This window comes from Thrips palmi, unplaced genomic scaffold, assembly GCF_012932325.1.
Source record: "Thrips palmi isolate BJ-2018 unplaced genomic scaffold, TpBJ-2018v1 HiC_scaffold_16, whole genome shotgun sequence".
Classification (NCBI taxonomy): Eukaryota; Metazoa; Arthropoda; class Insecta; order Thysanoptera; family Thripidae; genus Thrips; species Thrips palmi.
The window spans coordinates 4,195,834-4,313,815 of NW_023144625.1; the positions used below are offsets into that span (position 1 = coordinate 4,195,834).

At 43.4% G+C, this 117,982-nt stretch overlaps 8 protein-coding genes and 4 long non-coding RNA genes across 24 annotated transcripts; 5 read left to right on the forward strand and 7 right to left on the reverse strand.

The window, feature by feature from the left end:
* Positions 1 to 14,759: 14,759 nt before the first annotated feature.
* On the forward strand, positions 14,760 to 29,127 carry LOC117642438. 4 transcript variants are annotated; one of them, XR_004587563.1, is made up of 7 exons: positions 14,760 to 14,941; positions 15,460 to 15,599; positions 24,758 to 24,859; positions 24,939 to 26,047; positions 26,551 to 26,674; positions 26,753 to 26,832; positions 26,914 to 28,483. It is a non-coding gene; the product is annotated as an uncharacterized LOC117642438 (long non-coding RNA). The 4 variants fall into 4 exon arrangements; XR_004587565.1 differs by having other exon boundaries at positions 14,760 to 14,937; positions 24,939 to 26,674; positions 26,914 to 29,127; XR_004587564.1 differs by having other exon boundaries at positions 24,939 to 26,674; positions 26,753 to 26,836; positions 26,914 to 29,126.
* A 117-nt stretch (positions 29,128 to 29,244) lies between these two features.
* Positions 29,245 to 32,015, reverse strand: LOC117642414. The gene is made up of 7 exons (XM_034380598.1): positions 31,684 to 32,015; positions 31,280 to 31,609; positions 30,828 to 31,155; positions 30,511 to 30,744; positions 30,134 to 30,419; positions 29,970 to 30,035; positions 29,245 to 29,859 (listed from the first exon to the last, which is right to left on the reverse strand). Exons 1-7 carry the CDS (start codon positions 31,794 to 31,796, stop codon positions 29,624 to 29,626), a joined length of 1,593 nt encoding a protein of 530 aa, XP_034236489.1. The 5' UTR covers positions 31,797 to 32,015; the 3' UTR covers positions 29,245 to 29,623.
* Positions 32,016 to 35,786: 3,771 nt separating this feature from the next.
* On the reverse strand, positions 35,787 to 42,051 carry LOC117642409. 2 transcript variants are annotated; one of them, XM_034380593.1, is made up of 17 exons: positions 41,926 to 42,051; positions 41,027 to 41,110; positions 40,485 to 40,628; positions 40,237 to 40,407; positions 39,484 to 39,567; positions 39,351 to 39,377; positions 39,084 to 39,260; positions 38,810 to 38,986; positions 38,634 to 38,717; positions 38,502 to 38,528; positions 38,327 to 38,410; positions 38,185 to 38,250; positions 37,921 to 38,058; positions 37,757 to 37,802; positions 37,431 to 37,468; positions 37,317 to 37,347; positions 35,787 to 37,006 (listed from the first exon to the last, which is right to left on the reverse strand). In XM_034380593.1, the coding sequence occupies exons 1-17, from the start codon at positions 41,992 to 41,994 to the stop codon at positions 36,747 to 36,749; spliced, it is 1,707 nt and encodes a 568-aa protein (XP_034236484.1). In that variant the 5' UTR covers positions 41,995 to 42,051; the 3' UTR covers positions 35,787 to 36,746. The 2 variants fall into 2 exon arrangements, with proteins under 2 accessions (XP_034236484.1, XP_034236485.1); XM_034380594.1 differs by lacking the exons at positions 40,237 to 40,407; positions 40,485 to 40,628; positions 41,027 to 41,110; positions 41,926 to 42,051 and adding exons at positions 39,658 to 39,833; positions 39,926 to 39,952; positions 40,059 to 40,136.
* Positions 42,052 to 42,258: 207 nt separating this feature from the next.
* On the forward strand, positions 42,259 to 44,202 carry LOC117642426 (ABC transporter F family member 4-like). Its single transcript, XM_034380645.1, has 5 exons — positions 42,259 to 42,478; positions 43,177 to 43,451; positions 43,537 to 43,581; positions 43,663 to 43,767; positions 43,842 to 44,202. The coding sequence occupies exons 1-5, from the start codon at positions 42,289 to 42,291 to the stop codon at positions 43,956 to 43,958; spliced, it is 732 nt and encodes a 243-aa protein (XP_034236536.1). The 5' UTR covers positions 42,259 to 42,288; the 3' UTR covers positions 43,959 to 44,202.
* A 98-nt stretch (positions 44,203 to 44,300) lies between these two features.
* LOC117642440 lies at positions 44,301 to 47,455 on the reverse strand. 2 transcript variants are annotated; one of them, XR_004587568.1, is made up of 4 exons: positions 46,959 to 47,455; positions 46,180 to 46,284; positions 45,869 to 45,944; positions 44,301 to 45,780 (listed from the first exon to the last, which is right to left on the reverse strand). It is a non-coding gene; the product is annotated as an uncharacterized LOC117642440 (long non-coding RNA). The 2 variants fall into 2 exon arrangements; XR_004587567.1 differs by having other exon boundaries at positions 46,180 to 47,455.
* A 790-nt stretch (positions 47,456 to 48,245) lies between these two features.
* On the forward strand, positions 48,246 to 51,868 carry LOC117642441. Its single transcript, XR_004587569.1, has 4 exons — positions 48,246 to 50,054; positions 50,238 to 50,286; positions 50,664 to 50,802; positions 50,880 to 51,868. It is a non-coding gene; the product is annotated as an uncharacterized LOC117642441 (long non-coding RNA).
* A 688-nt stretch (positions 51,869 to 52,556) lies between these two features.
* Positions 52,557 to 55,315, reverse strand: LOC117642439. Its single transcript, XR_004587566.1, has 4 exons — positions 55,134 to 55,315; positions 54,476 to 54,615; positions 53,768 to 53,869; positions 52,557 to 53,688 (listed from the first exon to the last, which is right to left on the reverse strand). It is a non-coding gene; the product is annotated as an uncharacterized LOC117642439 (long non-coding RNA).
* Positions 55,316 to 56,527: 1,212 nt separating this feature from the next.
* LOC117642433 lies at positions 56,528 to 59,114 on the forward strand. The gene is made up of 2 exons (XM_034380668.1): positions 56,528 to 57,329; positions 58,444 to 59,114. Exons 1-2 carry the CDS (start codon positions 56,991 to 56,993, stop codon positions 58,672 to 58,674), a joined length of 570 nt encoding a protein of 189 aa, XP_034236559.1. The 5' UTR covers positions 56,528 to 56,990; the 3' UTR covers positions 58,675 to 59,114.
* Positions 59,115 to 59,131: 17 nt separating this feature from the next.
* LOC117642423 lies at positions 59,132 to 65,204 on the reverse strand. Its single transcript, XM_034380642.1, has 4 exons — positions 65,100 to 65,204; positions 64,284 to 64,567; positions 64,023 to 64,121; positions 59,132 to 60,001 (listed from the first exon to the last, which is right to left on the reverse strand). The coding sequence occupies exons 2-4, from the start codon at positions 64,509 to 64,511 to the stop codon at positions 59,327 to 59,329; spliced, it is 1,002 nt and encodes a 333-aa protein (XP_034236533.1). The 5' UTR covers positions 64,512 to 64,567; positions 65,100 to 65,204; the 3' UTR covers positions 59,132 to 59,326.
* Positions 65,205 to 75,006: 9,802 nt separating this feature from the next.
* LOC117642495 (E3 ubiquitin-protein ligase TRIM32-like) lies at positions 75,007 to 93,481 on the reverse strand. Its single transcript, XM_034380742.1, has 8 exons — positions 93,403 to 93,481; positions 93,192 to 93,311; positions 92,241 to 92,325; positions 88,605 to 88,744; positions 84,618 to 84,749; positions 80,025 to 80,080; positions 75,148 to 75,464; positions 75,007 to 75,032 (listed from the first exon to the last, which is right to left on the reverse strand). The coding sequence occupies exons 5-8, from the start codon at positions 84,747 to 84,749 to the stop codon at positions 75,007 to 75,009; spliced, it is 531 nt and encodes a 176-aa protein (XP_034236633.1). The 5' UTR covers positions 88,605 to 88,744; positions 92,241 to 92,325; positions 93,192 to 93,311; positions 93,403 to 93,481.
* LOC117642432 (E3 ubiquitin-protein ligase TRIM32-like) lies at positions 88,578 to 106,454 on the forward strand. 8 transcript variants are annotated; one of them, XM_034380661.1, is made up of 6 exons: positions 93,525 to 93,612; positions 93,802 to 94,098; positions 102,137 to 102,284; positions 103,721 to 103,797; positions 105,119 to 105,293; positions 106,127 to 106,454. In XM_034380661.1, the coding sequence occupies exons 3-6, from the start codon at positions 102,150 to 102,152 to the stop codon at positions 106,325 to 106,327; spliced, it is 588 nt and encodes a 195-aa protein (XP_034236552.1). In that variant the 5' UTR covers positions 93,525 to 93,612; positions 93,802 to 94,098; positions 102,137 to 102,149; the 3' UTR covers positions 106,328 to 106,454. The 8 variants fall into 8 exon arrangements, with proteins under 8 accessions (XP_034236555.1, XP_034236554.1, XP_034236552.1 ...); XM_034380664.1 differs by lacking the exons at positions 93,525 to 93,612; positions 93,802 to 94,098 and adding an exon at positions 88,578 to 88,673; XM_034380663.1 differs by lacking the exons at positions 93,525 to 93,612; positions 93,802 to 94,098 and adding an exon at positions 93,214 to 93,391.
* A 3,063-nt stretch (positions 106,455 to 109,517) lies between these two features.
* On the reverse strand, positions 109,518 to 115,259 carry LOC117642431. Its single transcript, XM_034380658.1, has 3 exons — positions 115,241 to 115,259; positions 110,005 to 112,212; positions 109,518 to 109,914 (listed from the first exon to the last, which is right to left on the reverse strand). The coding sequence occupies exon 2, from the start codon at positions 112,198 to 112,200 to the stop codon at positions 111,568 to 111,570; it is 633 nt and encodes a 210-aa protein (XP_034236549.1). The 5' UTR covers positions 112,201 to 112,212; positions 115,241 to 115,259; the 3' UTR covers positions 109,518 to 109,914; positions 110,005 to 111,567.
* Positions 115,260 to 117,982: the final 2,723 nt, after the last annotated feature.

Genomic DNA, 117,982 nt, shown 5'->3' on the forward strand with positions numbered 1-117,982 from the left:
CCGTGGAAGTTCCAGTGCAGGGACGGCGCCTGCGTGTCTGGCCGCGTCCGGTGCGACGGCGACGAAGACTGCGGCGACGGCTCCGACGAGGAGGGTTGCAGCGGTGAGTACAGGTGCACTGTAAAAAATTCATCGTCACTTGATGACAAAACCCTGGGTGTCGTTTTCACCACTTAAAAATGATGACACTGGAAGAAAAACGTGCGGAACAAGTATGGAGCAAGTCTGGTCAATAATTTGCCTGGGCCGTCTGGCACCTGCCAACCACGTAACTTCCATGCTTGTTTTCAGTAACCGTTTTCATAGGTTCATATGGAACAAGCACGGACGTTTTGTACTTTTTTCCGTGTTTCCGTTCTCCATTCTTCGGTACGCATTTTCCGGGCTAAAGCACGGAATATTTATTTACAGTGATTTTCAGCCCAAGTTGATGACTTTATCAACGCTCATGAGCTGCATATACTTATTATTATACTATTACATACTATTACATATACATATACTATTACATGAGCATGATAAAATGTCAGCAACTGTTATGATGAAATTCTTGAAAGCAAAATTATCCTTAATATTGTCTTCAAGTGACAACTTAAGTTCTGTAAGGGTAGGTCCCACAAGAGGAGTCTTTAAATGGCACGGTGCATAACACTGTACTTTAACAAATGTTACGTCCTTAGAATGTGAACTCGCGCTGCTCGCTGGGGGCTCCGCCCCCAGACCCCCGCATCTGTGGAGCGCGTGCCGAAGTATTTTCAGTAAGTCCGTGGTGAGCAAAGGCAAATTTTCTACGGAAGTAAATGTCCTGCTTCTTTGAAAGCTCTATTTAACCGCTTTTGACCATATAATAAGGCTACTTTTACTGCCCAAATACATAGCTTGTATTGCATTGGCTACTGTGGCAGTCAATGGGTGCATACAAGGTCCGGAAAATATTGAAGACTGCTTTGACAAGGATAGAGGTGAAAGGAAAAAAACCTTAAGTCTCTACGACCACTCCTCGACCCCAAACATTTCTTTGAGTGAGTAAGTGAGTCAGTCAGTCGGATTGGGGCTATATAGATTCTTGAAGATGATTGCCCAATTGCCGGTGGCGGGGTCCCGATTACGGCACAGTTTCGGAAATTCTCGACCAGACCTACCAATGGGGCGAATAAAATTTTTTAGTCATTCGGTCCCCTTTTTGGAAGATTGAGTAGCTTTGCTCGGAAACAGTGAGAAATTTTCAACTTTTGAGATTTTTCCCAATTTTCCCATTAAATTTGGAATCGAATGGAAAAACCCGCAGGTCTCTACGACCACTCCTTGACCCCCAACATTTCTATGAGTGAGTGAGTCAGTCAGTCGGATTGGGGCTATATGGGGACCCGATTGCGGCACAGTTTCGGAAATGTCTCGACCAGACCTACCGATGGGGCGAATAAAAAATTTTAGTCGGTCGGTCCCCTTTTTTGAAGATTGAGTGGATTTTGTTGAATTTAGGCCTATTTAATCGTTTTTGAGGATGTTGCCGGTGACGGGGACCCGATTGCGGCACAGTTTCGGAAATGTCTCGACCAGACCTACCGATGGGGCGAATAAAAAATTTTAGTCGGTCGGTCCCCTTTTTTGAAGATTGAGTGGATTTTGTTGAATTTAGGCCTATTTAATCGTTTTTGAGGATGTTGCCGGTGACGGGGACCCGATTGCGGCACAGTTTCGGAAATGTCTCGACCAGACCTACCGATGGGGCGAATAAAAAATTTTAGTCGGTCGGTCCCCTTTTTTGAAGATTGAGTAGATTTTGTTGAATTTAGGCCTATTTAATCGTTTTTGAGGATGTTGCCGGTGACGGGGACCCGATTGCGGCACAGTTTCGGAAATGTCTCGACCAGACCTACCGATGGGGCGAATAAAAAATTTTAGTCGGTCGGTCCCCTTTTTTGAAGATTGAGTGGATTTTGTTGAATGTAGGCCTATTTAATCGTTTTTGAGGATGTTGCCGGTGACGGGGACCCGATTGCGGCACAGTTTCGGAAATGTCTCGACCAGACCTACCGATGGGGCGAATAAAAAATTTTAGTCGGTCGGTCCCCTTTTTTGAAGATTGAGTGGATTTTGTTGAATTTAGGCCTATTTAATCGTTTTTGAGGATGTTGCCGGTGACGGGGACCCGATTGCGGCACAGTTTCGGAAATGTCTCGACCAGACCTACCGATGGGGCGAATAAAAAATTTTAGTCGGTCGGTCCCCTTTTTTGAAGATTGAGTGGATTTTGTTGAATTTAGGCCTATTTAATCGTTTTTGAGGATGTTGCCGGTGACGGGGACCCGATTGCGGCACAGTTTCGGAAATGTCTCGACCAGACCTACCGATAGGGCGAATAAAAATTTTTAGTCGGTCGGTCCCCTTTTTTGAAGATTGAGTAGGTTTGCTCGGAAACGGTGAGAAATTTGTTCCCCTTTTTTGTAGATAAAGTAGGTTTTCTCGGAAACGGTGAGGAATTTTCAACTTTCGGGATTTTTCCCAATTTTCCCATAAAATTTGGAATCGAATGGAAAAAACCGCAAGTCTCTACGACCACTCCTTCACCCCAAACATTTCTATGAGTGAGTGAGTGAGTCAGTGAGTCAGTCGGATTGGGGCTTTATAGGTTCTTGATTAAGCTACTCGTTTTATTGTGGATCAATATCCTAACGAATTGGACGAAATTCACGTTCTGACGTTGAATTACAGTACATAGATTTTTGCTCGCGGGGCCCTGCTGACCCCTGTTAAGTTGCTTCGTCGCTGTCTCTGTGGCCCTCATGGCGCTTTTTGCGCTGGTGCGAGAGAGACAAAGCGACGACGAACGACTGGTCGGAAAAGCTCGGTTGGTCACGACCGTGTCCTGCGAGTGCCACAGCTCGGAATGCACTATCGCTCACGCTCGCTTTGCCAACCCAGAAGCCGAGTGCACAGCCAAATATATTCGCACAATTTTGCTCGTTGCCTTTCCTCAGACCGAAGGGTCTGCCACTGACTGAACTTAGTTTGCTATTTGCCTACATTCAAGGCGTTTTTTCAGGTAAAATATAAGTGCGAGAGGGACTGAGTGGAGGAGTTTCCTCGCCTTTTCAGGCGAAATGTTTCGCACCACTTTCTGCGCATAATCACTTTAGTTCGTGCGCAATAGCGCTCAAATTCATGCGAAAAGCACGTATACGCCCATTTCTTAAGGGGGGAATTATTTTTTTTATTTAAAAATTGCCCTGAGCTTCCAGCATGCCCCTTCCCTTTTGATCGTACGCCCGACCTTTGCGTTTACAGTGTGTCCTCGCTTCACGACTATTGCAAAAGCAAGCCGCTGTCGCTGTCTGTTTTGAGCAGTAAACCTCGCTCAGAGGCAGTTCAGAAAATATTCCTCAAGTGAAAGTAGCCACAACCTCTTCTATTCTGCGTGCCACTCGAAAATCAACATGCATACCACTCTCTTGTAAGGGATGTGTGCAAAGTTCAGTGTACCGAGTCTAATCTACTTGCCACATTTGATTCAGATTGAATTTCGCTCAGTTTGGTCTCGAATTATTAAAAATTACCAATCTGCAGTGGCTTGTCTTCGAACTCAAGCTGGGTCAAGTCATGAACGACTTAAGAGTTAAAACCGGCTTTATTCCGCCTTATAGACCGGGAAGGATTCCTGAAAAAGGCTCTCTAAATCATGTCGAGAGGCGATTTGTGCTACAAACTGGCAACAGGCGGTTCTAGACTAATTCGACCCCGCTGAAAACGATGCGCCCTGTTGCCAAGCTCGATTTTTGCATTTAAGCCCCTAAATTCAAGATGGCGTCCAAAATGGCCGCCAAAAGGCTCGTTTTTCTGAAATATCGAGGTACGCACAAGCGTCGCTGTACTATTTTTACAGTTAAGGGGTAAAATTATTTGAAGTACACTTTGTGTAACCATTTTCAACCATCTGCACATTTTTCAGCGGCCTAAATGCCAAGATGGCGTACGAAATCGTCAAAATATACCAAAACTCCGCGTTTTGAAACGGTTTTCTGCTCCTTTTGCTCGTGATTCACGTCCAACACGGCACTTCTTGTCTATCTTCGTAAATTTCCACGATTTAGGAATATACGGGGTCTAATGTGGGAGGGTTTAGTTGCTAAGATGGCGTCCGAAAACGTCCATAAGTACGAAATATTGCTGTTTTTCCTGCAAACTTGCCTTATTTCGTTCGGGTTTCGTGTTCGATGTCAGTACTCATTATTCTTTGTACATAGTCACGTGATGTCGGGAAACACTCTTTTACGCCCTTCAAGGGGCGTAAGTCCTTTTATACCATTCGAAAGGGCGTTAATAACGTAGGAATTGTTTAGCAAAATTTTAATGCCCTGCCAAAAGGCACAAACGATTTACGCCGCTCCGAGGGCGTAAGTCGTTTACACCCTTAAGGGGGTAGTACACTTCGCAAGGTTTAAATAACAGGAAAAGTAGCGATATACATCGGCAACTTTGGCCCGTCCCGTACATTAAGAAACGTACGAATTTCGCCTATGTTTGACCCTGACGGGAATTAAACCTGAGTCTGGGGTTAAAATAAATGTCGTTTTCGTCATCAGCACCCTCGAAAACATCAAAAACAATGCAAAAACTCGAATAAAAAGAATGTTCAAAAAATACCCCGCTGGGATTTGAACCCGGGTCCGAAGTTCTCCGATTCGCTCGAAACTGGCACCATTGGTTTTCTCTCGTCGCCTCGATTCCAAAAATACCCCTACATGCCCTCCTAGCTGCATCCGTTGCCGAAATCCTCCTCGACCCCATGTAGACCATGATGCACCTGCAGCAGCGCCCCCGGGGCTCGGATCGGATTTGCTGCCACCGGGCGGTTCTTAGGGTCACCCAAGGAGGCTGCATACCAAATTTGGTCAAGATCGGACCACGGGAAGTCCTCGGACGGACGGACGGACGGACGGACGGACGGACGAACGAACGGACGCACAGCAGGGATCATACTATATGCCCGTCCCTCCGTCATTTTTTTTACAAAAAATAAACGGGACGGGCCAAAAATTGTGTGTTTAGGTAAATTATTTGCGGGTAGAGGAGGTGAGGTACGTCAAAACTGACTATGGGACCTTATTTAACTTTCATTTTGGACCAAAATTACATGTATGGAGCGCAGTTGGAGGCAGCAAATACGACTTTCACGTTTTTTTCCAAACCAGTGCAAAAATAACACGGTTTGCGTGATACAGACCGCAATTTTCATCCGATTTGGACGAGACTTCACACAGACAATCTTGAGACCCGTCGTTCTGGCGTGAACTAGGATAATTTTGTAATACTATATTTGAACTGAAGTTTTTTAGAAGAAAATGGGCTAGAAAAATGCTGTTTTCAGAATTTGTCATTTTGCCGTGTTGTTTGAGATACTAATAATTATTCCAAAAATTTTTCCCTAGTTCACGCCAGAATGACATGTATTTAGATGGTCCACACCAAATTTAGACCCTTAAGGTCCCACCGTTTGCTCCAAATCGCGCAAACCAGCGACCTGTGTATTTTATGCAGTGGTTAAGCGAAATTCGACGAACTCGCAATAGCTGCTCAAGACACCTATCAAAATTTGTGATTTTGATCGTTAGTTACAGTATGAAAATATCCCATGATCAGTTTTTACGTCCTGTATGTCATGCGTCCACAGGAATTTTTGCCAAACACAGTATTTTTTGACCTTGCGTAGTGTACTATCCCCTTAAAGGGCATAGTTTTAATGCCTTTGTTTCACCAGTGTTATCACCGTAGTATTATTTTTTTAAATCGACGGGTCTTGGGCTGAAAGTCGTCCGATCTCAATGACATTAAGCTCGCTGGGAAGGTAATGAAATTCCCCATCTTTGGAGACTTTCAGATTTATTGTGTCTCATGAGGTCCGTTCGTAGTTGAGAAAACACTCCAACTAAAGCTGCAAATCAACTTGGGACCCTCTACACTGTGTGAAAAAATGGTTCCCGTCAAATGCGGCTTGGCAATGATGTTAAAACGGAGGAGGTGAGTTATTATAAACGGGTGTTACGCCCCTTAACTTCCGTCAAATTCGATGAAACTTGGTGCTCAAGTTACCCCGTACACTTACCATTTTCTAAAAAAAAAAAAAAAAAAAAAAATTCCAATGCTAATCGCATTGCAGGGTGTTCCCAGTTTCATAACTGGTTTAAAAGTAAGTTTTGAAATACCAATAAAAAGGAGTCCTGGTTTGGGAACGGTATTGCAGCAAAGTTTGTCAAAACAGTAACAAATGTGTAGAAATCATCGTTTGGCCTAACTTTAGGCAGCCACTGCGTCTAATCTAAGGCGGCTAATCGCTCTCCCTCAACGGGTGGGTGTTCTTTGGGCCTGACTTTAGAACACCTTTGTTACGGAGTGCGATTAGCCGCCTTAGTTTGGGAGCGGTATTGCAGCAAAGTTTGTCAAAACGGTAACAAATGTGAAGAAATCGTGGTTTGGGCTGACTTTAAGCAGCCACTGCATCTAATCTAAGGCGGCTAATCGTTCTCTCTCAACGGGTGGGTGTTCTTTGGGCCTTCCTTTGAAACACCTTTGTTACGGAGTGCGATTAGCCGCCTTAGTTTGGGAGCGGTATTGCAGCAAAGTTTGTTGAAACGGTAACAAATGTGCAGAAATCGTGGTTTGAGCTGACTTTAGGCACCCACTGCGACTAATCTAAAGCGGCTAATCGTTCTCCCTCAACGGGTGGGTACTCTTTGGGCCTTCCTTTAGAACACCTTTGTTACGGAGTGCGAGTGCGGTTTGTCAAACCAACCGTTTAGCTGGTCACAGAATTGAGGAAAACATGACAAGTCAACCGCAGCCTTTAGAAGCATGCCAAACAATCCAACCTCAGCAACAATGAAGGGGCAGTTTCAATGCGCGACTACTCGTTTTTTCAGTCTCGCGATTTTCGAAAGGGCGCAGACACCGAGAAACTTGTTGCCAACCCACGAAAATTAATTTATTGCGTCTTTTCTGCTACGAACGTTTTACCAATGACGGATTTCAAAGATGTTCCAATGTCAGGACACAGTGCAATGCGCTAGCATTGGCATTTTCGAATTTCACGGCGTGTTGATTTCTTTTGATGGGTCACTTTAAATTTTGACAGTTGGCATGATGGTGTCGTGTCGTTGCCATGGCGATTTTTTTTTCATGTTTTAACCATTTTCTCAGAACACAGACAATTTCTTGTCACTTTGATGAGCCAGGAGGTTTAGTTTTGAGAAGTGGTACATTTTTTATTTGAACCATTTTTTCATATCATGAACGGTTCTGGTTTTCGATTGTTGCAAATATATGTTTTTCGCGTTTACGGAAAATTTCCACGATGAATTTTCGTAAAAATTTGGAATTTTCGTTTTTTTTATAGTTGAAATAGTTTAGCGTTGTTTATTTGAAAATCGAAGAGGGGGGGGGGGGAAGGAATCCACGGACCTCGGACAATAGGGGTTCTTGGGAACCCCTAAAAAAAGTCAATATTGCCCGATGAGTGATGGCTTCCCCTCAAAACCAATTCTACATTTAGAATGTTCAAATAATAGGGTTGAGAAATACACTTACGATATGAGTATAGCACGTATGGTACAATGCAGCTGAGATATCGCACCATACGTGCAATGCGATAGCCATATTGCACCTTACGTGCGATGCGTCCCGAAAATGCCCTATGCTAATGCATGCGAATGGGGAGGTATTGCACTTCATGTGCAATGCTTTTGCATCGCCCCACTGTGGCAAAAAGGTACAGAAAATTCTGTTTATTTTTTTGCCAGGATTCTACGTAGCCCTCTTATCAATATTCTCCGTAGGCTCTTACAGTATTCTCCGTAGGGCCGTACAGTATTCTCCGCAGGACCGCACAGTCTTCTCCGTAGGACCTGGAAGACTGTATAGTCCTACGGAGAACACTGTTAGGTCGTACGGAGAATACTGTGCGGTCCTACGGAAAATACTGTACGAGCCTACGGAGAACATTGACAAGGGGGCTACAGAGAATTACCACAAGCTGTTTAGGATTTTCCGTAGCTTTTTGACTGCAGTCATTTGAGTCCAAACAAGACTTGTTTCGAGTACCAAAGGAGACTCGTAACACTCCTCTAAAATTGTTTCAGTTCTTAAAATTGAAAAATCGCTATGAAAGTGGTGAGCCTGGTCCTAACCCGCCGCGTTCAAACGCTTAATCGTCTTTCCAAACAAGTATGAAACACGTGCTAGGGCAGTTTTGACTTCCGAATGTGCCGAGCTAGGCAGCACCTCCTAAAAGGTGGAAAAGCAGAAGTGTCTCAAGTTACCCCAGTTTACGGTAAGTGCCGCATGGTGGGGTGCGAAACGTCCACAGATACGACAAACCGATACTAGGTTTAATTTTGAACGTTTTAAACACTCTCATCCCAGTAACGTTCAAACGAGTGTGACAAAATGTCACGTTCGTTTCGATGTGAGTCAGCCATAACTTGGCTTATTTTCATTCAAACGAATGTGACACAATGCTCAAGGGAACGTGTCACATTCGTTTCAACGTGACGTCAAGTTCCTGGAATGAGAGAGTGGTTCTTCTTCAACGTGTCATTTTAAGTATGAATTAGAGGCACGACTCATGAATGCAAGAATAAATTGAGACTTGCTTGCCCTATCTTATGCTACAAGGGCATTTAGGGCCCTTGCTCGTTTAATCGATTGTTCGCCCTGGGGCTTTCGCTACTCTACCACATGCATAATGTGACAGAACTGACAACTCACGTCACAGCGGGTCAAACAAGGCAGAATCACTAATAATTATCGAAATTTCGTGTTATTTTATGTTTTCGGACGCCATTTTGGCACATACGCCCTCCCGCATTGGACCCTGCACGTTTTCAAAATGTGGAAATTTACGAAGATTGACAAGAACTGCCATTTACTATGTACAAAGGATAATGAGTACTGACATCGAGCTCGAAACCCGAACGAAATAAGGCAAGTTTCCAGGAAAAACAGCAATATTTCGTACTTATGGACGTTTTCGGACGCCATCTTAGCAACTAAACCCTTCCACATTAAACCACTTATATTCCGAAAGCGTGGAAATTTACGAAGATTGAAAAGAACTGCCATTGGACGTGAATCACGAGCAAAAGGAGGAGAAAACCGTTTCAAAACACGGATATTCGGTGTATTTTGACGTTTTCGTACGCCATCTTGGCATTTGGGCCCCTGAAAAATGTGCAGATGGTTGGAAATGGTTACACAATATGTATCTTATATTATTTTACCCCTCAACTGTAAAAATAATACAGCGACACTTGTGCGTACCTCCATATTTTAGAAAAACAAGCTTTTTGGCGGCCATTTTGGACGCCATCTTGAATTTAGGGGCTTAAATGCAAAAATCGAGCTTGGCAACAGGGCGCATCGTTTTCAGCGGGGTCGAATTAGTCTAGAACCGCCTATTGCCAGTTTGTAGCACAAATCGCCTCTCGACATACAATTATCAGCAATCTTTCCCGGTCTATTAAGGGGGGGATCCTGGTGAAACTTTCAAGTAGGCTTTAAAATAATTCCAGAAAGTTGAAACTTTGCTTAATTATTAGGTTCATCATGGTGAGTTCCCAAAACAAAATTCAATCCAAAATGTTGAACTGTCTTTGAGTAAAGTGGCTTTTTAGTGTTTTTAGAGCGTTTGGGAAAAATCTTCCTGCGTCTTTCATTGCAACGGAAAGTCTTGAAAATTTTTTGGGTTATTCTAAAGATGTATAAAAGAGATTTTAGTGAGGGAATTTTCAAACTCAACTTCTGTCCTGATATATAAGTTTTCAAATTTTAACATTAAAAAAAGGTGACTTTTTCCCCCTTTTTCAAACTTTTAGGTGTTTGTATAAAAAAGTAGGGCTGGTATCAAGATTCCGTCACTAAAATTTGTCGACAAGTCATCAATGAATAGAGTCCATGCAAGACGACTCATGTAGGTGTCAACCAGGAATGCAGGAAGTCTTTCTCCGACAAAATTTTTTTGTCGACTGAGCAAAGCTGTGAAGTTGAGCGTATCAGCCGACGACGACTGATCTCAATGTTATTTCTTTCCAAATGATAGAGGAACTACCCACATAGTTTAAAGGTGTGCTACCCGTTGAATCTGAAAGCTTCTATGCACATTTTTATCTATAAAACTTTGAAAATACTATTTTTTCCAGACTAAAAAAACCATGGTCGTCATGGTGAATTTCCATGACCATAGGGCTGTCCCCCATGGTGGAAGTTGTCATCCCCATGGTCAAACGGGCTTCCCCATGGTGGAGGTCGGACCGTGGGGAGAACCACCATGGTGCGGCGGTCTCGACCATGGTGGAGGTCTTCCCATAGTGCTGGTCACCATGGTGGCGCTCGCACCATGGTGAATGTTGCCCTCCTCGTGCGTTGAAGTCTCTAGAGTTTATTCAGATATTATCCGTAACTTTTAAATATTTTGAGATAGAGAAACACCGACAGCACCATCGTGCGTAGCGTTGAATTTTCATCGGGGTCCGAAGTGTCTGTTGCTCGTCAGTTATTCGCTAGACACGTCCTTCATTCACCATGAGGCACTTCGCGATGGTGCTGGCCGCCATGGAGCTAATCGCCATGGTGCACGCCGCCATGGTGCACGACCCCATGGGTTGGGAGTGACCATAGGTTGAATCACCTTGGGCATTTCTCCATGGTTACGACCTCCTGACCATGGCGAACTATGAGTCCCTATGGTTCGTCTGCCCCATGGAGCGGCTCATGGTTTTTTTAGTCTGGGTGGCAGTTTTGGTCATTTTTTCACGAGGGTTCCCCCTTAAATTCAATTCGACTGTTCTTTCACCTGATTGGGATTTGACTTGATCCATGATTCGTTTTGGAATCCTTTCGAAAGAAATGTTCTTCATTTGCAAAGCCCTTATAGATCAAGAACGTGGAAGAAGGGGAAGACTCCGAGATGGCGTCATTGTGTCAACCAAAAAAGCGTCTACCATTAAAATATTAATATTTTAAATAAACATGCTGTTTTGAAAAAAGCGACTACCGAGATTGAATATAAATATTCAATAAAAATATTGAATAAAAATATTGAATAAAAATATTGAATAAAAATATTGAATAAAAATATTGAATAAAAATATTGAATAAAAATATTGAATAAAAATATTGAATAAAAATATTGATCGGTGCTGCGCCGTCCGCCAGGCCGCGAGCCAGGGCTGCAAGCGGCCACCACGCGTCCGCCCGATAACGCTGTCGCGGCCCGCAAGGTTGTCATCCAGGAGAGCGTCTTCGGCGACCTCCAAACGGCCGCCGGGCGACATCCCGCCCCAACCTTAGTGGAGGTGGCCAGGGCCGAGTTCGAGATCTCCGTCTCCCGTGCCCTAGGGGAGGCAATGTCGGCTGGTCTTCCCCTCCAAGCCCGGACGCCTAGGCGGCCGCAGTGCCGGGAACCAGCATTCCACGTGCGTGGAGGCGTGCGCGCCCTGAGGATCAGCGTCGTTGCGCTCCTCGCCGCTGGGACTTATTGTGACCTTCCGCCCACGCCACGTTTTGAGGTGCTTTATGAGCTGACCAAAGCCGTTGTCCAGGAGGACGCACAGGTTAGGTTAGGAGTGGTGGTCCGCGAGTCCCTGAGCTAGGAGGGCGTGTTCGGCGTGTTCGGCGGCCTGCAGGTGGCTGCCGCGCCTCGCCTCACGGCGCTCCAGGACCTGAACAAAGCCGTTGTCCAGGAGGGCGCACAGGTTAGGTTAGGAGCGGTGGCCCGCAAGGCCGTGAGCTAGGACGGCGTGTTCGGCGGCCTGCAGGTGGCTGCCGCGCCTCGCCTCACGGCGCTCCAGGACCTGAACAAAGCCGTTGTCCAGGAGGGCGCACAGGTTAGGTTAGGAGCGGTGGCCCGCAAGGCCGTGAGCTAGGGCGGCGTGTTCGGCGGCCTGCAGGTGGCTGCCGCGCCTCGCCTCACGGCGCTCCAGGACCTGAACAAAGCCGTTGTCCAGGAGGGCGCACAGGTTAGGTTAGGAGCGGTGGCCCGCAAGGCCGTGAGCTAGGACGGCGTGTTCGGCGGCCTGCAGGTGGCTGCCGCACCTCGCCTCACGGCGCTCCAGGACCTGAACAAAGCCGTTGTCCAGGAGGGCGCACAGGTTAGGTTAGGAGCGGTGGCCCGCAAGGCCGTGAGCTAGGGCGGCGTGTTCGGCGGCCTGCAGGTGGCTGCCGCGCCTCGCCTCACGGCGCTCCAGGACCTGAACAAAGCCGTTGTCCAGGAGGGCGCACAGGTTAGGTTAGGAGCGGTGGCCCGCAAGGCCGTGAGCTAGGACGGCGTGTTCGGCGGCCTGCAGGTGGCTGCCGCACCTCGCCTCACGGCGCTCCAGGACCTGAACAAAGCCGTTGTCCAGGAGGGGCCTCGTCGTAGCCCGCTGCAGGGAGCCACGGCGTTGCTGCAGAGCGGTGCAAGGCGCTCTGCGCGGCAGCGCTGAGCTCCCTAAGGCCTCTGAGTCGGCCAAGGAACGTGGTCCCGACCAGAGGCCATGTCGTCTTCGGCGTCGTTGCAGCAGGGAACCAACGCGAATGCGACACGCTCCCGGACGCGCGCCGGTAGTAGTGGCAGTGGCGATTCGGCCGCCGCGGTCGCGGCCGCAGCCAGGCGGTGGGTGGCCGTCGCGGATTCAGAGGGAAGTCCCTCGACCAACAGACGTGACACGCACTCCGCCTCCGTCATTCGCTAATGCAAAGCACGCAGTAAACGACGGTCTAGAGTAAACTCCTTTGCCGAGGCCACGGTCGACGTGCTGTGGCCCCGCTGCCCGAAGGCACCGACGCCTGCAAGCCGAAGTGGCCGTTCAGGCCGTGCTAGAGTAGACTCGGCCGTCGGTCGACGCCACGGCCGGAGCCACCTACTTGCTTGCGCGGGTTGCGGCGCGCCGACGTGGCCGTGCAGACCGCGCCAGAGGAGGGCAGACGATTGCGTGCTGCGCCACGCGCAATCCTCGGCACCAGGTGCCCTGCGTCGTGGTCACCTCGCCGACTCCGGTCGTGCAACCGATAGTGTTGTTAATACAGCTCACCTCTTCCCATGTGTATCTTCGTATCAATGAAGCAGTAGCAGGTGAGAGCGATGCGCTCAATGCTGCTCATGCACTGCAAGTAAAACAAAAACTGTACAAAAAAGTACAACGGAGATTGTAGAAAGTACAACGAGAATTGTACGAACCACGAGGCCTGGACTGCACAGCACTCGTCATGCCGGTTCCATTGTACTTTGTACAACAATTGCTGTACTTTGAAAGTACAATAAATTCCTGTTAAATAATTTGGCAGGAATTTGTGTACTTTTGTTGCGGTCTTTTTCTTGCAGTGTGTGCAGGATGGGCTCCCTTCAGAGTAGTGGTTCGTCCGCATGGTCTCGTAATCGCGGTTGGGTACTGGTACGGGTACTCCTCTCCAGGGTTGTTAAAGTTAATTTAACGATTAACGACGATAATCGATTTTCGATAAGTTCATTTAACGGTTAACGTTAACTCGATAACATCTTGCAGACCAGTTATCGTTATCGAGTTATCGTTAACACAATCCCGGTTAACTTATCGATTAACTAAAGTAACTAATTCCTCCAAAACGTAGAAATACACGCAAAATTCTTCAGCAAAAGCGTTTCTGACGTTCGTACTTTTGCGCCGCTGGCACTCCGCCGTGCCCAACTGCCGGCCCCAACGGTAGTGGTAGTCAAGTCAGTACTGGGAGTAAGTCGTCGCTTGTCACTAGTAACGCGCTAGTCAGTCAGTATAAGTTTGAAAATTTTCAATTTTAATCTTTTGAACTCCCTTTTCCTCATTGTACTCATTTTATCATTTAATAAAGATAGGTAATGCACACGGTCAAAACGAAACCTTGGGATTCCCAGGAGCCCTATGTGATAAGGTATAGGAGTTTCCAGGAGATTCCTGGGATTCCCAGGAAGTTTTTTTACCGTGCATACATAATAGTCCAATTAGGCATTACTTTTGGGCATTTAAAGTTGTGTTTTATTATCCTTCATTACGCCATTTAAAAAAAGTTAGTTACTTTTAACGATTTTCGTTAAAAGTAACTTATTGATAACTCGATAACGTGGCCGAGAGGTGTTAACGTTAACTAGTTATCGTTAACAGGGGTCGGAAATTAACTTAACGATAACTCGATAACCAAAAAAATTAACTTTAACAACCCTGCTCCTCTCCCCGCGCATCCGCGTTCAAGCCCCTGGGCCGCAAGACAGCCTTCTGATGCACCGGAGGGCTGCTTGTGCCTCGGGGGCTCGCGGTGCGTCAGTGAGAGCAGGAGTGCAGGTGAGTTCCGCCCTGGCAAAACAACTGTTTGAGTTCGCACGCATTCGACCCACCCCTGCAGCCGCCAAGGTAAACCGCATCCGATGTGCCCACTATGCTTTTTGCGCTATTCACCTTTCGTGGTGCTGAACACAGGACGTTCAACCTTACGTCGGGTCTGCATGTGGCATGCACCCTCAATGCACCGTGTGCATTAGGTGCACTGCTGCTGTGGGCCCGAGAGGGAAGCCTGGGAATGGGGTACACCGCTACTCTCTAAGGACGGTCTCTGAACCGCGGACTGCAGAATGGACGTAACTTACTCTGCAGTCCGCGGCTCGAATCCCGTGCAAAGAGAAATTGGGTTTATTACCCTGCCTGCATGCAGCCCCGCTGAGGCTTTGCACCGTTGTTTCTTTTTCGCACTGCTTCTTCGCACTCGATGTTTTACTGCGATGCTTTCAGAACCCTGTACACTGTTTCAGAGGACGGCGCGCGAACTGCCCGGTACTTGCCACCAGCTTGTCAGTGTGAGCGCCGGAAGGGAGGTCTCTGGAGCGGCTTCGGATTTCGAGCCAGTCGCAGTCTTGGTCTGATCCCCAGAGCGTGGCCAGTCCAGCGACCGCACCAGCAACTCGTAGGTATCGGCGTTCAACGTTCGTTCCGTTGCCTCCCCTACGAAATCAGACTGCGCGCCCGAAAACGCCCGAGAGGTAGGCAATCTTCGCTGCGCGCTCGGTAGCGCCAACGAGGTACGCAACCATTCCGACTCGATCGTGTCAGAAAGCGTCACCAAACTTATCGGCTTACACTCTCGCCACTTTTCTCGCTTTCGACTGCACTCGACTACACTTTTTGGAGCGCATGCCATCTGACAGAAACGCACCTGTTGGCCCTGTCTGCGTCGTACACGCTCAATGCACTCGCGCGCGGGCTGAGGCGTAGTTGGCCCAGGGAATTCCGGGGAGGAAATTACTGTTTCTCTCTGCTGACGGCCTTTGAACCGCGGACTCCACGTTGCGGGCTCGAAAACCGCATAACTAGCAAAGAGAAACGTATTTACTCCTCTCCCCCACAACCACTCATGCCGTTTCAGTTCGTATTCGCGCCCCCCTATCGTGACATTTCTGCGATGCTTTTCACAACCACTCTGTTGCAGGTGACATTTTTACTGAGCTCTGGCGGCACTACATGAACGGACGACACGCCATCCCGAGATATTCGTCGTCAGTTCACCAGCTTACTCCCCAATGCGTGCCCAGGCGCCAGAGCTGCGGGAAAGCCTCCAGCGCCCTACAGGTAGGCAACCCTTCGCACTCGTCGTAGGTAGCGTCCGCTGCGCGCTCTATCTTTGTGTGGTGGCCGCTGGTAGAACTACGTCGGCGGCCGGAACGCGCTCAGCGCGCCCTACTTTATGTGGCGGACACTTGTGCAATCTCTTCGGTCGGCACACCAAAAACTAAAACTATACTCGTCCCAGCGTAACCTTTCCATATCACTCCGCCAGCCGCCGCCAGCAGCAGCCGACGCAGCCGACCAGCATAATTTCTCATAGAGGGCCGTTGACACCAGGGTTCTGTCGCTTCACAAAATAGTGCAACAGTAATGCTATGGTTTTTAATTAGAACAGCACCCAATATTATTGAGGTGACCTGAAATCGCAAGCGCACACAATTTTGAAAGCATTGAAATCATCCTCAAATGACATCATAAAGCTAAAGACTGTTTTGTGTGGAAAAGAGAGAGTTGTTGGCGGTAATTTTTGAATATTACAAAAAGGCTAATCAATCAGTTCTTTGACATGAGCCTGAATCTTTTCTTGTTTTTTTTTTTTTTTCATAATATTGATGTTGCGTGAGTCACAACTTTATGATCAGGAGATTCTTTTAAGGGCAACTCATGAAAAGAGTGGAATAGGTCTTGAGGGTAATAATCAGCCCACATTGGGTTTGATTTGGTTGAAAGAGTTGTTTTATTCACAGTATCAGTATAAATTTACAATGAACATTACAAAATACTAGAAGTGATAAAAAACCTAACAATAAACAATAAATAAAATATATAAGCAACAAAAACAATAATTACTACGGTATTGAAAGGCAAACAAATAACAGACAAAACAATAAATAAAACTAATGAAAGGGGACAAATGAAAGACAGTAAATAATGTGTAAAATCAAATTGAAACAGTAAATAATACTATAATGCGAGGCAACAAATAAAACTTATTTCTTTATAATAATCTTTATAACTTTAATATTTTTCAGACTAGTGTTTTTGAGATCAGCTACAGTTGTGGCCATTGATTTTGTCGGCAGCTCTGCAACCCCCAAGTCCTCCTTCTGTGTTCTTTTTCTTGTCCTTTTCGGCATTGGAATCAAGGGCGGCCAGTGGGTCCTTGCATTCAGATGATTCACTGATGGAGTCAATGGCCAGGGGAAAACAACACCCGTGATAATGTCATGGGCCATTAAATCCCTATACAGTGAAGCATCTTCTTTGGCAAAAGTAAATGGAGAGTTTCTGCTCACACACTCCAAGTACTGGCAAACAAAGACACCGCAATCTCCACCAGGACCTTGTTGTGGTGCATCCTACATGGGACCAAAGAGAATAGAATTTGATTAACTGTGAAGTACTGACAAGGCACTGTCATGCATGAGGAACCGCTTTAACTTCTTCTTTCAAACATACCTCAGCAATGTATTGTTTCCATTCCTTTTCAGGGAAGGTAAATTTCCTCCTTGAATAGCACTCACTAGAAAAATAACTGAGGAGCTGTCCCAAAGCATCTCTGTGGTATGTCCTATCAACTGCAGGAAGCAGGCTGTCGTACAAGATTAATGTCTTGTTTCTCATGTCTAACACAGCCAGGACCCAGTGCATGTTCCTAATATTTATAGGTACACCCACCAGGTCATACTGAAATATGTCAATTTTCTAAAAATAAAAAAAAGAAGTTAGAACAAAGATGCAATTGAGGGGGTAAATCAAGGTGTCTATCAGATGAGACCTACCTTTGTCCAAGATAGCACACCAGAGTGAGTCCTTGACACAAGTGTGGAATAAAACAATGTATCAAATACATACAGAGAGGGGTAACCCTCTTTGGAGCTCCTCTTCACCAGCAGCTGCATGTACACGTTTATGATCTTTAAAAGAAAAGAGACACATGCAGAATTGTTCAGATAATCCAACAAACAAGAGGAAAATTTTTAACTGATAACTTACTTTGTCATTGAGCCAAGAGCCATTAACAAGCAACTTAAGGTCACTTCCAAAGATATCATGCTTGCTGACCTGCACCATAAGCCGAGCCTCATTGCAGCTCATCACCAGCTATGAAAATAATATTTCCAAATAATGAAATTGTATTGAGAGTGGAGGACATTATCACTAGCACTAGATAGGAAACAAACCTGGTGGGCACGTGATGCACTCACAACAAAATTACTGGAGTAACTGTGATCATGGTACATGGAATGAAGTGCAGGAACACATGACAGTTCTTTGCATTCATCCCACACACTCATAAGCACATCTTGGCGGCTCTGAACAATGTCAAGAGCAGTGAGTTCATCATCAGACAACTCAATAGGTTCCTCTTCAGTATAATGTAGGGCTCTCTTTCGAGGCCTCCTGACAGGGATCTTTGGTGTGGATGATGCAGAGACTACAGAGGAGGTGGGGAGTGAGGTGGAGAGTGGTTGAGGGTCATCAGCCCTCATATCCTCCTCATCTTCCTCTCCAAAGTCGTCCTCGTCCAATAAAATTTTAAACTGAGAATAATCAGTGCAGTCAGGTGGTGCCACTTTACATTCCTTTTCAAAGAGTTCATCAATTAGTCGATTGGCTCTATTGACACAATTCTCCCACATAGTTGTAGTGTGTTGTGCTAGAGCAACCTCCCACAGGGCAAGCATCTCTTCTTCACTTGAACATCCCCTTACATGGTCTTCGAAATATCGTTTCGCTGTGCTCCAACCATTTTCTATGGGGCTCAAGTGACAGTGATAGGGAGGCAACCACAAGATCTGGACGTCATAGGGGCAGTGTGCCTTTAGAATTTGTTCCACATTCATACTGCAAGGAAAAGAAAAATAATTAACAACATTAGCAACACTGAAGGCCTTCAGAGGTGAAAATCAGCCATGTTACGCACCTGTGGTCCTCAACATTCCTGAAAGCAATTTCTCTGAGTTGTGGTACGGTCATCTTCACATCGAAAGGAATGCCTCTTGCTGTCAACCATGCAATGACATCATCCCTCTTGATGTTTTTCTTTGGAGCATCATCCTGAAAAATTCAACAACCCAGTAAAAATACAGGGAGCCAGCTGGCAACGACTGATCTGCTGCAATCTGCACTCCGTCCAGCTCCTGAAAACATTGCATGTCATGACACAAAATTACACAACCAAAGAGTCTACTGAGTCTACTAAGAAGTAGTGAAACCTGAAACAAAAAAAAAAGAAAATTGATGTTAATAATAAGGTTCAAAATTCTTAAAATTCATAAGGGAAAATACTTACTGGGGAGCGCGCCGCTGAAACAGAAAGAAAATAGAGGTTAGCACCGGCAAATTGGAGATGCAAAACCAATTTTCAAATCAAATACCTGCGACACAGGGATTTCTCTTCAAAAACTCACTATCTTGTGACGTGACAGCAGCAGCTCTTGGTCCTTGGAGATGAGCGATGCACTTCCCACCACTGGTTGTATTTCACCCACCTATTCCCTCCTATTCTCCAACTGAATGTTGGAAATACAAAACCACTTTTGAAATCAAGTACCTTTAACTCTGGGATTTCTCTTCAAAAACTCACTATCTTGTGACTTTGCTGTGGTCCACTGCATCGGCGGCTCCTGGTCCTTGCAGATGATGAAGATTGCAGCTTATGCTTGCAGATGATGGTGAGTGCAGCTTATGCTTGCGGATGATAATTGCAGCTTATGCTTGCAGATGATATTTCCCACTACTGATTGTTTTTAACCCTCATTCTAGTGTTCCCTGAAACCCTCTCCATTGTCCCTGCCCTGCTACTAACTGCAACTGTGTTGCAGTTAGTAGCTCTCTCCTCTCTCTCTCTCTTTTTTTGGAGGTCCATCGGTGAGCCTGGTTATTTTGGCTATTGTTGGAGTACTCCTCCGCCAGAGTTGGCGGCTATTTTTTTCCCCCCAGCCTGTATTGAAGGCTGGAGTGGGGGTCCATCGGTGAGCCTGGTTATTTCGGCTATTGTTGGAATCCCACTCCACCTGAGTGATGGCAGCTACTTTGTTTTCCCCCAGCCTGTATAGGAGGCTGTTTATTGGGGTAGGGGTCCATCGGTGAGCCTGGTTATTTCGGCTATTGTTGGAGTCCCACTACGCCTGAGGCAGCTGCTTCACTCTGTTAATTTTCCTTTCTTTTTTTGGGGGAGAGAGAGATGAAAGAAATTATGCATAACAAAATACCCCTGATCAAAAATCTAAAGCCTGAGTCTAAGAACTAAGTGGCTCCGTCCTCGTGCAGCTGTCATAAACAAAAAACAAGCAGAACACAGCATTAACAAAGATCCCAACAATTCAATAGATACACTTCAATATTATCACTACCTAGGGGAACAAACTGTCTGTTTGTTTCGTTTCAATGTCTGAAATTTAGTAATTAGTCAGAAAGTAATGATTATAATAAATAGGAAGGTTACTGTTAAGTGAAAAAATGTGAAATAAGGTATTCTAAAATAAATTTGTGGTAGCAGTCATGTTTTTACATTTATAAATATATGAATAAGATAGCATAGACTCTTCAAAATATTTCTGGTAATTATTCTGCAGAAAAAGATCTTTAGAACCTTTGCTAAAAAATATTAAGATGTTGTTCTAATTTATAATTGAATATTAACAGCCATGGACATACAGCAAAAAGCCTGTGTCATTTAATTTCTATGGCCCTTTTTATGACCTTGAGACTTCGAAAGAATTGACTTTAGACCTAAAAACAAAACTGCTCATACAAATATTCTAGAGAGTAAGATTTGCACTTAACAGAAACCTCAGATGCAGCATCTACGCTTGGGTACTCACCATTTTCTTGTGATACCGGGCATTATCCATGATGATGATGGTATCCCCAGTAATGAACGGTGCAAGTTGGGTTCTCACCCACTTTTCAAAGTTTGCACCGTTCATTGAGCCATGGTAATCACCGTCATTGGTCTTCGATTTGAAGATGTTGGAGGCTCCTGCGACCCAACCCTCTTTTCCTCCGCAGTGCTGTACAATGAACCTCTGTCCATTGTTTCCAGCTCTCACCGAGCAGCTCCGAACATCTTCATTCCTCCACTCCTTGCCACGAAATGAGCCATATCGGAAGATCCAAGTCTCATCAAGCCACAGGAATTTGTACTTTCCCGTGCTTTGAAGCTCCTTGTATTTTTGGACAAATTTTATACGCTGCATTACAATATTCGGCTGCTCCATCAAATACCACCGGTTGTTTTTTGCCTTGTATTTGAAGCCTATTTGTCTCAAAACAAGTCGAAGAGACTCAGTCTTTCCATTAAACGGTATATCTCTATCTCTGTGAAGAAAATTTGTCATGAGGAAACACACATATCAGAACACTTTTCTTTGTGGTGTGGAATGCACAGATACATACTTAATTTCACGGAGTAAAGTTCTCAAGTTAAAATGTTTGTCTGAAAGTGTGCAAAGCAATTAGTAAAAGAAAAAATGGGTTCCTACCGCATAGCCATAGCATGATTATGACAACACACAGATTTCACTTACGAGTCTTCCGGAGATCATATATCATATTTGTAATAGCGTTCTTAGTGAATGAATCACATGTTGTCACTGGAGACGCCTTCATTCGCTTCTTGCCAGGAGTCTCAAAGGGCAAGCCCTCTTTGAATCTGTGGACATAGTGGTCCACAGATTTGGCACTAATGCCCAAGAGCTTTGCTGTGAGCTCTCTACAGATAGAAATGAAGTACAAATAAACAAAATTAGAAAATAAATAAAATAGAAAAGTGAGAAACTGCAATTAAAAGAAAAATGAGCAGCCATGTAATTTACCTGGTACTCATTGGACCCGGAGTAAACAGGTTCATGTCCTTCAGGAAATTTAAATTCTTGTATACAGAACAAATCGCACTCTGCATCTGGCTTGTAAATGGTCTGCCCGAGCGGATAGCACTGTCATCTCTGATGGAATTTGAATTGTTATTGGGGGTAGAATTAAGGTTTGTTACAGATTTACATGTTGTCAAAGGTTGAGGTTTGATATCATAAATTAAAATGTAGGCAGATGACCCAAATTCATGAGACTCCAATACTGAGGAGGGCAATACAGTGACCTGTAAAGTCAAACAAATAGTAAGTCAAAGTGGATGAATCTGTTAGCAGATCTATTGGTAAATATGAGAGCGGCTCAGACAAGTACCTGGCTGTCATCAAACTTGCACCATTTGGTTCTCCCAGCGACCTGCACTCTGATGACAGCAGTGTAGTGCCCTTCCTCTGTGGTCTCCCCTTCATGTAGAATGACAGAGCGCAGTCTGTACTGCCTGCCCTTCAATTCTAATGTTGGGTTGATCACCACAGTACTATTATCCTTGCCATGTACAGAAAATCTATTCAGTTGAATCATCAAATTCGGTGGATATGAAACCAAGTCAATCCACTTTTCCTTGGGGACCTGCCTGTTCTGGCACTGCTCACAGTCTGCCAAGACCTTCACCTTTGACAGCTCATCGTCAAGGGACTTCTGTATTGAACTATGGGGGTATATCAACAATTGTGATTCTTCATAAGGTTCATTTAGCCAATGATGTTTACTAAAACAGCAACCTGTAATTTGAAAATAAGACATTTGTGACAGGTGGTGATATTAATAAAAATGCTGTATACTGCACAAATAACAGGTACTCCACGTACTTTGAGCTTGCACGTAGAAACCAAATGTGGTTGCCATCAGTCCACAAAGGTCTTCCGGCACTTCCTGCATTTCAATGTACTCCTTATGTAATTGTTTAAAGATGGCTGTGAGAACCTCATGAGTGTCATGCTGTTTTTCAAGTTCCCCTACAAAGGGTGCAAACTCTGCAAGGAATCAAATGGTTGTTGTAAAAAATAATTAAATTATAGACCACAACACTAAGAGGACAAGTGAGGCAAATACCTTTTAATGTCTTCACAAAATCTTCAATGTGGACAACTTTAGACTTCTTATGCTCCTCATTCAGCTTAATGAGAGCGCAGATCAGACATGGTGATTTGCACTCTGGCGAATGATTGCAATCAGCAAGCCACTTCACAAAATTGTTGCATAGGAGCAATACCTAGAATGTGAGCAGTTCATAAGAAACTTTAAGACTTGCTGATCATAAACAGAGATGTTACGTTTCAAAAAAATCACCATACCTGCAAAGCTGCTCCAAGATAGCAAGTTTTGCCCATGTTTGCAAAGCCAGCAGGAATTTTGTTGAAAGCTACTTCTTTCTGTGGGTGAAAAAAAATCATAAGTAACAAACCAAAGACCTGCACAGCATTTCACTAATGTAAAAGATGCCGCAAGGTAACATGTATTGCCCATGTTTGCTATGCCAGCAGGATATTCCTTCAGAACCAGCCCATTCTATGAAAATGAAATGCTGTACAACATATCAAACCAACATATAGTATTTGAATTAAATAACAATGCACAGACCTGAGCTTGGGCTGAGGGTCGAACAGGAAAGTGAGACTCTGGTGCTGTCCTGGGGCAATTCTCTTTGTCTTCCAATGGTTGTGCGCTTTCATCGCACAGCGAAATTTTCTCTGTAGCCTCTTCAGACTTGTCTCCACTACTTCCTTTCGTGCATTTATAGCAGTAAACTGAAGAAGGTCATACATAAGATTATTTCTTTCAACAGTGGGCATATTTCAATGAACAAGAGGCTGAATATTCGCACTAACCTTGCTTTTTGTGTTGATTTTTGGAGACCTTCAGGCATGGTCTTTTTCTGCGTCTACTCACAACAGGCCTTTCATGGCACTTGGCACACAGTGTGCTAATGCGCTCTGCTTGATTTCCTGGAGTGATAATAAAGACACATTTTTATACAAAATAGAGAAATTTTGATGTTCAGCTTAAGAAGGTTCAATATCAGGTGAAGTTCTCAGTGCAGTGCCAAGCAAATGAGACCTCCACTGAAGCTACTTACTAGAAGTTCCTGAGATTTTAGAAGAATTGTCATCCATTGTAGGCTACAAATTTTCAAAAAAAACTGTATCGCGGCTGAAATGAACAGCTAAAATATGACGCTGAGGTCTTCCGACTGGCTTGATTGGCGACACCGCGCGTGAGTCACCCACGCCAAAAGATAACGGTACACCTGCATTCCAGGATTTGCATTGCCGCGGGCAGACAGGCAAGATGAGAAAGCGAGCATAGCGCTGCTCCTCCCACTTCAAAACAAGAGTCTCTCGGACCCTCTTTTTGCACTCAGATTGAGTGACTGAAAGAGATATCATAATGACAGCTTGCATTAGTCTAAACCTAAGACGTATTTGTATGCCCAGCTGGCTCTTATCTTTCGAAATTATGCCTTATTATTCAGAAATTTTGATTTGAGTGCACACGGCTGGCTTCTCCTCTAGACCGAGCTCCAACCTTTTTAGATTATCTTTGAGTAACTGAAAGAGATTCAGTAATACCAGCCTGTATCAGTGTAAGCCCTACACATTTTTGTCTGCCGGAATCACCTTTATTTTGCTATATTTTGCCTTCTTTTTTAGATATCCCGAATTGTGTGTGCGAGGACGGCTTCTCCTCCCGACCGAGCTCATGACTTTTTAGATTATCTTTGAGCAACTGAAAGAGATTCAATAATAATTGCTTATATCAATGAAAGCCCCGCACATTTTTGTCTGCCGGAATCGTCTTTATTTCAAGAATCAATACTTATTTCCTGAGGAATGTGAAATAAACTGCGCCAATTTGGGGAAAAGACGGGCGAGGGACTACTTTCGGAAAGGTTACGCTGGGACGAGTATAACAACAACAACGCCGAGCAGCCGAAGTGAAGGAAGAAAGGTTTTAATAATTGGTAACGAAAATGCAGTTTGAACGAGTCGCCGGCAGCTACTTTGCCACTACGCATTGTTGAGTTCGTGTTGCTAGTTCTGCCGTTCTACCGTTCTGCCCTTCAATCGTTCAGCTTAATAGTCTGATACTTCATTGAAACAAATATCCATCTTAGGTTAGGTTCGTTCATGGTGAATTTTTCACTGTTCTGGCAATGTAGAAATAGTTAGGTTTTCTTTATTTTCCCCTGCATGCAATATCATACGCATGATCATTCAATATGTATTCATAAAGATATTATGTGGCAAGTCAGAAGCTGCTATATTTGCTTCACATTCATTCGAAGCGTACAATTTCTGTTTTCAAGTATAAACAATCGAATGGATTCATGCTGTTTCTTATTGCAGGTGGCTGCAAGGGGAGTGCTGAATCTGTTCGCTTGAGTGTTGTGATTCCACCAAGTCTACTCCAACTCGTCACATCAATAACCCTGACAACTTTGCCATAAGGTTTGTTTCATTGTGTCCATAATATTATTCTTTTTCGATTTTAGGTAATATTTTTATTTGTAACTGTTTCTTCTCTCAGGGTTCTTCAAAGACTATCGAACCATTCTGGAGCTGGATCGTGTAGTCTGGATCATGTTCAAAAAGAGATGGCAACACTTCGGGACTGCTTCAGGCTTCTTCGCCTCCAACAGCTTTGCTTGGACTGCTTTCACAGTGACATTTTCCCCGCATAATGTGTTTCCGTGAAGTCCATATCTAAATATTCAAACAAACCATGTTCCTTTGTTTGAATGCAAGTGCTAGTGGCTTTTGATTACAGTGATCACAACTATTTACTTGAGATATAACAGGGCAAAGTATAAAATTTATTGGTTTATATCAGTGTATCGAGGCGTATCATATTGTTTTGATGTGGCCAGAGATAGTCGTAAAGATGGTTTCTCTCCATTGGCTGGGTGAGTGCCCATGTCACATTGTCAATTTTTTTTGTCTCTCTGTCTTATCTTGCTGCCCAAGACCTCCTGACTCTGTTGAACTTGGGGCAGATAAAGATTTAGTAATAAGCTCTTTTATTTTAATTTTTCAAGGGGAGTTGACAATTTTTCCTGGTAAAGACACTCAATTTCAGATAAAATTGTTTATACTGAACAATGGTTCGTTTATTTAGCAACTGTAGTCCTTACTTAGTTGGAAGCTTCTTGCTTGGTATTTTTTAATCAGATGACAAGACTATTCATGGGAAACTTGAATTTCAAACTGGTAATGCTACCATTTTGGAGATTTGTTTGTGAAAGTTTGCACTGAGAGTTTGAGCAACAGCAGCAACTTCACAGGAATAGGCATTGGTTTATTTGGTTTATTTCCCAGGAGGGCTACATTCTGACTCAGGATTATTTTGAAATGTTTGTAAGATAGCATTTTTAGAACAAACTTTGTCAGTTACTTATGGCATCACAAGGGGAGCAGGAAGTTTGGGTGGAGAGTGCAAGTGAAATGTATACTACTAGTGTCCTAGTTTCTGTACATCACTCTGCATTATGTTTGTTCCTTCTTTTACTTTAAAAGCTATCTTTAGAATGTTTGGTTTAGTTTGTTCATTCACCCACCGTCACCACTCGAAGACTGGGATCATTATGCCTTTGACCGCCCTGAATTGGCCACCTCCAAATATGTAGCAGATCCTCCAAGGTAAAGTGTCTGTACAGCGTCAATCAGGTTGTGGGTTGAATCTGATTGTTCTGTATTGGAGAGTACATTCCCCTGTTTCTCTTTTTTCTGCTACCTATTGTTTATGTCTGTTAGTTGTCATGACTTTGTGGATAGTGTTGCTTGATATCCAATCTTCTTTGGGGTACGTTCTTCCGTTCAGAGAACTTGTTGATTGGTATATTTTCTCAGCATTTTGCCACGGACATGCCTGTGGGGAGAGATATTGCTTTACATTTTATCCTAACTTGGTTCAACTTCAGTTTCCTTTTTTTCAATGCATATCTGTCTTATGTCCCTGTATCGCCAGCCACCACATCTTTTTATTTTCTGTTGCTTATTGTTGGGCCTGTGCATTTATTTTCATCCAGTTGCTAATCCCGCGATGTGCCTTTTGACAAATCTGAAGCTCATTTGTACCGCTTTTGCTTTGAATTTTTGTTTGCAATTGGGAACTGACAAATTCATTTATTCCTTTTCATTAGGTGGAGATGGAGAATTCCAAACCTGTTTCAGCAAATGGATTTACTTACACCGTCTCCTCCATCATCTTGTGACTATATTGCAACATTTTTATCCTTTATTCTTTTATCAGCTTCTTACAAGATGGTATGTTAAATTTTTCTAAATCTCTATTGTAATATTTTGTATACATCTAGTTGTTTTAATACTGGTTTTGTCTTTTAGGTTCTGTCAATGCAATGTGAATTACAATTACACCTCTGATGGTGTGGAGAAAAAGAACAAGGAAAGCATTCAGTTTGCTAGTTGGTACTTTTTTTTTTTTCTATTTTACACTCAGTGTTGTTAAGTGGTACCTACTAAGTATGTAATTTCATCTCTTGCAGTTCTGGTCGCACCCAAAGAAATATCAACGGTAAGAAGTAGAAGCTTCACAACATCAAGGGAACAACTCAACGTCCCATTAGAACTTCCCTTGTTCGAAGACTGGAGCCATATGCTCGAGCAGTTTCTTGCCTGTGAGATTACTTTCTTCTGCATTATTTGGTTTAACCTGAGTTAAATTAATTGAAGTAGTGCTCAAATATTTTCTCCCAGTTTATCTCATTTCGTATTGAAACATTTTATTCATTAAATTAAATTTTCAAGCAAACACTTCGGCTGGCCTTGTTTTGATTCTGCAAAATCTAATCATATGCTCATTGTATTTTATAAGGCACGTTGGAATGGATTCAATTGCTAAGAGCAAAAGGAATTGCACCTTTGGGCATTTATTTCCCTGTCACTCATGTCTGGCTCAAGGGCTGATTTTATCTTGCTTATAGTTTCTTACTGTTTCAATCAGCAATGCTTTTATTGCTTTAATGAGCCTTAGAAGGCCCTTGGCAGTTTTTATTGAATGGTGTGGTATGTGTGTTTGTGTGTATACATCTTTACACATATACATCTATACTGGGCTGCCCTATTTTCATTATGCAAATCTATTGTTACTATTTTATTTACCTAGGTTCTTTTGGACTGTGTTAAATTTGAATGTTAATGATGGTCACATATATTGGATGAATTTGATGCTCAATTTTATTTTCTTGGAGCGACAATGATGTGGCCTTGGGTCCCTTCCTTTTTATGGTATGTATTTTGATGAAAGTGCATTTTGTATGTGGTTTTCAATTTGTGATTTTCATTAATGAAAGAATGGACTCCAGTTAGTTGATGTTACTGAATTTTAGAAACAATTCTAGACCCAATACAACTACTGTAATAAATTTTGGTTCTCGTAATAGAGCAACTGGAGTTTCTGGAAAATAGGTTCTTCCACTAAAAGAGTAGATGGTACACACACAATCTAATTTTCTTGCTTTGGGGAATGAGTTAGTCAGACGTTATTAATACTTTTCCCTGCTTGTAATTTCTAATGAATTTCTATGAGTGGAATGTTCAGTATCTGTTGATTGCCAATTTCTTTTTCTTATCTCCTTTCAAAACAAGCTTCAGAATGCTCATTTTGGTTTGTTCTCACAAATGACCTTGGATACATTTAGTCATGACTCACTCTGAACCTGTATTGATTTATCTTCCAGTTCCTTATGGTTTCAACTAGTAGATGTTGCATTGTTTGAATGTTACAGCTCATTGCAAGTGTAAATTTCAATGATATGGTATTATCACATGAAAATGCATGGTGTGTATGTACATATTAATGAATGAAAATCTTAGGCAAAAACTATGGGCTGCCCTGTTTCTTAAGCCCTTTAGAATTCCTATCCTATAAATTATGTATTCAGGAGCGTTAACTTAATATTTTAATTATGGTTGGATCACTTATGGAAATGCCATGGTTCTTTCTACAAATGTGGATTTTTTATTGCTTTGCATTCAATCAAAAAGTGAATGTTTTGCCAGCAATTTTTCAGCATTATTACCTCAGGAAATGCATTTTAAGTCTGGTCTTGCTGCAAGTCTCAAGCTATTTTTCAGATGGAATGTTTCGACTTGTAATGGTTGATTTGATTCTATGTGGGATGGCCAGTACATCTTGACTATTCCTATGTATTGAAATAAGTCATTTCCATTTCTGAGAAGTTAGAATGTTTAAGCAACAAAGGCTGTTTCCCAGTTGGTTCGTTTGCATTGATGAGGCCACACTGTTTGTTTTAACTAGTGAATTGCATGGCTTTATGGATTTTATCAGTGACTAACTTCTCGAGTAAGTTTTGTTTCTAGAGATATTAAAACTAAAGCAGGTTTATTGTAAATGTGTGTCCTTGGTCCATAAATAGAATGTTCAAAAAAAGGAAATTTTGACAAGGAAAATAAGCAAAGAGGTTTTAAATGTGACTGAAGTGGATGTTTTCGTTGTTGTTTTCCCATTCTTTTCATATGTAACTGACCTGAAATTCTTATACCTGTTAAAGTAATTGAGACTAGCAAAATCTAGTTCCCCACACTTTGAATTCCGCACGTTGGAGTCAATTTCTGAGTTCCTTGATAATTATTGGCATTTTCTGTGTGTTCAGGTACCTCACTTCTTTTTGTATCCTCCATTTCTCTTAAGCGTTCAGTGAACAATTTTCCCAACATTGATTTATTAGTGGCTGTGAGTTGTAAGTGTGGGAAAATAAAAGTTTGGATGCATCAACTTGTCTTTTGTGTACTCACTCCCTAACAAAGTTATGCATCAATCAAGGAAAAATTAAAGTTGAATGCTGTCAAAATATTGTGTATTTTGTACACTGAGGCGCAGAATTACAATTGATATCAGAGTGAACACTTGAGTGAGAGCTTCAAGCTGCACAGCCATATACATGAAAACAATAAGAAAAAGGCAGCAAGGATCAAAGTTATGAGCGTCTAAACATCAGAAATTCACTTTTCTTTTGGACCTTTTCCTCTTAAGCACCTCATATAGCTGATTAATAAAAACTTTCTTACAATATTGCACTTAGGAAATGATATAATAATGGCAGCTTCGGAAAGAACACCACCTGAACATGAACTGAAATGTCATGCAGGCAGCGAGAAAAGATTGAAACCACACAGTTCACAACTCATCTCAAGGAATAAACCTCTTATTTACTTCTAACTTCTCAAAGATAGCTAAACTTCTTGAACTGCTCTGTCATAGGCGTTGTCGAATGTATGGGCAGCAGCTCGCAAGAAACGGAGGATAGCTGCATCTAGATCTCCAGGAGGGTTTCTGATAGATCTGTACAAAGTCCTGAGTCGCTGATCCAGGGCAATAGCTGATAGCTTACGTCCTCGGTTTGGCTTCTCTCCAATTGCCAGGGCCATTGCATCAGCGTAAGCATTGGCCTCCATGGAGCCCAATGCATCTGAAACACCAAGGGATGTTGTTGGAATTAATGCCACACTTCACTTGCACCAAAATAATAACTTTTCAAACGGGACTGAAAAATGCCTGTGGTCTAACAGGAAGGCTTACCAATGAAGTTGTAAGTATTAGGGTGATGCACACCAATAAAGTTTGCCAGCATTTTGTTGTGGCTCTCTGTAAGTTCAAAAATTTGTAAGAATGTCACGACAGAAACTTTGGGCAAGTTCTGACAAACCTTGTCTCAGGACATCGTATTCATTCATATAACTCACCTGAAGTGTTATTGGTGCGGTGGAACGATCCATACACACACATCCAATGCTTTCGAATGGGATGAGCAACCCATCGCCGTCTGATGTAATCAATTAACATTCTCATATTCCTATAGATCCTCACTCCCTGATCCCTGGTTAGTCTCAGAAGAATTAGGAAGCCTCTTCTCATAAATCGAACTGGCAGCAGTGCCAAACAACAGAAGCACTTAATCAGCTCACTGTATGGCCAAAGTCTCAAGAGTCTAGTCATGAGTAACACATCCTTAGCATATTTGATGATGGCCTATCAAATAAACGATATGACAAATTAAAATGAAAGAATGTTACATTGTATAGCATTGAAAATAAATTTAGTAAAAGGAAAATAGACATACACGAACTAGATGAAAGAAACATCCTTGACGCCGCAAATGAGGAAAAATGTTTGCAAATGCTCTCCGTGTTGCTGACTCAAAGTCAGTGATTACTGTTCGGAAGTTGTCACCTCCTCGCAAAAGAATGCGTAAGGTTCGGAAAACGGCTTCATAGGCTGATGTTGTCCGCCTTTGCATTAAAACCCATCCCAGTGGTATCACTGTACGGTCCCAGTTTCCAACTAGAGCAAAAACCTATGGAAGCAGGGTTCAACAAATGGTAAATCATCAACACACTACTTGCATACACAATAACAGCTCAACAAATAATACTGCACCTGAGATGCTTCATCTAGTTCATCAATAGCTGGCTTCACCTTAAATGTCCCATCCGCAAATAGAAGATCTAGTGAGCGAGCTACTCGGGCCATACGCCTTGACATGAATATTATGTGGTGGGACTGATCATCAGCTGTCACGCTTGCGGCATAGAGGCTATCACGAGCGTCATGAGTTGCTGAGATAATCCGATATCTCGGATCCTGCAGAATACGAGTCAACTCCCTAAGAGTATCTGGGGCAGGTGGAAACATCTTGGCTCGAGCACGCTGCATTGCACTACGGATTTTGGCAAGCCTTAATCTGACTTGCACTCGGATGGGATACCTAAATACAATGCAAATTACAAAAGGTCATTCCTGACAGATATAATCAAAATAAAAACACTTATAATTTCACGCAATAAAGCAGAGCTTGGCCTCACTTTCTAAACCCAACAAGCATGTCTTACCTTCGACTTTCTTGCACCAAAATGCGACGAAAGGAAATAAATTCCAAACTCCTACATCGGTTCAAAATTCTTCTACGCAACTGTAATACCATAGGATACAATCTGTCTCTTCTGTGAGTGTGTGCCTTCGTGTGTAAAAAACCTCTCGGCCTGTCACAGAGAGCAGAACCAGGGCAGTCTTTTTTCACACACTTGAGGTACATAGTACCCCTTTTATACACGTTCCTTCGGTATTGCCATCCGTCATTAACATGATAGATCCAGGATTGAGGTTGAGTGCCCCTGCACTTCCTCACACGGTTCAAAGCCACCATATCTCCGTGGAAAGAACTGCAATTAAAATGGGACATACATGAAGCAAACGTTGAAAAGAACAATGGGAAAATAAAAGAAAACGGCATTACTTAAGAGTGCTGAGGATGAAAAGTAGGCAGAAGGCACTCAGTAACCAAACACAGCATTTCATACGAAAAACACGACGGAAACAATGCATAACTACGCGTTCGCACAGAGACATAAAACAGGCAAAGGTTTCACATTTACAAGTAGGCCGAAGTGGGGCCGGCAAGGCGACTATTATGAATGTGATTGTTTAATCTTGGCCGTGACACACAGGACACACTGGAAAAGGCGGAGCAGAATGCCGCTCCGTGCAGGAAAACTTCGTCAACGACAGTTGACAGTGGGGCAGCAGCCAAGTACCCCCACCACCACTGCAAGTATTCCCTGCCGGCTTCCTCACCTCCGCGCGGTTGGGATGACTTTCGGCGCGCCCAGGGCTCAGGGCTAGCTAGAGACCCTGGGCTAGCCCAGGGTCCGTAGCAGCGCGCCCCTGGAGGTGCTACTGCTGCATCCTGCACATCCTAGTCGCGCGGGGGGGGGGGGGGATTGACATATTTTCAGATTTCACTGTGATTATCTTCTTGGACCCTCCCATGCTTTGTGCTTCAGCTATTGGTGGTAAGCAGGCCTCAACTTTTCTACAAGAGGTCCATAAGACGTGTCTCCCTTTCTCTCTCTCGTCAGTTGCTGGATTTAATCGGTGTCACAAGTATGATTGAGGAAAGGAGGCCACCGCTCTACGACTGGTGCCGAGAGCCTGTGCGGGGCGGCTTCGGTTCCCGTCGAGGCTATGCGTCCGGCGCGTCCGGCCGCTCGGTGGTGGACATTTCCCATCGCTGCAGCGAGGCGTCGACAGCCAACCAGGAGCAGACAACGGACGTCCTGTGCCAGCTCGTCTCGCAGTCCCGCACCCCGGCGCCGCGGCCCGCACCCGACCTGAAGGTTTGACGGCACCATGCCGTGGGCCATCGGGCCATCTCTGACGCGCTGTTCCGAGACGCGGCGCGGGAGTTATTGGCTGGACCGACGGCGAGAAGGGCCGCCGCCTTTTCCGCGCCATCCACGGACCCGCAGCGGCGCTGCTGCATCCCTGCCGCCCGCACGGTACACCGACTTCGCGACGCTGGAGAGGTACGCGCCGGCCGCCCGTGCCCGCGTTCCCGAGGCGTCCTTGGAGCACCGCCAACAGAAGTGAATGGAGGGCATCCGCGAGTACGCCGACAGTGCTGGGGTTGGTGCGCGAGGCGTAACCCTCCTGGGGAAGGACCCGCTGCAGTCAACCGCGCGCCGTGCCTTCATCGCCGGCCTTGCCGACCCCGAGGGGCGCCGGGAAATCCATCGCCGGGACCCGGACACCTTCGCCGAGGCCGAGACCGTCGCCAGTCCTGCGGCTGGAGGCCGCTGACCAAGCGGAGCGGCCTGCCGCCCAAGAGATCGGTCTGCCAGGTAGCCTTCCACCTCTGCGGCAGGTGCGCGTGGCCGCCGTCGCCGTCCGTCTGCCCGCCAACGAGGACCGGTCGCTGGTGGCCGGCCTCCGCGATCTGCTGCGATGCCTGGCGTGGCCAACGCGGGGCCTCCAGGAGACCGCTATGACGCCGCCGGCGAGCGAACCGCCGAGATGACCGCCCGCGGAGGCCGCGCACGCTGCTTCCTTTGCCACGGCCTCCGCCACTCCACCGCCACTGTCAACGTGTCGGTCAGTAGTCGTGACTCGTGACTTGCTTGAAGGCCGTGTTGTTTGAGCCCGTGGGAATATCGAGGGACACTGCGTGTGAACCCGTGGGCGCAACGAGGAAAGCCAACGTTGTTTGAACGCGTGGGGTCATTGTAGGAGCGTGGCTCCTGTTGGGGCGCCCCCGAGCGCGTGCTCCGCACGCGGGGCGTGTCGTTCCCCGCCGATCTGCCCCCAGGCCTCACGGTGAACAGCACGCTGCTTGCCGACGGCGACGGCAGTGCCTTGGCTTGGCGGTGACCGTGCACAACGACTTAGACCGGCCGCTGAATCTGCGCTGCGGCGCCCACCTCGGCGACCTGCGCGTACCCGGCCCACGTCGACGCGACAGTGGCCGAGGACGCCGGCGCTACCCCGGCTGTGGAGCTCTCCGCTCCCTTGTCGGTCCTCGATCCTAGACTCCTGCAGCGCCGCCCTCTCCGAGCTCGAGGTGAACCAAGTCCGGCAGTTGCTCCTCTAGTTCCAGGACGTGTTCTCGTGTGGCGTTGAGATCGGGCACTGCACTCTCGTCGAGCATTACATCGACACCCGTGACTCGGCGCCCATGAAGCGAGCACCGAGGTGCTTGGCTTCCATCAGCAGCAGAGGGCGGACAACTGCATCCGGGCAATGGTCGAGCAGGACGTTACGAGCAGTCGGACTCACCCTGGGCCTCGCCGATCGTCATCCTGGTCAAGAAGGACGGCAAGCCCCGATTCGCCATTGACCTCCGCCGGCTCAACGAGGTGACGTGAAAGGACGGCTACCCGCTGTCGCAGATCGACAATACACTGGACTTCCCTCCAGGGCGCCCAGTGGTTCTCGTCCTTGGACTTGAGATGGGGCTACGGGAACATTCCCCTGGCGCCGCGGGCACGCCCCAAGTCGCCTACCTGGACGATATCGTCATCCCGGGGGCTACCTTTCAGCGAGGCGCAGTCCAGGCTGCGCGGGGTACTTGTCCGCGTGAGCGCGGCCAACTTCCTGCTGAACCCAAAGAAGTGCAGCCTCGAGTATCTATGCCACGTCATCGCCGCCAATGGAGTGTCGTCGGCTCCGGACAAGGCCATTAAAATCCGGCACTGTCCCACTCCGCGGGACAAGACGCAGCTGCGGAGCGTTGTCTGCCTCGCCCAGTGCTACGCCTGGTTTGTGCCCACTCAACGCGATGCTCTCGCAGGACGTGCCCTTCGCCTGAACGGCCCAGGCGCAGGCGGCGTTCGACAAGCATCCCGCCGCCCTCACCGAGGCCCTGATCCTACCCAACCCGGATGCCATCGGAGGCCCCTTCATGCTGGACTGCGCCGTCGGCTGCGTTCTGCGGCATGGCCATGACGGGGTGGAGCGCGTGATCACGTACCACAGCCACACTCTGACCCGGCCACAGCGCTACTACTGCGTGACGCGCCGCGACCTTCTCGCCGTGGTCCTCGCATCTACCGCTTCCACCACTTGGTCGGCCGAGTGGCCTGGCCCGGTCTGACCACGCGGCGCTGCAGTGCACTGACAACTTAAGTGTGTACTGGGTACACACGAGCACTTATGTGTGTATTGAGTACAAACATAGATTTTCAGTGTGGCTGCGCTCCCTGCGCGACACGGCTGACGGGCAGCTGGCCCGCTGGCTGAAGTCCCTGGCGGCCTACGACTTCACCATCGAGCACCGTCGCGGCCAGGACCACGGCAACGTCGACGCCCTGTCCCGCCGCCCCTGCGACCCGGAGTGCCGGCACTGCTCCCGCCGAGACCTGCCCCTTCTGCCGGCTGAGGTCGCCGTCAGGCGCACGCGCCTGGTGGACGCTGACTCGCCGACTCCCTTGGACTTCCCCGTGCGGCCCAGGCCACGGACCCGGACATCGGCCCCATCATGCGCGCCGTGAAGGACGGCGTCCGACCCAGCAAGGAGTCGGTCAGTGACGCCGGTGCACCCACGAAGGCCCTGTAGTTGCAATGGCAGTCTCTCGACATCCGTGACAACCTGCTGTGCCGCCGCTTCGTGGACGACCGGGACCGCGCCACGCAAGCAGCTGATCCTGGCGCGGGTCTACGTCCGCGCCGTGCTCCGCACGCTGCACGACGCCCCGGGCACCGGCGGCCACCTGGGCCACAACAAGACGATCGCCAAGGTGCGGGTCCACTGGCCGGGACTCTGCCAGCATGGAGACGCCAGGTCAAGGGTGCCTGTCCTGGGCCGTGCCACTACGGCGGGAGGTTCCCCTCGTCACCGGCTATGGCCTGGTGGCCACCCTACAGTGTTAGCACGTTGCACCGGGCGCCCCTACAACCACCAACAACCGCTACTTGTAAGCTAGTTAATCGGCAATTAACCTCATAATAAATCCTCGAACTGTGCAGACGTGTCTCCCCTCTCCTCTCTCGTCACTCCCTGACAATGTTTTGGATTCTATTAATCGCAACATTGATTTTGTGGTTACAATGAATGCTTACGGGCTGTAAATTTAGATTCATGAACATGCCATCAGATTTGATGTGCGTACTTTAACCTCGACCAGTAATCACTTCATCTTATAATATGTGCAATTGTGGTCTTGTCAACAGAGTTGGGGCACAAGGCGCAGGGCAGGCATACTTAAGACAGATAGAAATGTAAGTGAGAAATGAGTTTTATTTCAATGATTATCAAGGAAGGGCATGGCCATTCATATTATTTTAGCAACCATCTTAATTGAAGAAAGTGGTCATGCAAACACCATACAAGTAACCTTCATTACACATAGAGAAGGACAGAATGATAACTTCCTCAAAAATCTATTAACATCTTTGTCAAAAGACCAGAAAGTCAAAATTAAAAAGAAGTAGTAGAAATGAACAAAAGTAAGCTTAAAAAACAATTGTAACATAATTTCCAAAATCAGCACTTCTCGAAGAGAGTGCAACTTACAAATGATTCCCATTAAACAAACGAATCACAGAGTTAAAAATAAAGTGAACCACCACAGAAACACATGGAGAATGACAGAACTTCCTCTGTGTTCAAACATCTCTAAAATTCTTTATCAAAAGACCAGAAAGTCAAAACTAAAAAGAAGTAATAGAAATGAACAAAAGTAAGCTTAAAAAACAATTGGAACATAATTTCCAAAATCAGCACTTCTCGAAGAGAAAGCAACTTACAAATGATCCCCATTAAACAAACGAATCACAGAGTTAAAAATAAAGTGACCAACCACGGAGGACAGAACTTCCTCTGTGTTCAAAAATCTCCAAAATTCTTTATCAAAAACCAGAAAGTCAAAACTAAAAAGGAGAAAATAGACATGATCAAAAGCAAGCTTAAAAACCAAATTCCCAAAAACTGCACTTCCCTAAGAGAGTGCAACTTACAAAAGATTCCCATTAAACAAACAAATCACACAGTTAAAAACAAAGTGAACAACCACAGAAAATGAGAAGTTACTTTAAAAAGGAAGCCTTAGCCTTTTGGTACAATTTCTTGATCTTACTACGCAGCCAATGTGGCAAATTGTCAAGCAAACTAAAAAAATGTGACTCATCCTCCACAGGCTGCAACTGTGGCAGGTCGGAGAGGGTTTTTGACTCAGGTTTGAAACAGGAGAAGTAGGCCAAAATGCATTGTCTGCTCATGCCATCTACAGTGTCAAGAGCACTTGGACGGTTCAGTAGATCTTCTACTTCTTTTAAAACCGGAAAATCTGGAAACATCAATTTAAGGTTTATTTAGAGGTGAAATATTTCAAGCTAATGAACATCAATAAGACGACTAAGGTGCAGCATTTTAAAGCATGATTTGAGATTAGAATCTATAGAAATTTGGCACTGCTTCACAATTTGTACACTTGGTGCGGCATTGATAGCAGGTGTTTTTAGCAGCTACCCAAATACTGGCATGTCCAATACATGCTGCTAAACAGCCGCAAGGGTAGCAGCGTAACACCTCAGAACTGCAGTCCAACTTTTCCAAGCCGATACAGCACTTGTCAACTTTAATTCTTCGTCCCTCACCTTGAATGTCACTGTCACTGGATTCGTCAATCTGAAAAGAATAAAATTGAACATAACAATAAGTTTTGATGAAGAACGATAGACCTCCTACTTGACCTGGACAAAGCTTCCTACCATTTCAACATTATGTTGATCATCTTTGTTTCCAGGCACTGGATAAATTGAATAAGAAAACAAATAATTAAAAAAAAAAAACCAAAAGCACACTACCCAATAACCTCAAGAAATAAACCCATAAGAGGTGGTGCTCAGTAATGTTCAAAATAAGAAGTTAATTGGGAGTAACGCCTCAAATGTGAACGGCAGGAAAATTCAACCTGCATATGGTGACAAAGTTAAGCCTTTACTGTGCAAAATGCAAGGGATGCCAATTTTCAGTCAGCAATATTGGTGGGGAAAATGACATATACAAATAATGAATAAAATGAAATCTTACTCACTTGTTGGCTTGGCATCATCGTCACTGGATGAATCAATTGTAACAGCCTAGAAACACAAAAATAGTATTTAATACACACAAAGACATAAGTAGACTGTTCAAATACACTCATGACCATGCTTATGTAATATTTACTTCAGACTGAAATCAAGTCTCAAATATTACCTGTTTCACAACCTTCTTGGTCCCTTTAAGGGACAGTTTTGAGGACTTGCCTCTCTTGGGGAGTCCAACATCTGAATCATCATCGGACGAAGAAAATGTATATACATTTTTACTTGGTCCTGCCACATCAACATTTCTCTGCAAAATAACCAAAGGTTACTTAAAATGTTTAACTAGTGTTGTGGTATGAGTTAAACATTGAATATATTATATTGTATTCCATCTGTTAAAGAAGAGAAGAGATTCAGAAAAAAAAGAACATACCGAAGTTGTTGCCTTAGCATTAATCATCTGGCTTCTCAAATTGTACTTTCGGATTTCCGGTTTGGACTGCAAGAAGAAAAAGTATGACTAAAATGCAGCAATTCGAAACAGAGACAGTGTTATATTCGTGTAAGGTCCTTACAGAAGATGGTTGTGTTGGCAGACATTGTGGCTGGTTCATAACTACATTCTGTGCGTTGCCCTCTGCAGCATCATTAAGTTGACACTGGAAAAACAAAAATTTTGTTAAGAATTACTGTAGGGTACCAGAGCATCTATTTTCACTTCATAGCCAGATACATTTTTAAGCTACTTACTTGTACTGGCGCATCACTTGGACGCCACTGGAAAAATAAAACATAAGAATGAAAAACAAACTAGAATTAGATTCAAAATTAAAATTCAGCAATTCTACACAAAAACAGATTTATATTATACAAGGTGCTTACAGAAGATGGTTGTTGGGGTAGGTGTAGTGGCTGGTTCGAAATTGGATTCTGGGTGTTGCACTCTGCAGCATTACTAGGTTGCCACTAGAAAATAAAACAATTTTTGCAAATGCCATAATTCTCATAAAAAAACACCTCTACATACTGTTCACATGACATTCTTGAAAGGAACATACTGGGTTCTGTTGCCGGGTCCCAAGATTGAGCGACAGGTCTGTCTTGGCTACAGCACGTGCATCAGCATTAGGTACGGAGTGGGATGCTTTCATCTGTGGCACATGGAATGTTCCTGCCTCTTCAGATTGCATAATCACATTCTGGGCATTGCCCACTGCAGCATTACTAGGTTGCCACTAGAAAAATAAAACAATTGTTGCAAATGCCATAATTCTCAAACAAAAAAAACCACCTCTACATACTGTTCACATGACATTCTTGAAAGGAACATACTGGGTTCTGTTGCCGGGTCCCAAGATTGAGCGACAGGCCTGTCTTGGCTACAGCACGTACATCAGCATTAGGTACGGAGTGGGATGCTTTCATCTGTGGCACATGGAATGTTCCTGCCTCTTCAGATTGCATTCTCACATTCTGGCCATTGCCCACTGCAGCAAAATTAGGATGCCACTGGAAGAGGAAAAATGTTGTTGACAATTTCTGCATAGCAACAAAGTACCTATCTTTACTTCATAGCTGCTACATTTTTAAGCTACTCACTTGTACTGGCGCATCACTTGGACGCCACTGGAAAAAATAACACATTAGAATGAAGAACAAACGAGTATTTGATTAAAAATTAAAATTCAGCAATTCTACACAAAAACAGATTTATATTATACAAGGTGCTTACAGAAGATGGTTGTTGGGGTAGGTGTAGTGGCTGGTTCACAATTGGATTCTGGGTGTTGCACTCTGCAGCATTACTAGGTTGCCACTAGAAAAATAAAACAATTGTTGCAAATGCCATAATTCTAAAAAAAAACCTCTACATACTGTTCACATGACATTCTTGAAAGGAACATACTGGGTTCTGTTGCTGGGTCCGAAGATTGAGCGGCAGGTCTGTCTTGGCCACAGCACGTACATCAGCATCAGGTACGGAGTGGGATGCTTTCATCTGTGGCACATGGAATGTTCCTGCCTCTTCAGATGCATTCTCACATTCTGTCCATTGCCCACTGCAGCAAAATTAGGTTGCCACTGGAAGAGCAAAATATGTTGTTGACAATTTCTGTAGGGTAACAGAGCATCTATTTTCACTTCATAGCCAGATACATTTTTAAGCTACTCACTTGTACTGGCGCATCACTTGGACGCCACTGGAAAAAATAACACATTAGAATGAAAAACAAACTAGAATTTGATTAGAAATTAAAATTCAGCAATTCCACACAAAAACAGTTTTATATCATACAAGGTCCTTACAGAAGATGGTTGTTGTGGCAGGTATAGTGGCTGGTTCACAATTAGATTCGGAGTGTTGCACTCTGCAGCATTATTAGGTTGCCACTGGAAAAACAAAAAATTGTTGGAAATGCCATTATTCTCAGAAAAAAAAACACCTTTACATATTGTTCACATGACACTCTTGAAAGGAACATACTGGGTTCTGTTGCCGGGTCACAAGATTGAGCGGCTGGTCTGTCTTGGCTGCACTACCAGCGTTAGGTACGGAGTGGGATGCTTTAATCTGTGGCACATGGAATGTCGCTGCCTCTTCAGATTGCATTCTCACATTCTGTCCATTGCCCACTGCAGCAAAATTAGGTTGCCACTAGAAGAGCAAAAATATTGTTGACAATTTCTGCATAGCAACAAATCAACTATCTTTAAGCCTGCTACATTACTTACTTGTAGGGCTTGTAGATTAGGAAATGTTGCTGAAGAGTGGGGATTCACAATTTCCGACCCCATATTCAAAGGCTCTTCAGCACGGGCAATGCTTTGTGGTCCACTTACCACTTGAGGATTGTTCAGACTATCACTTGAACGGCACTGGAAAAATAACAAATGATAATAATGAAGCCGACGCCTCCTAAATAGAATAATCTTAACTGTCTGTGCTGAACCAAGACAACCCTAACTGCTCAGAGGTAGAGGAGGCTAAAACTGCTCATTAGCTCTCTTCAGTCCAAACCAGCGAGTCATAATATCACTGAAATACAGCTTCCACGTTTATATGCAAGGTTTATACTTTTTAACAAATCCATTGCCAAGAAATTTGATGCAGCATGTTGGCGTTACAGAATTTTATAAGAAATAGCTTTTTACGACGTACAATCTGCGCTGACGGTTAAGATTGTCTTAGATTAGTACTGACAGTTAGGATTATTCTATTAGGAGGCGTCGCAGTTATTTCAGAAAACTGTCCACACTGAACAATAAACACATACAAGCATTGGTTGTTGTTGAGAAATTGGAGCCATGAATCTGCGACTACGCATAACTGTCACCTCCTCAACTAGCTGCGGGTTTGGCTGTTAAAAGGGAAAAGACAAATGAATTAAAACCAAGTGCGAGTTCATAAAATTTCTACTTAATTACAATCCTATGGAAATCTAATGTTTTGAGTGAAAAATTAAGGTGATTGCAAGGAAGGCTTTCGAATTGAAATTGTTAGAAAGAGCCCATGAAGAGACCCGAATCACTCTGAAACTTGACCTTTATTTGAGTCTGTAGCTATTGCAACTTGCTCATCACAATCCCACGAAACCTAATGAAATCCTAGCCTCACGAGAAAAATAAGATGCTTTGACCATTAGGGTATAAAGCTCTCAATGAACCTTTGAATGAACTTGATGAACAAATCTTAGAATCAGAAGTACTATTGTACGACATCGCCTTAAGCATTGCAACTTTTACAGGCAGAAAGAGACGGGAACAAACAACACAGTTCAGATCCCATCCCAGTAATTGGTCACCACGTTCTTTTTGAAACGCGGACAAATAAACCTTTTGGTTTGGGCGAAGGAAGACAAGGATACCGTTCGATTATATTAGGACTTGAAGAGATTAATTGGAAAAATAATTAACAAGCGCTATGCGTAACCGCGTTAGTGCGAGCAGGACGGCGGAAAGATAATTTAGGCTTTGAAATAAAATTTCACTCACGGTCACTCGAAACTCTTTTCTACTAAAGAACTAGCCCATTCAATAGCGTTTTCAATTCAAACCGCGGCTAAGCAAAAGTCACGAAGCTCAGTACATGATGAAAGGTTAGACACACGTGATGGAGCTTGGCTGGCGTCAATGATAAAATTTTTATCTTGCCAAGACCAGTAATTCAACTTACAGGTGCAGATGTGGCGGTGAATGGCCACCCCGGAGGAGGCTTTGTAAAATCAATTGAATTGAAATCCATTTTGAGATTCGTTATCACCCTTGTCCCGATCACGCGCTGTGTCCAACGGTCCTTCCACCCTCGATCATGCGAACTGTACTACTGCGCACTGCGCTGCGCAACTTTATGGTATCCCCTCTGGGTGCGTTCAAAACTATGGTTCAAAATCTGGCTGGCGGATTGAGGCAGAACCGGAGGCCTCCTCTGATTTCCTTTGTATGAAATGCATTGATCAAAATGTTAGCAAGGCATCAAAACCTGACTGCAAAGTAAAATCACGAAAATAAACAGTTTGGTTCAGCCCCAGCCGCAGGCATGACATCAACCAGCTCTGACCGTTTGCACTGCATTCGCCGCCAAACTTGCGACGCGCACGAAACACAGCCTAAAAGTGTTACTGTGCTTCACTTGCTTCCTTCAAAACGAAGAAGTATCTCTGCTTGCAAGTATTATTTATTGCCAAATTTGACTGATAAGGTGATGGAAACAATGGACATTCCCGAAGGTAATATTCTACGCGCTCCATTTGTTGATTTACCGCCACATTTGGTTATCCATCCCGAGGCCATACAAGCATGAGGTGGACACCTGTGGCACCTAATTTCGTGAAAATATTATGTATTTGGCTTTTGGGAGGCTGTTGGCAAGTTGACCGCCACTGTCAGCATCGACCATGCCTTACCTGGCCGTGCTCTATGCAGTTTCCCTTGTACGCGATGGAAAAATCCTCCTTTGGTTAAGGAAATCATGCCTTGGCAGTCCAAGGGCTTCTGTGGATTATTTTTGAAGTTCCCAAATTTAACCTTGTTTTTTAAACGGATTGCTTTCGGGAAGTCTAAGTGTCATCATATCTCATGGGGTCCGATTCAGAATGTGTTCAGTTGTCAGCAAATGAACTCGTTTTGAGGTTTTTAACACTTATCATGGCCAGCAACTTATATGTTTTGAGTCGGAATTTCTTAATTCATGATGTGTGATGACAATTTTTGTTTGTCTATTTTAGAGGAATACATTTTTATAAGTAAATTTCTGTATCAATAATTTCAGAGTTGTGCCCAAGGCTCTTGGAAATTACTTCTAGGCACCGTCTTGTTAACCAAGGGAGCATTTTACCATGTAATAGCAATGCGTTGGGAACCCATGTACTGAAACATGTGCCTCATAAAATATTCCATACAATTTAAGTTTACTATGTTTTCACAGATGACCCCGCAATTGAATTGTTGAAGAATGTGGTGCAGTCAGAAGTCCAAAAAATGCAGGAAAAAATTTTGGATGAAATGAAAGGGCCTTTTAAGGCAGGTGTCAAGGAGAAACTGAAGTCTTTGAAGAAAGAGGTTGAAGAATGTGTCAAATTGCTGAAGGTGGAAATGATGAATGAAGTTAAGGAGGAAATTGAGAAATCTATATCGAAAGCGCTGCTGTCCTTGAAAACTGAAAAAGAAAAAGAGAGGAAGCGTGAACCATCTGATGAAGACGTGAGTAATCTGAGGGTAACTTTTCTTTCCTCATACTCTGACCTGAACCTTTCATTTTTACTCTTATCAATTGCTTTTCCCTCAGGACGAAGAAGAAGATGATGAGGATGATGACCTATCTGACCTTGAGGTATGTGTATATTTTTATTAATGGTATTAAACTTTCTTTAAATTGTTCTTTAGTTTATTTGCTTACTTCTCTCTATCTCAGACCCGCCTATGGGGAAAATCATATGGGGCTAAATCCTCTAAGCCCAAGCAGAAAAAGGGAGATGCAACAGATCAGCATGAGGAGGATGAGGAAGAAGACGATGAGGTATTTCAAAACTTTTATGAACTTCAATAGAAGCGTTTACAGTAGCTCACTGAATTTTTCCTCTCTGTCCTTAGGCTCCTCCTCCCAAGAAAAGAGGACGCAAGAAGGGTTCTAAAAATAAAACTCTATCCAAACCCCAACTAGCTGCAGAGCTGGCCAAACTTGAAGGCCAACTTAAGAAAAAGAAATAGTTTTACAACAGGATTCCTTTTTTTACAATCTAAAACACTTTGCATTTTTCTGCCTTCAGGCATTTTAAATTTTCTTAAACTCTGTTTGACGTTGTTTCATATTTGTTTGTAGTTGATTCAAACATTTGGTTTACTTGTTACCAGATTTCATCATTATTGTTTTTACTATTATGCTGTACTTTGCAGTGGAAAGTAATTATGTTCCAGTTTATTGGTGTTGAAACAACTGTTCCTCACTAACTAACTCAATAAACTGTAGGCACTTGATATGTTTTGATTGTCAAATGCAGGATATTGAAGGGAATAAATTTACACAATTAATGATGGAATTAAAACTTTACTTTCCCCACACACAACAAGTACTCCTGCACATCAAAGACATTGGAAACAATCTTCATCTGCCCATAAAATTGTCCGTAGATGGGTTTAGGCAAGACAGAAACATGGATAGAGATGACCATGATCTCAGCTATAGACCAGAGAAAAGATGAATGACAACTAACAACAGTAAAGATTCAGGAATAATCTTGAGATTTATGAACTAATTAATCAGAAAATACAGCAGAGGGTATGATTCAAAGTACCAAAACTCATCAGAAAGTATACAAGTCCAAATGGTGAGTTAAAACTTAAACTGATACATTAACTAAATCAGCAGGCATTAACTTACTTGATACAAACAGCAGAAAAATGTGCAAGTAGTAAACTAGTTTGACAAAAATAACTTAGAGTTCAAAGTGCAAGAGTTTTTACTCACAGCAGCTGAAATGCTAAGACAAGATATCAGCAAATTCTAAGCTGAGAAATGAAACAAATGGAGATATATTGTCCTTGAATTAAAGACAACTCAAAAACAACACATGCAAAAAAAAACCATGCCAAACAGCTACTCTCAACACAACTAAATAAAACCAACATTTCAAAGCAGCTTGCTTAAGTGAAAAATTTTTCGCAAACAGATATTACATCAAAGATAATTCCAATCGACATTGGTAATATGAGCCAGGAACCACACGTACTGGGTGAGCAAACTTGAGTGATAAAAACACAATTGTGACACTACAAAGTCCAAACAGAGCCAGTCAATATAAAATGACACGATTGCCATGCCATGGACATAACATTCAAATAAATCAGGAGACACAGGTGTACATAAATAATCACAGAATATTGGAATACATTACACACATCATTCATTGTCCTAAATTAGTGACACAAGCTAATTGTGCCACTACAGACTGTAGAAAATAATCAACAAACTTCGTGGACCAAGTAATGAGGGGGCTCAAGGACTATTTGGAATAATTGACCAAAGACCAATGTACACAGCCGAAGGAAGTGTAACTGCAGAGAATTTACTCAGGCCACACAGAAACGACTACCTGAGCCCAGAAAAGAGCCAGAAAAAGGTTGACAGCTACCATATGCTCAATCTAATACATCTTCCTGTGCCGTACAGTCATGACCATTAGATGGAAGGGCAATGTTGCCAAGCTTACTTTAGATAAAGATACTACAGAATGCTAGATAAAAGTAATGTTACATGATCAATTTCAGTTAAACGATATAAACACATTAAAAAACAGACAGACAATAAAAATTATTTTCTTCACATGGGAAACCGAGAAATATTGCATTGCATAACAGACTCAAGAGAAACTATAAGCATTTGTTACCTGACAGTTTCTCCCAAAATAAATCCCAGATTAATACCAGTCTGATACAAAGTCACGGACAACTGTTGAAAAGAGATTCCCTATCCTCTTCTTTTGCACTGTCGATTCATCCACATTACAGCAAGAGGTATAATACCATGCAGCTCCTGCAATAAGAAAAAATCAACCAATAAGATGAACACGTTAAAAGATACGTTTGGTTGTTGAATGAATATGAGCAATGACAAAACTTACTCTCTTAATAAAACACACTGCTTCTCCCTGCATGAAATCCAAAGGACACCATGACCATAGGCTTCTCATTTCACCGCTGCAAAAATTACACAATGAAATGAAAAAAAATGACACATGAAGGTGCTACATAGCAGTTAATTGAAAGGAATGCAATAACTGCTGTCATTTAACAAGCGGAGACAAACAAGAGTGAGAGTAAGGGGAGGTCAAGCCACCTTAAGTAATATCTAACACAAGAATATTCATGACAACAGCTTGTTAGACTTAAATCTCTCGATGTAATATTACTTGTAATGGCAGCACGCACTTACCTGTCTTGAGGAGGTCAGCAGTTTATTGCATTTGGGAATGCTCCAAGTACTTCAAAGGATGAAGCAATTATCCGCATTCTCTAGTCCTCTCACTGGAGAGGATAACTGAAGAGACAGACAAGACTGTTGTTTATCTGTCAACAAGCTACACTCTAGTTTGAAGCTAGTGATGGTGACGGTAATTTCAGCAGATCTTTCCCCTCTAAAAATACTATCATCCAGGCTAAAAGAAACAAAGTGCACAAAACAATTCACAGATGTACTCAAGCCTCTAAATAACAGAACATAAACTAGTTGCCTCAAAAGAGGCAACAAAGAGTCAAGACTCCTGGCAGAGCAAAGAACAGAGTGAATGCAGCCAGGTCTCAATTATTATTGTTTGACAGCATAAAATACAAGACAAAAAAATATATATTTACTTTACACAAACAAAAACTATAACAAGTCACTTCATAGTCATGCACTTGAAAGAAAATTATTTTCTATAACTAGGGCACTGTACAGGGGGTAGATACTTCACTGCACACATTTAATGAGCAAAGCGAGCTCCAAATGGCACTCCCAGTCCTGCTAATTTGGCCTTATTTGAATAGTCCAGAGTGAAAATTAGCTATTTCGTAGTTTTAAATCAGCTGTTAAAAAGCAGAGGTAAATAATGGAAGGGGTGGAACTATTCCTTATTCAACTTAGCAACTCACCCAAGTGAGAATAGCAAATCATGTTTCTCTCCAGACCAGTTCCACCCAAGAGGCTCAACATAAAGCAATGTAGCTACTCACCCACGAGAGAATGGAAAATCGTGTTTCTTTCCATGCCCAGTTCCACCCAAGAGGGCCGTACAAAGAAAAGCAGATGTAATTTGGAATGCCTTCACCACTGTCACACTTTTCACTTCATAAACTAGAACTACAGACAATATCTGAGTGACATTGCAGTAGAAACGAACTATGGGTGTGCAAATATCAACAGCTTATCCCATGCTTTGTACTTGAGGTAGGAAATCCAGAAAGCCACTATTATGTTATATCGAGCACAGCCTTGAGTCTAGCCTCAATGTGTAGGACATAACCCTACAGGCCTCACACCAATCTTAAAAAATTCCATATTCTTTCAAAATTACAGAGTGACAGGTGGGAGAAAATAATATAACCCTGAATTCTTTAGGTAGTTCGCATAACCTCCACAAAGATGGAACTGAAACAAAACGAGCAGACGCGTCCAGGACGCGGTCTACAATAGCACGAGCGCTTTATAAATATCTGATTGTCGTCGCACATTCATCACAAAGATTTTTTTTTTTAAATTAACAAGTTCAATATCAAGTAGAAGACCACTGCAGAAGGCAGAAGTCAATTCGAAAGAAGCGACAGTATCGTCTGATTCGAAGTAAATAGTTCACGATCAGTTGCAAGAAATATTCTCATTTGCTACTGTGTACCTTTTCCATAGAGCATTACCGTAGAAATTATTACTTTGGATTAGGCATCTATTTTCTGCTCTGCTGGCCCGACAGACAATGTTGTTGTTTTCGGTCGTCGGTCGGTCCGCCATGATGGCAGTGATGGCAGGCGGTGGCTGTACCAACGTACGCCACTTTTCGAAAGAAAATAATTGAACACCACGCAATTCGGTCATGAAAGCCTCAGAGAGCTAACAAATAATTTTAACTCTATTATTTTTGTTCATAATTACAGGTCCTTTTTCAAAGTGCCACAATAAATAACGCGGCCACAGGTGAACTTCATCGGACAACAGTTGGCTAACAGCGCATCGTAACGGTTCGGCAAGTTCGGCTCCACCACACGTTTGAACTTGATATCGGACAACGGTCCTTCTTGAATCAGGAATCCAATTAACCGGATTATTTCTCAATTGTGCTGTTAAAGCAAAATGAAGGGACGCGTGAACAACAGACTTTACTTTCTGATTCAAATGCGCACAGAACTACTTCGCTTCGAGAAGAAATAGTGTTGAGGTAAGTCCCACGAACTCTTGAAACCTCTCGTTTCAAAGCAGACCGTATTTTGACTTTTCACCGGTGTTTATCCTATGTTTTGTATGTTTTCAGTTCCATCTCCTTCATTGAATCGTGCCATTAGATGATTGGCATCCGGGAAGGTTTCGCTGTGCAACTGTTGAGGTTAAGAAAGGCACCACGGCAGCTTCGTCTCTACTGTTGCCCTGTTCAAAGAAACATCATCCCTGCGCCCAGCTAAAAGCTAAGTAACCGCTTCATTCTTATCGCTCCTTTAATTCTGTCCGTGCCCTCCAACATCCCTCCTATTTCAGTGCCTTGGTGCTGCAGATTTCAGCGCTACCTCTCAGTGCTTGTTAACTTTTTGCCCGATATGTTGTTTTCACAAACTGGTTATTCCTTTGAACTTGCTTTTGTTACCTGGATGTCTGTCCTGCCTGTGACTTTGCCTTGTGAATATGTTACTGTACATTTTGCTTTGATACCTGTTCTGTCTCGGTCTTTGTGTTAATGAGCGTCAGTGTCTTTTGTCAGTCTGCTCTTTGGATCGTATTTGTCAATTTGACTGTTTCCGTGTGCTTGCGTGAATGTGATACGTCTGTGATTTCTTGTGGCTCTGCTGCCTAGGTGTTTCCTTGCCTCTCTCTTGATTTATGAAAAATGTTCACTCTATGCCCGTTCTGCTGACCCAACTGTTTGTGCCTCTCAAATGGTGTATTGTCTGTTACTTTTGTTTTACCTTGATTGGATTTTTGTTTGCCCTCCTTTATGCTCTGTTTGTATGATTGAATTGTTTTGCCATGCTAGTGTACTTGTGGCTCTGCTCTTGTCATCTGTGTGATTGTAAGTCAATTTTGCTTGGCTTGTTTCCTGTGTCTGTCTTTGCTCTCATATTGTGAATGTTCTGTCCTCAAATAGGCCTGCTGTTCAGCTTTTTTAAAATTGTTTGTTTGTTTGCCATCGGTGTGTTGTGCATTGTTGCATTGCTGTCTTGAAGTGTCTTGACTGACTCTCATTGCTTTGTCTTGAGTGACTATGTGGTTGTCGATCTTGTCTGGTCTCTATGGCATAGTTTGCAATTGGAGTCAGTGTTCCAGTCTACATCTTCGTTTGTGCCTCTCTAATGGTGTATTGTCTGTTACTTTTGTTTTACCTCAATTGGATTTTGGTTTGCCTTCCTTAATGCTCTGTTTGTATGATTGAATTGTCTTGCCTTACTAGTGTACTTGTTGCTATGCTCTTCTCATATGTGTCATCACTAAGCTGAAGTGTTATGAATCTTACATTAAATTCTACTACTTGTGTCAAAGGGGACATTGTCTGCTTTATGAAGTGTTTGATCTGTGTATTGACTTCATTCATAGTGTGCTATGTAATTTGTTACCTTGGTTTCCTTTTGAAATAAGTTGGTGTAGTGGTTAATTAATGAATGATGACATCACTTGTGAGAGACTTGGGTATCCTTGTTCATATTTTCCTTGTTTCAATGTGCTTTGATCTGAATCTGACTGACCTTGTGCATGAGTTATGTTGCTTCTTGTAGTATTTGTCTTCAATTCTCAAGTGAATAGTGTTCATGACTGAGTTTGCACTCCCTGTCTCTCCTATTAAGTGAAGTTTTGATTGTACTGTGTGTAGGCTTGTATCTGGAGCTTTACAGTTTTTCCTCCATGCTGTGGTTTGATTGTTAAATTTTATTTATTTTGCAAGTACCATCATTGCTTCTAGAGCTGGATCACTTTTGTGCTATGTCGTTCCCTGTCATAAAAAGCTTGAAATGTTTTAGATCATGACCCTGGCTTCCTCCTTGGACTATTCCATTCTCCAGCTTGCTGTTACTGAAGTTCACCAGACTTCCACTGTCTCGCACAAGGGCTTCAAGGCACACCCCCAATGTAGTGTAAGTTTTTCTTTTTTCCCACCTACCCTCTTGTCTCATGTGTTTTGTGCATTGCCCTTTTGTGATGAATTTTTTTAATTATCGTTATTTTATCTGCACTGTCCCCTTTGGCCTGTTTAATGAAACTTTTTTTATTTTATTGTTGTGAAAGTGTGTTTGTTGTTCTTTCTCTCTTGACGTCAGACCAGGGTTGACCAGGGTTGCCAGCGACACATTCTTCACTATTTCTGAGGTGACTACACGATTTATACTATTCGCATCAGACTCTTCATTCCTTATGCACTTTGAACTTAAAACTACTTTTATTTTGCCTGTATTTCTTCTGTAATTTTTAATTTCTGTGATATGAAACTGTCTTTCCTTGTTGGTTGATATGCTTGTATTGGCAATCAGTATGTTAGGTGCTAGTGTTAGTCTTTCTGTCATTATTGCTGTAATGAGCAATGTCACCCGATACCTCTTGCCTTATTTATAGATTTGTTCCTTTGATAGTATCTTATAACTTGCCTCCTGATCATGTTATCATTTGCCTATGCCTCCCATTCAGCTCTTCCTTTTGGTATAGCTACTTCTTACTCTTAAAATTTCCTATGTTTGTGGGTTCTCCAGTAATCTCCTGGTGGTCTTCGCCTCACTCACCGACTCTGCTTGATGTCAAACTGGAAGGTGTGATGGTGTCAGAATGGTGGAATCCTGAATCGAAGAAGCTGCAGTGCCCCATGGAATTATTTTCAATCTGCATTCCAATGTGAGTAACATCGCATATTTTTATTGCTCTTGATTTTAATATCTGCCCTTGCCTTCATTTGGTGTTTTCCTTTGTAGGTTTTACCTAAGTTGCATCCCATTTTCCCCCAAGATGGACCTTCAATCCAAGCCAAGCCTTCAAGTTTCCGCATCGTTCGATCTGGAGACTTAATTCAAGCGCTTTGCCTGCTTACGAAACCCCTGGACTGAGGGCATTTAGTATGGATCTGAATCAGCACAAGAGCCATTTTCAGATGAGCAGCTACATGAGAACAATGCACTGTGTTTGTTTCAACTTCGATTACCAACTGAATTTGATTAAAATCTGTTAAGGTAGTACTTTTCTGCTTCATTCATCATCCACCCTAAACAACTATCATTAACTCATCAACTATAATTAACTCACTATCATAAACACACTCATTTCTTACTGTGAGATAAATAACGACCACACTCCAGGCCTTAGGAACAACGGTACAAGAGCTTAAGAAAGCAAATTTTCCTTGTGACCATGAAGTTTTATCTTAATTAGAATCTTTACTCAACTCCTAAGATGATAGACAGAAATGAGGCCCAGCTCCTTGCCACACAGAAGTAGTGAAAACATAGCACACCAGTAATAGCAGAAACAGAAACAGTAAATAATGCTATGGCTCATTTAAAGGGGTTTTCAAACGTACAGACTTATTCGCTCTTTCAGGATGTTGAATAATGGCCCAAAAGAGTAGCTATTTCTGTTGCTCTTGCTAAGTTCTCATGTCATGTGGATCTTAATTAAAAAATGCAGCATAAAAATTAATTGCCGCCTAAAGTAACAGTAAGCAGGTCACCAAACTTACATTGCTTCTAATGTGACAAACTAGGGCATAAATGCTCACAGCTACATCAGTAAAATTGAGATATTTCTTTATTTGGGTTGACACCTCAAGAACAAAAAATTGAACAAGAAGACACAATAAAGGAACTTTAAAATTAATGATTTTTTAAGAAGGTGGGGAACAATGCAATTTAGAAGATTTACCCCTAAGAAAAGAAATGCGCAGTTATAATACTAGAAACGACACAGACATACAGGCTATATCAAGTTAAGGAAATTCACAGTTCACAATTCACAATTCACAGTTCACAGATAGGGTGAGGGGTGAGGCGGGGAGCTGCGAATTGTGAATTGTGAATACTCCCCGCCTCACTTCTCACCCTATCTGTGAACTGTGAATTGTGAATTGTGAACTGTGAATTTCCTTAACTTGATATAGCCACACATTGAGTTCTACACAACAGTAGTTGATAGAAATAACCCATTATGCATGGGATCTCAATTGTTTAATAGACTCCCTAAAGAAATTCAGGATATGAGAGACAAACCTAAAATCTTTAAAAATGTTCTCAAAAAGTTCCTCACACAAAAAGAGCCGTAAATTCAGGGTGACCTTTGAAAACTTTCTCTGAAACTGCTGGGGTGACTTTATATTTTCTATCTTATGCTCGTGGTGCTGTGCTTTGCACTTTGTTCTTGACTTGCGTAAAAAACTTATGTAAATCCTGTAAATTTTTACCGCAATAAATACAAATACATAAATTCTTCACCACCCCTACATACAGATCAAGTTACGACACCTAAAATATTGGTGAGACCAGTGTACACCGGAGAATCAATATGCTCACAGCCTCAGCAGTGGAATTGAAATATTAGTTTATACATGCTGACACTGCATGTGCTCCATCAAGGGTGTAATGCAATGTGTACGACAAAAACAAAATAAAAACTATACTTTAACAAGGCAGGGAGCAATACATACAGTGCTTACGTACAGAGGCATAGCAAAGGCACAGAGAAAATAGAAACATAAGTCATTTTGCTAAAGGAATTGGATCTCACTTCCCCACTAGTTAAGTTCAGTTCAATGATTCTTGCTTGAAGCCAGAAATATAATAGGAGTAATACATGAGGACTGAAGCAAGATGAATTGTCACTGTACTTTAACATGCACATCAAATACTAAATATATCCAAAAGTCAGATACAAAACTAACAAAGTTTGTTCTAAAAATGCTATCTTACAAACATTTCAAAATAATCCTGAGTCAGAATGTAGCCCTCCTGGGAAATAAACCAAATAAACCAATGCCTATTCCTGTGAAGTTGCTGCTGTTGCTCAAACTCTCAGTGCAAACTTTCACAAACAAATCTCCAAAATGGTAGCATTACCAGTTTGAAATTCAAGTTTCCCATGAATAGTCTTGTCATCTGATTAAAAAATACCAAGCAAGAAGCTTCCAACTAAGTAAGGACTACAGTTGCTAAATAAACGAACCATTGTTCAGTATAAACAATTTTATCTGAAATTGAGTGTCTTTACCAGGAAAAATTGTCAACTCCCCTTGAAAAATTAAAATAAAAGAGCTTATTACTAAATCTTTATCTGCCCCAAGTTCAACAGAGTCAGGAGGTCTTGGGCAGCAAGATAAGACAGAGAGACAAAAAATTTGACAATGTGACATGGGCACTCACCCAGCCAATGGAGAGAAACCATCTTTACGACTATCTCTGGCCACATCAAAACAATATGATACGCCTCGATACACTGATATAAACCAATAAATTTTATACTTTGCCCTGTTATATCTCAAGTAAATAGTTGTGATCACTGTAATCAAAAGCCACTAGCACTTGCATTCAAACAAAGGAACATGGTTTGTTTGAATATTTAGATATGGACTTCACGGAAACACATTATGCGGGGAAAATGTCACTGTGAAAGCAGTCCAAGCAAAGCTGTTGGAGGCGAAGAAGCCTGAAGCAGTCCCGAAGTGTTGCCATCTCTTTTTGAACATGATCCAGACTACACGATCCAGCTCCAGAATGGTTCGATAGTCTTTGAAGAACCCTGAGAGAAGAAAAAGTTACAAATAAAAATATTACCTAAAATCGAAAAAGAATAATATTATGGACACAATGAAACAAACCTTATGGCAAAGTTGTCAGGGTTATTGATGTGACGAGTTGGAGTAGACTTGGTGGAATCACAACACTCAAGCGAACAGATTCAGCACTCCCCTTGCAGCCACCTGCAATAAGAAACAGCATGAATCCATTCGATTGTTTATACTTGAAAACAGAAATTGTACGCTTCGAATGAATGTGAAGCAAATATAGCAGCTTCTGACTTGCCACATAATATCTTTATGAATACATATTGAATGATCATGCGTATGATATTGCATGCAGGGGAAAATAAAGAAAACCTAACTATTTCTACATTGCCAGAACAGTGAAAAATTCACCATGAACGAACCTAACCTAAGATGGATATTTGTTTCAATGAAGTATCAGACTATTAAGCTGAACGATTGAAGGGCAGAACGGTAGAACGGCAGAACTAGCAACACGAACTCAACAATGCGTAGTGGCAAAGTAGCTGCCGGCGACTCGTTCAAACTGCATTTTCGTTACCAATTATTAAAACCTTTCTTCCTTCACTTCGGCTGCTCGGCGTTGTTGTTGTTAGTTTTAGTTTTTGGTGTGCCGACCGAAGAGATTGCACAAGTGTCCGCCACATAAAGTAGGGCGCGCTGAGCGCGTTCCGGCCGCCGACGTAGTTCTACCAGCGGCCACCACACAAAGATAGAGCGCGCAGCGGACGCTACCTACGACGAGTGCGAAGGGTTGCCTACCTGTAGGGCGCTGGAGGCTTTCCCGCAGCTCTGGCGCCTGGGCACGCATTGGGGAGTAAGCTGGTGAACTGACGACGAATATCTCGGGATGGCGTGTCGTCCGTTCATGTAGTGCCGCCAGAGCTCAGTAAAAATGTCACCTGCAACAGAGTGGTTGTGAAAAGCATCGCAGAAATGTCACGATAGGGGGGCGCGAATACGAACTGAAACGGCATGAGTGGTTGTGGGGGAGAGGAGTAAATACGTTTCTCTTTGCTAGTTATGCGGTTTTCGAGCCCGCAACGTGGAGTCCGCGGTTCAAAGGCCGTCAGCAGAGAGAAACAGTAATTTCCTCCCCGGAATTCCCTGGGCCAACTACGCCTCAGCCCGCGCGCGAGTGCATTGAGCGTGTACGACGCAGACAGGGCCAACAGGTGCGTTTCTGTCAGATGGCATGCGCTCCAAAAAGTGTAGTCGAGTGCAGTCGAAAGCGAGAAAAGTGGCGAGAGTGTAAGCCGATAAGTTTGGTGACGCTTTCTGACACGATCGAGTCGGAATGGTTGCGTACCTCGTTGGCGCTACCGAGCGCGCAGCGAAGATTGCCTACCTCTCGGGCGTTTTCGGGCGCGCAGTCTGATTTCGTAGGGGAGGCAACGGAACGAACGTTGAACGCCGATACCTACGAGTTGCTGGTGCGGTCGCTGGACTGGCCACGCTCTGGGGATCAGACCAAGACTGCGACTGGCTCGAAATCCGAAGCCGCTCCAGAGACCTCCCTTCCGGCGCTCACACTGACAAGCTGGTGGCAAGTACCGGGCAGTTCGCGCGCCGTCCTCTGAAACAGTGTACAGGGTTCTGAAAGCATCGCAGTAAAACATCGAGTGCGAAGAAGCAGTGCGAAAAAGAAACAACGGTGCAAAGCCTCAGCGGGGCTGCATGCAGGCAGGGTAATAAACCCAATTTCTCTTTGCACGGGATTCGAGCCGCGGACTGCAGAGTAAGTTACGTCCATTCTGCAGTCCGCGGTTCAGAGACCGTCCTTAGAGAGTAGCGGTGTACCCCATTCCCAGGCTTCCCTCTCGGGCCCACAGCAGCAGTGCACCTAATGCACACGGTGCATTGAGGGTGCATGCCACATGCAGACCCGACGTAAGGTTGAACGTCCTGTGTTCAGCACCACGAAAGGTGAATAGCGCAAAAAGCATACACTCTCAGACCTTCACTGATTATTTTTTCTAAATTGTAGAAAATTTACTCTACAGCTTACTGATTTTAGAGCGTTACTATGATATAGTAAATATTTTCAATAACATATCGAATAAATTTTACATGAGATACAGATAAATTAGCGGTAACAAATTTGGTAATTATAGACAATCTTTTACTTACTTACAGAAAATTTACAATGTCAGTAGAAATATGATGACAAAATTGTTTATAATCAAAGAATTTATTTTCTGCAAATGTAGAAGATAAAGTTTGTGCTCATAAACAATTTGTCGATGACTACTTTGTGATCTTCAGTAAATATTTTCAGTGAAATTTTTCTCCGTTCAAACAAAGCTGATTAGAAGGTAATGCGCTTAGTCAAAATGATCCTACAAAACATTCTTAGCTTCAACAAGTCAAGAAAGGACTCAATGTAAGCGGCTTTTAAGAGATGGTTGAATTGTGACTTTTAGCGGAAACATCCAAAAAGTTATTCTGACTCTTTAAAATCTTTTCTGTTAATTCTTGTATATATTTTTTGTATGTAGAGAACATTTTGCCTACATTTATAGATCATTTTTACTAGAATGGAACAGTAATTTTTTTCTGCTTGATCATAACTGTAGTTGCAGAAAATATTATCAACAGACCACTTTTCTGTAAGGTTGCTGATTATTTTTTCTGTACTTACAATCAAAAGGACTACAATTGTAGAAAAAATAATTAAACTGTAGGTTTACTGAAAAAAATGTCCGTGGAGTGTCGGAGAGTGTTCAACTTAGAGATGAATATCAGGAGTGCCAGGTCACTGCATATAGTAAGACTTCTGTAACTTATCACTTAATTTCCGTTAAAATTTAAAAACAGAGTCATCTCAACTTATATTTCCTAAACAAAGTGCAATGTGGAAACAAGTCAAGTGGAACCATAGTCAGCAGAGAGTGTTGGTGTCTCTGGTGCATCTTTTGGACTTTGCTTATTTTTCCGTTTAAATTCTTAAGATGAAAGGGAGTCAAGTTGGGTTATATCTTTATTCAATGTAGATTTTCTCCTTAACTACTTGGAGTTGAGTCCAATAATTTGGCGCAATGATGCAAACCATTCTAAGACACAATTATAGAATTAAAACTCAATTTGAAGATAAATGGAATTATTCCCTTCTTCCGCTTCCTGGATGAATCATTGTGGCACTCTGATAGCGTCAGGATTAAACTTTGCATGAGCGGGGGAAAATCACTCACACCTATCTTAGACTGAATATCACATTTTGCGTACTCGAAATTAGCCCCACCTGGCGCGGTTTAGGGAGCCCCCGACAGTGCGGGAGATGGTGTTGGCTCTTCAGGGCCATGTGATGCTTGCTGGTTGCCTACTGTCAGGCGTGCAGGGAATTGGCCCCTCCTTAAACGTCCCAATTTTCCTCCAGCTCTTCCGCGTTCCCTTGCCCACAGTTCCCACGGTGGCTCTGCCGCGACAGGCATCGGCCCCGGCGGCCCTGAAGCTCGCCCTGCGGTACTTGGAGGAGCACGGCGCCATCGAGCTGCATCTGTGCGGCCGCCGGCACTGCAGCAGCCTGTTGCTGTGGGGGACGACTCGGGAGGGGGCGCTGCGCTACGACACGGGCACGCGGTGCAACCTGTATGGCAGGGTCTGCGACCAAGTCAAGGTGAGCGGTCGAGGGGCAGTGCACTATCAAAACCTGTGACTCGCACCCTTAAAAGCCTATACGAAGCATTTGCTTCATGGCTACAAAGAAAATCAAGCGGCGTTGTAGAATTGCATCGTATTATAGAAATGCTTCGTATTACGAAGGATTTCTTCGTAGATATTACAATGCCTTCATTCTCTTTGTATTACGAAGCAACCTTTTCGTAGAGTTTTTACGGTGCGACTATGCACGGAAAAAAATGTTCGTTATTTTACCATACATTGGTCTAGGAAAATTCCTAAACATGTATAGGATGTATACGTATATCCATGGATTACTCTCCAGTACGCCTCAAGAGCATTGTAATTAACTCCACGGAGTAAACCACAAAGTACATTTTATGCTGGAGAGTGTTTGTAATTACCCTATGGCCCTTACCTGGAGCACACTTGACAAGCATACTCTTCTGGATGGAGCGTGCTTTGTCGTTAATACACAGCGACTCCTTCCTAGAGCGTGCTTCTAAGCATTCTCCATCCTGGACCGTATGTGTACCGTAATAGCCGATATTTTCCAAATTTCACCTAATTTTTGGAATGTTTTTAAAAAATTAATATTTTCAGGCGTACCGGTAATAGACGGTTCACAGGTTTGGACAGTACATACCCCTTCGACGCTGGAGTGTTTGTCCGTCATGCATGCTCCTAGGGCAGCTTTGAAGCCTTCCCGGGACGAGGCGTGATTTGTGATTTACTCCCAGGTGGTGCTTGCCTGCAATCTCTACAGTTTCTAGAGTACCTTCCAGGTGGCCGACTGGGTTGGAAGGGAGGGGGAATGCGAAAAGCTTCCCCCCCCCCCCACACACAAGAAAAAACAACCAACGGTCGCCCCTGTGCCCATGCTTAAAACCTTACGAAGAATTTTGAGCATACATTATACAAAATAAATTACTTAATTGTAGAATTGCGTAATAATAATTGCGTAACAGTTCGTAATTTACTGAGTATTTTCTTTGTGAGCTTATGTTTGCTCAAAAACAAGCCGCTTTTCTTTGGAAGGCCTAAAATAGTTTGTAAGGTATTTCGCACGCCACTGTGGTCAATGCTGATGTGTGTCTGCTCTCTGCGCTCAGTACTACGGCATATGGGCCCGCGACTTCACCCCCGGCGAGGTGGAGCTGGTCGTCGAGCACCAGCGCGGCCAGCTCGCCGTGTGGCGGAGGGAGCGGCCGGACAGGCCGGCGGTGGTCCCCGTGGAGGCGGACTACGACACGCTGCGCGTCAGGCCGTGGTTCTGGAGCACCGACATGCCCGTGCAGTTCTCTCGGACGTTCCCGCGGCTCTCCAAGGACCTCTCACCATGAACAAAACCACCTTCTTCTGTCGCCCAACTTATGCATTGGAGACGAGAAACTATATGAGTATGCTGGTTCATTCAGAATTATTTCACAAAAAAAATGTACAAAATATTGTCTCAGTTGTTGAGTTAGTTTAAAAACCAAAAGGCAACCTTCTACATCCATTGTTTTGATGTCCTTCATCTCTCATGGTTGACATTGAACTTAACAGTCGCATGGCACAAAAGTTACCTCCGTACACAGACGGGAAAAAAATAAAATGAAAAAATTGCGATGTCATGCGGGACCACAATGTGCATTCAAACCGCTAACTGTGGACTTTCTCCCGAAAAGTTTCGAAAGCTTGATTTCAAATAGTTGAGCATCCATGAATAACCGAAACATGATGATTCGAAATTCATCCGTAGTTCCCAAACAGGCAATCTCGTGGGTCGTGGAGAAGTCAAAATAAAGATCACACAAGTATCGCAGCTCTAATTTTAATACGGAGCCCAAAAAGTTTCTAGATTACAAAGGAAACAAAAAACACTTGTGCTCATTGCAAACAAGCAACCAGCTTACATTCTTGCAGGCGATGACAACCTTGCAGTGGATTGTGTAGCAGTATCAGGGCAGTAAGAAAATTGCAATGCAGACCGTTGCTCTGCTGGCCACCGCTCTAAGCCACGCGGTCACACAAACTGCAAAGCATCGTGGGACGCAAGTTGCTCTCCACAAACATCTCCCACAGTGACGCCATCTGCGCCTTGCAGCTCGTGTTGTCGTGGCGGCAGGCCCCGTCGTAGGCGTCGTGCCGCAGCAGCACCATCCGATTCAGCTTCTTGAAGCCGCAGCCCCGCAGCTGCTGCGCCAGGTCTGGGCAGCCGTACGTGAGGCCGTACGGCTCCGTCGTGGCGGCCACCAACTGCAGCTCTTCGAGCGAGTCCGCGTGCGCACGCATCAAGACAAGCGCCACCACTAGCGGGTGCACGCCGCAGCGCAGCCAGCGTAGCGAGCCCTTCCTCGAGGGAGTCGCCAGGGAGGTCAGCATGAACAGTGGCGCACCGAACGGGCAGTGCAGCTCCAGGCGCTGAACCCACGCCAACTGGCCCCCCTGGCCGAGCAAGTGGGTCACCTGCTGTAGCTGCGGACCAGTAATGTTGGTGATGCTCAGGGCCCGCAGGCGCGGCATAGCGAGGGCCGCTTCCAGGTGCTGCTGGAGGGGGGACACCATCTGCAAGCCTTGCAGACCTGGCTGCCTGAGCCAGCCGTAATTGCCATAGGTGCCCTTAGCACACTCTTTCAGCACTGTTAAGGACACAGCGGGCAATGAATTGCACTGTAGGCCGACCACCTGGTTCACAAAACAAACAGTGTGAAAAAGTGCAACAATAACGCCAACGCGGCTGAAACCGACTCTTGCGACGGAAACAGGGACATTCAATGTGAAGTCAACCAGGCCTAACCAGGGCTCTGATCAGGTTCTCGTTTTCAGGGTTTGTTACCCCTATGGTCCCATGAAATAATCGGTACTTGGTTTGGGGTCCGGCCACCCAGGGGCTGGGCTATGGCCAATTTACCTTTTTTGCTAATTACTGGAACAACGCAACTTTAGAAAGCAATATCTCAGCAACCATTGGTCGTAGATCAAATCCGAGACCAGATTTGGAAAGAAGATGAAAAACTGAATCTTTGTTGTCTTTGAAGTTTTTATGTCCATAAAATTTGTATAACTTCATAACTTTAAAACACCTACGGGGCATTCCACGTCAAACCATCATGGTCCAAAACGTACTTGCTCAGATCCGGCTTCCAATTTTTTCTGTCATAGCCATAGCCTACCACCCAAGGACCACTCACATAAATTTTTTTAATAAAATATTCAGAACTTTGGCCGTGGCAATTTTTTGAAATTTCAAAAAAATTCAAAACCGTCAAGTCCTCTAAATGTGGACACGAACCCTAAAGTGGGATATTTTGACTATTTTCCCTATTTGAGGCCGTAAACGGCCAACGCGTGGATATTTTGCGAGGTAAAAAATGTTTTTGAGACGGTAGGACCCCTCCGAGACCATATCCGCAGAGAGTGTCTTGTTCCCGCTCATACCCCCTCCCCGAAATATCTTGAAAATTGGAATTTGATGCCGAAAAAAGGAGAAGTTTTTTCAGACGTCTAGCGCGGATTCGGGGCTTCGAGCCGTTGATGCTCGGACCATTCTAGACTTCAGACATGTTGTAGCGCGTTCTTTTATCTACAAGATGCACTTTAGAAAATTTGTTTCCGACGCTTCGTTTTACGGTGGGAAGCAATCTTCTAAGGGGCTGTAAAGTGGGACACATGAATTTTCTTTGTTTCTTTTAGGTTTTGACCGATTCAGAGGCGTTACATTCACCTCCAGCGTCCTACAAACGCCGCGTGGTCTATATTAGGTTGCCAGGTCAGTTTGGAGGCCCAGGCAGTTGGGCAAGTACGGTTCGGTACGCTTTAAGTCAGCACAAAATTTAGTTAATGTTTGAAAGCAAATGCTTCCTCCTGCTGGCTTAACCGACAGAGATATCGTTATCGACCATAAAACAAATCTTGCGTAAAATTATATTTTGAACGTAAATTTTTTCAGAAAAAAGTTGTCGGGCGAACGGTTTTTAATTTTCAAAATTTCAACATCTATTTTTTGCCGTGCATTTCGAAACTTATAAAATACGACCTAAGCAAAAAAATTCATGAAATGTTTTTGGTCGGAAATTGAATTTTAACGTCATTTTGTTTTATTGGTTTTCGCCGTATTTCAATTGGTTTAGGCGCTACGGCGGTTTCTGATTTAAATATATCTAAGGAAATCTAATTGATTGAAGAGGCTCATATCAGCTTAACCAGTCGAGATATCGAAAAAGACTTCAGAACCAATCTTGCTTCAAATTAAATTTAGAACATAATACATTTTATGAAATTTTTTGCTACTGCAGTTTTTGGGCGAAAAAGAATGAACGTGTCCCACTTTAGGGGACTTTGTCCCACTTTAGGAGACTTTGGCTCCTAAATTGAAACACGGTTCTTGCTGCTCCTACTTGAGCCCCATGGGCTGAAAATTGTTTTTGTTTTCGGTAAAAGACGTGTTTTGACATAAAGATTCTTAAATCCCCGGCGATTTTCGGTGTCATCGCTATTCTGTGAATAACAGGCGATTTTCCGTAAAAATCGTCCCACTTTAGGGGACTTGACGGAACTTTTTTTTAAGTTTTTTAAAAACTGTGTCTTTAGGCGCTCAAATGGATTGAAAACAGTAAATGGCAACATATTTAAGTGAGAAACAAGGTTGGGACCCTCAGTCTTCACCTAAAAGGGCGTTTTTGACTAAAAATAACGGTTTTTTGAATTCCCAAAATACGCCATCTTACTTTTCGACCATATTGGTATCCGAGGGCCCTAAGGGGGTACTCTAACTGCCAGTAAAATATTGGGGACGGCAATCCATAAACACGAGAGATATTGTCAAAAAACGCTAAAAGTTATCTTAGTGGATCGTCAAAAACTGACTATTTGACACCTATGTTGCTCCCGTGCATTAAAATGTTGTCCTAGTGTCTGTCTTAACTTTCTGAAACCATTTCGAGGTGAAGGTCAGCATTACGAGAGTTGAGGCCTACGATTTCTCGCTATGTAGTGCCTCAACTCTTGTTCAATGCTGACCTTCACCTCGGAATGGTTCCAGCAAGGTAAGACAGACACTATAGGACAACATTTTAATGCACAGGAGCAATATGGGTGTCAAATAGTCAATTTTTGACGATCCACAAAGATAACTTTTAGCGTTTTTTGACAATATCTCTCGTGTTTATGGATTGCCGTCCCCAATATTTTGCTGGCAGTTAGAGTACCCTAGGGCCCGTTGATACCATTATGGTCGAAAAGTAAGGTGGCGTATTTTGGGGATTCAAAAAGCCGTTATTTTTAGTCAAAAACGCCATTTTAGGCGAAGACTGAGGGTCCCAACCTTGTTTCTCACTTAATTATGTTGCCATTTACTGTTTTCAACCCATTTGAGAGCCAAAAGACACAATTTTTAAAAAACTTAAAAAAAGTTTTGAATTTTTTTTGAAATTTCAAAAAATTGCCACGGCCAAAGTTCTGAATAATTTAAAAAAAATTATATGAGTGGTCCTTAAGTGGTAGGCTATGACAGAAAAAATTGGGAGCCGGATCTGAGCAAGTGCGTTTTGGACCATGATGGTTTGACGTGGAATGCCCCCTACCCCACCTGTAGATATCACGACGGGGTGGCGGGGTGAAGTACTGGTCCGACCGCCGATCACCCAGAGCGCGCTGCCTGTCGCACTCTCCCAATCATTTATGGTCCAGCCGTTAATCGCAATCGCCGGGGCCAGGTGGGCCACCCCGTCGTCACAAGTGCGTTGCAGGTCTGGTTGTGGGCCTACCTCACAGGCGCTTGGGTCCCCTGGCCTTAGAAAAGCAACCCTGAAGCTTGATTTGAGCCGAAAACACCTAAGAGAGCGTCCAGTGTGGTATCGAGTGCGGCCGTCACGACAATTTGGTGAAATACGTGGTTGCAGGGGTTCACGAAACTAGCTCGTTCTCGGGAACGAAGCCGAACACATTTTTTGGTTACCATTTTCGTTTAGGGAAGGGTTTAAGCTATCTTTGAAGCCCAGATTGGTCAAAATCGGTTGAGGATCTAGGAAATGGCGCTAATTTTAAAACTTAACTAAAGTTTTAAAGTTATAAAAAAATTTTGGACATAAAAAGTTTAAAGACAAGAAAAGATTCAGTTTTTCATCTTCTTTCCAAATCTCGTCTCGGATTTGATTTGCGACCAATGGTTGCTGAGATATTGCTCTCTAAAGTTGCGTTGTTCCAGTATTTAGCAAAAAAGTAAATTGGCCATAGCCCAGCCCCTGGGGGGCTGGGGCTGTTACGGGGGAACTTCAAATCTCGCGCCGCCTCTGTCACCAAGCCCGCTCACGGCCATCCGGAGCGCGAGGCGCGCGGCGCGATGATGAGGTAGTAGCGACAGCGGTAGCGGCGCCCGGCGGGCCCTTCACGAGCCCGCGGAGCGGCCCTCCAGCGGGACAGGCACGGGTAGCTCGAGGCAGTCGTCTGAAGTCATTGAATTCGCTAAGGTGTGTGTGAGACTCCACCAGTCCGTGAACCGAATCATTTAGAATACATATCCAGTTTGACCTAGTGTAGTTATCAATCTCACTCGATTTCCTGAACCCGTACCAGACCATCGAAACAGGGCCGGACCGATTATTTCATGGGACCATAGGGGTAACAAACCCTGAAAACGAGAACCTGATCAGAGCCCATGGTGGCTAAGGCCTGGTTGACTTCACATGGAATGTCCTACCAGCATTACCTGATCACAACGGCTTTCTTTCACCGCTTCGGTCGCCTCCGCGCATGAACGTAAAGAGGCTGCATCTAAAACTTTCAGATCTGACTCAAGGTAGGGTACCTGCAACAGAGTAACTGCATGAACAATGAGCAGTTTGGAGCGTGAGATCCCAAAACGTGTGAGATAACCATTGCGGCTTTTCATGTGCACTCTGCCACGGCACGGGTGTAGCCCTGCGTGGCATCACTGAAATGCGGTTAGCGTCACGGCCTCCCCACTCACCATCACCATCGCAGCGGTCACCAGAAGACTGAGATGGTAACGCCCGCCGTCGTGTCCCATGGAATAGGGACCACAGATTTGACCAGTGCGGTCCCATTTAACAAACACTTCGAATGAGGAATCTACTTTGGTAACAGTGCCACGCCCAGGAGCCGTGCCCACGCCAGGACCCCGATCCCAGTGTACGCCACGCTCCACCCTGGAGCCGATCTCCATGCCTGCCGCCATCTGCTGGTTGGTCAGTTGACTAACTGCGGTGTTGGAGCGTTCCACCCAAAGTTGAGCTGCAGGTCAAAGCAGGGAATGAGACAGGACGGCACAGGGGAAGGCGGCCAAGGTGGCCACGTTTAAAACCTTACGAAGAAGTATTTTGAACATACATGTACAAACTGATTTACTTTGTTACGAAGAAATAATACGTAAATTGCTAAGTATTTATGCTCAGAATACAAGCTGCACTGAGAATCAAAACGCAATGAATCAAGCGTCAATGGGTGCAATGCTTTAGCATTACACATGAAGTGCAATGCCTTTCCATTCCCATGCGTTGGCTTAGGGCCTTTTGACGAAGCATTGCACGTAAGGTGCAATATGGTTGTGGCATTACACGTGTAGTGCGATATCGCAGTGCATTGCACCATACGTGCTGTATTCATAGCGTTTGGAAACTCACTCTGTACATTTCTAAGGCCTACAATGGTTTGTAAGGTTTTCACATAGTGCGATCTAGGGCGGGTAGTCCCTGTGCCTTAGTACTTCGGTTCAAACCAAAAACGAAGTGGATTTGACACCCGGCGGCAGACATCTGAGACTTACCGGCCTGAGGCACGTCTGGTTGTCGCTGACGCAGCTCCCCACCGCGCGCCAGCAGGCACAGCAGCAGCCGGGCCGCCGCGTGCTCCGCGGGCCGCACCTCGCCGGTCCACGCCGCGCCCTCGCACTTGACCGTCAGGCTGCACGTGGCGGCGGGGCGGGCCAAGTCCGCCAGCAGCTGGGCCGCGCTCCGGGGCCCTGGGAAACACGCCGGGCAAGAGATACACGTGGTCAGTTCCAAACGCAGCGCCACCTACACTCTCAAGATCCTACCGAGAGTTTTCTGCTTGGCAAGGGCGCCGGAAGAGGGGTGCGGGGGTGGGAAGCCCCCCCCCCCCTCCCAGACTGTCCCACGAAAAATTCGATGTTTGAAAATGCAACCTCTCACCCCGGACTTAAGTTCCTTATGTAAAAAAATATCATTCAGGGAACGTTAAGGGGGGACATCACTCCAAAATGATCAAAAATTGCAACTTTTTTTATAAGTTTAGACCATTCTTTTCTGCGTCGAATGGTGAAAACCGCATTCCGAAATTCAAAAAATTGCAGTGTAAGGGGAGACTATACTGAAAAAAATACGATTTCCAGAAATCCTAGGAGTCACGAAGTCAATTTGGTTATTGTGTAAGAGTGTGGAGAAAGAAAAGAAGTGGTGTTGTGAGGCTGAGGGGACTACCAATGGCAGTGGTACCAATGTGGTCGATGTGCCACCCGTCGAAATTTAAACTTGACAAAATAGAAATCAAAATGCTGGTAAATTCAAAAAATTCCAATGCTAATGTATTCCACAGTGTTCTGACAATGGAACATCTTTAAAGTCCATCATTATTAAAATGTTCTTGGCAGAAAGAAGGCAGTAAATTAATTTTCACGGGTTGGCAACTAGTTTCTCGGCGTCTGCGCCCTTCCGAAAATCGCGAAGCTGAAAGCACCAGCAGTCGCGCATTAAAACTGCCCATCCATTGTTGCTGACGTTGAATTGTTTGGCTTGTTTCAAAAGGCTATGGTTCTCTAGTCATGTTTTCTTCAATTCTGTGTAATAGTTCTCCCTTACAACGTATCAACACCACGACGGTTGGTTTGACCAACTTCATAAACTCGGGAGGGATGGTTTCGAAACGCGGGTGAGTCTTGTTCGAGTAACATGAGCACTGCAAGTCGCGAGGTGGAGCGAAGTGGTCCTAGTGCTAACTGAATCACAACAACAACAAAATTGTTTTATTGACAGAAAAAAAAGGAATACTGTATGCCAGAAAAAAAGAACTTTTGTTTTGCTAATTTTCTGTGAATATTTTTTTAGAAAGTCATCACACAAAAATTGAAAATTTGTTTTATATGAATTTTCATAAGCAGGAAACAAAGAAAAAACAAGAAAGAGAGCATAATTAATACAGGTTTCAAATGCTACAGTTGGTTAAACTGTTAACAGGTTGCAAACCTACTGCGCATGTCCAAAAACACTCCAATCAAGAAGTATTATTGGATAGTTCTACCCGAAAAACTGCGTTCGAACCGACACCAATTCTATTGTTGCATCTTGTCTACCTGCAGTCAAAGAAATTTTTCATTTCGAACGTGCTGATTTCAGCTTTTGGAGTAAGCTGTACAGACCCAAAAAGAAGCTCGGCTATTGGTCCGCCCCGGCTCGGCTCCCCCCACTCCCTTTTTTTTCCTTTGACGAGTCGAGTTTTGCCATGGAAACGGCGATTTTGACAGCAAATTTCTCAAAATTGGCCACCAACTTTTTAACCAGATTTCAGCATGAGAATCAGCGTTCAAAGTTCTACAAGTCTGCAAAGTCTCATTAAAATCGTATAGAAAATTTCCGAAATGCATAAAGGGCCGCACAAATTGAATCTCGGGCCGGCTGAATCCTGGGTATACTATAAGGCTACTTCGTGCCTAAAAATGGCTGTTTTCGGTCAAAAAATGTAAAATTGGGTTTTCACGAAAATACCTTGTTAAGACCTTTGTCTAGCCGGTACAGCTATTATTCCTTCTCACAAAATATATTAAGAATCCTTAAAAGCCGACGGAAGGAACGCAGCGTCGCGTAGACCCACGCAAAGTGTACGTTTACTTGTGTTTTTTCAAACTTTTAGTTTTAACGTTAAAAAAGTTCCTTGCGTCATAAATTTTTATCTACGTGGCTAAAATTTTTACCAGATGTTCCTTAAGCTGTTCCCCACAGGGTCTCTAAGCCGGATTTTTTAATTTTGGTCAGAATTTTTTATTATTACTAGCAAATGGTCAGTTTTCGGTCAATTTTAAGCATTTTTGACCAAGTTTTCATTATTAAAAAAAGCTCATTTGAAAAAAAAGATTTAGAGATCGAAAATGAAAAAAGCGGCTTAGGGAACCTGTAGAACAGGTCTTTAGGACAATAAAAACGTTAAGTCGAATTTTCTGACATCAAAAATACGACGCAAGGAAACTTTTTAGTTAACATATATTTTTTAACTTTACCTATGAATATCTCCTAAACCATTTGGCCGAAAATTTTCATACTTCGGCTGAAATAGTTTTGAGTAATATTCTATCAAAGGAAAACAAGAGAAAATTTCTGCACCGGTAATCCTGGAAACCCATTTTCAGTGTAGTCTCCCCTTAAGGAGGTTGTGGGCCGCAAACATGCATAAGGGAAAAGCCCAGTGGCGGATCCAGAGTCGGCCCAAGGGGGGGACAAAGTAGCACTTTTTGCCTACTTAGGGGCAAATCGGTGGTTTTGGCCCCTTCTACTGTGCAAAAGAATAGGGGAGGCCTCAGAAGTTGCTTTGTCCTCCTGTGATCGAATAAATGTTGTTGGCGCTTTGACAACGTTTATTGAACTATATTACAATTGAGGCTTCCGCAGTACCTCTGCAACTGTACTTGGTGCACCCAGCCGGGTGCACAGCTGGTGCAGTGATCATTACCATTTCTATTTATTACCGCAATAAGCGATCCAGCTAATGATAAATATCTTTTGGACTCGACTAAGCTTTTTAAATATCACCATGTCTGATCACGGCCCTTTTCAGCTCCAGAACGCATTTAAATAAGATTGCCATACACAAATATTCAGATGTTCTGAATTGTCTTAACAAGTTTCATTTTGTTTGTTGGTGAAACGGTGACAGGATTTACTTCGTCGTTGCCAATCATGTTTTAAACGTTTAAAAGTGATCGTAAAAATTATGAGTATGTCTGTCAAGACCTTGCACGGGGGTCATTTTCGGTCAACAATTCACTATATTAGGAAAGAAACTCACCATGATTTGAGCTGGATTCTAGTCTGAAAACACTTACGGTCAACAGGCCTTCATTAATTCATTAAAAGTGCGCGACGATCGGCAGTGCCGTTAACTGGAAGAATGCTGTAGAAAACATTTTGTTAAAATAGCGAAATATCTTGTGATTTTGGGTTATTATGTTTTTGCTTTTAATAAAGGCGGCTAAAATATGTTTGTTCAAATGTATTCACTTTCACTTGAACATGATTCCACAGCACAAGACCTTTAGATTAGCCACCTCAAGGTGTCTGAAAGTGCCTTAGGGTGGCCAGGGCACCCCTGTGTCACTAGGTGCCCCTGTCACTAGGTGCCCCACCCTCCCTTAGCACTTTTTGCCTACTTACAGGGGCAAATCGGTGCTTTTTGCCTACCTTTCAGGCGGCTATCTAGGGGTCAAGGGGGAGGGCAATTGTCCTTTTGCCCCCCGTCCCCCTGGATCCGCGCTTGGAAAAGCCCAGTTTCCCCAACTTTGATCGCGTTTTACTCGGAACATGAAATTGCAAACGGTTGCAGGCCTGTAGGGCGCAGTATTTGAGCTACAGCGGGGAGATTTAGCATGGAAGCTCCTACGGCATGCCACTATGGTGGGTAGCAAAATAATTTGCATTGGTCAATTTTTATTATTTTTTTAACGTTCAAAATTAAACAATTTTGACTTAAAAAATTAAACAATTTTTTTTGGTACTCTGCAAACTGAAGTGTGTACATAGTACACTCTTATTAGAGCATACTTCCAAGGACACTCTTATTTACAGCATACTTGCTAGGCACACACTAAAATAGAGTGTACATTGCATGTACACGCTAAATAAGAGTGTAAACTGGCCCATGCTTTTACATAGGACTTATCGAGTGTATTTTAGCGTGTACATGGAAGGTACACACTTATTTGGCGTGTACTTGCCAGGCACACTCTTTTTTAGCGTGTGCCTAGCAAGTATGCTGTAAATAAGAGTGTACTTGGAAGTATGCTCTAATAAGAGTGTACTATGTACACACTTCAGTTTGCAGAGTACGTAACAAATACAACTTAAAATGATTTTTAATGTGATTGAGGTACCCACCATAGCCAGACATCTCAGGAAGGCTGTCGCCAAATTTCGTTGTTCTAGGTCAAACCGTTTGGCGTCCAGCGCTGCAACAGTGCGAAATGGTCTAACCTAACATTCAAAAATGTTTTTTCAACGAAGGCGCTGTACTGCCCTGGCGGATAGACTTTGTGTTGTTTTATACTTTATCTGTTAAAATATGAACAATTTTTCTCTTTCCGTTTGGTTTTTATGACGTTTTTACAAAAGCACTGTTTTTTGAGTGATGTCCTCCCTTAATGAAAGCAGATGATACTCGTTTTGTTTTCTTTCGATGAAATTCGTTTGGTATTGTCGTGTGTGCTAGTTGTAGCAGTGTGCTTTCATGTCTGTTTTGTATTTAAAACTGTAAATAAGAGTTAGAACATATATGATTAAAAATTGCATTCTGTAGGATGTGTCAGTAGAAGTATTAAAAATATTTACAATACGGTAAATAAGGGATAACATAGAGCTCTTGTTTAAACAATTTAAAGATACTATCAGCTAACAGGTTATTCATATCTGCATAGCTGCAAAAGTGGTGCAAATGTAGTGTTTTTTGATATTTTGACATCACAGAACGATTAAGCGTGAAAAATTACGTAGGGGTGAAGACAAGTGAGCACGCCACACGGTGTTTCGGTTACATAAGCGCGAGCGAAATAGAACGCCCCCACGAATTTATACATTCCCTGTGCAAAACTTGAAGTGTGGGGCTTTTATTCCTTTCGTGGGATGTCAAGAATCATCTGATGATTGTTTTATATGAAATTTGTCGAAATAAAAGCTCTGCATGTAATAAAAGTACAAATATATGGTGCGGGTCGCTGGTGGCGCCACCTGTCAGTAGTCTCGGGAACTACATCGCCACCTTTTCGCGCGCTTTGCCGCGCACACGAAACGAACCGCCCAGCGAGCGTTGTTTTGAATCGTCGTTTGTGTTTTGGGATTTATTGTGTGGAATGATGGCGTCTCGACGGAAGAAGAGGGTGCAGGCTCACCTACCTTTGAGCTAAGGAAACAGTCGTTCACAGACCAGCTAGACTCTCAGTTTGATGTAGCTCATCATGAAGCTACAAGCCAGCACCGACAAGCCGTCGGGATGCCATCATTCCACACAATAAATCGGGGGCGTTCTATTTCGCTCTCGCTTATGTGGGTTGGTTCGCCGAGATGTGGGAATTTGAGGCACGGGATTTCCAAGATTTTAATGTGCGGCTTTTCGGATGAAATTTTGCAGGCTCATTCAAGATGGCTCTAGAATGGTCCCCAAGAAATATCAAAGCTTAATTCGTTCCAGTTTTGTTTCAAATGGCTTAAATGTTGAAAGCGTACTTTGGGTCGATGTTTGTTATACGCGCGTCGACGTTTGTTACACGCGCGTCGACGTTCGTTACATTCAAGTGGTTTGGGTGGAATTTCAAAGTGGACAAAACTGACATCTATTTATAGAAATCGATTCGTCTGATCAGGACAAACAAAAAATCCTAACATATGTAATAGGCTTGGATGCGAAATAAACAAGTATTTAAGCTTCAAAAGAGCAGTAACAGGCGTCGACGCCGGGGTCCTGGCTGATTACATCCGATTACATCATTACACTTTATAAAAACCATCTACACTCAGAGAAGGAAATTCTTGTAACAAGTAAAATTTTCTTGTTGCAATCTTTTTTTAGGATCACTTGCGAGCAAGAAAGTTTTTGGATCAGTTCGGATCTTGACTTTCTCTTGTCTGTATGTTAAAAATAGTTTCAGGCGAAGAAAATTTGGTATGAGGAGAGAATAGTTGACTCGGATCAATCGGCGTGATGCGATCAGTTTTGCTGTGACGTCAACAAAATTCTATGAGACAAATTTTTCTCCGTTCAATCCTGCAACCAGCATCAATGCCTGAGAAAATTCGGTTTTCTTGTGCCAAGAACACATTCTTGAAGCTATGGAGCATGCGCACTAGGTGGCGAATGGACCAATGGGGTGGCTGTTGTCCCCCACCACATAACTTCAGAGCAGCTACATTTCGTCATCAACACTCTCGAGCCCACCCTGACAGCTCTGCAACAGCCCAATGGCACAGTGGTAGAGTGTCTGCCTCACAGGATAGTAATCCGGGTTCGGTTCCCAGCCGATGCGTCACCTGTTTTCCCAGGCCAACCTGACCGTTCGCATGCCGGGGACTTTAGATGGATAGCAAAGGGGCGGGCTGTTGTTTTTGGTCGTTTTCAGCTTTACATGTTGAGCTCTGCGTAATAAGCGTGCTAACTTGTTTGAAAAAAAAAGAGACGAAAAAGAAAAAAAAACAGATGGGATTTGAACCGAAGTGCGTAGACTACGGGAGACGCCCCTTGACCACTGCGCTACCACAGCGCTGCGTCTGAGCACGGCGATAGATTCTAATGACGTATTCAATTGGAGTTGAAACAAAATGACCGCAGAGCCGGGATTTGAAGCTGGTCAACGGATCTGAGGCTGGGGTGGGACCTAAAGTTCAAACAAAAATATCGAAGTGGACGGGTTTTGAACCGCAGTCCACCGAAGTGCCAGACAGGACCGTTACCACTACACTACTGCCGTCTGTTAAACCGGGGCTTCATCAGCTGATCTCAGTTTCCGCGTTCGGTCCTCTCTTCAATTTTTCTGAGCGCTCGTGCAGGCGTCGAAGTGTATAGCGTTTATCGAGGCACACTGAACACAGCGACACATTGGCGCGGTGGCTTGCGAGCTGGCAATCTAGTTCAAAAGCGGGTGTTCGATGCTCGTCGCCTCCTTCACTTTTGAAGTCGAACATGAAATACAGGCCGAAAATTGAGAATAACACGTTCTCATAATCGATCTAAACCATGCTCGAAGTGAGAAAATTAGGATTGAATGGAGTAAATTATGATCAAAACATTTCATTAGAAAATCCGGGATTGCCACAAGAATTCCTTCCTCTGGGTGTATTTCGCAAGGAAATGCCAAATTTGCTTGTACGTAACAGACGCTGTATGGTGTAAATAGGTCAAATGAAGCGGCAAACATGACCTTGTCCCAGTATTTGAAAATGTTTATCCGAGGGAGGTCGAAATTACGCGTTGGCGATTACAGGTTTATGATAGCGAGTTACGGCAAAGCGACTGTTTTGAACCTACCATACTCCTGTAAAAGTATTTCCACCGTTGCAGTTTTGTTTAATATCAATTTCGAAGCCGAATAGGGTTGGCGCTTGGTTCGGTGCAGGCACAAAACACGCTTAGAGCCGCGAAATACAAATGCCGGTAGCAAGTGACGCAATTTGCGGACAAAACTTATCCTCCACTTTACGAACGAACGAATCGACCCGAGGTTTCGGGACTTAGGTTAAAATGTAGGTTAAAGTGTCCACTCTCGAAAACACAAAAAACTTTGGGTGGTTTAACGGCGCTATAGACGCTGTCTATGTGGGAAAAACAGGGTTTTCGACAAAGGTTGTCCAAATCAAACCAAACTTCGTTTTTGGGTTCTCCTTGACCCAAAGACATGTCAAAAAAATTTTGAAATTTTTTCGACAAAATTTGTCGAAGTAGGAAATTTTTTTTATTTTACTCAAAAGACGCGGCAATTGATTTTGAAAAAAAAATTTTTTTTTCAAAGGTCAACTAAGGAGGAACATTTTGAGTTGTGTCCCATGTCCTGGTCTTGCTTAGTTTAATTGATACCCACCATTTTACATTACGTGTTTTTCTCATTTTTACCTAAAAAATTAAAAAAATGCCCCTTTGCCAGTCAATTTGATTATAACTAGAGTCAAACTGAAGATATTTTATCTTTGTGAACCTCCTTCCATGCCTAACACACTATCTGGTTCCCCAAATAAACACAGTGTGTCCCAAAATACTATAACGGATCATTTAACATTACACTTTGGAATAACGAGCACCATGTCTATTGCTGGAGCAGTAGAGCAGCCCAACTATTTGTCACTGAAACAAGATTATTTTTTTTATCCACTTGTGAAGATTAAAGATTAAAACGATTCATCCTTCACAAGTGGATAAAAAATAATAATCTTGTTTCAGTGACAAATAGTTGGGCTGCTCTACTGCTCCAGCAATAGACACGGTGCTCGTTATTCCAAAGTGTAACGTTAAATGATCCGTTATAGTATTTTGGGACACACTGTGTTCATTTGGGGAACCAGATAGTGTGTTAGGCATGGAAGGAGGTTCACAAAGATAAAATATCTTCAGTTTGACTCTAGTTATAATCAAATTGACTGGCAAAGGGGCATTTTTTTAATTTTTTAGGTAAAAATGAGAAAAACACGTAACGTAAAATGGTGGGTATCAATTAAACTAAGCAAGACCAGGACATGGGACACAACTCAAAATGTTCCTCCTTAGTTGACCTTTGAAAAAAAAAATTTTTTTTCAAAATCAATTGCCGCGTCTTTTGAGTAAAATAAAAAAAATTTCCTACTTCGACAAATTTTGTCGAAAAAATTTCAAAATTTTTTTGACATGTCTTTGGGTCAAGGAGAACCCAAAAACGAAGTTTGGTTTGATTTGGACAACCTTTGTCGAAAACCCTGTTTTTCCCACATAGACAGCGTCTATAAGGAATTAGATTTCACATTGTGTTTCAATCGGGGATTCGGACACCGACAAAACGGCCATTTTTGTACCTTTCCGGCGGTATTTGTGGTACAAGCAGTCAAAAATTTTGTCTGAAAACATGTACATGCCTTTCTCTGAAGGTGTTTTGTTGTTACATAAGGGGTATTTGCTGATAGGAAGTCCGTGCAGGTGGTAATTTAGCTAAACATCTTTGATTTTAAAATTTCCACATTTTGACGAACCAACCCACGTAACCGAAACTGACCGTGTGGCGTGCTCACTTGTCTCCACCCCTACGTAATTTTTCACGCTCGATCGTTCTGTGATGTCAAAATATCAAAAAACACAACATTTGCACAGCTCTTGCAGCTTTTTAAGAAATTTTCGACTTATTTTTATCGTTTTGTGTGTCGATTTGAGGGTCTAGATGGGCTCAGGAGGGACGGGTGTCCTACAGAACGACGTCACGGAGTCACTAAAAGTCCAACTAAGGGGAGGGGGTGGGGCTGGGTGTGGTGTGGTGGTGAGGCATTTTTGAAAAATCGAGAAAAATGTCAAAAACCGTGTTTTTGCCGATGCGCGACCTCTAAATTCTGTTCGAAAGTTCTGAAAAAAATCATGGAGTCCTTTTTTTACACAAGGAACTTAAGTCCGGGGTGAGAGGTTGCATTTTCAAACATCGCATTTTTCGTGGGACAGTCTACCCCCCCCCCCCCCCCACCACACACACACGCACAAAAGCGCCACTTTGAGCTCGGAACAGAAAGAAGCATAGTCGCAAATTCTTAGATTTTTTGCTTTAACCTCATTCCGCACGCAGGCCCAACGCAGGCCTAGCGTACACCCACACAATAAACTCTTATGGACTCTCTTATGCATAGATATGCATGCACAGATACGTCCATAAGAAATATAAAAAAATACGCATCACCATGCGGATTTTGTGCATTTTCCTGCATAAAATGTACAAAGTGGTGCATAATATTATACATACCTTAAGAACGTATCTGAGCATGCATAACTACGCATAAAAAATGCATAATTATGCATTTAAAAAGTCCATAAGAATTTAGTGTGCAGCTCAGTTAAAAGTGGGGTGTGTGCTTGCCGAAGGAATCTGACAAGAGCGTGCTTACCGGCCTGTGCCGCGTCCTGCTTGGCCTTGTCCCAGACGGCCTCGTCCGCTCCCTGCGCGTCCTGGAGGCGCCCCTTCGCCGTGACCAGGGCGACCCTCTCCGCCTGCAGCTCGCCGCGCCAGCCCTCCAGCGACTCACACAGCTTGGCAAGCTCGTCCACGGCCGCCACGCCCCGCTGCAGCCCCTCCAGCAGCCGCTCGGCGTCTTCGGCGCGGGCCTTCTTCAGGCTGCACACGGGGTGCTGCTCCACGCACTCCTGAGGCGCGATCTGCTTGCAGCTCAGGCACCAAAAGCGCAGGGACGCCGTGTCGACGGGCCTGAAAAAAAGAAGGAAAAGTGGCGATGCAATCAGTAACTTCCCGCCCCGTACAGTAAAAAAAAATCGCCAACTTCATAACCCTGGCGTGGTGTTAACTAGGTCCAGGTCAAAATGTATGTTACTTTTGTCATCAGCACCCATCAGCAAAACAATGCTTAAGGGGAGGTTCTGGTGAAAATGCTATTTTCTCCTAAATAGGTCCCACTGTGAAAATTTGTTAAAAATTTGATGTCTTACCAAGTAATTATTAAAATTTTTCAGTGGGGAGGCACATTCTGTGCGCTGAACCCAGTCGCAGAGCCTTTTTCTCCTATTTAGGCTATAGCTTTAAAAATCTTCTTGGGCATACTATTTTGTCGTAAAAGGTTGGCCTTGACATTTTTTAGGGGTTCCCAAGAACCCCTATTGTCCGAGGTCCGTGGATTCTTCCCCCCCCCCCTCTCCGATTTTCAAATAAACAACTCTAAACTATTTCAACCATGAAAAAAACGAAAATTCCAATTTTTTTCGAAAATTCATCGTGGAAATTTTCCGTAAACGCGAAAAACATAAATTTGCAACAATCGAAAACGAGAACCGTTAATGATATGAAAAAATGGTTCAAATAAAAAATGTGCCACTCCTCAAAACTAAACCTCCTGGCTCATCAAAGTAACAAGAAATCGTATATGTTCTGAGCAAATGGTCAAAACATGAAAAAAAATCTCCATGGCAACGGCATGGTCCCATCGTACCACCCATCAAAATTTAAAGTCGCCCATTAAAAAAAATCTAAACGCCGTGAAATTTGAAAATGCTAATGCTAACACATTGCACGGTGTCTCAACGTTGGACCATCTTTAAAGTCTGTCACTACTAAAGAGTTCGTAGCAGAAACGACGCATCAAATTAATTTTCGTGGGTTGGCACCAATATGCTTCCCGTCTGCGCCCTTTCGAAAATCGCGAGGCTGAAAGAACGAACAGGCGCCCATTGAAACTGCCCCTCCATTGTTGCTGAGGTTGGATTGTTTGGCATGCTCTCAAAGGCTGCGGTTGTCTTGTCATGTTTTCCTCGATTTTCAACCAGTTATGGAAACGGGAACACGGTGCAATGCGATTAGCATTGGAATTTTTACTTCTTTAGTTTATTTTTAAAAGATGCCGGCATGCACAACTCAAAATGTAAATCACATTTTTATTCGCACGCTTTCTAACCAAGCATTTCACTGTAATTGACCAAAAATGTACAAAATAGACAAATTTTAGGGACTTTTCAGCTTAAGAAGCTTACAATTTATAATGTAATGGAAATTTTGAGCTATGCATGCCGGCATCTTTTGAAAATGAATTGAAGAAGTGAAAAATGTCAAGGTCAACCTTTTACGACAAAATAGTATGCGCAAGAAGATTTTTTAAGATACAGCCAAACTAGGCTCAAAAAGACTCTTCGACTGGGTTCAGAACCTAGCATGTGCCTTCAAAAGTCAAATTTTAGTCTCCTCAAAGAAAGATTTTATATTCCAAACAAATTGTGACCGTGGGATCCGTTTGGAAAATAGCAAGGTTTTCACCAGAACCTCCCCTTAACAACTCAATGTTGCGGATAATAAAAATTCAGTACGTGAAAGTAATATGTTTTGAAAAACAAAATCAAATGTCTTAAGGGGGGACATCACTCCAAAATGATCAAAAATTACAACTTTTTTTTTATTAGTTTATATTATAGACCATTCCTTTCTGCGTCGAATGGTGAAAACCGCATTCCGAAATTCAAAAAATTGCAGTTCTAGGAGATTGTGGGCCGCAAACACGCATAGGGTAAAAGCCCAGTTTCCCCAACTTAGATCGCGTTTTTCTCGGAACATGAAATTGCAAACGGTTGCAGGCCTCTAGGGCGCAGTTTTTGAGGGGTCAGTACTAGAGCTCCCCCCTCCTAGAGCTCCCCCCCATATTTTCCGCCTTTTCTTGAATTAATTTTATTTAAATGTGATAAAATGAATTAAATATGATAAAAGAAATTAAATCTAATTGAATGAATTAAATGTGATTAAATGAATTAAATATGATTGAATGAATTAAATGTGTTTAAATGAATTAAATATGATAAATGTGATTGCACTGCTGGTGCCGAGTGCAAGTTAGATGGATTGGAGTCTACACTAGCCGCGTGAGACCGTGGCGACGGATCTTCCTCTAACTTGCGACAGATCTCTCTGTAACTCGCCAGATCTATCGCAAGCTAGAGAAAGATCTGTCGCGAGTGAGAGTGAGATCCGTCGCGAGCCCTTTAGGTTTGGTTAGGATAGGTAAGATCACTTAAATTCAGCCCTGTCAATGCCGCCGCCGCCGCGCTGGAGCTCTCGTAGCATCTTCCTGCGTGGTAGAACGATGCTGGTCTCACGCGGCTAGTGTAGACTCCAATCCATCTAACTTGCACTCGGCACCAGCAGTGCAATCACATTTATCAGATTAAATTCATTTAATCACATTTAATTCATTTAATCATATTTAATTTCTTTTATCATATTTAATTCATTTTATCACATTTAAATAAAATTAATTCAAGAAAAGGCGGAAAATAGCTCTAGTACTTCCTGTTTTTGAGCTACAGCGGGGAGATTTAGCATGGAAGCTCCTACGACATGCCGCTATGGTGGGTAGCAAAATAATTTACATTGGTCAATTTTTATTATTTTTTTAACGTTTAAAATTGAACAATTTTGACCAAAAAAATTTAACAATTTTTTTTGGTATGTTACAAATACAACTTAAAATGATTTTTGAAATGTGATTGAGGTAGCCACCACAGCCAGACATCTCAGGAAGGCTGTCACCAAATTTCAATGTTCTAGGTCAAACCGTTTGGCGTCCAGCGCTGCAACAGTGCGAAATGGTCTAACCTTACACTCAAAAATGCATTTTCAACGAAAGCGCTGTACTGCCCTGGCGGATTGACTTTGTGTTGTTTTATACTTTATCTGTTAAAATATGAACAATTTTTCTCTTTCCGTTTCGTTTTTGTGACGTTTTTACAAAAGCACTGTTTTTGGAGTGATGTCCCCCCTTAAGTCATTGGCTGAGCGATAGCGAAGCCTGTTACTCCATTGGGGTTGAAAAGTTTTTCCTGTCTGTCTGTACGTCTGTCTGTCTGTCTGTCTGTGTGTCCGCACTACTCCTCCTGAACGGCTCGGCCGATCTCGGTGAGATTTTGCACACTTTTTGGGCATGTCCTTGGCTCGGCACACGCGAAATTTCACTATCCTAGCTCAACTGGTTCAGTTTTTATAGCCGAAAAACACCTAAAAAACGGCGAAAAATCGAGTTTTCTGCAGACAGATCACTTCTGCCTTGAAGAAGGGAGGTCTGGGGGGCTCAGCCCCGACAAGTTGAAAAGTTACAAGGGATCTAGAATGAGGGGGGGTCTGGGGGGGCCCCCCAGCATGCATGAAGTTACAAGTAGCCGTCGACGGACAAGTCATTGCCTGCCGAAGGCAGGCTAGCGCCGCAGGCCAAGGTAGGTACGCCAGGCGCGGTTTGGAGGAACAGGCAGCGAGACATCGCGAAGCCTGTTACGACAAGACGCGGTCTGGCGTAAACCTACCTTGTGCTATACTGACCACACTTTTTTAATTTGAAAATGAAAGTTTAAAGTACTCATTTGAATTCATTTGAGTCAGTTATAAAAATACGGTTCTAAGAAGCAAATTCCAAGATCTGCACTCTCAGCGGACCTTTCACTCATTAAGTACATACTCATTTAAGCGAGGACAATACTAAGTGATCCAGGAAGCGGAAGAAGGGGATAACTCAATTTTGGCCATTTTTCAGGAGAAACAAAAAACTGTTAGCAGGGAAAACTAAAACAAAACAAATGAATGTTGCAGATGTTAATAATTTCAAAAAGCATTAGTAAAATTTTGGAAAAAAAAATCAAAAGTGTAAGGTCACTCCGAAGAGGATTTCTGCGACTTATCACTTTCCGTTGAAATGGAAAGCGGAGTCAGCTCACCATATATTTCCTAAACAAAGAGGAATTTGGAGACAAGTCAAGTGGAACAATAGTCTGCATAAAGTGTATGTTACTCTGGTGTATTTTTTGGACTTAGCTCTTTTTTCCAAATTGAAATTTAAAATTAAGGGGTGGTTAAGTTGAGTTGATTCTTTTTACACTAGATCCATAAAAACACAAGTTGAGTTGTATCCTTTTGCCAATTTGTCAAACGGACTCATGTAGACTAAGGTTGAGTTATCTCCATTTTCCAATGAAATTTAGACTGTAAAAGGGGTTAAGTAGAGTTATACCCTTTTTCCATGTGGATTTTCTCCTAAACTGCTTGGAATTCAGTCAAATAATTTGGTGTAATGATGTAAACCATTCTAAGGCACAATAATAAAATTAAAACACAATTTGGGGATAAGTCAAGTTATTCCCTTCTTCCGCTTCCTGGATCAAGTATTTCCGAAGTATGACTAGTTTCCTTTGAAAAATAACATGTACTCAAAGTCAAAAGCGAGTCTGGGAAAGCAATTTACCGCAACAATTACATGCTCTAATCAAACAAAGTGAGTGGACTTACTTGAAAGCCATCAGGCTATAGTTGTCCATCAACTTGGAAGGTGAAGCGTCAAACGCCTGAAAAAAAAATGAACGATCAGCCATAAGGAGCGTTGTAACGTTAAGATAAAAATAACCACGAAGAATCACACGAAACCAAGTAAACTCTCATGCCACACTGTAAAAAATTCCGTGCTTAAGTACGGAAAATGTACAGACAAATATAGTACGGAAGTAGGGGAAAAAGTACGGAACGTCCGTACTTGATCCATGAAGCGGAAGAGGGCGATAACTCGATTTTCATCTTTTTTCAGGAGAAACAAAGAACTGTTTGCAGGGTGAAATTAATCCAATGAAATGAATGATGCAATTGCATTTTTGTCAAGAAAGCCTAAGAAATAACTGTGAAAATTTTCAAAAGTGTAGCATCACTCTGTAGACGGTTTCTGTTATTTTAATCTTTACGTTGGAATGGACTACAGAACCATATTTACTTAGTTCTCCCAAACAAGGTGCACTCTCAGCACGTTACTGACTTTCTCATTATTAATTACGTATTCGTATAAACAGCAATTAGGTACTTAGTATTTTCTAACTAAGTATGACTAATTTCCTTTGTAAAATTATGAACAAAACCAAATTCCCAGTACATTATTTAATATTTCTTAAGTAGTTCTTAAAAAAAAGGAAAAGTACATATTATGGTTGCACAGATTACTTGCATAAGTACTGACAAAATGAGCAAAAAGTCAATGTGATGAGAGTGTGGACTTTGGAGATGATCTGAGGTCTGCGCAGAGTCTCTATTCCTGTGGTACATTTTTGGAGTTACCTCTTTTTTCCAACCAGTGATGGGGAGCAGTTGTGTTAAGGGGGCACACCAGTGAAAATGCAGAGGTTTTGAAAAACGATCATTCTGAGAAAAGTAACCTATGTATTCGATTGATATTTTATTCGTGGATCAAAATTATATCAAAGAAAAGAAAAATCAGTATGGGAGGGTGGGGTGGCGATGGCAAGACGGAGCGCCAGTGCACTTCATTTTTCTGCGACCTTGCGTCACTCCTGCCACGATTCCGCCTCTCTGGATTGAGCCTCGAGCACGGGATTTGAAAATTTCTCAACAGGACACATGTGGCTATGGTCTGAACCACGGGCATGCAAAAAGAATGATTTTGAATTTGTTTTTTCAAAAGGCAAAAATAGAAACAAATTTTTTAACCAAATTTTTCGCGCTTTCATGGCTGCAGCTGACGTCCTATTTATGGGATGGCCATTTCCGAGGTTCAGACCATAGACGCAAGTTAAACGAACATTATGCCGCAAACCGCATTAAATTATCTCAATTTTTGCGCTTGTGAGAGTGGCACAAAGGTACAAAAAAGGTGTTTTGAGAAACAGACCTTTTAGTAGAAACATAGATTTGACGTGTTTTTTCGGATTATAAATGCGCCTTTTGACTTATTTAAGTTCGTTTTGCGCCAGAATGTCCCTCTTTTTAACTGCGTTTGGGTGGTTCAAGGGTTTTGTAATTTAACTTCAAGTGAAAAACCTGAACGTTGACAATTGGTCTAAAATATCCCAAAATAATTACCTTTTTAGCAACTTAAAAAATGTGCACAAGCCAAAGTAATTGGAATTTTGGGGTGGGGTTTGCGGCATTCGACTCGGGATGAATAGCAGAAAAATAAGGTGAAATAAAAAAGAAGGCGAAAATTTGACGATTTTCACTGGTGTGCCCCCTTAAGTTGATTCTTTTTAGATTCATAAAGAAACAAGTTGAGTTATCTCCTTTTGCCATTTTGCACTCTCAGACCTTCACTGATTATTTTTTCTAAATTGTAGAAAATTTACTCTACAGCTTACTGATTTTAGAGCGTTACTATGATATAGTAAATATTTTCAATAACATATCGAATAAATTTTACATGAGATACAGATAAATTAGCGGTAACAAATTTGGTAATTATAGACAATCTTTTACTTACTTACAGAAAATTTACAATGTCAGTAGAAATATGATGACAAAATTGTTTATAATCAAAGAATTTATTTTCTGCAAATGTAGAAGATAAAGTTTGTGCTCATAAACAATTTGTCGATGACTACTTTGTGATCTTCAGTAAATATTTTCAGTGAAATTTTTCTCCGTTCAAACAAAGCTGATTAGAAGGTAATGCGCTTAGTCAAAATGATCCTACAAAACATTCTTAGCTTCAACAAGTCAAGAAAGGACTCAATGTAAGCGGCTTTTAAGAGATGGTTGAATTGTGACTTTTAGCGGAAACATCCAAAAAGTTATTCTGACTCTTTAAAATCTTTTCTGTTAATTCTTGTATATATTTTTTGTATGTAGAGAACATTTTGCCTACATTTATAGATCATTTTTACTAGAATGGAACAGTAATTTTTTTCTGCTTGATCATAACTGTAGTTGCAGAAAATATTATCAACAGACCACTTTTCTGTAAGGTTGCTGATTATTTTTTCTGTACTTACAATCAAAAGGACTACAATTGTAGAAAAAATAATTAAACTGTAGGTTTACTGAAAAAAATGTCCGTGGAGTGTCGGAGAGTGTGAACAATGCAGTTACGTCGACTTCGATTGAGTTACCTCCACTTTCCGATAAAATTTAGACCGCAGAGGGGGTGATGGTGAGTAATATCCAGTTTTTATGTGGATTTTCTCCTTAACTGTTAGGAATTGGGTCAAACAATTTGGTGCAATAATGCCAACCATCCTGAGGCACACTCACAAGATAGAAACTCAATTTGGAGATAAGTCGAACTATTCCCTTCTTCCGCTTCCTGGATCACTTGTCCGAAGAACTAATGTAATCGGGTACCGAAAAATAGTACAGAAGTTCCGTAGTACGACAGATACGGACGGTCCAGGCAAATTGTTGACCAGACATTAGACATTCCAGACACATTCCGTACCTTTTCTGTACTTTTTTCTCGCAGTGTACATGAGTATCCGTCTACACAGTAAAAACTCTACGAAGAATCGCTTCGTAATACGAAGCAAATGAAGGCATTGTACAATCTACGAGGGAATGCTTCGCATTATGGAGCAAAATCCTTCGTAGGGTAACGTGCCCAGTGATGGCCAGGGTACCAGTGATGGCCACTTCACACTTTGCGCTGACTTTCCCACCAGGCGAGATTAGTTAAAGAATTGAGCTTTTGAGGTTTTGTACTGTCACATATTGACAACACAACGCCGAAAAAATTTCAGCTTTTTAGTGTTAGGGACGGCCGCACGGGCGCAGCGCGCTGAACACTGCGTTCTCGGCCGGTCGAACGTTGCTTTCCTTACCGGCCCAGATTAGCGCAGGCTTTAACGGCGTCGCTTGTCATTTGTGAATACGAGGTCCGTGCAAGAGAAACATCACGTCAGAAGAATCGAAAGAGGGCAAGTTAACCATAACATGCAAGTTTTTTTGAAATTTCGTTACATTTGAGGGAAAAGGGGTGGTGGCCAGTACTGGGCAGGCAAAACAGTGCACAGCCAGTGATGGCCACACTAGTGTTTTGAGGCAGACTTTGCAACGAGCGATGCGACGCCGTGCATGTCCGTCTAGTTTGTTGCCTGAAATATCTTGGTTTTGACCTGGCATCTCACTCCGCCTGCCTCATGGGGACCTGAATTCACGGTACCATGGAAACTGTTTAGACTCCGTACGTACAATAAGTTTTGTTTTTAAGTCAAAATTTTAAATATGCGATAGAAACAATTCGATTTCAGAAACGCGTTCACCTCAACAAGATGAACAAAAAATGTTAAGCATGTTTTAGGTTCAGGCTTGATTTTCAGAAGTTATCGGCCTTGAAACAGGAAAAAAGATGCATTTTGTACCTTTTTCCACTTTGGACACCGATAAACCTTTGAATTTGAAGTCTGTACCTATAACATGCTTAACATTACATGTTCACCTTCTCGAGATCAAATCATTTCGGAAACCAAATCTTTTCTATCGCAAACTTGAAATTTTAACTTTAATTCTATATTTATGGTATAAACACAAGTAGATTCCCAGGGTAGGTTCCCAGGGTTACACTGATTTCCGTTTCCTAAGACACAGTGACCCCTGTAGCTTCGAACAAGGTGCAAACCAGCTGAAATTGGGTTCAATAACTGTCAAAAACGAAAACAAAGCGCTCAAACCCTAGTGTGGCCATCACTGGGCCGGGACCCTGGCTATCACTGGGCAAAAGGTGGCCATTACTGGGCAAACTGTACTGATAGTTTGGTTAATTTTTTCTCAAAGAATAAATTTTATTTTGCTGGTTTCTACCCTTGGGAACCTTTACTCTATCCTTCTTTTATGTTTCTGGAAATTTTCATACCGGTATGACGTGCGGGACGCTTAGTAAAGGGGTTAAAGGCGCATCAGTGCGCTAAAAGTGGCCATCACTGGGCACCTTACCCTAATACGAAGCATTTCTTCATCATACAAAGCAATTGTAAAATGCCTTCCTTTTCTACGTAGTTATGAAGCAAATGCTTCGTAAGCTTATAAGAGTGTAGCGTCCTGCAGAAAACTACGCCAAACCAGGAAGTGTTGAGTTCTCCACAGTTGGTTGGACAGTGTGAGGCTATCAGTACACACCTTGTTGTCCAGAGGGCATTTTTTCACGTGGAGCCCTTGCAGGCACCTCAGGCAGAAAGAGTGGCCGCACGGCAGCACCTTCGGCCGGCGCTCCGTGGAGTCGAAGTTCTGCAGGCACACTTGGCACTCCATCTGGAAAAACAAACACTGTAAAAAAATGATCGTACTTTTGTACGGGAAAGGCACAGAAATATAGAGTAAGGAGGTACCGAAAAAAGTACACTGAAAGTAAAGTTTACACTACAGATCCAAAGGTCTATAGCCAAGTTTTGGTCAAACCTGAAAGTCTGGCGAAAATTTGGCCAGGCAAAAAAGTCTTACCACAAAATGGTCAGACACAAAAGTCTGACCACAAAATGGCGAGACTTTTGTGTCTCACCGCCACCTGAAGGTTGTAAACGCCGGACGGTTCCGGCCTGAAGGCCGTGGACAGACACAAAAGTCTCGCCATTTGGTGGTCACACTTCGTGGTTTAAGGGGGGACATCACTCCAAATTATCAAAAATTGCAACTTTTTTTTAATAGTTTATATTATAGACCATTCCTTTCTGCGTCAAATGGTAAAAACCGCATCCCGGAATTCAAAAAATTGCAGTTTTAGTAGGTTGTGCGCCGCAAACATGCATAGGGGAAAAGCCCAGTTTCCCCAACTTTGATCGCGTTTTTCTCGGAACATGAAATTGCAAACGGTTGCAGGCCTCTAGGGCGCAGTTTTTGAGCTACAACGGGGAGATTTAGCATGGAAGCTCCTACAATATGCCGCTATGGTGGGTAGCAAAATAATTTGCATTGGTCAATTTTTATTATTTTTTTAACGTTTAAAATTGAACAATTTTGTCCAAAAAAAATTAACAATAATTTTTGGTCAATAACAAACACAACTTAAAATGATTTTTTAAATGTGATTGAGGTACCCACCATAGCCAGACATCTCAGGAAGGCTGTCACCAAATTTCAATGTTCTAGGTCAAACCGTTTGGCGTCCAGCGCTGCAACAGTGCGAAATGGTCTAACCTAACGCTCAAAAATGTGTTTTCAGCGAAAGCGCTGTACTGCCCTGGCGGATTGACTTTGTGTTGTTTTATACTTTATCTGTTAAAATATGAACAATTTTTCTCTTTCCGTTTGGTTTTTATGACGTTTTTACAAAGGCACTGTTTTTGGAGTGATGTCCCCCCTTAAAAGACAAAATTTGAACCTCAGCGATCGTTTGTTCGTACTCATTCGCCCCGTCGCTCCGGTACACCCGAACATCCGGGAAAATCGAACTGCATTCCCCGGATTACTAGCTCGGCATGCTTCCACCTGCGCGCCACCTACCTTCTTCCCTCCAATCTCAATGCATGGGGGGAATGCCCTTGAAGCGTAGTTGTGCTGTTCAAGAAGGTGGTATAGTCTCCAAGCGCAGTTCTACGCTTGAATGAAGAGAAGAACTACGCTATTCATGTTCTAATATTACCAGTGTCCGTAACGTGATCCGGTCGTTGCGGCCGAGCCCCGAGACAGCTGACGCTGCAGCCCTCGAGCAACGCCAGCAACGTCTGGCCGAACGCCGCATTCCGGAGATGGGCCGTCACGTCACCACGGAGGCCGCCCCTCACCTGCGCCGAGGCAACGCCCAGCCCTGGCGTGCCACACGCCCGCAACCACCCCCGGCCTCATCTCACCGCCCAGCCACTCGCTGGAAAGGCGTGAATCGTTAATTCCTTTGAAAGGATACTAAAATGGTATATGGTATAGGACTCTTTGGCAAAATTTTGGTCTCCTTTCAAAGGCGTTAAAGATTAACGCCTTTCCAGGGGCGTATACCGTTTACGCCTTTTAAGAGCATAATTTAATGCTCTTGTTTCATCAATGTTGTACTCAACCCAATCTAAGGCTGGGGTTCTCAATCTTGGGGTCCCGACCCCAAAGGGGTCGCAAAATTGTTTTGTGGGGTCCCGGCAAGGTGGCTGCACTCTTACCCCGTTACTGACCCTTTTCTCATTAATTACGCATTCGTAGTATAAACGACAATAATAAGCAAATATGACTAATTTCCTTTGTAAAATTATGTACAAAACCAAATTATCAGTTCATTATTTAATATTTCCTGAGTAGTTCTTTATAACAGAAAAAGTACATCATGGTTGCACAAACTACTTGCATAAGTACGTACTGACAAAATGAGCAAAAAGTCAGTAACGTGCTGAGAGTGCGCGGCGTGTGTGGCTCCTGGGGTCGCGGCGGTTTCCCGGCAGGGCTACAGGCAGAGCACTGCCGGGAACATAGATTCGCGGAAACTGGAAAACCCAACAGCCTGTTTGTCCGGATGGTCCGGATGTTTTAAGGCCTGCATGCGCTGCGAGCAAGCGGGTAAATCCTTCTCAGAAGTGTAGGGAGGGGAGGGGGATTAGCTCTTTAGAGGCAAGACGCCACAGCATTGGGGTCGAGGGCCGAGATCACCAAGGCCCAGGAAAGGGATAATGATAATCTGTCTTTTCCACACGTTTAGTTGTAATATTCCAGAAGTAAATATTTTTCGTTATTTTTATAGCAAAAGTTTTCCTGGGATCGCGAAAATTTTTGTCTACTATTTTAGGGTTGCGAGCCGAAAAAGGTTGAGACCCGCTGATCTGCGGCATAACACGATTTACGCCCTAAAAGGGCGTGAAAGACTGTTCACGCCCTAAAGAACATGGTTTTTATGCCTTTGATCCCCCCCCCCTCAAAAGACTACGAAGCTTTTTGCTTCGTAGTTACGAAAGAAGTGCAGGCGTTGTAGAAGGGATCCGTATTACGACGGATTTTGCTTCTTACTAAGAGTCAAATAGAATATTTCAAGGAAGGACTAGACCGGAAGCCAGGGGCCGCAATCTCCGCCAGACACGCATTTTTAACAACGAACTTTTCGAGGCGTAACGGGCCCTATGTTCCACAAAGAAGCACGTGGTTCCGGTACTGACAGCAGCTTATGACTCCCGGTCCAGACCTCCTACGAAATTCGTACATTTTATATTGCCTTCGTTTATAAAATGTAACGAAGGGATGCCTCGTATTACCTTTTAAAATATGCCCGGGCCTTACTCGAAAGGAGCCGTCCATAAATTACGTTACATACGCGCCCTCCTCCAGTGCGGTGCCGTTGCAGTTATGTCCATAAATCCTATCCAGTAATAAACAGTTATAAACCACGGTGGTCGACAAAGCTGCAACGCAAGGTTAGAGGGGGCCCATCAGCGTGGTCGACAATACGGCAACGAAGGCTGTGGTCGACATAACTGCAACGGCACCCTCCAGTGCCACCATAAAACACGGCGTTACGCTAGCACAAGCGTAACGTTACTGAAAGATTCTCGTGAGAACGCGATTTTTCCCCACACTCTCAGCACGGTACTGACTTCTTCCTCATCAATAACGTATTCGTTAGTATAAACAGCAGTAATACTTAATATTTTCTACGTAAGTATGTCTAATTTCCTGTGTAAAATTATATACAAAACAAAATTCCAAGTACGTTATTGAATATTTCCTAAGGAGTTCTCCAAAAAAAGGAAAAGTACGTATTATGGTTGCATAAATTACTGGCATAAGTACTGACAAAATGAGCAAAAAGTCAGGAACGTGCTGAGAGTGCAGGTAACTGCTTATTATTCGGGTATGCCCCCATGTTCGATGAGTTGAGCGTAACGTTACGCTACCGCGAGTCCGATTTAAGGGAGGTTTGTTAACAAAAATGTTTGTTCCCTCTCCCAAACAATGTTGGAAACAGGTTCAAAAGCTTATGGTAGAGTCACGCTTCGGAAAACTCTTAATCAGATGCATTTGGGGAGGTGAGGTTAGGCCCGCGCCATGTCCTATTTTGATCTGCCTCTTTTTCTTTGGGCCGGCGGCGACTAGAACGCTCGATTCACTCTCAAACGAATAGGATGTCTCATACGAGTGCAGCAACGTCCACACTGTTCAGTTTAGGGAGGGCTGGAGCGCTATTCATGGTCCGTACATTACCTTGGCCTCCGAAGTGGGGACCACTGGGCGCTGCTGCAATCTGGACCAGGATGTGGCCGCAGTGAGGCTGTGAAGTGCTGCGCACGGCTGGTTGGCAGGCACGATGACGAAACTCTTGAGCGCCGATCGAAACTGAAAGTCTAGGAACGAATTCAGCGCGACTGCGAGCACGTTTAAATGAAGCCGCGGCCGGGGATGCAGTGAGACTGGCAGACTACTGGCCTTCAGCTCAGCTCAGGCCCTGAGCCTCAGGGTTGCCAGAAGCTCGGGGTTGCCAGACCCTGTGTAAGCCAGTGCGCCACCAGAGCGCGCTCCGAGCGCCACTGGGCGCCACGGAGGCCAAGTCGCCGCCGCCACAGATCGCCACGGGAGCGCTCAAGACGCCACTCTGGCGCCACAGGTCGCACTAGATCGCCACCGAGGCGCCACCGTCGCGACCCGTTTTGACGCGCACACTGTTAAAAATAATCGTAAATTTACGACATTTTGTAGAACAATTATGTCGTTTTAAAACGACATATTTTGTTACGACTCAAGTCGTAAATATACGACTTGAATCGTAAATGTACGACATATTTGTCGCTAATTTTGAGAGCGACACGTTTCGTTTTAAAACGAATTAAGTCGTAAATTTACGACTTAATCGTAAGTCTACGAACAATCGTAAATTATCTTTCGAATATGTCGTTCAGTTATGACTTCAGTCGTACATTAACGACTCTTGTCGTAAATGTGTGTTATGAATCGTAAATAAACGACACAAATCGTAAATAAGTGACCAAATTGTAACTTTTCACCAACTTTTCGGGGATTTCAGGTGTCGAAATATGTAATCGTGATTACGACATTGTCGTAGAGAAATGATTTTATAGTCGTTCAGTTACGACGAAGTAGTGTAAGAACGATTTCCGTCGCTATGAAAATTAGCGACTTTTTTGTCGCTAATTTACGACAGAATTTCTAACAGTGCATTCAAACGAACGTGACACAATGCTCAAACGAACGTGACACTTTGTCACGTTCGTTTCAACGTGATGTCACGTTCCTGGAATGAGAGTGACTGCAGGGCGATTCACGTCTGTGGCCACATTTGACGACTCGAGCGCCACCTCGTGGCGACTCAGCGCGACCGACCGCACACTGTTAAAAATAGTTGTTTTAAAACAACAACACAGTTACCAACCTCGACAACGCTGTTGTTTGTGAACAAGTTTGCTTGTTTTGAAACGACGAATTCGTTGCTAATTATTTTAATGACTTATGCTGTTTCAAAACAATATTTTGCTGCTTACAAACAACCTGGACAATCTAAGAAGTGGTTACTGCGGGGTAACCGGGACTCTACTAGGTCTCCGACCTAATCGTCAATAAAAATTGATGCAAATAAGGCTGTCTATCGGTTTTACAAACATCTTGTGGACGAACGACGCAACTCGTTAGTAAACAACAAAAGTCATTTGAAAACAACTTTGATCGCTAAGAAAATTAGCAACATATTTACTGCTAAATTACAACATAATTTTTAACAGTGCAGGCGGTGGCCAGCTGAGCCACTATGTCTACAATCGTCTACTAACCGTCTACAAATGACTGGTTATTATATTTTCACGCGTTCTTGCGTGGGGCCTGCCTACAGGCAGCCTACTTCACATGGGTCCGAAATGGCGCCGAGTTTCGGTGGCGACCCGAGTGGCGCTTTGGCTTCCCGAGTGGCGCTGGAGTGGCGACTTCGCGAAATCGGTGGAGATTTGGCTCGGCGCGCTCGCCGCCGCTCGGCCTCGGCCCTCGGCCGGCGGATCAGGGATTCGGGACTTTTTCGCGCTCCTCGGCCCTCGGCCGGCTGATCCTGCACTGTTAGAAATTCTGTCGTAAATTAGCGACAAAAAAGTCGCTAATTTTCATAGCGACGGAAATCGTTCTTACACTACTTCGTCGTAACTGAACGACTATAAAATCATTTCTCTACGACAATGTCGTAATCACGATTACATATTTCGACACCTGAAATCCCCGAAAAGTTGGTGAAAAGTTACAATTTGGTCACTTATTTACGATTTGTGTCGTTTATTTACGATTCATAACACACATTTACGACAAGAGTCGTTAATGTACGACTGAAGTCATAACTGAACGACATATTCGAAAGATAATTTACGATTGTTCGTAGACTTACGATTAAGTCGTAAATTTACGACTTAATTCGTTTTAAAACGAAACGTGTCGCTCTCAAAATTAGCGACAAATATGTCGTACATTTACGATTCAAGTCGTATATTTACGACTTGAGTCGTAACAAAATATGTCGTTTTAAAACGACATAATTGTTCTACAAAATGTCGTAAATTTACGATTATTTTTAACAGTGTGTGAACGAGCTGATTTTCGGCCAATTCACACCCAAACGAATGTGACACAATGCTCAAACGAACGTGACAGTCTGTCACGTTCGTTTCAACGTGATGTCACGTTCCTGGAATGAGAGTGGTGGAAGTCAAAGAACAAAAGTGAGAAGCGCAGACGCTGCCTTAGTGGAGGGGGCACGCATGCGCCCAAGCGGTTTAGGTTTTTACTTTCGTTCTTTGACTTCCGGTTCATGGATTCGCTAACATATCCTTTCGCCGACGCGCTCGAGTCGCTAGTAAACCTTCTACTTAAGCCTATGTGACGGGTTTCTTTACGTATTTTGCCGACGAGCCAGCGCATTCGGCGATGTTTCACATTTTGGCCAAGGTGTTCCATTTCTAGCAACATTAACATTCTTCATGGAACACCAAGGCCATATTGTAAAATATTGTCCACACAAATGCGCTGGCTCGTCGGCAAAGTACGTAAAAAAAGCTCGAAAGAAAGGCCTACACTCTCAGACCTTCACTGATTATTTTTTCTAAATTGTAGAAAATTTACTCTACAGCTTACTGATTTTAGAGCGTTACTATGATATAGTAAATATTTTCAATAACATATCGAATAAATTTTACATGAGATACAGATAAATTAGCGGTAACAAATTTGGTAATTATAGACAATCTTTTACTTACTTACAGAAAATTTACAATGTCAGTAGAAATATGATGACAAAATTGTTTATAATCAAAGAATTTATTTTCTGCAAATGTAGAAGATAAAGTTTGTGCTCATAAACAATTTGTCGATGACTACTTTGTGATCTTCAGTAAATATTTTCAGTGAAATTTTTCTCCGTTCAAACAAAGCTGATTAGAAGGTAATGCGCTTAGTCAAAATGATCCTACAAAACATTCTTAGCTTCAACAAGTCAAGAAAGGACTCAATGTAAGCGGCTTTTAAGAGATGGTTGAATTGTGACTTTTAGCGGAAACATCCAAAAAGTTATTCTGACTCTTTAAAATCTTTTCTGTTAATTCTTGTATATATTTTTTGTATGTAGAGAACATTTTGCCTACATTTATAGATCATTTTTACTAGAATGGAACAGTAATTTTTTTCTGCTTGATCATAACTGTAGTTGCAGAAAATATTATCAACAGACCACTTTTCTGTAAGGTTGCTGATTATTTTTTCTGTACTTACAATCAAAAGGACTACAATTGTAGAAAAAATAATTAAACTGTAGGTTTACTGAAAAAAATGTCCGTGGAGTGTCGGAGAGTGTATTACCTGAGGGAAAGAATCCCAGAAACTCGGGCCTGGGCTGGCGGGCCAGGATCCTACCTTCCAAGCCAGGCAGTAGGGTATTCGAATCCTGAAACGGACGAAGAAGAACAAAAGTAAGCCCTTTAAAAGCTTCTGCGCATGCGCAGACGTTTCCCCACACGGCGCGCATGCGCATGGAGGCTGTTTCAAGAGCTCACTGCCGTTTACTTTCTTTCGTTTCTTTCAGTATACCCTATTTGGAGAATACTGTAACTTTGATAATATTACACAGTGGAAACGGACTGGGGCGTTACTATGGGAAAGGCTTGCGCAACTAAGAAAACTTATTTGAGGGAATGATATATTTTGGACTGAGTACACTGTTAGAAATTCTGTCGTAAATTAGCGACAAAAAAGTCGCTAATTTTCATAGCGACGGAAATCGTTCTTACACTACTTCGTCGTAACTGAACGACTATAAAATCATTTCTCTACGACAATGTCGTAATCACGATTACATATTTCGACACCTGAAATCCCCGAAAAGTTGGTGAAAAGTTACAATTTGGTCACTTATTTACGATTTGTGTCGTTTATTTACGATTCATAACACACATTTACGACAAGAGTCGTTAATGTACGACTGAAGTCATAACTGAACGACATATTCGAAAGATAATTTACGATTGTTCGTAGACTTACGATTAAGTCGTAAATTTACAACTTAATTCGTTTTAAAACGAAACGTGTCGCTATCAAAATTAGCGACAAATATGTCGTACATTTACGATTCAAGTCGTATATTTACGACTTGAGTCGTAACAAACTATGTCGTTTTAAAACGACATAATTGTTCTACAAAATGTCGTAAATTTACGATTATTTTTAACAGTGTAGGTGGGTGCACTGTGTGGTAACAGAATCGTAAAATACGGCCAGTTACGCCGACCCGTGCCTGGCTGTCGTAACACCAACCTTCGCCTGCGGCCGGCCTGTGCCTGCCCGCTCCAGATAGGGATTACAGAAGGCGCCCTGATCCGCCCACCTCAAGCGTTTAGGCGTGTAAGACCTGACGCGTTCTTTAGATTTGAAGCACTGCGTAAAGGAATAAGGAAATGTTCCAATACAGCTGGTCAAACTAAGCAAGGGAATAGGCAGAGATATTCTTATCAACGGTTAATCATACTTCGTAAAAAACTCTTGGGCTTTTTGGGCAATGATCTTTTATGGGCACTTCTTGGTCCACGCCCTCTCTACACGGTGGTTCTGACCTAATGCGCGGGCCGAGGGAAGAGCGCCTGGCCAAATCTCCACTGGTCACCACTGATTCCGCGAAGTCGCCACTCGGGAGGCCGAAGTGCCACTGGGGTCGCCACCGCCACACTGTGAGAAAAAAGTACGGAAAAAGTACGGAACATGTCTGGTCAATAATTTGCCTGGACCGTCCGTACTTGCCAACTACGGAACGTTCCGTACTGTTTTTCCGAACCAATTTACATGGGTTCATATGGTGCAAGTACGGAACGTTCCGTTCTTTTTTCCGTACCTCCGTACTATATTTTTCTGCACTATTTCCGTACAAAAGTACGGGATTTTTAACAGTGCACTCGGGTTCGCCACTCGGCGCCACTTCGGCGCTTCTTCGGCCGCTCGGGCGCCACGTCTGGCAACGCTGGATCCAGACACTCGGCGGGTTTGGAGGCGAGAGGGGAAGGGAGGAGCTAGTGGGCCCACTAGGGGGAGCTCAGCGCGCCTCAAGGAATACCTCACGGAGCTCTCGACACGACACTGGGTGGACACTTGCTGACCCACTCCTCCGATGAAACGCAGCGCTACGCCGTCAGGCCCTGACCCATCCCTCTGCTTAACCGCTTAACTAAAGGTAGACGCTTAAAACCTTGCCAAGTATGTTGAGCATTCATAGTGGTACAATCTTATTTCCTTCTTTGCAATCTTATGTATGCTCAACATACTTTGTTATAACAAGTGTAATGTGACGCTCATAATAGTCTGTAAGGTTTTCAGAGTATACTTTCGGCGAGGGGTGAATCACAAGCGTACTCATGTGTACAAATTAGCCTGTACTCAGTGTACTCACATGTTTAAAAAGAGCAAAATTCGCTCAGTTTTTACACGATTTGGCGTTGTGTGTCATCCTAACCGCTAAAACAAGCCAAAAAAACGTTTAAAATGTGAAATTTGTGAGTGTTAAAAGGTGTATTCACCCGTACTCATGTACTCATGTGTACACCAGAACGCTGAGTGATTCACCCCTTGACTTTCGGAGAGCATCTGTTTCGTTTCTTCTGCAAACTCTCTTAGTCTCGTTATTGTGTTCAGCTCAATTTGGCGCTCGGTCTGACCGACCCGGATCACCCGCCGTCTTTCTTCAACTTAAAGGTACACCGTGGCTTATCGTAACAGGCTTCGCAATGCTGCTGCATTTCGACACACGTCTGGCGCATACCTACCGTGGCTTGCGACGCTGGCGTGCCTTCGGCAGGCCCCTTTGCGGCACATCGCCTCATTAGTCGACGTGATCGCAAGTCATAGCAGCATGTGGTGTTTACGTTGATGCTAGGGGGCTCCGCCCCCAGATCTTTCTTACACGTATGGAGTTACAGAGTTCGGTGGTCTAACTACATCAACTTGAGCTTGGCACCCTCGAGAAGCTTTGGGATAAAAATTCTGATACAATTATGCTCGAACGGTATTCCAACCTGGGTTCGGGGTTAGAATGGTTTTCATTTCCGTCATAAGCGCCCTCAAAAACACAGGTAGATATGAAAAAATTGCACTGAGAGAAGGGGTCGGTGCCTCACGATAAAACTGTGTTTTGTGGAACCCCCCAATGGCGACAGTTACACGAGTTCAATCCTTGCAACTGTTCAGCCGATGATCACAATAAGACTGCTAAATAGTGAGAGTGACTGAACCGCCAATAATAGTCAGCATGAAAGGACTCGATTAAACTGGCTTTAGTCATTGGCTTGATCGATGGTCAGTAGTCGCGACTAAAGCGTTTAGGTGTGGCACCGAAACACTGGCGATGCGACACTCAACACGGAAGTCGCGTTGCCATCGCCCAGCGCTCCGCCACATTCTCAACAGTGCGGTAGCTCAGTGGTCTCCGCGCCTGGAGGCTGGATAAGAAGCCGGGTTCGGGGGTTCAACTCCCCGTAGCGCAACCAGTTTCTCCTGGCCTAGTATCTTTGTATACTATTGTGCTGTCAGGAGATGGACTGTGGGACACTTGGGACCCCAGGAAAGGGAGCGAGCTATCATTTTCTCGGTGCGTCCGCACACATTCGTCAGTCCAAGAGGCCCATCAATGCCGGCCTCTCTCAGTCAGCCAGGTGGGCGAGTTGGTAGAGCGACAGACTCGTAACACGTAGGTCCGTGGTTCGAGTACTCGTTTGGAAGTCGTTTTTTCATCGGTTTACGTTTATGTGTCAGGACTAAACAGTCAACCGTCAGACCTTATCGCATTCAGTCACTGTAACAAGATTTGATTTAGTGGCAGTGGCTATAGTAGACGGACGACATGTTAGAAAAAGAGTACATCTCACAGCTAAAGTAGTGCGACTAAACGATTTAAATGTGGCCATCGAACGTTTAATTGAACCCCCAGCGACCAAACAGATTGGTTGTCACAGCTGTAAGTTTAGGTGTGGCCCCAAAACATTTCTCTCAGTGTGGTTAAAAGTTGAAAAGTAGGGAAAAGTTGTCTCTTTCTGCCGCTTTTAAGTGTTTTTTGATTGGTTTCATGGTTTGAGACAGAAAGCCGAAGTTTGGCATGCGTCGAATCCCAACCACACACAACTGCGCGCAATTCGCCTTCTGTATCGTCTTCTTGGAGCCTAGAGACCTAGGAGACAATGTGTGGTAGAGGCGGTGGGGGAACAAGATTTGGAGAGGGGGTATGGTGAGGTTAGGTATGAAAAGTCAGGTCTCATGAATGTTTAATTTTTACTGCTGATGTATAGTGTTTCTTTTTTATTGGGGGGAAGGTGACTTGATTCTTTTCACGATAGATTCATAAAAACACAAGTTGTGTTGTTTCCTTATTCCGCTAAATAGAGAGCGTAAGAAGGGTCAAGTAGAGATATTGTTCTTATTCCATGTGCATTCGTGACCATTAGGAATTGAGCCAAATAATTTGGTGTATTGATGTAAACCATTGTTTGGTACAATAATAGTTAAATGATATGGTAAAGTAAAAATGTGAAATTTGGTTTCTCAGAATAATTCTGGCAGCATAATTGTTTGCTGTTCCTATAAGATGAACTGAAATCTACATTTTGGACAGTAGTTCCGGAGCTGTTGAAGTTAACCTAAAAATTTAGTCGTCTGTCCCAAATTTTGCTCAAAAATGACGAATACCCATAGAATTTTCAGCCTCCAGCTCCTGGCAAATCGATACTAAATAACCTATGACAATGATAGCAGAGGCTTTTCGCAATATCTGTGTTAATTTTTTTAACTGGAGATATAAGTTGTTGAAAACATACCTAAAAATTGTGATTCTGGTCGACTTTCAACATATTGTGTACTCAATCTCTTCTGGTAAAAGATCTGATTGGCATATTGCAAAACTCTTATGTTATTTTTTTTTATATGTCCTCTAAGATTGATTTGCCAGGTGCTGAAGGCTGGAAACTTTTTTGGTATTCGTGTGGGAGACACGACTAAATTTGTTACGCAAACCTCCAAAATTTTGGGAGTCCTAACGCAGGGGTCCTAACTGTGGGTTTCTGTTCATATTAAAGTGAGCTAAGGGAGGGTGGGGCAGTTTGAAACAGGGGCAGTTTGAAACAAACACCAATATTAAAGCAATGAAGGCTGCCGAAGGAAATGTGAGTGTGCACAATCTTCTATTTTCATGATCTTACTGATTTGCGATCGACACGCTCGTCAACGGCGCACTTTGGTGCCCTTGAAAACAAGGTGAAACTTCGGTAACATTGAAATTGGTCGAAACCTAATTTTCTATGTCACGGGAGTTTCCGTCTGGGTTTCGCTAGTAAGCGATCATCCCCCGCGCTTTTAATTCATCTTTTAGTACCATATTAGGCAAGCGTAACGCACCCTCGGACACTGACGTAGCCCTCACCAAGTCCCGCGGGGAGCAGCACAACTGGAATGGTACCCTCTGGGGTAGTTTGAAACAGAAGTGGATGGGGCAGTTAGAAACACAGCAATATCACAAGCAAAAACGTTTTACACAAGGTAGGTTTACGCCAGACCGCGTCTTGTCGTAACAGGCTTCGCGATGTCTCGCTGCCTGTTCCTCCAATTCGCGCCTGGCGAACCTACCTTGGCCTGCGGCGCTAGCCTGCCTTCGGCAGGCCATGGCTTGCCCATCGTCGGTTACTTCTAATTTGTTGCATGCTGGGGGGCCCCGCCCCCAGACCCCCTTTTTATCAAGACAGGAGAGATCTACCTACAGAAAACTCGATTTTTCGGCATTTTTTAGGTGTTATTCGGCTATTAAAACTGAATTAGTTGAGCTAGGACAGTGAAATTTCGCGTGTGCCGAGCCAAGGACATACCCAAAAAGTGTGCAAAATCTCAGCCACATCGGCCGAGCCGTTCAGGAGGAGTAGTACTGACAGACAGACAGACACGCAGACAGACAGACAAAACTTTTCAACCCCACCTGAGGGCTTCGCTGTCGCTCAGCCAATGATGGAAAGCGAGCCTAATGATGGAAGTTCGTAATTCGAGATGGCATCCACACTGTCAGAAAAAAGTCCGTAAATTTACGGAGAAAGTTACTCTAATTTTGGGAATGGAGGCTCCGTAAATTTTCCATATTTTTACGGAGATTTTCCGTATTTTTACGGAGATGAACCGCATTTTTGCAGAAATAAACGCATTTTAACGGTTTACTTCCCTCCTTCCACCTTCGATGTTAATGCAAACAGTGTCCTTTGAGACGAAAGTGATATTCTCCAAAACTGTTCGAGGATCCACTTGACCACATGCCATTAGGATCGGATAAGTAAACGGAAACCCTAAGGCGAGGTCGCTTAAGGCCAGGGACAGGTGAAAAAATGATCTCAGAAACTGCTGGTCCAAAACTTCTTATTTTCTGTCAAAATCTTACTCTTGATGATAAACTATTTCACCCAAAATCCCATCCCATAATATCAAGCGGTTCCTGAGATACAGGCTTTTTTATAATTTTTTAAGTGTTTGTTAAAAAATTCCTGTGCGTTTCCCATTTTGGGTTATTGACCTGACCGACATATTTTTTTGTTCGTCTAAGTCCAAAGAACAAACGCAAGTGACAGATTTTAGTTTCCGGCACTGATAGCAAAATACCAACTTTTCAATTTTGACATTTTTCAAAAACCAAAGATTTTCCCTTTTTTTGTAAAAACCGATATCCAAAACCATACTTCTGGGTGGAATATACAAAAACTGTCACTTGCGTTTCCTCGCAATAACCTACTGAGTCAGTGGAAAAAATATCATTGACGACACTTCAAACTGTATGCGCACAGGACCATTCAAATGTTAAAAAAATGTCTTCGGAGAAAAGGGCGTTTAAAGTTTGGTGACAGATTTTAATGGATTTTCAGCCAAAAAAATCTCCTTGCGCATACTATTTTGTCGTAAAAGGTTGACCTGGATATTTTTCACTTCTTCGATCCATTTTTAAAAGATCCCAGCATGCACAACTGAAAATGTCCATTACATTATCATTGGCAAGCTTCTAAAGCATGCATTTCACTTAAATTGATCAACAATGTACAAAATAGACAAGTTTTAGTGACTTCTTAGATGAAAAAAGCATGTGATTACTAATATAATGGAAATTTTGAACTAGGCATGCTGGAATCTTTTTAAAATGAATCGAAGAAGTGCAAAATGTGAAGATAAGCCTTTTACGTCAAAATAGTATGCGCAAGAGGATTGTTCAAGATACGGCTAAATAAAGCCAAAACAGTCCAAAAAAGACAATTCGACTGGGTTCAAGACCTAGTATATGCCTTCAAAAATCAAATCTTAGTCTCTTTGAAGTATGATTTCATATTCCCAACAAATTATGACAGTGGGGTTCATTTTAAAAATGGCAAGATTTTCGCTAGAACCCCCCTCCCCCCTCCCCCCTTGATGGCAAAACGGACAATTTTACTAAAGTGTCGTAAATGCAGGAGTGTGCGAAAAGATGTATTTTAAGCACTTCCAGGTCCCGGATAGTCGAAGTCCCGACAGATCCTGAAAGAGGAAGGTCCAAAGGACCATTTTCCACCCAGAACTCATTTCATTCAATTTCACCAAACTTCTTCATTTTTTCACCTGTCCCTGGCCTTAAGGGAAGGCGTACTCTTGGAACACCTAATCAGTTGGTCACCCAACCCATCGATAACGTGAATAAGTCTGTTTTTTTTATAAGTAAGGCTTCTATTTCATTTATATACATAACTTCCATATTTTCACGGAGAAAATCCATAATTCAAAAAAACGGAGATCTCCGTTACAAAAAATGGACAGTCTCCGTTAAATTTCCGTATTTTTACGGAGTTTTCTGACAGTGGCATGGAGACGTTGTATGTTTGACCCGTGACTTGCATCAAAATGCAACATTTACAGACTATTGCATGTTGTAAACTTTGCGGGCAGAAAAAGGCCTTTATTTCAACTCCAAAACAGTAATGTGTGCTAACAACTTTTGTTCGTCTCTCTGAGACAAATCCATTGCCATACGCATTTTCAAAAAATTCGCATTTTGAAAAATATGCCTTTTTTTGGCTTTTAGATTATTATTAAAAATGTTGAAAGAGCTCATCAAAATGTCAGCACTTGCATGGCAACGTCTATTTGAGTCTGTTTGAAACGTCTATTTGAGTCTGTTTGAATCTATTGGAGTTGTGTACGCGGCTCTTCTTGGCCGTGTTGACTTCCATACAGCTGTTTCAAACTGCCCCATCTCTGTTTCAAACTGCCTCGGCCTGGGGCAGATTGTAACAGATGCAAGGGTTGGAGTTTCACCTTATTATTAACGTTGAACGAACTTGTGAGCGTCTGCGGGCGTTTTCTAGTCTAGATAACAAGGTAGGTTTACGAGACCGCGTCTTGTCGTAACAGGCTTCGCGATGTGTCGCTGCCTCTTCCTCCAATCCGCGCCTGGCGTACCTACCTTGGCCTGCGGCGCTAGCCTGCCTTCGGCAGGCATTGGCTTGTCCATCGTCGGTTACTTCTAACTTGATGCATGCTGGGCATTCTAGATCCCTTGTAACTTTTTTGGCTGAGCGATAGCGAAGCCTGTTACTCCAGTGGGGTTGAAACATTTTTCCTGTCTGTCTGTCTGTCTGCGTGTGTGTGTACACTACTCCTCCTGAACGGCTCGGCCGATCTGGCTGAGATTTTGCAGGCTTATTAGGTATGTTCTTGGCTCAGCACACGCGAAATTTCACCATCCTAGCTCAACTGGTTTGGTTTTTAAAGCCGAAAAACACTTAAAAAACGGCGAAAAATCGAGTTTTCTGTAGGCAAATCGCCTCTGTCTTGAAGAAAGGGGGGGTCTGGGGCCCCCCCAGCCAGGACAAGTGAAAAAGCTACAAGGGTCAAGATCGCGTTATCTGCCGATGAAGCAACTCCATCTAGAATGAAGGGGGTCCCCAGCATGCAGCAAGTTAGGAAAATCGACGATGGAGAAGCCATTGCCTGCCTAGCGCCGCAGGCCAAGGTGTACGCCAGGCGCGGATTGGAGAAACAGGCAGCGAGACATCGCGAAGCCTGTCACGACAAGACGCGGTCTGGCGTAAACCTACCTTGTAACTTGTCGGGGCTGGGGCCCCCTTTCTTCAAGACAAAGGTGATCTACCTGCAGAAAGCTCGATTTTTCGCCGTTTTTTAGGTGTTTTTCGGCTATAAAAACTGAACCAGTTGAGCTAGGATAGTGAAATTTCGCGTGTGCCGAGCCAAGAACATACCTAATAAGCCAGCAAAATCTCAGCCAGATCGGCCGAGCCGTTCAGGAGGAGTAGTGTACACACACACACACAGACACACACACAGACAGACAGACAGACAAAACTTTTCAACCGCATTGGAGTAACGGGCTTCGCTATCGCGCAGCCAATGAGTCAAACTACAAGGTAGGTTTACGCCAGACCGCGTCTTGTCATAATAGGCTTCGCGATGTCTCGCGGCCTGTTCCTCCAATCCGCGCCTGGCGTACCTACCTTGGCCTGCGGCGCTAGCATGCCTTCGGCAGGCATTGGCTTGTCCGTCGTCGGTTACTTCTTACGTGTTGCATGCTGGGGGGCTCCGCCCCCCAGACCCCCCTTAATTCTAGATAGAGTTGCTTCATCTACAGATAACACGATCTTGACCCTTGTCACTTATTTACTTGTCGGAGCTGGGGGGCTCCGCCCCCCAGACCCCCCTTTCTTCAAGACAGAGTTGATCTACCTGCAGAAAACTCGATTTTTCGCCGTTTTTTAGGTGTTTTTCGGCTATAAAAACTGAACCAGTTGAGCTAGGATGGTGAAATTTCGCGTGTGCCGAGCCAAGAACATACCTAATAAGCCTGCAAAATCTCAGCCAGATCGGCCGACCCGTTCAGGAGTAGTAGTGTACACACACACACACAGACACACACACAGACGGACAGACAGACAAAACTTTTCAACCGCACTGGAGTAACAGGCTTCGCTATCGCTCAGCCAATTAATCTAGTGCAAACACGCAGCGACTAACAGTACGATTATAACAACGAAATTCCAAAATCTGTTTCAAACTGCCCCACCCTCCCTTACTTAAGACCAAAACAAATGAACTGCTGGTACAATATCCTGGGGAAAGAATGATTTTCACTTTACAGTACCTTATAAACGATTTGGAGATAAGTTATTTCCTTCTTCCGCTTCTTGAGTCAATTGAAAGACAGCTCTTTTACCTTGCAGCCCTTCGGTGCAGATGGAGTGCTCGGTGTGCCTCGAGGCCTTCGACCGGGAAGTGCGCCGCCCCAAGGCGCTGCCCTGCGGACATTCGTTCTGCTTGCGCTGCCTGCAGAACCCGGACTTCGGCCACCACTGCCCGCAAGACCGCAGGGTGAGTCACGCCGAGGGCACACCACTATTTATTTTTTTGTGTGGAACTTAAGGGGAGGTTCTGGCGAAAATCTTGTCATTTTCAAAATGGACCCCACTGTCATAATTTGTTCGGAACATAAAATCTTTCATTGAGGAGACTAAAATTTGACTTTTGAAGGCACATGCCAGGCTCTGAACCCAGTCGAAGAGTCTTTTTGAGCCTATTTTGGCTGTATCGTAAAAAAATCTTCTTGCGCACACTATTTTGTCGTAAAAGGTTGACCTTGACATTTTTCACTTCTTCGATTCATTTTCAAAAGATGCCGGCATGCATAGCTCAAAATTTCCATTACATTATTAATTGTACGCTTTTTAAGCTGAAAAGTCCCTAAAATTTGTCTGTTTTGTACAGTTTTGGTCAATAATAGTGAAATGCTTGATTAGAAAGCTTGCGAATAAAAATGTAATTTACGTTTTAAGTTCTGCATGCCGGCATCTTTTATAAATGAATCGAAGAAGTGAAAAATGTCTAGGCCAACCTTTTACAACAAAATAGTATGCGCAAGAAGATTTTTAAAGTTATTGCCTAGATAGGAGAAAAAGGCTCTGCTATACTGGGTTCAGCGCACAGAATGTGCCTCCCCATTGAAAAATTTTAATACAGTGAGCCCTCGCTGTTTGTCCCGGAGTCGGGAGTTCCTGGGGACAAACAACGAGGGACGGTAGTCATTTCCCCGCCGGCTTAAGCCGCCGTAATCCCTACCTGAAGGGTCAGCGCCGGGCGGCGGCCGGCCGGCGGGGCCTGGCCGGGGCCAAGGTGGTGGGGATGACTCAGGGACAAACAACGAGGGACGAAACGGGACAAACAACGAGGGCTCACTGTAATTACTTGGTAAGAGATCAAATTTTTAACAAATTTTCATAGTGGGACCTATTTAGGAGAAAAAAGCATTTTCACCAGAACCGCCCCTTAAGCACAGAATTGAGCATGCGCATGAAGCGAATGAATTCGTGCGCATCAACGCACACGTTAGTGCTTTACACACTAATTAGTGCACTTAAAATTGCGTGCACAATTTTGTTCAAAGCTTATTCACAAGTAAACTACATAATAATTTCCTTTGAGGACGAAGGCTTTGTACACTGTCTCAAATTGTCATAACTTAACGACACATCTAGGGTACTGCTTGGTGTTGGAACGGATAGCTTAAGACTCTCAATCGAGCCCGGAACTCCTCCTTCGTTGTTAGGCTCTCCATTAGTAATGTCCGAAGGCGCTGGGTTATATCCGGCGAAACATCGGACTGATATAACTCAGGGGCCAGTGGGTACTGTCAAGTCTGCCCAACATTATACGAGTCATGTCGACACTAACCAGCCGCCGGACATTACCCGTAACATATAAACGCCCTGTTACATCTCACTTTTCAATTCTTGTCCTTTTTCTCATTGTAGGCCTTCAGGAACGAGCCAATTGTGAACCTGCCCGACAACTTCAACGTGCTCAGCATGCTCGGGGACGGGGCAGCAAGGTAAGGAACGCCTGTTTTCGTCTGACTCACTGCACACTAAATGATCCAGGCAGCGCAAGAAGGGGATAACTCCAGTTTGACCATTTTCCAAGCTAATCAAAATACTGTTAGCAGAGGAAAATAAAACCTAACAAATGAATGTTATAGATAACAAGGTAGGTTTACGCCAGACCGCGTCTTGTCGTAACAGGCTTCGCGATGTCTCGCTGCCTGCTCCTCCAACCAACGCCCGGCGTACCTACCTTGGCCTGCGGCGCTAGCCTGCCTGCGGCAGGCAATGGCTTGTCCGTTGTCGGTTATTTTTTAACTTGTCGTAGCTGGGGGGCTCCGCCCCCCAGACCCCTCTTTCTCCAAGACAGAAGTAGTCTATCTGCAGAAATCTCTATTTTTCGCCGTTTTTTAGGTGTTTTTCGCCTATAAAAACTGAACCAGTTGAGCTAGGATGGTGAAATTTCGCGTGTGCCGAGCCAAGGACATACCCAAGAAGTGTGCAAAATCTCACCGAGATCGGCCGAGCCGTTCAGGAGGAGTAGTGCGGACACACAGACACACAGACCGACAGACAGACAGACAAAACTTTTCAACCCCACTGGAGTAACAGGCTTCGCTATCGCTCAGCCAAAAAGAAGTTCAAGAAGCGCAAGTTAAATTTTGAGAAAGACCTAAATTGTCAGGTCACTCCGTAAACGTTTTCTGTGACTTATCACTTTCTGTTTTAAATGGAAAACAGGGTCATCGCAACTTATATTTCCATAAGAAAGTGAAATTTGGAGCACTGGTTGGACTTAGCTCTTTTTCCCACCGAAGTGTCTTATAATGAAGGTGGTTACGTTGACTTGATTCTCTTTACATTGAATCCATACAAGTTGAGTTTTCTGCCAGGGACAATATTTCCCATGAAGGTTGAGTTTTCATTTTCCGCCAAATTGAGAACGTTAAAGGAGTGAAGTGGAGTTTTGTATATTCATCATGTTGATTTTCTCCTTAACAGCTAGGAATTGAGTCAAATAATTTGGTGTAATGATGTTAACCATTCCACGTCTTGGATCAAATGTTAATTTATTGATGTTGTCCATAACTATGGCCCTGTTTGTGCATACGCAAGCTTTGTGCAATTTTATACCTAAGTTAGGGACAATACTTCCATATGGCGCTTACGTATTATGTACAAATTTGTACATAAGTTTCGTATGTACAGATGTGGCCAAAGTTACGGACCAACTGTCCATAACAATTTAGTGTGTAGTGTGCAAGACGAACTGTCGAGGCTCATAGAGTGTGTGACATCAATGGTGCTTTAAACTCTATCACTTCGCCGCAGGGATGAGGCAGTGTGGTGCGAGGCGTGCGACCGCCAGTTCAGCGGCGACTGCGCGGACGCCGGCCACAGGCCATGCAGCGTGCGCCGGAGACGCGCCCTGCAGGACCAGCGAGGACCCGACGTACAGCAAGGACTTCAGGACCTGCGCCGTGAGCTTCAAGAGTTGCGTCAACAGGTGAGAAAGAGGGATACGCCGCCGAAAGGTCCCCACTGCTTCTTTGCAAGTCGCGTTTGACGACGTCCACCCTTCATGTGTTTGTAGATAGTTTGTAGGAGGCATCGGAGTTTCTTCGTGCAGATGAACGTTTCGTATAAATTTCTTCGTGATTTTGTAATAAAATTGTGAAGTATGTGCAGTTTTTCGTATGAATGAACTGCGGATAATAAGTACAGATGAACTTTTTGCACAAATTAAAATTTGTACACTGATCGAAGTTTTGTTATAAGTTAGGGACACATTTATTGCTAATTTTTTTAGCGACAAGATTTGTGGAACAAGTAGCTTGTTAAACCATAGTAATACTGGAACTATAGGATAATTTCACAACGACAAACTTGTAACGACACATTAACACTCCACCTTCATAAACAAGTCGTTGACCAACAACAAATGTTTTTAGAGTTAGTCAACAACAAGTATTGTATGTCGACAAACATCTTGTAATGTCTTCAACAAGTATTGATTGAGTACTTTTGTCGCTAAATTTATTTTTCATGGTTCTACTTTTAACAATAGTAATTTCCCTGTGACAAACAAAATAGAAGATTATTCATCGTACACTTTCATTTTACAGATTATGGCCAAAGATGTTGTTTGCACACAAATTGTACCGTGAATGGTGATAACAAGAAATTTGTTCTTCTACGGCAAATTGTCGCTTACTAAATTCAACGACATTTGTTTCGCTTCAGTTTTCACTCATCTGTCTGTTTCTGTACAACCATTTTTAACAGTGCACGAAACGTTCCCCAAAAACTGCGATGTCTCCTTCAAACTTGTATATGACATATGGTGTGCCCCATTCGTTGATTAACGGTCAAATACGGCTCCGATCCACCCTGCAGGTCGAGGACCAGCAGCGCGGCGCCGCACCCCCACGCCTGCACCTGGACGTGCAGGAGATGAGCGTGGAGGAGGGAATGTTGAAGGAGAGAAATGACCTGCTATTGAGTGGCCGTTTGGACCAGGTGAGTTTTCACCGAGATTGAGAGGGAGAACGGTAGGAAATAAGTTGACTTACCTTCAAAGTGAGTTTTAATATTCCTACCGTGCCTTAGCGTGGTTTGTACATGAAATTACTACACCTCTTTTTTTACGTTCCAAATTTCATCGGAAACACACTAAATTCTTATGGACTTTTTTATGCATAGTTATGCATGCACAGATACGTCCATATGTTATGTATAAAATTATGCATCACTGTGTACATTTTATGCAGGAAGGTGCATAAAATGTGCACAATGATGCATAATTTTATTCATACCTTATGGACGTTTCTGCGCATGCATAACTATGCATAAATTATGCGTCATTATGCATTTAAAAAGTCCATAAGAATTTAGTGTGAATTGGAGACAACTCAGCGGAAGACGGGGTTGGAAAAGTTGACGTGAGGAGATAACTCAACTTGTATTTTTATGAATGAAACGTTGAAAGAGTCAACTTAAATCAAATCAAATCAAATCAATTTATTTGTACCAACTTGCAACAGTAATGTACAACGTCATGTATATATAACAGGAAAATAAATAGGTGTTGAAACACAAGTACAGAGAGAATAAATAGGTGTTGAAACACAAGTACAGAGAGAATAAATAGGGAAACACAAGTACAAAAAGGGAACATTCAGAGATCACTTGTTAGGTACAACTCCTTATCAATAAGGTAGTTTTTAAGGGATCTTTTGAACAACTGGGGATCGGGGATATTTTTAATTCTAGGGGGGAGTTTATTTAAAAAAATAGAACCTTCATTTAAGGCATCATGTTTGCCAAAGTCACCCTTATAAAATTTGGTATGGATATCGTTTTTCTTACGCGTATCGTGAGAATGAATGTCTGAATTTAGAAGAGTAGAATTAGATTTTTTGGCATATAGAACGCGTAAGAAGATGTATAGGGAAGGGAGTGTAAGAATTTTGAATTTTTTGAAGGTGGTTCTACATGAGGCATCGAATTGCAAGTTCGCGAGTATCCTTATAGCTCTTTTTTGGAGCTTGAAAATTTTAGTAAACCTGAAAGAAGCTGCACTCCCCCAGCTTAGAAGTCCGTAGCTCATATGTGCGAAAAAGGTAGCGTAATAGACATTAAGAAGTAAGTTCGGGGGGAGGCATTGGGATAACTGTCTAAGCAAGAAGATGCTAGATCTGAGTTTCTTGGTAAGTTCGTCCAGATAAACAGACCAATTTAAATTTTTATCCAAATAAAGGCCGAGGAACTTAACAAAATCATCTTCTTGAATATTGGAATTTTCGATTTGCAAAGATATTTTCGGACTATCCATTCTATTTTTAAGGGTGAAATGAAGGCAATTTGTCTTAGTGACATTACAGATTAAATTTAGTTTAGATAGGAATTTAATAACATCGCGAAGAATGGTGCTAGCGTAATTTTCAAGGGCATTGGTAGTATCAGCAGTAACAATAAGATTTGCATCATCTGCATAGAAGACTGGTCTACAGTTACCATTTGAATGTTGTAGGATATAATACTTCAGTTCATTAATGTAGATTAAGAATAATAATGGTCCTAGAATACTACCTTGTGGCACGCCAAAGAGGGTAGTCAGGAAGTTAGATAGGTAGGTATGAATAGTATCATGCCTGAGTTTTTTTAGGGATACGCATTGTTTGCGTTCACTTAGATAAGATTTCAACCAGGTATTAGGAATACCTCTTATGCCATAATGATCGAGAATTTGTACAAGTTTCAGGTGATCAACACAGTCAAATGCTTTAGACATATCTAGGAACAGACCAAGTACTTTCTGATTTGAGTTTAAAGCATCAGTAATTAGTTCAACAGCAAAGGCTGTGGCATGCGAAGTGGATAGCCCTTTTTGGAAGCCGAATTGTTCTTTAGCTATAATATTATTTTTCGAAGTAAAATTTGAGAGGCGGCTATAATAACATTTTTCGTATATTTTAGCAATATTTAGGGAGAGGGTAAGGGGACGGTAGTTGTCAGGTAATGACTTGTCACCCTTTTCCTTATATAGAGCAGTTACCTTACTATGCTTTAAACAATCTGGGAAAATACCTGATTGGAAAGATAGATTAATGGTATGAACAAGCGGTGTTACAAGATTTTCTCCTATTTTTTTGAGAACTGCATCTGAGATTTCATCCAACCCAGAGGATTTCTTATTACTTAGGTTACTAAAGATTTTATGCAGTTCAGATGGTGAAACAGGATCCAGATACATTGAGGTATTATTTCTCGGTGAAATAATTTCAAGTTCGTCTTGTACGCGCGGGAGGATTTTCGTGGGTATATTGATGAAGTATTCATTTAGAGAATTGACAACCTCTTCATATTTGGATATTGTTTTACCATTTACATTGAGCTCAATATAGTCATTACTTTTTGATTTAGTATTTTTATTACTATTTATCAGTTTCCAGGAGTCTCTAGATATATTTTGAGAGGTGGTAAGAAAATTTCCATTCTGTTCAAGGGTAGCTCTTTTTAGCACTGAGTGATATTCTTTTCTAAGATTATTGGCGGTTTGTAGGAGATCCGGGTTACCAGGGTTCATCCTGTAGCTTTCAAATGCCAATTCCATATTTTCTTTAGCTATTTTAACTGTGGGATTAGTACTTATGGAGATTTCTTTTCGTTTCTTACCATCTCTCATTACACTTTTTTTCTTAGAGCAGATCAGATTAAAGTAAAAATTCAAGGTATTAATGAATTTATCAGTAGCCGAATTTGTATCATCACTTGAGAGAATTTCCTCCCAATTTTCTCTACTTAGTTGATAATTTAGGAGTGAGATATTCTCTTCACTAAGATCTCTACTATATAGATAGGTACCCCGTAAACAAAACTACTATCAAAAGTAGTACTGTCGTACTACCATTTCGGAGCTCTGTACATCCCAAAATGTAGTACGGAAGGAGTACCTTATGAAACAAAAAAGGCATCCGAAAGAAGTACTGCCGTGCTACATTTCAGGACGTCTCTTTCGGGAGCACTTCGGGACGTCGGAAACGGTAGGTCTGTGAGAGGTCTTTCGGAGGTCCCCCACCACCCGTCGCAGCGCCCTGCGGCCATGTAGTTCCGAAGGTGACCGCTAGAGCGCGCACCTGTGTCGTAGTTCGATGGCCTGCCGCTAGGGTGCGCCACTGTTCCGGATATGAATGTGAATGCGTATAGGAATGTGAATATAACACAGATAAACTGTTAGGAAAAATGTATTTATTCACTGACCTTTTTAAATTAAAAATCAAACGATAGGACTTGTCACGAACAACAGAAAATATGGAGACAAAAATGGTGGACAGGACTCAAAAACAAAATATTTAAAAGAGGAATCTCAGTTGGACTGAAAAGAAAATACAGCAACCATAACTGTAACACCCCTTGATTAAAAAATAAGCCAAAATGACTGAAAGAAATTCAATTAGCACTGATTCCAAGGTGTCATGCTTACTTTGCTCTGTCGCAGGAAATTCACTTAATTTGACACTGAAGCACAGGAGTCAGTTCTTGTTCCACATGCAATTGCATAGTGGTGCAGGTTATCGTTCCAGAATCTTGGGCAACTCCAGTGGGTCAAGGTTTCCGCAAAGAGCCTATTTCTCAAGCATAAAATCAGTGACGAACAAAATAAACACTTTGACAATAAGAGTATCAAAGTAACAGAATATTGTAGGTTAACTTACACCGGCACTTTCTGATTTGGATTGAAACACGAAATAAGCCTGCACCAGGCTTTGAAGTATTCTTCTTATTGGTGCACCTGAGAACTGAACATCTTCGTGCGTGGTTTCTTTTCTTTGGAGAAATGAATTTACTATAGTTAACAGAAAAATAAATAGAAGTAAGGATCCGACGCCACAAGCACAGTGCGCGCCAAAGTGCGCCGACCAGCGTTGCCAGAAGCCGAACAGCGCTCGGTGGTACGGGGAGGGGGAAAAGGTGGTACTTCGGGGCTCTTCGGTGGTACGCGAGGGGTGGGGGAAAGGTGGTACATTGGAGCCGTATGGTGGTACGGAAAGGGGGGGGGGGCTAAAAATTAACGCTAGGCGTAAACATCGGGAGTTTAGAATTTGGCCAAATTGAGAATTCTGAAGAAGTCAGCGGCGGCTCCTCCGGCTGGTGTACAAGCAAGCAGGCCCGTTTTGTTGCCCGCGTGCCTCGGGCGGGGCCCAAAAGTGGCACTGCACTTTCAGTTTCCCGCGCCCGACCTGTCCGACCAGGGCCCCGTTCCTTGGAATAGGTCACGAACGCAGGCAAAGGATTACATGTTCGACTTCTGGGGGACGACAACCCGACCCAGGCGCCCGAAAAGTTCCAATTGCCTGCGTGCGGACCTAATCCGGTGTTTTCCCGGAAAAGGTGGTACGGAATCGCTCGGTGATGGTACGGTGGTACGGGGCTCGTAATAGTGGTACATGTACCACCAAGGTGGTACGTCTGGCAACACTGTCGCGCCATTTGAGAAATACAGTAGTAACCACACTGTCGGTTAATCAAGTATGTGTGTGAATTCTTCAACATAAAACATAGAGGAATAAACTCACTGCTGTGGAGCTCTATTTTTACTTTATTTCTACTGCAGAATCGACACAGAAATCCATGGACCAACAAAAAGTTACAAAGGAAAACAAGTAAATCAAAACTATCGGCAAGAAAATGCCAAAGTCCACGAACAAAACTCATTACACCAGAATGCTGTCACATGCATGACGCAAATATCCAGCAGAGATCGAATCCGCCTCTCACACCCTAGACTTCTTGGATCCCTCGAGAAAGAAAATGCACCAGTGTTAGGGTTGCACCAACCAGAACCCTAGATGAAGCCGCTTCTGATTGGCCAATGCGAACCTACTTGCGGTGCATTAGCCAATTTGAGGGATTGATGCTATTCAGCGAAATGATAAATTCTACTTTCCGAGAGACCGAAACGACAGCGCCACTCCACTGCATCAATACTAAATACTTATGGACTTTTTAATGCATAGTTATGCATGCATGCATGCATGCATGCATGCACAGATACGTCCATAAGGTCCCCTATGTATAATATTACGCATCACTGTGTACATTTTATGGAGGAAGATGCATAAAATGTACTCAGTGATGCAAAATATTATACGTACCTTATGGACGTATCTGCGCATGCATAAATATGAATATAAAATGCATGCATTTAAAAAGTCCATAAAACTTAGTGTGTCGGCAGTGGTTCCACGCGTTGACGCACAAGGTACTGCACTGCAAGTCTACTCGTCGACGCACAAGCTGCACTGCACACCCACGCCGGGCCCAAAGCGCGCCCTGAAGGCCTCCAGCTGCAGCCGACAGTTCCGCAGGTCGTGGTGCCAGGGGTTGCGGCGGAGCGTGAGCCTCCTGAGGCCGTTGGCGCCGCACTGGTGCAGACTCGCGGACAGGTTGTTGATGAAGCAGTGGCCCGGCCGCGTGGCGCAGTACACCTGCAGCTCGCTCAGAGTGGCGCGGTTGGCGCGAACCAGCGAGAGCGTGGTGGGGTCGCTGGAGATGGCCACGTCAATGTACTGGAGACCGCAGTGCTCCGGCATGGCCGTGAACTCCAGCTCATCCTCGCTGTACCCCATCAGATGCAGCCTCCGCAGGTTAGGCATCCACTGGATGGACTGGAGGTGGCCCCCGGTGAATTCGTTCATCGTGAGTTCCTCGAGCTGCAGCGGCAGAGTGGGGACTTCCTCTCCAGCCGTGTCTCCGATGTCCAAGTCCAGCTTGCGCAGGGAGGACATGTCTCGGATGACGCGAAGGTGCTTCAGGGTCGCTGCGCGCACCGACAGCTCCACCAAGTGCGGGCGCACTTTGCGAAGCACGGCTTCGCTCCACTCTGCGAAGGGATGGCAGCTGAGGCCCATCAGATTGCGGACCTGCGAAACGAAACGCATAAGAGGGGAAAATGAGAGTAGGAAATCTATGGCAGAGATTCCATCTCGTATGTGAATTTCGCGCTCTGACAAAAATAATATGGTAAATCCAGATCGCAGATAAATTTTAACGGAGAACGTTATTTAGCGACAAAGAAAGCGGCGGCTTCGCAGCCTACGAAGGGAATCGTTAGAAATACAAATAATTTGATTCGAAATACGAAGGATATATTCTTAAAAGCCTCATGCGAAAGATTTGTCCCTAATAATAAACACAAAATTGTTAGAATACAAACAATTGGGAGCTGAGGAATGCATGGCAAGTTTTTTGAGTTACCTCTTTATCCAACCAGAGTTCTAAAAAATTGAAGAGTTAAGGACACCCAAACTGGACAGCCGATGATCTAGAAGGCGGTGGCTACAATGGTGCGTGAAATTTGTGTTATGTGCGAAGAACCGATTCACGATGGCTCCCAACCGTCTATAAACTGTACAAAGTGTAACCGGTGGGCCCATACTAAATATTCTTGTGCAAATGTGAAAGTTTCCTCCAAAACTCCTATCAGTGACTTCACCTGCGACAAGTGTTCCCCCGAAGAGGTTATAGGGGACCCTTCCCTTGACTCGTCCACAGAAACCTTCCCTGGACTCAACAGCACAATGATCGAAGAAGGAAGTGACCTTAGGAAACTAGTGACTGATCTTATCTCCCAAAATAAGAAGCTAGAAGAAAGAATCAAATCTCTTGAAAAGGAGATGGCTGAGATCAAACAGCAACTTCTAACCAAACCTGGTCGGAAAACACATGCCCCAGACAGCCCTCCAGCAAATGAAAACATCAAGAAGACAGAATCTCCTCCAATCAGCCCTAAATTTGCCAGGAATGTAATCCAAATAGCAGATGGCAACCTACTAGAAGTGCTTGATGACCCAAATTGTAATGCCTCCATCGCTCACTGCATTGCAGCAGACATGCGCATGGGAGCGGGCATTGCCAAGTCAATCAAAATGAAATATAAGACTGACACCTCAAATACAAACAAACATTCAGTCGGTGAAGTAGTTGAACAAAAGATTGGAGAGAACTACATACTTCACGTCATTACGAAGCCCATCTCAAGTGAACTACCAAAATGGCAAGACTACAAAAATGCTATTAAGAAACTAAGTGACACCTGTGAAAAACTAGAAATCAAGCACCTATACGTTCCCAAGCTAGGAAGCGGACTCGATGCTTTCCCCTGGGACAAGTGCCTACAACTACTTAAACAGATGTTTACAAACTCTGCCACTAAAGTCACTGTCCTAACAAACGACCCCTCGGCCGAAAGTAATTATATCAGGACCTCGGACACAAACAAAGTCCGAGCACCAAGGAAAAACCACTCCCAAACTGATATAATAGGTGACAGCCATACTCAAGACTTTGGGCCAATTCTGAACAGCCTTGCAGCAGAAGACCAAAACTTCTACGCGATGTCTATACCAGGGGCAAACACCCAGAAGCTCACCCATAACCTTAACAGGCTCACCTCACATCTACAACCTGAGGACAATTTAGTCTTCATGGCTGGCTCAAATGATGTGAAAGAAGATAAGGATGAAGAAACCACAGTCGCATCGCTGACCGAGGCATGGGCTGATGTAGCCTCTCAATGTCAACATACAAATGTTATTATCTGCACAATCCCCTTCCGCTTCGACAAACCCCATCTTAATGACAAGATTAAAGCCATAAACGCCTCACTAATCAGATTCTACAAAGAAGAATCCTCTAGGCTTGAATTCCCACATAGGCTCAAAATCATTGAGCTGAACAACTTTCTAAAGCCTGATGACTACAATTTCTCCAAGTTCCATCTCTCACCCAAAGGAAAAACTAGGATATGTAATGCAATCAAAAATGCTGTGGACTTTCCTAATTTTCTAGCGTAAACGACAATATGAAGCCTACTGCAATCAACAAGACTGGTACCAACTTGTCTCTCATGCACCTGAATGTACGCTCATGTATAAATAAGAAAAATCAAATTACTGAACTTGTTAAGGAACAATCCCCGGATATCTTAGTGCTCTCTGAAACATTTCTATATGATTATGAGGCTATTACTGTAAGATATGCCCACTTAAACTATAAATCATCCTTCTCTAGAAGCTCCACCTCAAGTAGAGGAGGGGGCATTCTTGTTATGGTAAATGAAAATAGGCAGGATCTTAACTATGAAAAAATTGATGTAACTAAATTCTGTAAAGAAAATATCCTAGAGGCCTCATGTATTAAAATTAAGGTACTATATAAATTTAAAAAATGTGTATATGTTATAGGTCTATAGACCCCCTAAAACTGAAAATTTCGACGAATTTATTGAACTTCTCTTTGAGATGCTGCTGTCTGTGAATAACAATGAAGATATTATTATTATAACTGGTGATTTTAACGTCGATTTCTCTCAATATAGTAAACAATCCAAACTAAAAAGGGATATAAATGATATACTATCCTGCCATAATATAAAGTTTGTTATCACTGATGCTACTAGGGTAACTGATAAAACTAGTACTTGTATAGATAATATAGGAATCACAAGCAACTCCTGTACTTATAGCGCAAATACCCTAAAATGTTCTATTTCGGACCATTATGCAGTTACTATTAAATGTCTCCTAAATCATGAAAAACCAAAATGTACCCCGTAAACAAAACTAGTACATGTCTGGAATCCGACGTCTTTCGGACGTCCCGAAGAAGTCGGTTTTGGGAGCTCTTCGGGACCTCCCTAAACGTACTACAAATGAAGCTCTCTCGTACGTCGCGCGGGGAGCTAGTGTGTGGTGCCAGAGTTCGCCGCCAGAGCGCGCCCTGGTCGCTCGTCCCAAAGTAGTCGGTTCTTGGAGCACTTCGGGACGTCCGAAACGGTAGGTCTATGTGAGGTCTTTGGGAGGTCCCCCACCACACCCGTCGCAGCGTCCTGCGGCCATGTAGTTCCGAGTGTGTCCGCTAGAGCGCGCCTCGGGCCCACGCGATGCTCACCTGTTGTGCAGATGACAGTCGGCGCCAGTGTTGCCAGACGTACCACCTTGGTGGTACATGTACCACTATTACGAGCCCCGTACCACCGTACCATCACCGAGCGATTCCGTACCACCTTTTCCGGGAAAACACCGGATTAGGTCCGCACGCAGGCAATTGGAACTTTTCGGGCGCCTGGGTCGGGTTGTCGTCCCCCAGAAGTCGAACATGTAATCCTTTGCCTGCGTTCGTGACCTATTCTAAGGAACGGGGCCCTGGTCGGACAGGTCCGTTTGTCCGGGAGGGGGGAGGGGGGTTCTAGCGAAAATCTTGCCATTTTTAAAATGAACCCCACTGTCATAATTTGTTGGGAATATGAAATCATACTTCAAAGAGACTAAGATTTGATTTTTGAAGGCATATGCTAGGTCTTGAACCCAGTCGAATTGTCTTTTTTGGACTGTTTTGGCTTTATTTAGCCGTATCTTGAACAATCCTCTTGCGCATACTATTTTGACGTAAAAGGCTTATCTTCACATTTTGCACTTCTTCGATTCATTTTAAAAAGATTCCAGCATGCCTAGTTCAAAATTTCCATTATATTAGTAATCACATGCTTTTTTCATCTAAGAAGTCACTAAAACTTGTCTATTTTGTACATTGTTGATCAATTTAAGTGAAATGCATGCTTTAGAAGCTTGCCAATGATAATGTAATGGACATTTTCAGTTGTGCATGCTGGGATCTTTTAAAAATGAATCGAAGAAGTGAAAAATATCCAGGTCAACCTTTTACGACAAAATAGTATGCGCAAGGAGATTTTTTTGGCTGAAAATCCATTAAAATCTGTCACCAAACTTTAAACGCCCTTTTCTCCGAAGACATTTTTTTAACATTTGAATGGTCCTGTGCGCATACAGTTTGAAGTGTCGTCAATGATATTTTTTCCACTGACTCAGTAGGTTATTGCGAGGAAACGCAAGTGACAGTTTTTGTATATTCCACCCAGAAGTATGGTTTTGGATATCGGTTTTTACAAAAAAAGGGAAAATCTTTGGTTTTTGAAAAATGTCAAAATTGAAAAGTTGGTATTTTGCTATCAGTGCCGGAAACTAAAATCTGTCACTTGCGTTCGTTCTTTGGACTTAGACGAACAAAAAAATATGTCGGTCAGGTCAATAACACAAAATGGGAAACGCACAGGAATTTTTTAACAAACACTTAAAAAATTATAAAAAAGCCTGTATCTCAGGAACCGCTTGATATTATGGGATGGGATTTTGGGTGAAATAGTTTATCATCAAGAGTAAGATTTTGACAGAAAATAAGAAGTTTTGGACCAGCAGTTTCTGAGATCATTTTTTCACCTGTCCCTGGCCTTAATAAGTTACAAGGGTCAAGATCGTGTTATCTGTAGATGAAGCAACTCTTTCTAGAACAAGGTAGGTTTACGCCAGACCGTGTCTTGTCGTAACAGGCTTCGCGATGTCTCGCTGCCTGTTCCTCCAATCCACGCCTGGCGTACCTACCTTGGCCTGCGGCGCTAGCCTGCCTGCGGCAGGCAATGGCTTGTCCATTGTTGGTTGTTTTTTAACTCGTTGAATGCTGGGGGACCCCCCTTTATTGGCTGAGCGATAGCGAAGCCTGTTACTCCAGTGGGGTTGAAAAGTTTTTCCTGTCTGTCTGTCTGTCTGTCTGTCCGTCTGTCTGTCTGTGTGTCCGCACTACTCCTCCTGAACGGCTCGGCCGATCTCGGTGAGATTTTGCACACTTCTTGGGTATGTCCTTGGCTCGGCACACGCGAAATTTCACCATCCTAGCTCAACTGGTTCAGTTTTTATAGGCGAAAAACACCTAAAAAACGGCGAAAAATAGAGATTTCTGCAGATAGACCACTTCTGTCTTGGAGAAAGGGGGGTCTGGGGGGCGGAGCCCCCCAGCCTCGACAAGTTAAAAAGTGACAAGGGTCAAGATCGTGTTATCTGTAGATAAAACAACTCTATTTACAATGTAGGGGGGTCTGGGGGGCGGGGGGGCGGAGCCCCCCAGCATTCAACAAGTTAAAAAATAACCGACAACGGACAAGCCATTGCCTGCCGCAGGCAGGCTAGCGCCGCAGGCCAAGGTAGGTACTTACGCCAGACGCGGATTGGAGAAACAGGCAGCGAGACATCGCGAAGCCTGTTACGACAAGACGCGGTCTGGCGTAAACCTACCTTGTATCAAATGCGAGGTGATTGCAAGTCCTCATTTAGGCCTCACTTTCAAATCAGTGACGACTGTCATTTTAATGTTACTTCTGTTCATGGCACTGCAAGAAAAAAACGAAACAAAAGTACACAAATTTCTGGCAAAATTTTATTAGGAATTTATTGTAAGGGAGTATGGGGCGATTTGTAACAGGGGCGATTCGTAACAAATGCGTTTATTAATTTAAGTGGAGGGAGCAGAGGAAAATCTGAGTATGGCCCCTCTTTCGCTTCAAGTACAGGGTCTTTGAACAATCGAAGCGGATGTGATCGGTGCTCAGGTATAGTTTTGAAGGGCTTCTGAAATATAGAGTACACCGAAATTTCGACAAACAGGCAAATCTTTTATTTTGAGTTCTAGGAAGTTTCTGTCTGAGGCTCCCCAGGTATGAATCACCATCGAAGTACCGTTGGGGCCTTGAAGCGTGACCCCTTTACAATGTAACCACGTGGCATAAGTTGCTTTTACATTGTCCAGTGATAGTTAGGGACGGATTTCTTGCGTAACAGGCAT

Excerpts from the sequence above, each read along its gene's own strand:
- LOC117642431 (XM_034380658.1), bottom strand. The coding sequence starts at position 112,200 with ATGGGCCTCAGCTGCCATCCCTTCGCAGAGTGGAGCGAAGCCGTGCTT.
- LOC117642409 (XM_034380593.1), bottom strand. The coding sequence starts at position 41,994 with ATGGATTTCAATTCAATTGATTTTACAAAGCCTCCTCCGGGGTGGCCA. Across the intron at positions 39,378-39,483 it reads TACCCCAACAACCATCTTCT|TGGCGTCCAAGTGATGCGCC; the intron begins GTAAGCACCTTG and ends TATTTTTTCCAG. Across the intron at positions 38,987-39,083 it reads GGACCCGGCAACAGAACCCA|TGGCAACCTAGTAATGCTGC; the intron begins GTATGTTCCTTT and ends TTATTTTTCTAG.
- LOC117642414 (XM_034380598.1), bottom strand. The coding sequence starts at position 31,796 with ATGTCTCTGTGCGAACGCGTAGTTATGCATTGTTTCCGTCGTGTTTTT. Across the intron at positions 30,745-30,827 it reads AACTAGATGAAGCATCTCAG|GTTTTTGCTCTAGTTGGAAA; the intron begins GTGCAGTATTAT and ends CTGCTTCCATAG. Across the intron at positions 29,860-29,969 it reads TAATACTTACAACTTCATTG|ATGCATTGGGCTCCATGGAG; the intron begins GTAAGCCTTCCT and ends TTGGTGTTTCAG.
- LOC117642423 (XM_034380642.1), bottom strand. The coding sequence starts at position 64,511 with ATGGCGGCAGGCATGGAGATCGGCTCCAGGGTGGAGCGTGGCGTACAC. Across the intron at positions 64,122-64,283 it reads TGACCGCTGCGATGGTGATG|GTACCCTACCTTGAGTCAGA; the intron begins GTGAGTGGGGAG and ends ACTCTGTTGCAG. Across the intron at positions 60,002-64,022 it reads AAGAAAGCCGTTGTGATCAG|GTGGTCGGCCTACAGTGCAA; the intron begins GTAATGCTGGTA and ends TTTGTGAACCAG.
- LOC117642433 (XM_034380668.1), top strand. The coding sequence starts at position 56,991 with ATGGTGTTGGCTCTTCAGGGCCATGTGATGCTTGCTGGTTGCCTACTG. Across the intron at positions 57,330-58,443 it reads GGGTCTGCGACCAAGTCAAG|TACTACGGCATATGGGCCCG; the intron begins GTGAGCGGTCGA and ends CTCTGCGCTCAG.
- LOC117642432 (XM_034380659.1), top strand. Across the intron at positions 102,285-103,720 it reads ACTGCCCGCAAGACCGCAGG|GCCTTCAGGAACGAGCCAAT; the intron begins GTGAGTCACGCC and ends TTCTCATTGTAG. Across the intron at positions 105,294-106,126 it reads TTCAAGAGTTGCGTCAACAG|TATGGTGTGCCCCATTCGTT; the intron begins GTGAGAAAGAGG and ends TTGTATATGACA.
- LOC117642495 (XM_034380742.1), bottom strand. The coding sequence starts at position 84,749 with ATGGAGTGCCAAGTGTGCCTGCAGAACTTCGACTCCACGGAGCGCCGG. Across the intron at positions 80,081-84,617 it reads AATGCCCTCTGGACAACAAG|GCGTTTGACGCTTCACCTTC; the intron begins GTGTGTACTGAT and ends TTTTTTTTTCAG. Across the intron at positions 75,465-80,024 it reads TATAGCCTGATGGCTTTCAA|GCCCGTCGACACGGCGTCCC; the intron begins GTAAGTCCACTC and ends TCTTTTTTTCAG.
- LOC117642426 (XM_034380645.1), top strand. The coding sequence starts at position 42,289 with ATGACATCAACCAGCTCTGACCGTTTGCACTGCATTCGCCGCCAAACT. Across the intron at positions 43,452-43,536 it reads GTGAACCATCTGATGAAGAC|GACGAAGAAGAAGATGATGA; the intron begins GTGAGTAATCTG and ends CTTTTCCCTCAG. Across the intron at positions 43,768-43,841 it reads ATGAGGAAGAAGACGATGAG|GCTCCTCCTCCCAAGAAAAG; the intron begins GTATTTCAAAAC and ends CTCTGTCCTTAG.